The 113,140-nt window shown below is 46.9% G+C and overlaps 2 protein-coding genes across 6 annotated transcripts in view; one reads left to right on the top strand and one right to left on the bottom strand.

Moving 5' to 3' along the window:
* The first annotated feature begins 743 nt into the window (after positions 1 to 743).
* On the top strand, positions 744 to 66,953 carry MPZL1 (myelin protein zero like 1). Its single transcript, XM_027046160.2, has 6 exons — positions 744 to 953; positions 44,094 to 44,260; positions 49,440 to 49,653; positions 50,404 to 50,536; positions 52,871 to 52,973; positions 64,368 to 66,953. Exons 1-6 carry the CDS (start codon positions 863 to 865, stop codon positions 64,467 to 64,469), a joined length of 810 nt encoding a protein of 269 aa, XP_026901961.1. The 5' UTR covers positions 744 to 862; the 3' UTR covers positions 64,470 to 66,953.
* Positions 66,954 to 76,656: 9,703 nt separating this feature from the next.
* Positions 76,657 to 113,140, bottom strand: part of ADCY10 (adenylate cyclase 10) — a 75,412-nt gene continuing 38,928 nt past the window's right edge. For 4 of the 5 annotated variants that reach the window (XM_053209071.1, XM_015062305.3, XM_053209072.1 and 1 more), the window contains 15 exons: positions 108,047 to 108,175; positions 106,550 to 106,828; positions 106,149 to 106,439; positions 97,689 to 97,758; positions 97,202 to 97,433; positions 95,086 to 95,193; positions 94,463 to 94,638; positions 92,054 to 92,210; positions 87,633 to 87,837; positions 87,457 to 87,553; positions 85,549 to 85,664; positions 84,483 to 84,600; positions 82,271 to 82,466; positions 77,953 to 78,141; positions 76,657 to 77,179 (listed from right to left, as the gene is read on the bottom strand). In XM_053209071.1, the coding sequence (XP_053065046.1) occupies positions 77,018 to 77,179; positions 77,953 to 78,141; positions 82,271 to 82,466; positions 84,483 to 84,600; positions 85,549 to 85,664; positions 87,457 to 87,553; positions 87,633 to 87,837; positions 92,054 to 92,210; positions 94,463 to 94,638; positions 95,086 to 95,193; positions 97,202 to 97,433; positions 97,689 to 97,758; positions 106,149 to 106,439; positions 106,550 to 106,828; positions 108,047 to 108,175 (2,525 nt within the window). In that variant the 3' untranslated portion in view covers positions 76,657 to 77,017. The remainder of the gene's footprint in view (positions 77,180 to 77,952; positions 78,142 to 82,270; positions 82,467 to 84,482; positions 84,601 to 85,548; positions 85,665 to 87,456; positions 87,554 to 87,632; positions 87,838 to 92,053; positions 92,211 to 94,462; positions 94,639 to 95,085; positions 95,194 to 97,201; positions 97,434 to 97,688; positions 97,759 to 106,148; positions 106,440 to 106,549; positions 106,829 to 108,046; positions 108,176 to 113,140) is intronic. The other variant, XM_053209073.1, reaches the window with a different exon arrangement.

The raw sequence follows: 113,140 nt of genomic DNA, 5'->3' as shown, positions 1-113,140 counted from the left end.
GAAACTTCCCCACGCCCGCTTTTATTGACAAATTGAGGGACATTTAGTGTGCAAAAGGGAAAACAAACAAAAAGCGCATTCATTCGTGTTCCAAGCAGCAGGAAAGAGTTCCCAGTTTCCACCCTTTCTTAAGCCAAAAGGAGTACTCCTAAGAGGAGATCCGGGCAAGATGGAGACTTCTTTTAAAGCTAAATTTCTCCAATTGCGACACATAAATTACCTAGTCGAGGCAAAGGACAGGCCTCGCAAGGGGCCAGGCGGGAGATGTGCTCCATGTGGGCGACCGAATCATCCCATCATCCCATCGTCCCCTTCATTCTATTTTCTTTGTAAATGAACTGCTGCTTTCCCTTTAGGTGAGGCTCCAGAAACCCAGAAGGGCTGACCCAGAGGCGAGCGCAGACCCGGCGAAGACCCGCCGGCCAGGAGACACTATGCAGAGATCTGCTGGACTGGAGCTCCGAAGAGGCAGAGGAGACGGCGGCCGGTGGCCGGCGGACGGGACACTGGCGGACACCGGAGGAGGCGGCGCGCCGGGCGGCAGCCAGCGCCGCCCAAGAGCCAGGCCTCCAGCGCCAGAAGGAGCCTGGGGTGGAAGCCTGGGTGGGACCGGGGGGAGGGCGGGCCTCCGGAGCAGAGGGCGTGATGGGCAGTCGGTGTCCTCCAATCGCATCCTGGCGAGGGAGCGGGGCCGGCCAATGAGCGGACGGCTGGGGCCGGCGTGGGGGCCAGGAGCGGGGAGCGCGGCGTGGAGGTGCCAGCGGGCGCGGGCGCGACGAGGCTGGAGCCCCTGTGGCGAGCCGAGCCGAGCGCAGCGGGGACGGGGACCCAGGGCCGCGGCGGCGGCGGCGGCGGGAGGACGATGGCAGTGCCCGCCGGGGCCGAGGCAGTGATTGCAGCCCCAGCCCGCAGGCGCTGGCTGTGGTCGGTGCTGGCGGCGGCGCTCGGGCTGTGTGAGTGATGCCGGGGCCGGGCTGGGGCGGCGGGGGCCTCGCGGGGCCGGCGCCCTTCCCTCGCGGCAGCCGCGGGCCCTGCGCGCCGGGCGCCGAGGTGGGGAGGGGGCGCGGCCTGCGCGCTCCGGGGCCGGGGGAGCGCGGAGCCTTCCTTCCTCCCGATCCCTGCGCGTGCGGGAGGAGGGGCGAGCTCCCCACCTTGCTCCTTCCTGGGGGGGCTGTCGGGACCGCGGGCCGGCGGGGTGTCCTGCCCTCCCCGCCTGGGGACCCGGGGTCGCCCGGGCCCGCCTGGGATTCCCGTTCGGGAGCCCGGGGTTCGGGCGCTCTCCACCTATGCGAGGTGGCGGAAGGTGGTAGGGCTTTCATTTGCAAGGCCTTTGTTGGGTTGTTTCCCCGCTTTAAGCGAATGTTTGGTTTTACCTTGTAAGTTCCATTTCGGGTGCTCTCCGATCCATTTTTTAAGGCTCGTGATGGAAGAGCCCTGGGGTCTCGTGCGTCTCGTGTGGCTTGCAGAGCACCCACCGAGGGGACATTATTAGATTACCTCTGCTTAGGAAGCAGAGACTGGGAACATCACTGGAATACTGGAATGAGCTGGCTTAAAAGAATTTGGTCAAATACGTAATAACTCCAGGCATAGTCACCGCAGTTTGTCAAGACACATTAAAAAGCCCGTTTTTCCTTTTCCCTTTTTTTTTTTTTAAATGACCCTTTTTTCTTGCTTAATTTCATGGGTCAACTTAAGGTAAACCCCAGGCTCGATTTATGGCATTGGGTGAGTTGTTTTATGGATATCTGAAGTGTTGGCCATAGGACTTTTTTGTGCTGTTGTTCAAAGCGGCGTACTTGCTGCCTCAGAATGTGGTTAAGTAATGGTTACAGAGAGGGCCAACTCCTGGGAAACCACGTAGACTTTTTCGTTTCTTTTGTTTCTCAAAATACCAGTTGCATCACAGTGTCTGAATACAAGTTTACTCAGTAATTTCTTCCCTGGAAAAGTCTTCAGTGTAATCTTCCGAACCAGGAAAACTTACCATTTAGCCACTGATCCCAACGTGGTGAAGTATGAACGTAGAAGTGTCACCCTCCTTGAAAATGTACTTCGTATGCATAAGACAGTCCATTCCGTGTAAATATCTCTAGTGAGGGGGAAAAAAAAAAGGTTAAAAGTGTGTGTGTGTGTGGGGGGGGTGTTGGTGCTGATGACAATGTTTGTCTTTTAAGTAAAGGCAGGAAATAGCCTAAAACTAAGGTTTGTCAGAAAGCTCGGGTGCTTCAGACAGAATAATTAGGCACGAGAGGTCAGACATTGTACTGAGGACGTCAGGATGATCTTAATTAGACTGAAGGTACTAAAAGAAGCAGAACTGAAAACCTGAGTATTCATGGATATTAATATGAACAGATCATCAGAATGAGAACTACATTTATCTCGGATGTACCCAGCTCTTCAGTAATGAAAGGTGCATGCTGATGTATGAGTGTCAGCAGCTAAGGTTAGCTTAATTTTAGAAAACGATTGAATGCTGCTTCTTGCCAAATCGTCTTTTTCTGGTCATGGACGGTGTACATAACAGTTCGTTTTTATAGAAAACCTTCCTGAATTTGATGCAGATACATAGTTACTCAGCAAACCTTTTAAGTACCAAGCACCAAAAGTATTCTAGAAGGACGGTCCCTGACTTCACATCATTTCCAGTTCAGTGGGAGAAACAGAGTGTGATAGTTAATACAAGAAGTCCTTAGATAACGGTGTGCTGTGAGAGTCCTAGGTAGAGCCATCATCTCAGACTGGAGGGCAGGCCACCAGAGGAAGGGGTGCTTAAGCTGAGTAGGCACTGGGCGAGGAAACCACATATACAGAGTCCTGAATGGACCTGTTGGTCGGTCCGTGTGGTGGGAAGTAGGAGTGTGGCTGGGAAAGAGATGGGGGCAGTCAAGGCAGGAGAGCCAGCCAGAGGCATTAACTCACAGAGGACCTTGTTTGCCATTTGTAAGGCTGGATCTTTATCCTGAGGACTGTGGAGGCTGGTGAAGCCTTTCTTTCTCTGTGGAGACGTGAAGGATGGGTCGGAGTGGTCTGAGACTGAGGAGATCAGAGGGCTATTCTAATAATCCAGACAGGGGGGCGTGAATGAAAGCAGTGGGATATGAAGAGAGGACACACTCTTGAGCGCTAGCTAGGGGGTAAATTTGATAGGGCTTGCAAATTGATGTGCTGTCGGCTTGAAAGAGGAGGGTAAGGTGATCCTAAGGTTTGGGGCTTGGGAAGCTGAGCCTATTTTTGGCAGGTGGGGCTTTTCACAGGTCAAGAATGTGGATGAGGGAATAGCGTAGGAGGAAGATGGTGATGAAGTTACTTTGGGGTATGTTGAGCTTTACACGCTGCTGAGACATCCTAATAGAAGTGGGCAGAAGACAGTTGGGATAGATGGTGCTGGAGAGACGAGGAGAAAGCTCTGGTCGGAAGCACAGATTTGGGAGGCATCACAGAAGAGAGTAAAAGCTTGCATGGTTTGGATGAGGTCACCGTGGAAGAGTGTGTTGAAGGAAATAGCAGAGGGCCGACGACGGAGCCCTGGGCTATAGGGAACCTGGGAGGGAGGTCTGATGAGGAAATGAAGAACGGGAAGAATGTGGTGTCTTGGAAACCAAGACCGAATGAAGGTTGAAGGAAGAGATAGTGGTTAACAGTGTCAGATGAGGATTGAGTGCATTTGGCAACTGTCGTGTCCCTGATCACCTTTACATAGGAAGGACACACACAGGGTCTGAAGAAGGAAGCTCCGTGATTGGCACCACCCATTTCAGTAAATGGCTTTCATCTAATTGCCCAACCCAGAAGGCTGGGACCCACCCTCGATTCCGCCCTGCCCCCCATCAAGCCCCACATCCGGTTCTGCCATCGCCCAAATGCGTTTGGAATTCACCCCCTTTTTTTTCTTGTCAACGAACAGTCCGCTTTTAGCATTTTAGGCAGAGTCACCCAGCTGGTCTCCCCATTTCCCCATCTTGCCTCTTTTTAATCCATTCTTCGCCCAACTGCAGGAATGCTTTTTAGAAAAATGTAATCAGATCGTCTTACTTTCTTGCTTATAGTCCTTAATGGCTTCCCCTGACATTCTCAATGACTCACCAGCTTCTCCCCATGGCCTGCGGTGCTTTGTGTGAGATCTGGTTACTGCCTCTCTGACTTCAGCTTGTGTCACTCACCCCCTTGCTCACTATATTCAAGCCACACTGCCATCTTGTTCTCTTTGACACTCATCCCCCTCTCAGGTCCTGTGCATTTGCTGTTCCGGCTCCCTGGCATACCGTTTCCCCAGGACTGCCCAGAGCGGTCTCCTTTTCATCAGTGAGGGCATAAATGTCACTTTTTCAGGGGCACCTGGGTGCCTCAGCTGGTTAAGTGACCGACTTTTGATTTCAGCTCAGGTGGTGATCTCATGGTTCGTGAGTTCAAGCCCTGCATTGGGCTCTGTGCTGACAGCACAGAGCCTGCTGGGATTCTCTGGTCCCGTGTCTCCGCAGCTCTCTTGCTCGCATGCACACACATGTGCTTTCTCTCTCAAAAATAAATCTTTTTATATAAATGTCTCTAAATGTCTTTTTTTCAGAGAGGCCTTTCTCTAACCACCCTATCCAGGGGAGTTCCCTGTTATCATTTCCTGGTCCTTTGTTTATTTCTTTTTTGTAATTTCTAACTATTTGGTTTTTCTTCTTTCCTCTCTGAGAATCCAGGACAGATAGCGTTTGTCTTGTTTATATAAATATCCCCAGTGCTTAGCACAGTGTATAGGATAGATGCTAATGGTTGTTAAAGGGCAGTGAGGCATATGTATGTCTCAATAACAGTTTGTTAGTAGTTTGTAATCTGTAGTTAGGATTTAGCCTGGCGCATAGCGGGTATCCAGTGTTTCTTGAAACAAGGAATATTGGGGCGCCTGGGTGGCTCAGTCGGTTAAGCGTCTGACTTCGGCTCAGGTCACGATCTCGCGGTCCACGAGTTCGAGCCTCGCGTCGGGCTCTGGGCTGATGGCCCAGAGCCTGGAGCCTGCTTCCGATTCTGTGTCTCCCTCTCTCTCTCCCCCTCCCCCGTTCATGCTGTGTCTCTCTCTGTCTCAAAAATAAATAAATAAACGTTAAAAAAAAATTTTTAAAGAAAAAAAAAAAAAGAAACAAGGAATATTTTTTCCCCAAATGTGATTTCATGTATCATCTGGTTATTTTCACTCTTTAAGTATGTGTGCAATAAATTAACATTCTCCAACTACTTTATTTTTTTTAGTTTCCTTATTTATTTATAAGCTTATTTATTTATTTTGAGCGAGACAGAGAGAGTGTACGAGGGAGGGGTAGAGAGAGAGGGAGAATCTCAAGCAGGCTCCGTGCTATCAGCTTAAGAGCCTGACACGGGGCTCAAACCTACAAACTGTGAGATCACGACCTCAGCCAAAATTAAGAATAAGAATCGGACACTCAACTGACTGCCCCTTAAGGTTTATTTATTTAACTAATCTCCACACCTAATGTGGGGCCTGAATTCATGATCCTGAGATAGAGAGTCACATGCTCTTCTGACTGAGTCAGCCAGGCGCCCTCTTCAACTACTTTAAACATCATAGTTCTGGAATTACTAGTTATTACATATTTAAATTATTTGATCATGTTCGTTGTCACCCTTAAGTGTTTTGTCAATAGGACTTTTCTATTACCTGACGCTTGTTGCCAAGATTTAGACTTGAGACACTACCTCTGCAGTTGAAACGCCACGGATCTCAGTACTAATTCCGTCAGCCTTTTGCTGATTTACCCGTCAGGATACTAAAACTTAGTCTTAAAAAAAAATTCTACCACTTGTTTTTACTCTAACTCTAGCATAGCCGCTAGGCTCAGATACTGCCAAAAGAAGAAATAAAAACAAGTCCTCTGTGAAAGATCTAAGTGAAAAGTACATGAAGCGAAGTTTGTGTTTTCACCAAGTCTTTATGCACTAAATAAACACCTACCGAGGGCCGGGCGCCCTTTGAATTACTGTGGATACAGCAGGGAGACTGGATCCTCCACAGGATGGGTATGCTTCAATCATGAATAATAAAGGACAGATTATGAGGCGCCTGGGTGGCTCAGTCGGTTGAGCGTCCGACTTCGGCTCAGGTCACGATCCGCAGTCCGTGAGTTCGAGCCCCGCCTCCGGCTCTGGGCTGACAGCTCAGAGCCTGGAGCCTGCTCTGGATTCTGTGCCTCCCTCTCTCTCTGCCCCACCCCCGCTCATGCTCTGTCTCTCTCTCAAAAATAAATAAACATTAAAAAAAAATAAAGGACAGATTAAAAATTCACGACAGTCACCACTTTTAAGAAAATATGATTCACTTATTATGCAAATTCACAGAATTAAAAAAAACCCATAGAGCACTATTTGTATTACAAAATAGGTATTTGTTTCAACTCACAAAGGACACATGAGATTTCGTTGATGGTTGATCTTTCCTACTGAGTTTTTAGAATGCGATTTGATTGGGAAAGACCCGATCTACATGGTTTTTCAGAAATATTGCTGCATCTAGAAAATGCTGGCCTACCTGTTAAATATTTCTCACATTCCTTTCTATTCCCACTGAGGCTGATTCATGTGATTCCACAATCACATTTTTCCTGGATGATTAGAATCTTCTACGGGCCCCCAAAGCCGGTGTTTTTATTTAAGTTGTATCTTTTATCTGAGAATTTGAATTCTCTGTAAAACGTGCATCTCACGTGTACCTAAACCTTGTGAAGATTTTAATCTTGCTCTCTCCGACCACTGGCATAATTTGAAAAGCGAGAATAAAGGGTTTGCTCTGACAGAATTTTTATGGATTCGTTTGGTCTTAGGTCCCATCAAAGGGAATTTAATTATTAGAAAAACTAGAAGGTCTCAAGTATCGTACGGCTCTGGGTCTTGGTCCCTGCGGCTGAGGAGATACGAAGTCTTCGTGTATCTTGAGTGATTTTCCTTTCTTCCTTTTCCACTCTTATTTTGCCAAGTGCTTGACATTAGCAATGCCCTAGAGTCCAGACCACAGTCCTTGGGACTTTGACTGCCACAAGAAGGCAGAGATCAGTTGGCTTTGGGCCCATTCCTAGTGCCTAAATTGAGAAATTTAATGGTCTCTTGGGACCTTTATATCTTTGCCCTTAAACCTCTTTATTCATTATCTTTTTGAATGCATGTGGCTGCTGTGATTTTTATTCACTTATAATTTTCTCTTGGTCCCATTAAGCCTTTATCAAGAAAAGGATGATTTCATTAATAAATTGTTCGGTAATCTATTTATTTATTTTTCTTCCAAACTCAGGGGTCTCTTTGGAAATTGTGATACTTTGCAGTACCTCTGATTGACTGGGCATGTAGTTGGAATGTGGTTGGCCCTTGAAGAACACTGGGGTTAGGGACGCCGACCACCCCCCCCCCCCACCCAGTCGAAAATTCAGTTACAACGTTGCTTCCTGAAAACTTAACTGCTAATGGCCTACTGTCGACTGGTATTGTTCAAGGGCTCAACTGTAGTTTTCTAGCAACTGATATACTGTACCCAGACCTTAGTTGTAATTAATTGGGTTTAGAAATGTACTATGTCTTTACCTAGCCTAAGTTATTTATTATTGTAGGTAACTGCCACACAGATTGAAATCCACAACTTGAGCGCAGTTAGTATCATGCTGTAACCAACTGAACAAACTTCGATGAATTTGCAGTGAACATTGTTCATGCTAGGACTCTGATGTTCTACTTTGGGACCTGGGGAATTTATTCTGTGCAATTGAAAGACATTTTTGGGGGTGCCTGGGTGGCTCAGTCAGGTAAGCATCTGACTTTGGCTCAGGTCATGATCTTACAGTTCGTGGGTTCAAGCCCCGAGTCAGGCTCTGTGCTGACAGTGTGGAGCCTGCCTGGGATTCTCTCTCTCTCCCCGCTCTCTCTGCCCCTCCCCTACTTGCATGCTTGTTCTCTTGTTCACTGTCTGTCTCTCAAATAAATAAGCTTTTAAAAAAAATAAAAAATTACTTTTAAGATGCCTTTATCAAAATTAAGAAATGTGTTATTCTTTTGTCTTCAGTCATGAAGGAACACAGTGTGGAGTTGTGTCACTTTAACATAATCTTGTGCTTTTTCCAGATAGCACTTGAAAAAAATGAAGGTGCTATATTGAGCTTCACTGAGAACTTTATGAGTCTGCACCAGACCGTGTCTTATAGTGAGTTACTCTCCAGTCACGTTCAGGTTGTATTTGTCATATAGCCTTCTTCTACCTAGGTGATAGGTAAAAGACTCAGTTTCCTAAGAGAAAAATGTGTTAAAATGCAAATATTTGAAATCTCCTGAACGGCTAAGAAGGGCAGAGAGAAAGTGAGTAGTTAGGGAGAAATTTTAAATTGATTGATATTATATCTGTCTGTATAGATACAGGTTCTGTGTGTGCATGTGTGTGTGTGTGTGTGTTCTACCGTCTATAGTTCCTGTTTCTTAGCCCTTAGAAATTTGGATTTAGAACTAGCTTCCTGTTGTCTTTTGCTCTGCCTTTAGTGACTGAGTGCTTACTGCGTGCCAAGCCTTTGCTAAGCAACTTACGTGCATTATCTCATCAACTCATTACAATTCTGTGATAATTATTATTTTTATGAATTTTATAGATGAGGAAACGAAGAATCAGATAGGTTGTGTAACTTGCCCAAGGCTACACAAAGCTCATATATGATGGAGTTGGAACTCAAAGCATATATTTTTGCAACTTCTCTGCTGTATTATAGAATTTCTCTTGCGAAGTCTCCAAACATTTTTTAGGAGGCTTTTGGCATATCTGAAATGTTTACAGAGCGTCTTTACTCTGTCCCACGGTGTCCACCAATTTCCTTCTCTTTGTGGTAATGTTTGTGTGAGACTCTCCAAGCCTCCGTACTGCTGATTCTGCTCTGGAGACACAGAGCCTCCGTGTTGAAGCCATCCTTACGAACAGCGTGGAGTCTGTTCCACCCAATGCTCTGACTACTCCTCAGGGATTTTTAAAGATTTATTATTTATTTTTGAGAGAGAGAGAGAGAGAGGAATGTGGGAGAGACAGAAAATCCCAAGCAGCCTCTGCACTGTCAGCACAGAGCCGGATGCAGGGCTCGAACTCATGAACCGCAAGATCGCGACCTGAGCTGAAATCAAGAGTCAGATGCTTACCCCGACAGACACTCAGGCGCCCCTACTCCTCAGGGATTTTTAATCTTGAGTGGTTTTCGTAGGTTCTTCTCCCTCTTACGCAGATCCTTCTGGCTAGGACACAGCCGGAATCTAGTCAACCAAGTGTCTGACTCCATGCTGGGCTCAGAAAGGTCCCTTGCCCCTCGTCAGGAGGCTCTACATGTGGACCAGGCCACTGAGCCTTTGCCTCTCTGTTTGGGCTGAGTTCTTCTGGAGGCTGTGCTGATCTTTCTGCAGTTAGACCAGTGGCAGGCTTACCCTGCAGGACGTCCACACAGGCCCAGGGTGTTTGCAGCAGAGGCTCCTCGCCGGTGCCTTTCTTTGGCCCCTGCACCCCTGCGCCCCATTGGCCGAGGCCCTGTGGCCCTGTGGCCTTGCCGTCTACCTCTAGAGGAGGTCCAGCCCTGAACTTGTGGGGACTTGCTCTTCATCAGCTTTCCACTGTTAGGAACTTAATTTTTTTCCCCGGTGCCTGGCAGTGTAGAAGAACCCTGGTGAGAGTTGCTGAATCGTACATCGTGGAGAAGGTAGAGAAAGTCTTGACAGTAAGTCGAGGCGACACCGATTGCGATCAGGCTGTCATACATGCGCTTCAGAAACAGAACACGCTGGGGGGCAGTTTCTCGTTCTCCCTTCAGAGAGTTGCTTCGCAGCCTCTTATCAGCACTTTAAAATCTCCAGATCTCTGGAACCCGAACGTTTTTTTCTAAGCTTGACACAAACTCTTTTTGGTTGCAGAATTTGACCGGTACTAATGAGAGCCTATTTTTAGGCACGATCCCACTCGGTGTGACTGATACGTGTTTCACTGCAGAAATACTGATGTGTTTGGTTACGGGATGCTGCCCGGGGCCCTGCCGGGGCTGGGAGATGATATATAGTGTAGGCATTGTATTAATTTTTTTAAAACCTGAAAAATTCTCCATCTGAAACACATCTGGCCCCGGGGGTTTTCGGTAAGAGGTTGTGGGCCCGTACAGTATTTTATCTCTGAAATTTTCTCTTACTCTTGTAAATACCAAGAGCAACAGAACACGTTTTTAGTTCTTTAAGTATTTTGGTACATAGAGCTAGTGGTTTGCCACTTAAACACCTTCATTCAGATTCCTTTTTTTAATTTATGCTAGCTTGGACCTGGCCTCCCCTTTACTGAGGGGTTCTGGGTCTGTAAACTGGCTCAAGGTTGGAATTGATCGAGGACATGTGACTTTATGTTTTTATGACTCAAGACTTTAATTCACTTGACCTACAACTTTTCTGCTTATAAAGATCAAGTAAGGGGAGGGGGGCGCCTGGGGGGCTCGGTCGGTTAAGCGTCCGACTCTTGATTTTGGCCCAGGTTATGATCTCGCGGTTCGTGGGTTCGGGCCCTGTGTTGAACCGTGGGATTCTTTCTCCCTCTCTCTCTCTCTCTTCCTCTTCCTCTCCCTGCCCCTTCCCCCGCCTCTCTCTCAAGAGAAATCAAAACAAAACATTAAAAAAAAGTCTTTACATGTCAGGTAAGAATTGAGGAGGCTGCCCGTCTGTATCTCTTCTAGGAACACCACGGTCATCCAGCTAATGCTGCAGGTCTGTGCAAGGCTGGCTGTTCTGATTCTGCCCTCACTCCACAGTGTCCAGGTGCCCAGACCCACCTCTGCCGCTTGGCCCCTGCGACTCCAGGAAGCACTTCCTTCCATCGCCTTTAGGAGGCACTGTTCCCACCGAAGGGCTGGCTTACAAAGTAATCACAGAGCTTTTCAGGGATGCCGGGGCTCCTCCCAGAAATTCATTTCTCACCATCATGGGGAAAGGTGTGTCTGCTGGACCCTCCCGGGGGAGTGGGGGGCGGGGGGAGTGGTGAGTAGGTCTCAAATGACAAATCCACTCCAACGTTCCAGTCTACCTAAGCCTTTGAATCCCTTCCTCCCTATTAACCCGAGACAGGCCTGGCACTTCATGTTCATTTGCTGTGGCCGCTTATGACCCATGTTTCGGCCAAGGAACCAACTGTTAGAGCTCTTTGTGACTCTCTGAGCTGCAACACGAAATGCAGAACCTCTGTTGAGCGCGCCCATATCAATAAATTTGGCCTGATGCACTTTTGTTTCTTTTACCGTTCTCCCACACGCAGCCCCTGGATCTCTGTCTGTATAAATGAGAAAAACCCAGTAGTTCTTTTGGAGTGTAGGGGGTCTCCTCGTGGGTCATGCTCTGTACCTCCGGGGGCCTTCTGTGACTTGCGTCTGGTTCTAAATCTGGAAGCACAGAGGAGTGGTGGTTGTGGGTCCCGAGGAGAGTCGTGTCTTTCAGGGCAGCTGCCTCCGAGAGCCCATCACCGTTTTCTCAGGTTAGTCTGCTCAGGCAGGTGTCTTCTACTGAGAGAAGACGCATCAGTGTTTAGGGGTTCAGTGTCTCCACCTTATCAGAGTCTTCCCACAGCATCCCCGGTTTTCAGGGTTCTAGTCCTTTCTAGTCAGTGCTCTCACTTTAATAGATGCCCTGTGAGGTTAGGGGTTCTGTTTGCTTTGTAGTTCAGTCCCTCTCAGGATGAGATTCTGGGCTTGGTGTCCTCAGTCTCGGCTCTGTGGCTAAAGCAGATAAGGGTCTCTTTCAGGATAGAGAGATTTTCTGATCATTTGTTCAGAAATTCAACTTGGAATTTGGACCCCCTCTTTCCCACCTTATCTAGTGACCTTAGGAACAATCAGCCGATATCATTGTATTCATTAGTTTGATGAATGTTCAAAGGTATTATATACTTGGTGACCCAGAACCTTGCCTTTATAAGTGTTTGATTAGTAGGATATCCAGTGATGATGTTTACATATCTCTTTGACCATATCGTGCCATGGACTATCGGTGCTCTCTTTACCTACTGGAAATTGAGTCATTTGTGTCTTTAAATCTAATCACATTAGAAAGCCAATTCCAGACACCCCAGGATCAGATTCAGAAAACTTGGCCTTGAGATTCTGTTAGTCTAGAACCATTCTCTATACCCAAATCTGCATTAGTGTTTGAGAAACAGAACCATAAGGATGGATGGATGGATGGATAGATGGATGGGTAGGTAGATAGATAATTTTAAGGAAATGACTCACACAGTTATGTAAGCTTAGTAATCCTAAAATCTACGGGATAGGCCAGCAGGGTAGAGATTCAGGGAACTAGTATAGTTTGAGTCTAAGGGCAGTCTACTGGTAGTATTCTTTTTCAGGGGTGGTTAATCTTTTGTTCTTTTACAGCTGAATGGATGAAGCTCCCCTACACCGTGAAGGATAATTTACTTTACTCAAAGTCTGCCAGTTTCAGTGTTTCAAAAAACAACTTCATAGAAACATCCAGGTTAATCTTTGGCCAAAGATTATTGGTCCATCAGCCAAGATGATACAAAAAAGTAACCACCACACCAGGAATGAATTATACAAGATAGGCCGTAGGAGGAAATCTCAAATTGTTGATGTGGCCGGGTTGCGAACAGTTCTGTTCTTTGCTCTGTTTCAGTACTTCCTGTCCACATCTCATGTCAGTGATGTCTGACCTCCTCTCACCCATGCGACACTTTGATAAAGGCCACCTGATATCGCTAAACCAAATGACCTGTTCCAGGCCTTTTCGTTCTGGACTTCTTTGCTTTCTTTGATGATCTGATCTAACTTCCTCTGATCTAACTTCGCTCTGATCTAACTTCCTCTGTCTTTGAGACGTCGCTTCTGCTTCTCATTGCTCTTCCGTTCGCCCCAAGCCTTTCCCTCCCTCTGGTGCCCTGGCGTTGATTTTCCTTCGGTTCTGCTCTCAGCCCTCTGGTGGTCTCACCATGTGCTCATCTTTGGTGACCTTCTCCTTTCGTTCTTTCTATCACAACCCATATTCGGTAGATACAGGCATTCCATAAGGATTCGTTAGGGAAACGGTGACTCCCAAATGTGTCTTCATCACCCTGAACTGCAGACTCTTGCGCCTTGTCCACATACTTTCCTCAGAGCATCCAGAGGCACCCCGACCCTGCATATTGAAAACTCAACTCCACGTATGTCTCCTTTCCCACACTGCACCTCCACTCCGCCCCCCCCCCACCGCCGCATTCTTCACATTTCCCGCTGTCCCATTTGCTTTTCCCTCAGTCGCCCAAGACAAAAGCTTGAGCATCATCTTAGACTCCTCCCTTTCCCTCCCCCACCTCCGTGAATGTAATCAGAGTCTTGCCAGTGTTTTCCTTCTATTTCTGAATCCATTTCTACCTTTCCAGTGTGCTGGGACAAGTCCCAGTCATTTTAAGCCCAGGTTACCATGAGAGCCTCCTCACGGGTCTCCCCTCCGCGACATGCTCCCCTCTGGTCTACCCTCCCAGCTGTTGCCAGAGGGGTTTTTCATGGGCGGATGCAATCAGGCCACTCCTGTGCTAAGACCCTTCATCCCTGTTATCTCTGGGATGAGCTCAGGTCCTTAACTTGATTCCTACGTCCTGCCCTCATCTGCCCTCATCGCCTGCCATTCTCTTCCTTGCACTGATTGTTTGCAACGTTTCTGCCTGACACTCATTTTGCCTTCTTGATTTTGTGTATGATATATTCAGTCTCCCTCTTGATTGCCCTTCTCTGTATTTGTTTACCTGGCTGACTCCTAGGTAGCCTTTCCATCTCAAGTGCAATGTCATCTAGCAGATATCCCCAGGTAAGGCCAACCACCCTGCCTCTAAGCTTCCTTTCTATTGTTTTATATAAGATTATCTTTTTATAAGATAGCTTCTCCAAATGCAGAAACTGTGTCTTATTCATCTCTGGGTCTCTGACATTTAGCACAATACCTAGACCATGGGAAGCATTTAGTAGATATTAGGCGAACCATTAAACTGAACCCCAGGTGGGAACTGTAAACATCAGAGCAGAGAGTGAGTGAAAATAAGGAGACAGGTCCTCCTAGAACTTGGGACCTCAAGATCCAGGGAGCAGTCAGGCCTTACTCCAGACACTGGACTTGACAGTGATATGGCTCAGGGGGAAACCATCTAACCAAGCTCTCAAGGGCACGATACTCAGTAAGAACATAATGTCAGCTTATTAACTTAAAGTAAGCATTATAAATGCTGGGGCGGGGGGCAAAGTGGTTAAGTGGATGGGGTTGGTAGTGCATTTTTCTTCCCTGTGTAAAGACAGACTGTCCTCACAAGATAGTCCAGGGAATATGGGATCATCAGAGTGACCACAGTAGCTACAGTCGTCAAGCGGTGGTAGCCTGTAATAGCTTTCTGTCCATGGTAGGAATATATACATACATATATATATATATATGTAGTGAACTGACAGATGCATTGGACTGGTTAAGTCCTGCTCTTCACTGGCCAGTGCTGCCCTGCACTGACAATGACATCTTAGACATGAAGAGACAGCCTAGAAACCTTGACTGGGCTTTAGAGTTTCCTGTGTCTTGAGAGAGCCCCTAGACAGAGAGCCTGTCGCATAGAGTGGATTCTCCACGGGTGAATAGTATCACCCGTGGAGTGTTGATGCTTCTCGTTTCAAAACTCGTTAGCCTCTGTGTTTTTCTTAATCTGTTTTTTTATCAGGTTTTGAGGTATTTACTACACCAACATAACATGGAAAGAATGTTGGACACAGGCGTGCACAAAAATGAACACACGTGTGGCGGACGCCCGTGGCACCTAGCAAGGCAATGGCCCCAAGTAAAATGAGCATATAACTGCCAGCCCCGTTATTGCTGATGTCCATTGCTCTCATGTGTAGTCTCCCTACTGTTTATAACAAGATATATTATTTTTTTCCTTACATGTCTGCTCTTTCTTGGCTCTCCCACCACAGTGTAAATCTACACTGAGACCCAGAAAAGAACCTGAAACGGTGGGAACCCAGTAGATGTCTGTTGAGTTGTGGGTCACCATATAGCAACGTGTTGCTATATACTTGGTTCAAGTAAAGTTTTGAGATACAGGAGCTTTCTGAATATCTAAAATAAAAATTAAAACTCTAAAATCGGGGCCCCTGGGTGGCCCAGTTGATTGACTCTTGATTTCAACTCAGGTCATGAACCCAGGGTCTTGGGAGCCCTGCGTTGGGCTTTCTGCTGAGTGTGGAACCTGCTTAAGATTCTCTCTCTCTCTCTCTCTCTCTCTCTCTCTCTCTCTCTCTCTCTCCTGCCTTTCTCCCTGAACGCACACACTCTCTCTCTCTCTCTCAAAAAAAACTGTCTAACATTTTAAGGTATAAATTACCTTATAAAAGCATAGAGTTTGAGCTCTGAAAGTCTCAGCAGGTGCTGCCTGCCTCTGAGCATTGCCATGACCCCCCCCCCCCCCCCACACACACACACAAGGAGCCCCAGGGAGCCTGCTGAGCAGCTTTCTACCTGGGGAACAGGCCGGAGGGCTTGTTTTGTACCTCCCTCTCAGGGAGTGTCTGCATTTTCCCTTCATTTGTCATATCCCTGTTGACCACAGTCACCTGCAGGGAGTTTCCAGGCGCGTGCTGCCTCTTGACGAGTTGTGTCTTACGACTCTGAACATCTGCTCTGACCATCTGTCCTACCCGCTTGTCTTCCCGAACCTCGTCAGTACCAGAAAATGCACCAGCTCCAAAACCTCCCCCTGTCGGTCAAGCACCCTCCTCTTCTTCGAGTCTGACTGCAATACTTTCTGGAACTCATTACCTCTGATGCCTCCCCATTTTCTTATTTACGTGAATCACTTCCTGGCTGCTCCTCTCCCCTTCTCCAGCCTGGAGTCTGTGATCCATTGTTAGAATCACTTCCTTGCAAAAATTCCTGCCTCCTTTGCCCTTCTGTCCCTTCATTGTACTGGGTGGGGAATACAGCTTTGGGGAAACCCGAAGCTCTTTTCGTCTACCCAGAGCTTTATTGCTTTAGTTATTGCCTCTCTTTGGATCATTCTTCTTACAATACACCCTTTTGCTACCTTTCCAGGCTCCGGCTCTCAGCAGAATTTCTCAAGAACTGCCTGTGTTCCTGTCTCTACCTGGGACACACTTCCTTCCTTCCCATCCTTCTGGAGTCCAACCTTGTCACAGCTGCTTCCTCCTCGTACAGACTTCTCCTGTCAGGATTGTCCGTGCGCTCCAGGCTGCCAGTCCCTCTTTACCCTTTGCTGTGGTCATCTTCTGAGACCTTTCTGCCACGCCCCTTCCCTTGGCTTCCTGACACCCCGTTCTCTGGTTTTCTTCCCTTCTCACAACTTGCCCCCGTCTTCCCTCCATACCTGACCTCGACAGCTCAGTGCTCTTCATCACTGAAGCCTGGCCCTTATCTTTCTCTACATTATTGTCCAATGTGGTGACATTTTCCTCTGTGATTTAATGTTTTATTTATTTTTGAGAGAGAGAGAGAGAGAGAGAGAGAGAGAGAGAGAGAGACAGGATACGAGTGGGGGAGGGGCAGAGAGAGAGAGGGAGACACAGGATCCGAAGCAGGGTCCAGGCTCCGAGCTGTCAGCACAGAGCCCGATGCGGGGCTCGAACTCGTGAACCATGAGATCATGTCCTGAGCCGAAGTCGGATGCTCAACTGGCTGAGCCACCCAAGTGCCCCTCTTCTGTGATTTTAACGACCACCTGTGTATTGCTATCTTCAGAAATGTATACACAGCCAAGACCTCTGTGAGCTTCAGCCCTCCATATCCTGGTACCTGCTTGACTCCATTCGGAGGTGTGTAGACGTCTCAGACTCAACATTTGCAACAATGCAGGTTGATTTCTCTTCCTTCTCCCCAGCTAAAAGTCCAGCTCTGTGAGCACCTTTATTTATCTAGTTGTTCAGGCCAGAAACGCAGGAGTCACTCTTGGTTCATTTTTCTTCATTCCCCCGTTCAGTTGTCAGCACGAAGTCCTGTTTAGTGTCCATTTCTGCCTCGTCACCCTGCCCCTGCCGCCCAGGCCACCGCTACCCTGTACCAGAACCGCTATGCTACCTTTCCGCCGGTTTCTCTGTTTCTGTCTGTATTGCCCCCATTCTATTTCCCGCACGGGAGCAGGAACCATTTTGCATCAGATCATATCGCTTTCCTTAAAATCCTTCAGTTTGATCAACTTATTTTTGTTTTCCACATAATGTCAAAAACCTTGAATGCAAGTGCACATATAAGAACAGGTTGGTGAAGTGTAATATTATGGGCAGATATATTAATAATCACTTTCAATAAAAGGTAATTTTCAACTTTTTTTTTTTAATGTTTATTTATTTTTGAGACAGAGACAGAGCATGAACGGGGGAGGGGCAGAGTGAGGGAGACACAGAATCTGAAACAGGCTCCAGGCTCTGAGTTGTCAGCACAGAGCCTGATGCAGGGCTCGCACCCACGGACCGCGAGATCATGACCCGAGCCGAAGTCGGCCGCTTAACCGACTGAGCCACCCAGGCGCCCCAATTTTCAACTCTTAAAGTAAACATATATGGATTGCCTGAAGGCATTCCGTAAGGAGTCCCATATCAGTCTACCAGAGTCAGAATGGGAACAATTGTTTCATGTTTTAGAGCCAAAACATTTTCTAGGTAGTGGTGGTAACTTTGAGCCAATGTTTGCTCTGGATGATATGATACAGAATTATAAATGTGACAGAGGAATATCTTTTCCCACTCATTCCGTTGCTAGGTTTATGGGTACGTTTTATCACTGAAAAACAGACACTTGGTGACAGTATTCGGCACGATTTCTTACGGCTGTCACAACCAGCCTCATAGGCACACAGCCAGTGCAGTCACACGGGGCACCGCACTCAGAAGGACCCCGCAATCAACTTGGGGTTTAATCCTCTGAGGTCACTGTCTTGAAGCTCTTAATAATTTTATCTTTTTAAAAAATTATTTATTTAAGTACTCTCTACACCTAACGTGGGGCTTGAACTCACTACCCTGAGATCAGGAGTCGTATGCTTCTCTGACTGAGCCGCCCAGGCGCCCCTGTGTGTTTTTTTTTTAATGTGTATTTATTTTGCAGAGAGAAAGAGAGCGTGAGGGTGCATGCATGGGGGAGGGGCAGAGAGAGAGAGAGGGAGAGAGAGAATCCCAAGCAGGCTCCACGTCCTGAGCAGAGCCCAGCTGAAGGCTCGAACTCACGAACTGTGAGATCATGACCTGAGCTGAAATCAAGAGTCAGACGCTTAGCCAACTGAGCCACCCAGTCCCCCTCCCCAATAGTTTTATCTTTGAATGTGTGCTTTAAAAAATTTTTTTAATGTTTATTTTTATTTTGAGAGAGAGAGAGAGACAGAGTGCCAGCAGGAGAGGGGGAGACACAGAATCCGAAGCAGGCTCCAGGCTCTGAGCTGTCAGCACAGAGCCCGACGCGGGGCTCGAACCCACGGACTGTGAGATGATGACCTGAGCCGAAGTCAGATGCTTAATCGACTGAGCCACCCAGGCGCCCCTTGAATGTGTGTTTTGTACATGAGTCTGATGAGACAGTGGGGTATACACAGGGACTTAAGAGCCCCTGCTCACATGCAGACTTGCCTCTTGCCACCTCCCTGTTTCCCTGGGATGGGTCTTTTTGCCCAGCTGCTTTCCAGCACCTGGTCTCCTGGGCCCTGCACAACCTCCCCTGCTCTGTGACCACTGCTCTTCTCCCAGGGAGGATCAACGTCCGGTGCACGCTCTGGGGTATCTTTGGGCATACGTGTGCTGTCCATTCCCATCCCCCTGTGGGCTGGCCCCACCACGGCGAGTGTGGCGGGTAACTCAGCAGGGACCTCTCACCCTCCTTCTCTAGGGTACCAAGCCCTTTCCCACTCCTGGCTTGGGCCCTGCACAGTGTGTAGCAGATGGCTGCCTTGGGTGACTGGTAGTAAGTGCCATGGGAAATTTCTGGACTAAAATCGTGTTGCCTGTGCTCTGTGTTCTAGAGCCAGCAGTGTGATCAGTTCATTTCTACTTCATCCTGGGGCATTCCCAAAGTTACTCTCCAAGAAAAGCGCTTGCTGTCGCCTTCAAGGGGCCCGCCCATCGCTCCCCTCCCTCGGGTGAGGTGGCCACAGATCTAGGCTACAGAGAGCCTTGATTTGGCACCTCGGTGTTTACAGCCGGCTCTGTTCTTTGATCTGTTTAGAATGTGGGTCTGCCTTTGATAATCAGCACAGACCCCAGTGGCAAAGAATATAACGGAAACGGTTCACCAAACAACTTTTATCAGCAGCCCAGTTAAGGGAAGTGGTCTTTGTAAAGGATTGTTGAAGTGACATACAGTCCATTTATTTCTGAAGCTGTTCCACGTTTTGTCCTCGGCTTGGCTTTGCACTTGGACACTTGGGCTTAGGCCCCTTGTACAGTTACTTTCTTTGAATCTATGGTGGTGTCATGTTGTTCGCTGCTTTTGGGGGGTTTGGTTTGGTTTGGTTTGGTTTTGCTTGTTTGGTTTTTTTAAGAGTGTCAGGAGAACCTGCTTTATAAAACTCATTATTTCACTACCCTAGGTGTGGCTGGGGACACGCTCCTCACGTGACTCAGCCTGCCCTGCGCATATAATGTATGTGAGAAATCTCTTCCAGAATGCCAGCCAGGGAAAGCTTTGTTTTAGCCACTATATGGACCATATCTCCTGCCTCTCTGTGTTCTATTCTCCTACCCCAATATCGATCTTTATATTTTCCTGATTTCCGTATTTTATTTAACATTTATATGCATTTACGGTAAGCAGCATCAGCTCCTTTAGGCAGAGTGTGAGTAAGTAAAGGTAACGATGCCTCTTGCTTCCAGTAGTCAGGTCATATTGTTTTGGGTTTTTTTTTAATTTTTTTTAATGTTTTATTTATTTTTGAGACAGAGACAGAGAGACAGAGCATGAGCAGGGGGAGGGGCAGAGAGAGAGGGAGACACAGAATCCGAAGCAGGCTCCAGGCTCTGAGCTGTCAGCACAGAGCCCGACGTGGGGCTTGAACTCACGGACCGAGAGATCATGACCTGAGCTGAAGCCAGCCGCCCAACCGGCTGAGCCACCTAGGTGCCCCGATATTGTTTTGTTTTCCAGTGCTCTGATCCTGGCTAACTTGCCCTCTGTCTCTGGATTCTGTGTGAACGATTGCTGAACAGCCTTTACTTACCGATTGCTTTAGAACACCTTCCATTTCGAGAAACAGATCTCATTGAGGTGGGGCTGGGCAGCCTTTCTAGCCTCTCTTTCCGGCTACAACTGGTACACCGTTGCCGAAGTAGCCAGTCCGGCCCACATCACACAGCTAAGGAGGCTGACGCCACAAAAGTGCCGTGGCAGGTGCAGCAGAAGCCTGGGGGTGACCTGTGTGTGCACTCAAGGTGCTTCGAGTGCATTTGGAGAGAGAACAAATAATGCATGAGATAAAGGGGACCACGATTTGGGAGCTCCTTATTGGTACAGTGGTTGCTCAGAGAAGGGCGAGGCTACTGTCTGTTTTGATGGGTACTTGGTATAGTCCAGAAGCATCCCATTGCACAAATATACCTAAGTGTCATTGCAGCTGCTTAGTTATTTATTAGAAGTCCATGTGGAGCTTCCATAGGCCAGGCATTCTTCTAAGCCCTTGAGCCCTTTAATGAGATACTAGCTAATTTCATTCTTGTAACAACCATAGACACTATAATGAGAACAATTTAAGCAGAAGTGGACTCACAAAGGGGTCTTTGCGCCAGGTTATACACCATTCTTTGTGATCTCAGGTAGCCCTCTGGCGTCCACAGTGACAGAGCACATAGCCACGCTGGTAGTTTTTCAGGATAAATTGTGGTATCATGTTAAAAACTTACCCTACAGGGGGCACAACTTTTTTTTTTTTAATTTTTTTAACGTTTATTTATTATTGAGAGACAGACACAGAGTGTGAGCGGGGGAGGGGCAGAGAGAGAGGGAGACACAAAAATCCGAAGCAGGCTCCACACGGTCTGCACAGAGCCCCCAATGCGGGGCTCGAACCCACAAACTGTGAGATCATGACCTGAGCCGAAGTCGGCCGCTTAACCGACTGAGCCACCCAGGCGCCCCAGGGGGGACAACTTTTGATAAGTAAAACAAGTAAGGTCCATTAGAAAGTGCGGCTAAATAAAGTCCACCGATTCTGTAGGAACCTACGGATAGATGGACAGTTGGCCTGCCACCTCCCTCTGAAATAAGTTCTCATATGGGTCTTAATAAAAGTTCTTGGGGCGCCTGGGTGGCTCAGTGGGTTAAGCGTCCGACTTCAGCTCAGGTCACGATCTCACGGTCCGTGAGTTTGAGCCCCGCGTCGGGCCCTGGGCTGATGGCTCAGAGCCTGGAGCCTGCTTCTGATTCTGTGTCTCCCTCTCTCTGCCCCTCCCCTGTTCATGCTCTGTCTCTCTCTGTCTCAAAAATAAATAAACGTTAAAAAAATTTTTTTTTTTTAATAAAAAATAAAAGTTCTTTTCATGGACCCTTTACAACAGTGGGTGAACATCTATATGTGTTGGTTTCATTAGATTTAATTGGGAGTGAAATCAGAAGATTTGTTGCCACCAGTTCAAGAATAACTGTTGTGGGCGCTGAAGAGGTGGAATGGATCCCCCTCCTGTCCCCGCAGTATTGGGTTCAGATGTAGAAACGGAAGGTACCTCGTATGCACCAAGAAGGTATCACAAGGTTTGCTAAACATGTAATGAGACGTCCTGGGAAGAGCAGGGCAGGCTTCCCAAGCAGGGTCAGAGGTGGCTTAGAAGAACAGGTAAAGGGGACTGGCTTCATCTTGACCCTGACCAGATGGTGGGGCAGGGCCAGGGCTGCTGGCTGGGGTTCGGTGGTAACTTCCTGCCTGCTCCACGGGAGGGATCACCTGGGCTTTCTTATCAGCCTGCCTAGGGGCAGGGGCATGGGGCATGGGGCCGCCTGAAAGCCGTCAGCAAACATCGGACAAAGACGTTTTTAAGTGCTTACCACTGTTTCTGTTCTAGGGCAGAAATGTTGTCTGTGGACTAAAGTAAATACCATGTCACATTAATCTAATACTGCAAATGGAAGGTTCTGCAAACTCTAATATCAAGAATGTCTTGGGAACCTTGGACCCAAGGCCATATCCTGTGTATCTTTTAAAAACACAAAATATTTGACATCTTTAATACGTTCAGGTTAACCACGATTCTGAAATACTTGGTATTGTCTGGGTCGTAGGCAAAGAAGCTTTTTTTTTTAGTTTTATTTTTATGGCATTAATGGTTTCTAAGTCTTAATCTCATTCTTTGTGTACTTTATGAAGCAGATGCTTAATAAATAGGAACTCTTGGTTTTAAATTTAATAAATGGGACTCCTGTTTTACTGTGCGCATCTTAAGTTTTAGGTTCTGGGTTAACTGTTGGGGAGTAGGATCAAATGGGAGTAAAATGCAGACTTTTAGATGCCAGAGGCCTGGGAGAGACTGGGAAACAGTTATCAGGAGACATGTTATGGGTAAATAGTCGGAAGACGACATCTTTACCTTTCAGATTTGTGGTTTACTGCAGATCTTTAATTTTCAGACAGTTGCTCATGTTTTAATATCTGTGACATTGGGATATGCCTTACCGTTGCTGGTGAGTCAGAACCAGCATTATTCAGTTCCCACTGGCACATGAAATAATGGGTCTTAACCATCAGTGGCATCTTAGAATTGATGAAAGATGCAAATTTTTATAGCTCTATGCCTCTTCTGCAGAAGTGCATTTAAGCTTCAGGGAAAATATCCACAGTCAGAACCAAGTGACAGATGTGATTGTCTTAGAGTTGCCTTGAAGGAAAAGTAGGCATTGGCTCAGTGCGAGTGAGCGGGAGAGAGGAGCGTGTACAGAGCACGTCGTCGTTAAGGACTGTATTGTGTTGGGGAATGGGCTAGGAGTTCGGTGTGGCAGAAACGTAGGATGGAGCGGGAGTGACATGGGGAGAGTGATCAACTGGCGGGATGGTAGCCTGGAGCCAGCCTTGGGAGGATTGGTGGGGCCGCTGGGGAGTTAGGTTGTATTGGTGCGTCCACGTAGCGTTGTAGACCAGCTGCCCCTGTTTGCCTCAGCGAGGGGTGGGTAGCACTGACATAGTAACAGAAGAGGGTAGAGAATGCAGTACATCAAATTCCATCGGTGGTACAGAGCTCTCCCAAGTGAAAGCAGCTAGCCAGATGGTGCGGAATAGAATGGAAGGGAGAACTTTACCCAGTGGGGCTATTTCCTTCTGCCCCAGGTGTGAGTAGAGCTGGGGTTTGGTGGCTTGTTTTGGAAGCCTGTTTCTGGACTGGTGCTATGACTGAAAAATAGAAGATGGCTTGCTTGCTTGCTTGCTTGCTTTCTTTCTTTTAAATTTTTTTTCGTGTTTATTTTTGAGAGAGAGAGAGAGAGACAGAGCATGAGCGGGAGAGGGGCAGAGAGAGACGGAGACGTAGAATCCGAAGCACGCTTCAGGCTCTGAGCTGTCAGCACAGAGCCCAACGCGGGGCTCGAACTCACAAACCATGAGATCGTGACCTGAGCTGAAATCAGAGACTTGACCGACTGATCCACCCAGGCACCCCAAGAATGGCTTTCATAGGGTAGTTTTAATCCAGTTGGATGGGAATTTGGAGGAAAGCATGCAGGAAGGAGTGTTTCTAAGCTGTTTTTGGCTTTCTCCTAAGGGTCATTTATTATTCTTATCTTCCTCTAAAATATAACATCTGGTAGAAGAAGGTTTTAAAAAAGTTTTTCAAATAGATTTTTTTTCCCTAAGTTTGGAAATTTGATCCCTTATAGGAAATATTTGTTCAGTTTGGGTCTCCAAATAAAAGAGGCACAGAAAATGTGTTCATCAGAGAGCCACTGAGATACAAAGAGAAGACCAATGAGGAAAAGTTAATGGAACCAGAATTAAACGGTATAGAAAACCGCTAATTTTTCTGTTACTTCCAGCTAATTTTGGCCTTCATCCCCTCTGCTGTCGCTGAGTATATTGTTGCACAGAGCTTTGCATTGTTAAACTAGCGGAAGGGACTAGTCTATTAAAAACATTTTCTAATTTCAGTTCACCTCTAATAAAAAAAAATGGACATAGTTCAGAAGTTTAAAAAGAGAGTACTGTCCATAGTAAGAAATCTTTCTCTGTCTTCGGAGTCCTTGCTGAGGAGGCCAATGTTAGTTTCCTATGTATCTTTCCAAAGACATTTTATTGAGACCTGAGCAGATCTGTAAATTGGTAACATCCCCTACCCGCTGTTCAACAACTTGTTTTTTTAAACAGCAGCTTTATTGGGATATAATCCACCTAGTATAAAATTCACCCCCTTAAAGTGTAAAATTCGGTGGTTTTTGGTATATTCACAGAGTAGTGCAGCCATCATTGCTACCTAATTTCGGAACACTTCCATCACCCCATGAAGAAGCCCTGTACCCCTTAGTGGTCACTCCCCATTCCTCTCTGCCTGCAACCCCCTCTAATCTACTTGTCTGTCTCTGTGGGCTTGCCTCTTCTGGAGATTTCTTGTAAATAGAATCACAGTACGTCTAGTTTTCCTTAGCATGATGTTTTCCAGGTACATCCTTTGCGTATATCGATATTTTGTTTCTTTTTATGCCTGAAAAATATTGTACCGGACTTTGTTTACCTGTTCGCCAGTTGATGAGCGTGTTTTCAGTTCTCTTGGATGTACACTTAGGAGCAGGATCGCTAAGTCATAGCAACTCGAACTGCCAAACTGTTTTCCAAAGGGCTGCACCATTTTATGTTCCCACCAGCAACGCAGAGAGGTTTAATTTCTCCTCATCCTCACCGATACTTGTTACTGTCTTTTTGATGATAGTTATCCTAACAGGTATGAAGTGGCATCTCATTGTCGTTTTCATTTGCATTTCTCTCGTGATTAATGATGTTTCAGCATCTTATTGGCTTATTGGCTTATTTGTTTGTTTGGGTTTTTTGGGGGGAGAAATATCTATTCCAGTCCTTTGCCCATTTTTTAATTGGTTTGTCTTTTTCTGTTGTTGAGTTTAAAGGTCCTTTGTATGTTTGGTTACAAGCCCCTTCTCAGATACAAAATTTGCAAACAGTTTCTCCCATTCTGTGGGTTGACTTTCTTGATGGTGTTCTGTGAAGCACAAAAATTTTAATTTTGATTTAAGTCCAGTTTATCTATTTTTTCTTTTGTTGCGTGTGCTTTTGGTGCCACATCTAAGAAACCATTACCTAATCCAAGATCGCAGAGATTTACTACGCTTTCTTCTAAGAGTTCTATAGTTTTAAGGCCGCATTTAAGTCTGTAGTTTTCAGACCACATTTAAGTCTGTGGTCCATTTTGAGTGAATTTTTGTATTTTTTTCATTGAATTTTTTTTTCATTGAATATGCCTTGGAGATCATTTCATATCGACGCTAATGGACTTCCTCGTTCTTTCTCACGATATATTTACTTTTATAGATATGCCAAGTTCATTTAAACAGTTCCCCCATACATAAGCATTTGGATTTGTAACTTTTTTCAGATATCCTGGGGCTTGAAAAGTGATTTCATATCAGCCTCCTCAAAATGGCAGTTTCAACCATTTGGCAGGCTTTTCTGTTCTAGGCGATTCTTGCCATCCAGAAACCTTTGAGTATATGCCATTCCTCTGGGGAGAATGACTCCAAAGAATTGTTTCCAGAGATTTCATCCCATTAAATGTTCGTAGTAAGTCAGGAGGCAGAAGATGCTCTCCGTTATCCGAAAACATCTGGAAAAATACTTTTGGAGGAATAAGGCACTCCATCCAGTTGTGCCTTACATTTTATCGTGTTGTACATTTTAAACTATATTCGGTTCCAGATGACTTAATGGCATGTGCCCTCCTTTTGCTGTTTGGCCGCATTGTTGTGTCTCACGTATAAAAATCTAAGTGAGTAATAATCTGAACTTCGGGCAGTTCAGCCAGGCACTCTAGAAGCTGTAAAATATCTGGAGATTATGAGACATGTGGGTTTCTTTTTTAAAGAAAGAGGAAACTTGGGGGGAAATCTTAAAATACACCAACGCCAACACTTTCCTAATCCGCGGAGGCTTATCTAGCTACTGGGAAGTAAGCAAAAGGGGGCACCGAGGTGGCTCAGTCGGTTGAGCATCTGACTTCAGCTCAGGTCATAATCTCATGGTTTGTGGGGTGGAGGTCTGTGTTGACGGTGCAGAGCCTGCTTGGGATTCTTTCTCTCTGCCCCTCCTCGGCTCTCTCAAAAATAAATAAATTAACAACGACGACAAAAAAGAAAGAAACGGAAGGTCACTTTAAAAAAAAAAAAAGTAAGCAAAAAAACCTCCAGTGAACAGCAAAGATTAATATGACAAAGTCTGCTCCTTTGGGTTCTTGTACTTTACTCATAATATGCTTCTTCATAAATAAACTACTTTATGTTATTTTATACCCTCATCAGACCAGCATGATGTCACAAAAAGAGCAAAAGAGTTGTTCAGATCCTTTTTCTGTTCTTGATAATGTGGATACCTCCTATCAGTGACTTAGCCTCTCTGGGCTAGAATTGTGTCATCTGTAAAATGAACGTGAACTAGGTGAGTTTTTCCAAGCCGGTAATAGATTAGAGCAATTAGCAGGCGCAGTAGGGGCTGCTGGAGGCAAGCTGCAGTCTGCAGTGGTGATGGGGATGCAGCAGATAGGAAGAAAATGAAAAGCATTTATCAAAGTTCAAAAATAATCTAGATCGGGGCAAATAGCCTCACGTATCCGAGGGGCCCCAATGGGCATCACTCAATTTTATTATGTTCCTGATGTCCATATAAGTCCTGTTACCAAAGAGTTAGCAAAACAAAAACAAAACCCCCAGTTAAACAAAATACTACATTATTTCTTGTCCATTTTTATTTTGATGTAATTTCAGACTTACAAGAGAATTTCAAAAAAAAAAATAGCATTTACCCTTCACCCAGATTTCTCAAATGTTAACATTTTACTATATTTCCTTAATCCTTCTCCCTCTCCCTCATGTGTGTTTTTCAACTATAGGAAAGCTGCAGAAGTGCTGATTCTTTATTCTTTTTTTTTTTTTAAGTTTATTTATTTTGAGAGAGAGAGAGAGAGAGAGCCTACACAAGCAGGAGAGGGGCAGAGAGAGAGAGAGAGAGAGAGAGAGAGAGAATTGTGAGTAGGCTCTGTGCTGTCAGCGTAGAGCCCAACTTGGGGCTCGATCTCACAAACCTTGAGATCATGACCTGAGCTGACATCACGAATAGGACACTTAATGGACTGAGCCACCCAGGCGCCCCTGATCTTTTATTCTTAAATACTTTTGTGCGCGCGCGCGTGCATATATGCCCTCCCATTATCTTTAAGTACTTTAATGTTTCTTTAAGTACTTGAATGTTTCCTGAAGACTAGGCGCATTATCTTACGTAACCACAGTGTAATTATCAAAATCAGGAAATTAATGTTGAGGCGGTACAGTTACTGTGTCATTCAGATGTTGCCAGCTGTCCCAATAATGTCCATTGTGGGAGTTTCTTTGAGCTGTCCCGGGCCCTTCTGTCGCCTTCAGTTTGCATTACTGCCTGAATCTTTTTTCTTTCTCTTCTTGAGTTTACATTAACATGTTTTAAGAATAAGGGCCACTTACATAGTAGAATGTCCCTCCGTCAGGTTTGTCTGATGGTTCCGGTCATACTCATTTGTCAGGAGTACCACAGAAGTGACGTGCTGTTCTCGGTGCATGTGATAGGGAGGCATGTCTTACCAGTTTGCTCCGTTACTAATGACGTCCCCTTTAAATTTTTTTTTTTTAACGTTTATTTATTTTTGAGAGAGAGAGACAAAGCATGAACAGGGGAGGGGCAGAGAGAGAGGGAGACACAGAATCTGAATCGGGCTCCAGGCTCTGAGCTGTCAGCACAGAGCCCGACGCGGGGCTCGAACCCACGGTCCGTGAGGTCATGACCTGAGCCGAAGTCGGACACTTAACTGACTGAGCCACCCAGCCGCCCCTGATGACGCCCCCTTTGATCCTCAGTGGAGATAATGTCTACCATGTTTCTATGCTGTAATGTAACTATTTTTTCCTTTTGTATTTAATGACTGTCTTGGGGAGGAATACTTTGAAGCTATGTAAACGCTGTTTCTCTGCAAACCTTTACTCACCGTATTATCTTTTTAGGAAGGCAGAAAAAAACAATACATTTTAGCAATATTTCCATCAAAATGGTTGTAGTCTTAAAGGGAGCTTGTGGGAGCCATATGACAAACGTAATCATGTAGAATTATTAATTATTTCAAAGAAACTAGATATATGTATTACTTAGTTAAAAAATGTTTTAAGTTTATTTATTTTGAGAGAGAGTGCCTGAGCTCGAGTGGGGAGGGGTAGAGACAGGGAGAGAATCCCAAGCAGGCTCCACATTGTCAGCGCGGAGCCTGACGGGGGGCTTGATTCCCCTGGACCAGCCCCCCCGGACTGTGAGATCATGACATGAGCTGAGATCAAGAGCCACACCCTTAACTGACTGAGCCACCCAGGTGCCCCTGTACTACTTATTTTTTAAAAAATATTCCTCACATATCTAAACTCACTTCGTAGGGTTATATATGTAAGAATAATTTGGTCCATAGTAGCATTGTTACTTATGAAAGATTTAGACAAGAGTCATGCCTGGAAGTTTTTCTGTTTTGTCCAGTGGTGGGGGCAGAAATGAAACAAACAAAAATCCTTCGCAGGGAGGAAATCTTCTGAATGTCTCTTCTTTCCCGCCTCTTTTCTGTGTTTTTCATGTCTCCACCGAAAAGTCCACTTTTACCGTATCATCCTTCTCGAATATACTCAATGGTGTCCCCTTCCCCCAGGATCAAGTTCCAGCTTCTCAGCCTGCCTTTTTAACCTTAAAGCTTTCTTCTACTCCAGCCAAGTTAACCTACACAGTTCATTTGTAAACATCATCCTGTTTTTCTCTCTCTGCAAAATGCCCTTCTATCCATCTGTCTTGGTTCTTTTCAGCATTCCAGATAAATTGCAAGTGCATTTTCCATGAAATGCTGCCTCACCTCTTCATTTTTCAAACTTCAACTACATATAGTCTGTTTGCTACTTTAAGGAGATGTTTTTGTAAGGAACTTTTTTAGGGAGAGTAAGGTGCTATAAACAAGAAGTAAAGTACAGACCGGGTAGCCTGTGATCCCCGTTTGGAGGACTCTTTCCTGCTTCCTGCATCGTGCCCGGACCGCGCACACTGTCGGCACTTGCTGTTTGTTGCGTGCATTCGCGATGCGCGTGTGTTCACGCGGGGTGTCTCATGAGACTGCATCCCTCACAGAACGAGCCAGCCCTTATTTGCTATTCAGGAAATGAGTTGTTTAATTGATACTAATCCATTTTTATTATTATCTTTAAAATTATGGGGCACCTGGGTGACTCGGTCAGTTGAGCGTCCGACTTTGGCTCGGGTCATGATCTCACAGTTTGTGAGTTCGAGCCCCGCGTCGGGCTCTGTGCTGATGTCTCAGAGCCCGGAGCCTGCTTTGGATTCTGTATCTCCCTCTCTTTCTGACCCTCCCCCACTCACACTCTGTATGTCTCTCTCTCTCTCTCTCTCTCTCTCAAAAATAAACATTGAAACAATTTTTTAAATTTTTTTGTTATCGTTTTATTCTAACAAAGCCTGCATCTCAACAAGAAGCAAATGTTTTTTTCAGTTCTCATATTTTATGTTCTCTCCAAGGATGAGCATCCATACTTTGAACTCGCGATGGCGGTGACAAAATGGTGCTGATTAATCTTGTTGCCTGAGGTTAGGTATCCGCTAAAGGGCAAGTTGGTTTCTTTGATTTCCTTCAGCCAGAGAAAAGTGCTTATATGTTTCATTAACGATAACTTCACATTACAGGAATCCTAAAAATTCAGCCATTAATCAGCTTGTTTCCTCCTTAAGTGTTCTTTGAGAGCTTTGTGACCACCCGGAGGTATCCTGTGCGTTGGCCCACAAAGGCCAAGTAAGATGTAACTCCACCCCTCAAGGAGTCTTGAGTGTCGGGGTGGGGGGTGCTCGAGATGATTGCTGCACCAAAAAAAGACCTGGGCTCTCACTTGAAGGTGCTGCTTCAGTAATCGGTAGCCACAGAGAGATGTACGAGAAATACCGAGTATTGGGGCAGAAGAGGTAGTCAGATCAGGGAGGGTCTTACTGAAGTCCAGTTTAGGTGGAGTTTTGAGAGTCTGCAGGATTTTAGAGATGGGCCTCTGTTGCCCAGAGGTGTGCCATCTGCGCGACCTGGTGAGGGAAGTGAGAGCAAGCTGGTACCAGCCTATCCATTGGCCTTCACCGATGTAAAGCTGGAAAGGTGGGGGGGGGATGTTACTTTGAAAAGTCTAGTGCTCCATGCTGAGGACCAGGGGCTTCGTGAAGCAACGGGGCGACTTTTAAACCGGGTTTTAAATCTCAGAAATTGGCATGGGTAAATTTGCATTTAATTAAGAACGTGCCCAAAGAATAAGCAGGGAGGAGACCAAGCTCTGAGAGCACCCGTAGCTCTAACCGGGGTGAACCATTTCCTTCTCCGTTGGATCCACTTCTCCCGTGCGGTTAACGTGTGGTTAGTCTGTCCGGCTGTAGGCTGCGGCAGTAGCAGACTGTGGCTTTACTCCCCTGCGGTAAACCTGAACTTCTCAAAAACCGAGCAGAACGGTAGTTTCCAGGCTCTCTTCAGTAGATTCCCAGGGGCGGGGGTCTGGCAGCTGTGCTTTTAGAGCTTCCAAATGTTGGATGTACGTTTTTTTCCTAAAGTTTATTTTTAACAATGAAAATAATAATAAAGAGCGACATACACAGATAAGTTATAGGCATAATTTGAGGACTGTGAGACCACTGCCGTGTCGATTCTAGCAGCTAACGCATTCTTCAGAATGAAGCAGATTTTTGTAATTTCTGTGTATACGTTTAAACTTGCCAGTGTGTGGTTAAGAAGGTAGTCAATCGCTGCCTTAGTCTCGTAAAAAATTCAGGTCTCTGCTTGTGTACTAATAATATATTTTACAAGTGAAATACTGCACCTACACTCAGCCAAATGCCAGGTAAGGCTTGGCCCATATGCTTCGGACCCGTCTCACTGTATTATAGTACCATATGTACAGCCCCATATCTCACTGGTCTGTAAGATAGTGGTTACAAATTTAGAATCACCTAGGGGTCTTTTAAAAGTCTTGGTGCCCAGGCCATGCCCCATGCCAATTAAACCAGAGTCCCTGGGGCTAGGGGTGGGACTCAGACATCAATGTTTGTTTTTGTTTTTGTTTTATACTTATTCATTTTTGAGAGAGAGAGAGAGAGAGACCGCACACAGGCGGGGGAGGGGCAGAGAGAGAGGGAGACACAGAATCCAAAGCAGGAGCAGGCTTCCAGACTCTGAGCCGTCAGCACAGAGCCCGACGCGGGGCTCGAACCCACGAACCGCGAGATCATGACCTGAGCCAAAGTCGGACGCTCAACCGACTAAGCCACCCAGGCGCCCCAATATTTGTTTTTAATAGACTTTATTTTTCACAGCAAAATTGAGAGAAAGGTTATATATCCCTGTGCCATTTTCTCCCAGGCATGCATAGCCTCCCTCGTTACCAACATCCCCACCAGAGCTGTGCATTTGTTACAGTTGATGAACCTACAGTGATACACCTGAACCACCTGAAGTCCATGATTTACAGTAGGGTGTACTCTCCAGGTTGTACAAATGCATAATGACATGTATCCATCATTACGGTATCACGCAGAGTAGTTTCAGTAGGCATCGGTATTTTTTACAGCTACTGTTTTTTTTTAATGTTTTATTTATTTATCTTGAGGGAGAGAAAGCACGAGCAGGGGAGGGGCAGAGAGAGGGAGAGGGAGAATCCCAAGCACGCTCCGAGCTGTCGGCACAGATCCCAACATGGGGCTTGGTTCCCATGGACCATGAGATCATGACCTGAGCCAAAATCAAGAGTCAGATGCTTAACCCACTGAGCCACCCAGGTGCCCCAGGCATCAGTATTTTTAAATTTTTTTTTTTAACGTTTATTTATTTTTGAGACAGAGAGAGACAGAGCATGAATGGGGGAGGGTCAGAGAGAGGGAGACACAGAATCTGAAACAAGCTCCAGGCTCTGAGCAGTCAGCACAGAGCCCGACGCGGGGCTCAAACTCACGGACCGCAAGATCATGACCTGAGCTGAAGTCGGACGCTTAACCGACTGAGCCAACCAGGCGCCCCAATGGCATCAGTATTTTTTAAAGCTCTTAGGTGATTCCAGTGTGCAGCCAAGGTCGAGAACCATTGTGCTGTGCTGCAGTTCTTGGACTTAAATTGTAAGTTTTGAATACTTCTTATCCGACTTGTATGTGAAAACTACCTCTTTCTCCGTTACATACTCGGTTCCCCAGAAGAACCCATATTTTGTTTGAATAAAAGATTCATTTAAAGCTTGAGAATCAGCGTAGCGGAAAGAGCTAGGCTTTGGGGTCAGGACATCCTGGATTCAACTTTTGGCTCCATATCTGCTGAGTAAGTCACTTGGGCAAGTTCTTTAGCCTCTCTTGAGTTTCCATCCAATAGATAACACCCAACAGTGTTGTTGAAAAAGAATACATGTTCCTTAGTTTAGTAATGCTTTACCCGTAATAAGCACTCAGTAAGTGGTGTTTTTCCGTTGCACCCTTTTACCTTATTTTGGAGGGGAGGAATACCCTTCTTGCCCTTGACCACAGTCACATTCTTTCCAATGTCATGTTCTGTTGTTGGCGCTAATATTTTGTATTTTGTTTTTTTTCTGGTTTGGATTAAATTTCAGTCCAGATACCTTCTAACATATGGTAGACCTTCTGATAAGATTTGAGAGCTCGGAAAGATACATGTAAGGTACCGTGGTCTTTTGCTTGACTAGAAAGAGAAGTATATTTTAGCACATGAGAAGTCTAAAGTATGTGATAGTGTTTTGTTTGTTTTTGGGTTTTTTTGTTTTTTTTTTTTAATCTATAACATGTGCCCCCCAGGGCTTTCAACATGCTCTTTACGGTAAGCCTTTTAGTCCACTATCATCTATCGGAAATAAAACGATCTGATTTCTTACTTTCATCAGTTTGCTAAGAACTGAGAAATGCTAGGACACTTGATGTAGATGGCACAACTCAGATTGACTACAACTGTGGCATTTGGGTTGACTGCTTGACTGTTTGGACACTTTGTCCTTTAGTGGAAGCCCTGGTCCTGTAAAGTCTCTGCGTCCCAGGGGCCAGGCACCATGCCTCTGCCACTGCACTGTAGATACTTGTTTATTTGTCTCCATGAGACTGTCAGTCCATTAAGGGCAGAGGCTGAGTCCCAGTGTGGTTTGAAAGAATGAACCGTTGATTGAAGGAAAGGAAAGCAGTAACAGGAAAGAAAGATGAACAGTGCATACATAGAGGAGGGCAAAGAAGAAATCCCAGGGCTTTAAGGAGTCAAATGATCCGTTCAGTGACTGGCCCGATTCAGGACCTTTTGAATGTCTCTCATTTGAGAAACAGAAAGACCTTTGTTGGTGCAAAAGAGGTTAAAGATAGAGATGTGGCCAGCTGGACATTGATCATTAGTGGAAGGAATGGACTCTGAGAGGAGTTGAGTAATCCTGTGTGTTAGTGAAAGTACACAGCCTTATTATTATTTTTTTCAAGATAAAGTTTTTTTTTTTTTAATTTTAATTCCAGTGTAGTTAAGATACAGTGTTATATTAGTTTCAGGTGTACAATATGGTGATTCAGCAGTTCCATATATAACTCAGTGCTTATCAAGATAAGTGTGCCCTTAATCCCCATCACCCCATCCTCCCCCCCACCTCCCCTCCGGTAACCCATCAGTTTATTCTCTATAGTTAGGAGTCTGTTTCTTGGTCTGTCTCTCTTTTTTCCCTCTGTTCATTTGTTTCTTAAATTCCCACATATGAGTGAAATTGTGTGGTATTTGTCTTTCTCTGACTATCTCATTTCACTTAGCCTTATACTCTCTGGATCCATCCATGTTGTTGCAAATGGCAAGATTTTATTCTTTTTTTATGGCTGAATAATATCCCATTATGTATCTTTATCCATTTACATCTTTATCCATTCATCTGTTGATGGACACTTAGGTTGTTTCCATAATTTGGCTATTGTAAATAATGCTGCAATAGATGACATAGGGAAGCATGTATCCCTTTGAATTAGTCTTTTTGTATGTTGGGGGTAATACCCTGTAGTGCTATTACTGGGTCTTAGGGTAGTTCTTTTTTTAATTTCCGGGGAACCTCCATACTGTCTTCCATGGTGGCTGCCCCAGGTTGCATTCCCACCGACAGTGCACAAGGGATCCTATTTCTCTACATCCTCACCGATACTTGTTTTTTGTGTTTTTTATTTTAGCCATTCTAATAGGTGTGAGGCGATGTCATATTGTCGTTTTGATTTGCATTTCCCTGATGATGAAATGACGTTGGAGCATCTTTCCATGTGTCTCTTGGCTATCTGGATGTCTTCTTTGGTGAAATGCTTGTTCATGTCTTCTGCCCATTTTTAAATTGGATTATTTGTGGCTTTTTTTTTTTTTTTTTTTTTTTTTAGGGTTGAGTTGTATAAGCTCTTTATATATATTTTGGATACTAACCCTTTATCAGTATGTCATTTGCAGTATCTTATCCCATTCGGTAGGTTGTCTTTTAGTTTTGATGGTTGCTTCTTTTGCTATGCAGAAGCTTTTTATTTTGGTGTAGTCCCAATAGTTTATTTTTGCTTTTGTTTACCTTGCCTCAGGAGACATATCTGGAAAGATATTGTTACAGCTGATGTCAGAGAAATTACTGTCTATATTCTCTTCTAGGATTTTTATGGTTTCAGGTCTCACATTTACATCTTTAATCCACTTCTTAATTTTTTTTAATGTTTATTTATTTTTGAGAGAGACAGAGACAGGATGCGAGTGGGTTAGGGGCAGAGAGAGAGGGAGACACAGAATCTGAAGGTGGCTCCAGGCTCTGAGCTGTCAGCACAGAGCCCGACGCGGGGCTCAAACTCACGAGCTGTGAGATCATGACCTGAGCCCAAGTCGGATGTTCAACTGACTGAGCCACCCAGATGCCTCATCTTTAATCCATTTTGAGTTTATTTTTGTGTATGGTGTAACAAAGTGCCCAGTTTCATTATTTTGCGTGTTGCTGTCCAGTTTTTGCAACACCGTTTGTTGAAGAGACTTTTTCCCATTGCTTATTCATGCCTCCTTTGTTGAAGATTAATTGACCATATAAATGTGGGTTATTTCTGGGCTCTCTCTTCTGTTCCACTGATCTGTGCATCTGTTTTTGTGCTAGCACCATACTGTTTTGGTTACTACAGCTTTGTAATATAACTTGAGGTCTAGAATTGTGATACCTCCATTTCTGTTTTTCTTTGTCAAGATTGCTTTGGCCATTCAGGGTCTTCAAGTACATAGACTTTTCTTATTGAACGTTTCCAAAGATGAGTCTCCTTTGGGATTCTCTCATCTAGATTGGAAGGTGAGTCTCTCGAAGCCTGGCTCAGCCTCGTCCAAGACAGATTCAGCATCCGAGCCTGGCCCTGAGTCATCTTTGCAGACACTGTTTGTTTGGGGCATTATCCTACAGGCATTTGTTGTGAAGCAAGTGTGTAATTTTTATGGCTGAGCTTATCTGAGTCTAGTTGGTATGTTTTCTTTTTCTCTCTTTTCTTTCCTTTCCTTCCTTCCTCCCCATTTCCCAGCAAATGTTTGTTGAATGCGTTGACAAAAGGCATTTGTGAGGTGATGAGAATATGACGGTGAACAAGGTGGACACAGTCCCCTGCTCTCTCCTGGTTCCAGACAGCCGGTCATTCCAGTAGAGTGTGAGGGAGCCTTCGCAGGGGCAGGCAGGATGTGAGGGAGCACAGGGTGGGGATTTGGGGCACACGTTGTAAGGATGTCACTTTTAGATTGAGGCCCAAAGCATGACAACAGACACAGCGTGTAGTAGAGGAGTGTGTTCCTGACAAGCGAAAAGCTGAATTTATTAATCGTTAGGGTTCATTGAAGAGAGTGTATTTTTGTAGCCTCCACTTACTTTGTGCTATCCAGCCGAGGGAGTCCAAGATAGATAGCCCTGACTCACGGAAGAAAGGAGCCCGCTCCAGCTGCACAGTGGCCCCGTTCTGAGGATGTGAGGCCTCCAGCCCGGCCCCTGTGCTGTTTCCAACTGACACACGTCATCAGTTGGCTTCTTGGTATCCAGCCTGATTGTAGGAGTGACAGTTGACACTGTGAGGGAATCCTGTGCTGAATGCTTTCACTGGAGCATTCTGGAATTGAAGAAGTAAATCTCTTACCACCTTACTGATGTCTTCCTTTCTTTTAAAAAGAAAAACAGGTTTTATTATGAAAAATAAAATACATACAAAAGAGTGTGTATGTGTGTGTGTGTGTGTGTGTGCGCGTGCCTACAGTTTACACACCTCACGTTAAAATGAGCTCCCATGCCCTCACCGCCTACCCTAGGAAATAAAACGTTACCAGTAGTGTGTGCCTTTTTTCCTCCTGCCCCGTCTACCTTCCTCCACTCAGAGCCACTTGTCTCGGTTGTGTTCAGTGCCCTTTTATTTCTCCCTTTTAGTATGTTTTGAAAGGTCATGTTTATGCTTGTGGTTAGGCGATATTACGATATCAGGTTAACACTGTGTACTGGTGAGATAGGCCAGAAATCTATTTAAATAAATTACTTGATTGTATTCTTCTAGGCAGGAGAATATTCTGGTGACATCAAAGTGTTTCCAAAACAAAACAAAACAAAACAAAATCAAAACAAAAGCCTTCTTTCAGTTTCAAGGAAAACTGTGGTGGGAGCTGTTCAGAGGATAAGGTTTTTACAAACCAGGGTACTACAAATGGACCCAGAAGTGATATGCCAAAGAATTGTTTCACTTGTTAAGTTTTGGGATCTCCGTCTAGGCCCCGCAAGTGTTTATTCATCCGTAATAACGCTATTCCAGTGTATTTCAGATGATTTTATAGTATGAGTTTGAATTTACTTGGAGCAAGACCATTTGGCACTTTTGGAGGCATTACTGACATTGCATTTCTTCAACAATTCACGGTATTGAAACAGATCACATTAGGAAACAGACTCCTGGCCAAACTATTCTTGATTTTGAATTTGCTTTTTTCCTTTGGGGTTGTGATGGGTGTTATTTTGTATTGTGTATTTACTTGGATTTTCCCCCAAAACTGTTCTGGTTCTCCATCCAAAATGGAAGAAAACCAAGCTGTAGGTGTCATAGTTGACTGCTGTAGAAACAAATGACCCGTGTTGAGTTGATTCTGCGAACTCTTCGATTACTTGTCAAACGATTTTTCAGGCTTTTTTCATTTGAATTGATCTCCTACAAGAAGGACTGTTCTTGTTCATCTTCTTGCCCTCTGGATGCTGGTGTAACTTAACAGGTCAGGATTCCTTCCCCAGGAAGAAAGTTGTAAGCTCAGTGCCTGTTACCGTTTTTGAAATTTACATGTAAGTTAATATATAACTCAGAGTCCAAAGTTGGCAGGATATAAAAACGTTTACATATCACTTAATCTTTCCATTTCATTTCATTTCATTTCTGTGTTTTTTATTCCTGAGGCACTTGGTTTTTCCGGGATTCAACAGGACACTTTTCCCCATCCAAGTTTTTGAATTAAAGCTTTAATACTTTTCACAGCAGTTTTTGCCCGTGTACTGCAACTGTAAATCTCAGGGCTAAAAGACCCCTATTTAACGTCTCCTTCAGACTGGGATTCCCGTCCTCAGGGGCATGGAGTTTAGACCAGTGGTTTCTCTGCATCTCAGGGTACTTTACATTTGCATTTTTAGCCATTTTAACTGGTCCCTAAAAACTCCCTTTTATGACTGTGAAGACAGGCCCATCTGAATTCCACAATAATTTTACTGTGTATTGCCATAATACTCCTAGTGACTCAGGAGGGGAAAAGAAAAGGCCTGGACAAAGCAAACCATTCCTAATTGTTTAAGAAACCAGTGACCTCATCCCTTGCTTGAGCCTCATGGAATGCAGTCCGAGAGGGAAACCTGTGTTTTCCCCACACAGGAGAGCTTCTCTGGCAGTCTTATCTTGCTCATCGCATTTGGTTAGAAACCGCCGTGCTGTGCTTGGCGACCACAGGCACCGTAAGCAAGGGTGTCTCCCCAGACTCCTCCCGAGAGCAGCCGGGGGAGCACCTGACTCAGGGTGCCACATCGCTGCTTACTCTTCCCTTGTCTCTCCTGGCATCGTGACTTCCTGGGATACCTCCATCTTTTTGTCCTTAGCGTTCTCTGTCCTTGGGGGCCCCCATCCCGGGCAGAGGAGCTACAAAATGACCAGGGTGGCTGCTGCAGCGTGTCTGAGGGAGGAGAGTGGGAGGCAAGGTCTGAGAGGTGGCTAGGAGTTAGCTCTTGTCGGGCTTTGTGGACCTGTGAGGACTTTGTCCTGATCCTGGCTAATGTGGAGACTGTTTGGAGTGTTTGGAGCAGAGGAGTAATAAGATCTGATATGCATTTACAATTTTTTTTCAGTTTATTTTGAGAGAGAGAAACAGAGCGAGCGGAGGAGGAGCAGAGAGAGAGGGGGGGAGAGAGAGAGAATCCCAAGCAGGCTCCACACTGTCGGCATGGAGCCTGATGTGGGGCTCGAGCCCACAAACCATGAGATCATGACCCGAGCCGAAACCAAGAGTCAGGCACTTAACCGACTGAGCCACCCAGGCGGCCCCTGATAATGCATTTTAAAAAGCATGGACTGGCTGTGGTTAAGTGGGTGAGGGTAGGAGCAGAGACACACCAGTTTAGGAAGCCACTGAAATATCCCAAGTGAAAGAGGAGAGTGGCTTGGACCGAGATGGCAGCACTGAGAGAGGCAGTGAGAGATCACTTTTGAGAAGATGTTTCTAAGTAGATACAAACCTGTTTTGTGACAGCGTGGTGGTAAGGATGTGAGAAAGAGGTCTCAAGAAGGACTCCCGGGTTTTGGCCTCAGCCACTGGAAGGCTGGGATTGCCATTTACAGAAATGGGATAGGCTGTGGAAGGGTGGGTTTGAGGATGGGAATCAGGAATTCAATTTGGTCATATTAAATTTGAGATGCCAGGTAGATCCAAGTGAAGTCGTTGATAGGTGTGTGTGTGTGTGTGTGTGTGTGTGTGTGTGTGTACAGGGATCATCAGCGTTTAGGTGATATTTATAGCCTTGAAACTAGATGAGGTCCCCAAGAGATAAGAGGTCAGTGGGAGAATCTGGGACTCTCCAACATGCAGAGGTCAGAGAACTAGAAAGGAACAGGCAGTGAGATAAGAGAACAAGAGTGATGCTTCAGAAGTTGAAATGGGAAGAAAAGGTGTTCCAAGGCTGGGAGGGATCGGCTGTGTCAGATGTTGCAATAGGTCAGTTTGAGAATTGACTGTTGATTTAGCCACGTGGAGGCCATTAGATTCTTTGACAAGAATAGTTTTAGGGGCACCTGGGTGGCTCAGTCGGTTGAGCGTCCGACTTCAGCTCAGGTCATGATCTCATAGCTTGTGAGTTCGAGCCCCGCGTCGGGCTCTGTGCTGACAGCTCGGAGCCTGGAGCCTGCTTCAGGTTCTGTCTCCCTCTCTCTCTGCCCCTAACCCACTCGCATCCTGTCTCTGTCTCTCTCAAAAATAAACATTGGGGCGCCTGGGTGGCACAGTCGGTTAAGCGTCCGACTTCAGCCAGGTCACGATCTCGTGGTCCGTGAGTTCGAGCCCCGCGTCAGGCTCTGGGCTGATGGCTCAGAGCCTGGATCCTGTTTCCGATTCTGTGTCTCCCTCTCTCTCTGCCCCTCCCCCGTTCATGCTCTGTCTCTCTCTGTCCCAAAAATAAATAAACGTTGAAAAAAAAATTACAAAAAAAAAATAAACATTAAAAAAATTAAAAAAAATAGGTTTAGTGGAGTACTGGGGATAAAAGCCTGGATTGGGTTTATTCAAGAAAATATGGGAGGGGGTGGCTGGGTGGCTCAGTGGGTTAAGCGTCCAGCTCTTGATTTCAACGCAGGTCATGACCTCACGGTTCGTGAGATCGAGCCCCGCATCCTGCTTGGGATTCTCCTTTCTCCCTCTTTCTCTGCCCCTCCCCCATGTGTGCTTGCACTCTTTCTCTGTCTGTCTCTCTCTCTCAAATAAACTTAAAAGAAGTTAAAAAAAAAAGGGAGAGAATACGGGAGGAGAGAAACTGCGCACGGTGAATATATACAGTTCTTTCAAATGAGATGCAGGGTCAAGATGTTTTTCCCCCTAAAACTGGGATATAAATATAGGTATTTATATGACCGGTGGCAGTAACTCAGTTGAGAGTGAGAACTTCAGGAGAAAGAGGGAGGATTGCTGGATTAACATCCTTGGTTAGGCCAGAGAAGATGGGGTCCTGTGCCCCAAGCAGGGACCGGCCCCGAGGAGAGGTGCAGACCTTTCGGACGCGGTAGCAGAGGAAACACGGAGCACGGGGCGTTGCTGCGGGGAGCAAGGGACGCGAGGAAGTTGCCTTCAGGTTTGCTTGTTTTCTCAGTGAACTAGGAAGCACAGACCTTAGCGGAGAGTCCAGGCGAGAGAGAAGGGTATGAAGTGGTCCTCTGGGGGGGGCGGGGGAGGGTGACAGATCTTAGGTTCTGATGCAGCTGAAGGATCAGCAGAGTAAGTGGTCTGGAAAGACAGGAGGAGGCTGTCAGAGAGCAGAGAAGCTTGAGATTGTGGAGCGGGTGCTCGTATTGGTAGGGTCTGGAGCACTGATTCTCAGCCACGGTAACTTGGCCCCTGAGAGGATGTTTCAATGTCTGGGGACCTTTTTGGTTGCCACAGCTGGAAGGGGAGAAGATTCCACTGACATCTGGTAGAGGCCAGGGACCCTGCTGAACATCCTGCGATGCATAGAACAGACCTGAGCAGAGAACAATCCAGCCCGGTTGTCAGTAGTGCTAAGGCGGAGAAGCCCTGGCCGAGGGTCGGATGTGAGAATGGGGGGCTGGGACAGGCCTGAGGGTAACATTTTTGTAGAAGAGAAGATCAACAAAGAGACCAGGGCTTTGGGAAGTTCATTTTATGACTAGTTGGGATCTCCAAGAACTAGGACAGCTGGAAAGAGAGAGAGAGAGAGAGAGAGAGAGAGAGAGAGAGAGAGAGAGAGTGTCAGGGATCAGAGGATGCTAACTAGCTGTGCATGGAGCTATTTTGTTCTTTTGGAACAGCTGATTGGCCAGAGTTGGAATCCATAACCCTGGCTGTAACAGCTGCCTGTGCAAATGAGCCAAAGAGTGAGGGTTTTTGTTTTTGTTTTTGTTTTTTTAAGTCACTTGTATATTAACCAGCTCTGGTGTAGTTAAGTCTGTCTCAGATCAATTGTCTAAAAGCCACTTTAGGGATTTGGTTAGTCTTTTCGGCCAAAATTCCGTGACTGTAAACTGAAACATCTTTAAATAACCTCTCTGGTACCGACCAGATTTTGTAGGCCAGCCTTGAGGCAGGGATCTGACTTTGAGAAAACCCTGAGGAGACTTATTTATTGACTTCGCAGACTGGCTTTCCTTGTAGCGCTTGCCACTCTGGAGAAAACTAGTCAAAATCACGCAGCATAAATAAGGGTTATAAGCCAACACTGCTTCCTGGAAAAGCTGGTCAGATCTTCTGGTCTTGTGCTTTGTCCCTCGTTTTGAACTCAGATGCCCTGGGGCTGGTTTTCTGCCTACCCACAAAGGCAAGGAACATCTTTTGTTTGCTTCTTGTTTGAAAGAAGGGTTTGTTTTGAGGTTTGGGCCACAAATAATAATCCATTGTTCTCTATAATAATAATCCACCCTCTTTAGCAGAAAAAAAATCTGATTGATACAGTATGGCTATCAGTTTATTTAAAAGAATAGCCAAAGTGCCCATTGTGTCCTGCGAATAAACATTTGGAAGATGGTTGGGAGAACTGGGGGAGTACTCTTTTTCTGCCTGGCCTAGAGTCTCGGGCAAGACCCCAGGAAGAAAAACTGAGTGTGATCGTCAGTCCTGGGTGACAGTAAACCCCTCCTCATTCTGCTCATCTGTTACATTCTAAGAATAATTGGAACACTGCAGATACGGATTCTTTCCAAACCATTTCTTTAGAAAATACCCTATTTGGAAGATAATATTTCCTCCATTAGCTTTAATTGTGTCCATTTTTAGGCTAACGAATTTCCTTTCTGACCTTCCCTTAATCCAGGAAAGTGTCTTTTTTAAGTGAAGATTATTTTAGCAGCCATCCTTAAAACTCTGATTAATTCAGTTGCCTCTGATTGCAGATCTTGGAAAAAAAAAAAAAGGAGCTATTTTTGTATTACAAGTGATAGACATTTGAATTACTATTTCTGGGCTTAGGCTGACTGAATAAAACTCAAGGGGTAGAGTGAAAACGTGGCCCGGTGTGGTCAGCTGGGTCTTGAACTCACAGTTATCTAGCACAGGTTACACTGAGATGTAACGGTAGATGGGATTTCATTAACGAAAACAGCATGTTGTGCATGTTTTTTGCCTTAAATCCCTTACAGGAAAAGGATCAGTGAAATAATAAACACGGCTCTGAATGAAGTGATACCTTACCTAGAATAGTTTTAATTAAAATTAAATTTATTTTAATAGTTTTAATTAAAATTAAATTTAACTAAAATTTAGTTAAAATTAAATGGCAGATGAGAGAAGTTCAGTGTGATAGCAGTTGAAATTTAACAGGTGAATGTGAGAACTACTTAAGCAAAAAAAAAATGTGTATATATATATACACACACACATATATATATACACATATATATACACATATATATGTGTATACACACACACACACACATATATATGTGTGTATATATATATATATATATATATATATATATATGGCCTCTACATCATTAAAAACAGACCACCAGGGAAGCAACCAAGATGTCCTTCAGGAGGTGAATGGATAATATCCATACCGTGAATATTACTCAGCAATCAAAAGAAATGAACTGTCATGCTATAAAACGACAAGGAGGAAACTTAAGTAAATAGCGCTAAGTGATAAAAGCTAATCTGAAAAGGCTGTAGGATTCCGGCTCTATAGGCAAACGTACAGATACAGGAAAAAAATCAGTGTTTGCCAGGGGTTTGGGGGGGGGGGAGGAATGAATGGGTGGAACATGGGATGTTTAGGACAGTAAAAGGATTCTGTGTTTTATTATAATAGTGGATACATGTCATTGTACATTTGTCAAAACCCATGGAATGTGTAACACACAGTGAACCCTACCATAAATGATGGGCTTTAGTTAATAGTGTAACAGTATTGGCTCATCAATTGTAACACATACCACACTCACAAAAGATGTTATGAGTAGGGGAAACTGGGGGTAGGGGTGGGGGAATATACTGGAACTCTCTGCTTCATGCTCAGTGTTTTTTGTTTTTAACTTTTTTTAACGTTTATTTATTTTTGAGACAGAGAGAGACAGAGCATGAACAGGGGAGGGTCAGAGAGAGGGAGACACAGAATCTGAAACAGGCTCCAGGCTCTGAGCGGTCAGCACAGAGCCCGACACGGGGCTCGAACTCACGGACCACGAGATCATGACCTGAGCCGAAGTCAGCTGCTTAACCGACTGAGCCACCCAGGCGCCCCTCATGCTCAGTGTTTCTGTAACCCTAAAACTGCTCTAAGAAATAAAGTCTATTAATGAAAACATAAACATGAGGTAATAGCTGAACTCGTGAAAGTATCTTCTTACTAAAAACCAAAAACAAAATCCCAGACCGTCAGCAGTTTATCCCGCTTCTGGGAAGTACCTGGCTGTGAAATATTCTGCCAGAAATGTATATTACACAATGGCAGCAGAGAGAGAGAGAGACGACTGATTGATAGATAGATTATAACTGTGTATATCAAGTAACTTCCTCATATCTTTGTCATACGCAGCATGATATTTATACTAAGTGCTACTCAAGCTTTCCTTGCTCCTCTCTCTCCAGTGACCACGGGCGCATCGGCCTTGGAGGTATATACCCCAAAAGAAATCTTCGTGGCAAATGGGACACAAGGGAAGCTGACTTGCAAGTTCAAGTCTACTAATACCACCGGCACGTTGACCTCCGTCTCCTGGAGCTTCCAGCCAGAGGGGACCGACACCACTGTGTCGGTAGGAATGCTTGATCGCGCCTGCTGGGCCTGCCTCCCGGGTTCTTTACGGCTGTGATGTCATAAATACCCATTCTTCCGATGGTTCCCTTCCCAAAGAAGTGACTGCGTTGACTCGGAGATTTCAAGGCCCTTCTCTTGCTCTAAACTCTCCAGGAAAAAATAAGTTCAGCATCTCTTAAATGCAGCTCTTTCCTTGGCTTTGCACAGCACTCTCCTCCTTGCTGCCCCCCCAGTTCTTCTCCATCAAATCCCCTTATGGAATTTCTCTTGCACGGAGCCCCCGCTGGCCGGCCTTGCGGACTCTGATCGTGGTTTATCCTCCGCATTTCAGCTTTCATTTGCCCCATTTTTTATTGAATTTCTTTGAGGGCTTCCTGTTACACACACACACACACACAAACACACACACTCCCCTTTCTGACTTAATTATGAGGTTGTTTGCATTTATCGTAGAGCCGCCTGACTCAGCAGTTGTCCCTGGAGCTCACTGTGCGGTGGGGATGTGGGGTCTCCAGAACCGTGTGCAACCCAGGCTGCCCTCAGTCCTCAGTAGGAGTAAGGATGGCACATTGGTGGGGCACCTGGGTGGCTCAGTCGGTTAAGCGTCCCACTCTTAATTTCATCTGCGGTCATGATGTCTCGGTTGTGAGATCGAGCCCCGCATGGTGCGCATGTGCTCTCTCTCCCTCCCTCTGTCTCTCTCTTAAAAAAAAAAAAAAAAAAGGAATGGTTTGTGGGTGACTTCAGACTAAGGTGAGTGGCAGAACGAAAGCGAGGTCCAGTTAGTAACTAGCCAAGTGCTGGCTGAGCCGTGGGGCTCTTCGACACCGACCATCCTGATTCTTGTCCCAAAGAGGGGGGATGCTCACACCTTCTGGGGCTGCTGTGAGGGCCCAGGGGGACATTGTTCAAGTCTGCTCCTGCTAGGTCTAGTTCCTGAGGTGGCTAGCGGGCATAACTCACCGTGTTTCCGTTCCGTCTGCGTGTTGACCGTCCTTTAAGTATCAGCATGTGCTTTCGCAGTGTTCCACGGTCCCGATTGTCCGTGCGCAGCTGGGACAGAGTCTGTCATTTCTCTTCCAGATCAATTCTTCTCTTGCATGGTGACGAGTCACCTTGTTGGTCCTCACCCGGATGTAATTACGCCCCTCACATCACCCCTTCACCTTCACGAGGAAGGAGACTTCTCCCCGCTTACAAGCTGGGGAGGGCCTGGGGACCTGCTCCGAGAGTCGTCACACCGTCCGGGCTGGAATCATTCACACCCCGTTTTCTTGCGCTCTGGTTACTCGGTTTTTTCCCTTACATGTTCTTTCTCTCTCAGATGGAAACATTTGTTGATAACCAACTCTAGGCTTTAGGGATTGCTTGAAGCACTGTTTCTCAGTCTTTTATTCATGATCACCTTCCTAAGGAGTCTTTTTAAAACACACTTTTCCCAATTTCTGCCCCCCATCTACGAAACTTCATTCATTCATTCATTCATTCATTCATTTATAGGTTTTTTGGCTTTTTTTTTTTCTAGAGAGAGAGCAGGGCAGAGGCACAGAGAGAGAGAGAGAGAGAGAGATGGGGGAGGAGGGGCTCCATGCTCAGCACGGAGCCCGACTCAGGGCTTGATTCCATGACCATGAGATCATGACCTGAGCCAAAATCAAGAGTTGGACCCTCAACCGACTGAGCACCCAGGTGCCCCATGCAATTTTAATACTACAGATATATTGCACATCTGTGCTTTATGTGTAAAAAGAGTGAAGTATTTTTCTCTTTCTCCCTTGCCCTTAGAGCCAGTATTTGCCCCCCCACCAGGGGAGATGTCACCCCTGTTGAGAAGGCACAGCTTAGAAACTCTAGTGGGAATTATCTGCCTCATAGCTGCTGCTATGACATTTTGAAGTGTCTTTTTTTTTTTTTTTTTTGCAGAAAGCCTGTGTTAAGAATTTACCCTTGATGCCTTTCCTTAAAGAACAGAGGGACTACCTGTCCATTGTCTCTAGGTCCTGAGTTCCTGAGGGTCTTCTCTGGGAAAACTTGGGGGTGTTCATTGAGATAACTATAGCCCCTGAAATAAAACCGTTTTTACGTTTAGCCTCAGTGGCTTCAGTTTCATATGTGACGTTATCAAAGCTATGTATCTTCTCTTGAAATAAGTCTCCAAAAGAAAATCTAGGTTGCACTGGGTTGGAATATGTACCCGATTTCCAAATTCTTGGGTGGACCTGTGTCCCCCAGGATTTATATAAAAAAGGAGGAAGCCCTGGGTGTTGTACCAAGAAGGAAGGAAGGCTGAGGTCAAGTCCAGGAGTGCTCACCGGGTCCGGCTGGGTGTGATTCTGTGTGTGGTAGCACAGGAATGAGTGAGAGCAGGCATCACACACACACACACACACACCTGGGAAAACTTACTGCTGCTTCACACAAATGTGGCCTCAGTGCACAACATGCTTCCTGTAGAGGCAAAAGCAAGCACACGTAGGTTTACTCAAGAAAGTCTGAAGAATTGTTTAAACCTGCGAGAGTTTCCCAGCTGAAGTCTTTGGTCAGAGTAGACATGGGGGGCATTGTTTAGTCTACAGCAAATTAAACATCCCCTGGAAGATGTCCAATGGTAATAACTTTCTTTCAAGTAGTGGCTCCATTTATGCTACTAACATTCTTGCCAAGGGGGTCAAGGCAGGTGAACATACCTCAAGACTTGCTATAAAGAACGTGCTGTATTTTTGATGAGTGTATTTAGCTAATCCATTGGTACTTCCACACCAGCCTGGTTACAGGTAGTTCCAGAATGCTTAGCTATTGATGGAAGATCTTTTAACTCACAGGTGTTAGAACGTGTATAAGAAGATGAGCAGGATGCTTTTGATTTTCACAGATTTTCAGGAAAATTGAAGCCCAGCATACCACAGATGCCTTTTCTGGGCTGTGGAATCAGAGTCCCCATGTCTAAGCTGGAACTCATCTTTTCTCCCCTCTGTTTACCTTCTTTGCTAGTTCTTTTCAGGTAGCTGTGTTTGTCTAATGACCCAAATTTTAAAATCTTGAGTCTTATGGGGGTTTATTTTGGTCCTGCCCTTCCCTATCTGCTCCCACTTCTTTTCCATCCCAGGAAATACGAATGTTTGCTGGGTCTTCTGTTTTGATTTCTGACATTTAGCGCTCATCAGCTTTCCTGCTTCTCTGCTCTCCATCACATGATAAAAACCGTGCTAGGACTAGTGCAGTAGCCCCCTTGGTTGTTCCTCCACTTCTGTTCATCTTTCAATCCAACCCTACATTCCACGAGGTTCATAGCCCTACAACAGTTCTTGTACCTTGTCCCTCCTCTCGTTGGAAAGCCCAGTTTCCCACTGCTAACAACGCTCAGCGCTTTGTCTAGAATGTCTTATAAGTCACTTCCAGCTTCACACTTCAGCCCTGCTTCCATTCTCTTATGAGATCATCTCCAAGCTAGTAAAAACTCTAACAGACTTCCAAGGAGGGTAAAATCTGAGAGCCTTCATAGTTGTTTCTTTTTTTTTAACATTTATTTATTTTTCAGAGAGACAGAGTGCAAGAGGAGAAGGGCAGAAAGCGAGGGAGACACAGAATCCAAAGCAGGCTCCAAGCTCTGAGCTGTCAGCACAGAGCCCGACTCGGGGCTCAAACCGTTGAACCATGAGATCATGACCCGAGCCAAAGTCAGATGCTCAGCCAACTGAGCCACCCAGATCTTAGTTCCTGAGAGCCTTCATAGTTCTTAATGAGCATTTAGATTATATTAAGCATAGGGCTATATGCTTGATAAATGATAATAATGTAATTATTACTATTAATATTTTCTAGTGATCATTTAGGCATTGTGGAGGGTGGGTTAGAGGAGATCAAGGCCAGTAAAGAGGCCACAGTCCAAGATGATGAGAGCATGAAATGAGGTATTATCAGTGGGACTTCAGTAGAGAGAAGAGAGAAAGGTAGGAGGTAGAACTGACAGGATTCACTGGGTGGAGATTAACTGGATGGGAAGGAAGGTAGAGGAATCAACGATTACTCCAGGATTATAGTTTGGAAGACTGGAATAATCCACCCGTTGAGATGGGACACACAGGTGGAAGGTGGAGGTTACAGAGCAAGGTGATAAATTTGGAGGTAGGCAGCTGGGTTGTAAAGTAAGTAGGCATTTGGGTGAGGAGATTCTAGGGCTCAGGGGAACATCACGGATGGAGAGAGGGGCTGGGGAGTTCCCAAAATATCAATGGTCCTTAAATCTTAGGAATGGATGCCATCATAGGGAGGATTTGCTGTGTTCAGAGGGTTCTGAAAACATTCCGTTTGAGTTATCGTGGAGCTCATGGTTGACTCCTACTGATTTGTTTGCCTGGCCCCACTATCACCCGACCTGTGAATAAGAAGAAAGGCATCAGGCCTCCTGCCGAGATGCTTGGATTGAAGCCAGGTATCAGGATAGATCCCCACTTGCCAGGCCTTAATCTAGTTTCCAAGGTGCTGGGCTTGACCAGCCCTTGTCAACGTTTTCTTTGAGAAAGGAGTTCCTTGACTAAAAGCAGGTGTGAGGAAAGAGTGAGCTAGAGTCTGACTCTTCAAAGAGAAGCGAGAACATTGGGGGTGTCTGGGCTTCCACTCACACACCCATGCCATTTCCAGAGGAAACTGATACATAAGAGGGAGAAACCCATCAGACTAACTGATCTGTCATATTTAGGCTTTGTTTTCTTCATGTCTTTGTATAACTAAATAGTAAACTTCATGAATCCCAGGCTGAAACTTTTGGATTCACAGGCTCTGTCAGGATGACAATCACTGGCTGTGAAGGGTCAGATGGTCCTGACTTTGACTTTGGGTTCATCACCTGTTATCACTGTAACCTTGGGCAAATAGCTTCTTTGAGTCTCCTTTTCCTCCTATACGAAAAAGTGGGCAGTAATCACCACATCAGGGGTATATTGAGAAGATTTAAGATGACACATGAGTTTATTTCTTCCACTGAAATAGGATTGAACCGTGTGATTTCTAAACGGTCCGGCTTAGATTCCATAACTTATTTGCGACACGAAGTTGTATTTCTTTCTGTATGAAGTCTTTTTTAAAAAAAGAACCTTCCGCACACAGCATGCCTATTACAGAGTTTAGAGCGTCTGCCTTTAGAAAATCTCATGTGTTCTTTTTTTTTCTAATTGCAGTTTTTCCACTACTCGCAAGGGCAGGTGTATCCCGGGAATTACCCACCGTTTAAGGACAGGATCAGCTGGGCTGGAGACCTCGACAAGAAAGATGCGTCAATCAACATAGAAAATATGCAGTTTATACACAACGGCACCTATATTTGTGATGTCAAGAACCCTCCTGACATTGTTGTTCAGCCAGGACACATTAGGCTCTATGTTGTAGAGAAAGGTACTTCTTGAGTATTTCGGCGGTGATGGCGCAGTCCCCTTTATCGCCGGTTTAGTTGGAGAACAAGGGTTCCATCTCCGGGTGCATTTGGAAGGGGCGTTTTTGTGCTAGCTATGTCCCTGTTTCTGTGCACCTGTGGTCCCTCCTCACGTGCCACGGTGCGGGGAGCCACACTCACACAGCCGTAGCAACCGGCCTCCTCCTTCGGATACCTGGAGCCTGCTGGTCCGGTTTCGGGAGTGTCCAGTTTTCAGTGTTTATCAGAAGTTAAGACCAAATCCGCTGTGCTTGGGTGGGGTGGGCACCGGGAGAGAAAATGAATACTGCTTCTCCATTCTCCAGGAGAAAGTTTTAACGTTTGCAAAAACAGTACAGTTCTTTCTCCCCCCAACCCTCCTTTTTTTTTTTTTTTTTCTTCCTTTTTTTGAAAATAAGCAGGAAATGCAGGTTCTGGTGTCTCCTTTTGAGACAAAGTCTGCTTTGTTGGAGAGCACAGTGAGGTGAATTCACACCCTGGATTTTCTTTGACTTCAGAGCATTGAAAGGGAGGGATTGCGTGTGCAGAAACGCTTGGCCCTGAAGCTCATTCTTTAGGATGTGTACATCCTCAGTTAGACACCAGAAGTTCATAACGCAGACGATAAAAGAGGACGTGGTCACCGCTAAAGCGCTCGCGTACTAATTTCATAAAGTCCCACGTCTTCTCTTGGTAGCAAAGCACCTTAAAACGATTTTGTTCTTTCTCTCTAGAGATCTTGCCCGTGTTTCCAGTTTGGGTGGTGGTGGGTATAGTTACTGCCGTGGTCCTAGGGCTCACTCTGCTCATCAGCATGATCCTGGCTGTCCTCTATAGAAGGAGAAACTCTAAACGAGACTACACTGGGTAAGAAGCACTGCTTTGGGGTGGAAGGGCGGGGGGGTGGGTGGGGGAAGGAATCAAAAACTGCCTGTATTTTTTATGGGAAAAGAATTGTGAAGAATTAGTTACTGTTCGCATTTGCACCAGAATCAGAGGCGTGCCGACGTGGGCACGCAGAAATCGGTGGCCTGCTGTCAGACGTGGGCTGTGACACTAATCCCTGCTTCAGAGGGATCAATGTCCCTTTCTTCGGTTTGGTGCGGTGAAGCCGGTAAATGGCTTCAGCTGACGGACGTGATGATGAGGGCTTTTCCTTTCTGTACTTTTGTAAGCAGCTATATTGCTTTGATCATTCTGGAGTGCATGGCTGGACCCATCCAAACTGGGATACAGTAAAAGTTGGGCACCCAAACATAGAGGGGAATAGATTTTCTTTTTGTTTATGGCTGTTCCCTTGGAGCAGAGGGTGTGTGCCTAACTGAGGACCTTCTCTCTCCCCAACTCCAGCTGGACAGCTGACCCATGTAAGCTATGTAGAACTCGTGGGGTAAGACCGAGCGGAGGCTGGGTTCCAGTTGTAGCACGAGCCGGGTCCCACGTGCACGGGCGCGGCTTACCCAGCCCGAAGGCACGGTGATCTGAGAGGGTTGCATGCCCCGGGCCCCCTTGCTCGTGGACGGCGGGAACCCGGGCCCCTCTGTGCCGGGCTTTAGGAGTGCCGTGTTTTAAACAAGCTCGAGTGTTCAAATTCAGATACTGTTTGCTCGGAATGCTTCTGTTCTGCCGACTGTATCTCCCCCCCTTGCATGGTGAGTGCTTTACGAGGAAATATAACCGGAGTGTTGGTTTTCAACGGGAGACTAATCCAGGATGGGGACATACCAGCCTCTGTAGTTCTTCGCTTTGGGGTTAATAAAGGGGCAGAAGAGCGTGCCTTCGAATCCTGCATGGCGTCGTGAATGCTGCTTTTCTTCTTACTTCGGTTTTTTTTCCCCCCTCCCTCCCTTTTTCTACCTTGGTGTGCCGGGATCAGATCCTGCTTCTCTTCCACTTCTTAAGAAAAGCTGACATAGACGACACACTGGGACTGTAACAGGGCTGGGGTCTCCTTCCACCTACACTAGACACATGGTAACTAATCACATCGCCCGTTGCTGTTAACATTCGTGTGTACGTATTCAGCCCATCTCCCTTGTTGACGACTAACTAGCTTGCTCCGAGCTAACCCAACAGTTATTATGGTTTGTCCGCAAATACGTCCTGCGTTTGCACTGGCAACTTGTCGAGCATAGCAGCCCAGTGAAACTGGGTTGTCAGGTTTCCTAGGGCTTGTACGATTATCCGAATATATATGTTCTTCATGTAGAACGGCTTTGTGTGTGTGTGTGTGTGTGTGCGTGCGTGTGTGTGTGTGTATGTGTATGTGTGTGTGTGTTTTAGTGTTCTTTTATGCATGAATTGTGATTGAGACCCTCTCTGTGTTAGATACTCAGACCCTTTGCATTTGGGATGCAAAGCTTCCCGTTTCAGAGAAGACGCAGCTTAAACACACAGCTGGCTTCGGTCTTCGTAACAACACTTGGACGTGAACCTTGCCAAACTCCTAAGATTTTCTTTAAAAATACATCCGAAAGGATTGAAGCTCTGACAAGTACCAATAGAGAATCCCTAAAGAGTTCCCTCCCGGCATTTGCCTTCCCTTCTTTATTTACGAGATAATCCTTGTTGTTAAAGACCCGCCCGCCCCCCGGGCCCTTGAAAAAGTCCAGCCTGTGTGATGTGGCATTCCACAGTGTCTTATCACTCATGACTTCCTGGGTTTTCTTCGGTTTGGTTGTAGTTCTGGCGGGGGACACCGAAGATGGGGAACTAGGGAGTGAAAGGAATGAGATGAGCCAAGACTACAGCTTCGATGTGGATCTGTAATTCGGGAAATAAATTCAGCAGGGGCTCGCCTTGCATTGCTGTTACGAAGGCTTAGCTTACTCCCGTAAACCTTTATCCCAGAGGAGTGACAGCAGGAGAAACACACAAAGCAGCCAGAGGATAAATGGGCACCATAGCCAGAGGCCCTTCAGGAGACAGGATTATGGCACAGTGAGGCAAAGAGGTGGCACCGTACTGGTTTCTGTAGTTAGCCCAGAGGAGGTTCACTGACTTACAAGAGATAGTGTCAGGGATTAAAAAAAGTCTCAAGATCTGCGATCATTTTGACACTCATCGTTCTGTCGTGTTTTGTTCTATCTGCGGCTTCATCTTGTCATCACTTGCATTTCTATATTTTTCCCCCTTTATTTTAATTAATTTTTTTTTTTTTTTTTTTTTTTACATCTGTTCTCCACATTGCCAACTCACCAGCTGCAGTACATCAGAGAGTGTCTCACCGGTTAAGCAGGCTCCCCGGAAGTCGCCCTGCGACACAGAGGGTCTAGTAAAGAGCCTGCCTTCTGGATCTCACCAGGTAACGGCTGATTGCCCTTTCGCCCGCCGCCCTGTGCTCTCTGCCACTTGCCTGGTGCAGGAGAGGACACTGAGCCGTGAGACAGAAGCGGAGTAAGACAGAAAACAGAGCAAGAGAGGACGAGGGGAAATATGCTGGCTGGGGAGGATCGCAAGCACCACTAACAGATTGTTCGCCAATAACGTGGCTCCTCTGGCCCGAATGAAATTAGGAAACGGCTTTGGCAGGTGTAATTCCTTCATTGCTTAAGGAAATAAATCCGAAGACCTAGATTCTGTTTTGAGGTCCTCTATAGGACCAGAAATTCGCAGGGAAGAGTTGATATTCTTGGTATTGAAAATAAAAAAATTATTTTGTATGAATTCCTCAGAAGAAATTGAAAGTCAACATTTATCTGGATAACTGGTAGGCTGGATGAACAAGGAAAGGCATCAATTTCTGCTTCTTATAGAGAGTACAGAAGGGGCGCCTGGGGGCTCAGTTTGAAGCATCTGACTCTTGATTTCGGCTCAGGTCATGGCCTCACAGTTTGTGAGCTCGAGCCCTGCGTCAGGCTCTATGCTGATAACACAGAGCCTGCTTGGGATTCTCGGTCTCCCTCTCTGCCTCTCCCCTGCTCCTGTGCGCTCTCTCTCCCTCTAAATAAAAAAAAAAAAAAAACATACTTTTTTTTTTTTTTTTAAAGTACAGAAGAGAAAGAACTTTTATTTAGAACTTAGCACAGAATCTAGCATCACGGTTAATACTGTGTTTTGGCTATGCTATTGTAACTGTAATTGTGGCGTGGCAAAAATTCCACAGCTTAGTATATACAATTCTGTTGTAGAGCAATTTTGTTCTTCTGGGGTCGAAAGCATCCTAAGGAATTTGGTTAGTTACAGCTTTTCCCTGAGGTGTCTTAGAGGTCGGATGGATTCAAAAGGAAGTAAAGGTGTTAATACATAGTGAGGAAACTGAGGCATTGTGGTATTTAATTACTAAAAGCTCATACCCAGCTAACAACAGAATTAGGGCTAGAGCTCAAGTTTCTAGACCGTACATTCTCTGTCATAACAGCATCAGGGCTCATGACTTACTCCTAGTCTGTCTGTCTCTCTTGGATAACACAGTATACCTCACATACACTAATTTGGATTGTGAATGAGAATAGGGTTGTGAATAAAGGCTTGAGAGTTGGGCCTAAGATCTAAAAAGCCTCGGAAACTTTTTTTCTGCCTTTGAAGTGCTCTGGGAGTTGCTCACCCGCTGAAAGCAGACTAGGAAACAAATGGTTTGGGGACATTGGCAAACAGGTTGAACGGTACTGTTTTCCCTAAGAGAAAGGAAACGAGGCGTCCTGTGATCGTCTGAGTTTACTGCCTTGAAGCAGTTTCCACACTGCAGTGCCAGTAGAAGAAACAGAGATGGAGCTCAGTTGTCTCGCCGAATTGAGGAGGCAGAAGTCAGTGTTTGGAGAGGCCAACGTAGCTAGGCTTGCTGCAGCAAAGAAGAAACTACACAGAGAAGAAGAGAGTTTCAGACATCTGGAGTGGTGGGGCTCCCTTGAGCCTTTTCTGAGTATAGTTTTTTGCACGCATGGGAGAAAAGACCCTACAACCAGAGAAAGAACCACTTGAAAAGCACTAGGTTATATGATATCCTACAGGGCTAGGAATTGTTTGCGTTCCTAAAAGCCAGAGTGCAGAGACCTCATAATATACAGAATATCGGTCGTGGTCCTCAGAATGGTCATGCGTTAGTAGTGGGGTTAAGGTAGCACCAGAATAAGGATGCTGTGGATCTGCCACAACAAAGGGTAAAAGGAGGCCTTTAAAGAATCAAACTAAGAAAGTATTTTAGCTGCGTGTCATAACAAAACCCAACACCCTTTACTAGAATACAACAAAATTCAGCACCCAAGAATGCAAAGTTTACCAAGTCCAGCACCAGTCAAAAATTACCACACGTACAGAGAAGCAAGAAAATAAAAACATAAATAAGAGAAAAGCCAATCGACAGAAACAAACCCAGAAATGACAGACCATGGAATTCATAGAACCAGGACTTTTAAACAAGTATGATGAATCTTCTAAATAACCTTAATGATGTAAAAGAAACCTTGACATAATGAGGAAATATAAAAAAGACCAAAGTGAAAACAAAACAAAATAAAACAAAACATTGGATGGTGTAAACCACAGATTAGACACTATAGAGGAAAAGATCAGTAAGCTTGAAGACACAGCAATAGAAATTATCCAAAATGAAGCATGAAGAGACGGGCAGACGAGTGAAAAATGGACAATATCAAACAATCTGATGGGAGTCTGGAGAGGAAAGGAAAGAGAAGGGAGTAAGGAAGAAAAAACCAAAGAATAATAGCAAACGCTTTCTATTCTTTCCACTATTTCTTCTGATATTTATCTTCATGTTTCTAAACAACTTTATCACATTGCTACTTCAGTACTTCAATTTTAGATACTATCTACTGACTCCATACTATGAAAAATGAGAATATACATTTCTTTTTCTCCCAGCCTTTCTTCCCAGCACACCCTCTGTACACATACATATATATACACCAGCCTCTCCCCAGTGTGTATCTCACTGTATTTAGGTATATTTCAGTGCCACATGCACCTGTTTGTTTTTCACTGTTGTACCACATATATATGCTTCCTTTTATACTTTTTTGTTTTTCACGGAGCCAATATTTGCCTCATTTTTTGTTTGCATAGTTTTCTAAGTACATATTTATATTCCTTCTCAGAACTCTCTAATTGGAACACCTTCAAACATGCCACATATTCTGTTGGTTTCATTTTCTTTTTGGAGACATACCTGTTAGAATCTTGTAGCTTTGTTGTGCCTTAGGCTGCTGCAGAGCAGTCATCCTGGGGCCTCCTCTCCCAAGGAATTTCATTTACTCATTTCTTATTTAGACCTCAGGTCTTCACCTTTTTAGTTTATTCTCATGTCACAGTGGAACATATCATCCATAACTTCTTGAGAAAAGATGCACAGGAGATAAAAATTTTGAGGCTTTGTTTGATAAGCAGAATAATGACCCCAGAGATGTCTAGATTCTAATTCCTAGGACCTGTGGAAGGTATTGCCTCGCCTTTCACAAGGACCCCACAGCTCTGATCAAGGATGGGGTCCTTGAAATGGGGAGAATTTCATTTGTGAAATGGGGAGATTCTCCTGGATAATCCATGCGGGCCCAGTGTCATCACAGGGGTCCTTGTAAGAGAGAGAGGCAGGAGGGTCAGAGTCAGGGAGAGATTTGAAGATGCTATACCTTGGGCCTTGAAGATAGAGGACGGAGTCTCAAGCCAAGGAGTGCAGGCAGCTTCCGTAAGCCGGGAAGAACAAGGAGGTGGGTTCCCCCCACGGCCCCCAGAGTAACGCAGCCCTGCTGATACTTGAGTTTGGCCCTCCTGGCCTCCGAGACTGTAAGATAACACATTTGTTTCTAGCATGTCTAAAGTTGTTTTTACTCTCCTCCCTCTGACGTGCTCGATAATGCAGTTGGGTAGGATTCCAGGTTATAAATTGTCTTCCTTCAGTATTTTGAGACATTGTCGATTTTTCTAGCTTCCAGTGCTAAGCTGCTGTGTTCTGATTCCTGCTTCTTTGGTAGCGGTTTTATTCCACCTGTCAGAATCTTTTTTATCCCTTGTGTTCTGAAATTTTATAAAATTGTGAGTCTTCTTTATTCATTGTGCTGGATGCTCCATGGGCTCTTTCCATCTGAAAACTGTGTCCCTCAGTTTTAGGATATTTTCTTCCATTATTCTTTAGAGATGTTCTTCCTTCCATTTTTGGTTCTCTCTTTTTGGAAATTCCTACCAGGAATTGGACCAACTCCTAGATCAGTCCTTTAGTTTTCTTATGTTTTGTTTTGCAGTTTTTGTTCTGCTTTCTAGCAAATTTCTGCAATATTATCTTCAACTTTTATTGAATATTAAATTTCAGCTTTTTATTTTCCAGAGCTATTTCTTTTTTTTTTTTTTTTACTTTTTTTTAATGTTTTATTTACTTTTGAGTCAGAGAGAGACAGAGCATGAGCAGGGGAGGGGCAGACGGAGAGGGAGACACAGAATCTGAAACAGGCTCCAGGCTCCGAGCTGTCATTACAGAGCTCGACGCGGGGCTCGAACTCACAAACGCGAGATCGTGACCTGAGCCGAAATCGGACGCTTAATCAACGGAGCCACCTAGGCACCCCTCAAGAGCTATTTCTTATTCTCTAATTATAACGTCCTGTACTTGTTTTCATGAAGGCATAGTCTTACTTCTCTGAGCATATCATTTTTTCTTCTGTTTTATGTGATTTTGTAAATGTTTTCTCCCATCACTTGATTTTGCTGTTTCTTTGAATTGCCTTTTTCTCTTATTATTTCTGTCTTTCATATTAGAAGCTTTACTCAAATGCCCAATGATCCTTGGCTATCCATCATATTTAATTAAGGTACTCAAATCTAGGGGCGCCTGGGTGGCTCAGTCGGTTGAGTGTCTGACTTTAGCTCAGGTCATGATCTCACAGTTCTTGAGTTCAAGCCCCACATCGGGCTCTGTGCTGACAGCTCAGACCCCACTTCGGATCCCCATTCCCCCCTCGCTCTGCCCCTCCCCCCCTCAAAAATAAATCAAATCATTTGAAAAATAAGGTACTCAAATCTGATCAGCTCTTTGTGCAGAGATAGAGTTTTCCGGCGGGGGGGGGGGGGGGGGCGCTTCGCTGTTTGTATAAAGTGCTGGCTGTTTTCCAGTTCGGGGCCTCTAAGTGTCAGTTGCAGAGGGTCCTTTCTCTTGAGTTAGTCAATTTTTCCAGAAGGAAATCTGATCTCCGGCTTGGGAGTTGAACAGAAGAAGGAGAGATGAGGGCTCACTGTTCAGGAAGCAGACTCACCCACCCCGTTTTCAGTGCAGACACCTCCCCCAGCCGTGCCTGCTGTTCTGGAGTCAGAGACTGCCTCACTTCCTGTGAGTAAGCCCCCCAGGGTTCTGCCCAGGCCTGACTCGATGGCATTTTCTAGAGGTTGGTGAGAATTCACTCACCGTGTCGATCTCTATTGGCATTTTTCGGCATTTGCAAGATAACGCCAGGTTAGCTTTGAGGTGTTCCTAATAGTCGATTCTTGGCTTCTTTCCTCGGGCTCAGTGCAGACGCCTGAAGGCCCCCGCTCTCCCCGTCCTGTTGTAAAGCAGGGTTTCTGTTCAGGTGGCATGGACCTGGAGTCCCCTGGGTCTTCCTCGGTTATTTTCATCTTGCCTACCAAACTTTTTAGTTTCCAGTGGTGCTTGTTAAAACTAGTTTCTGCCTTGCACGTTTCTGGAATTTACCAGTCCTGTGCCAGTTAACCCAAGGCTTGGAAGTGGACCGTGTGATTTCCTAGCAAATGTATCTTCAAGTATTTGTTTCATTTATTTAGATTTGCGTTTAGTGGGCGTGTCAACTTACAACAGGGAATGTCACCCTAAGGTTAAAACATTCGCTTCACTTACTCTGCAAGCCCCGTAGAGCGTTAGCAGGTGACCCTGGTGTGTGTTTTTATTCACCACCACACGCTACCTTCAGCTTATGTCTCGGGTGCATACATTTCAGAGCCCCAGAGTATTTAACGGAGGTGGTTCTCTCCAGAATCCTTTATGGTAGCTGTGTCTTCAGTTTGTTCAAACTAAGGCCACAATGGTTTTCACAGTTTGGGAAACTTGACCTCATTAGGGAATTTAGGAGATTAAATACGTTTTTTAAGTTGGGCACAACCAAACAATAATTCTTTTAAGAATCTAATCATCCCAAAGGGCGCGTCGGTTAAGCCTCCGACTTCAGCTCAGGTCACGATCTCGCAGTCCGTGAGTTCGAGCCCCGCGTTGGGCTCTGGGCTGATGGCTCAGAGCCTGGAGCCTGCTTCCGATTCTGTGTCTCCCTCTCTCTCTGTCCCTCCCCCGTTCATGCTCTGTCTCTCTCTGTCCCAAAAATAAATAAAAACGTTAAAAAGAAAATTAAAGAATCTAATCATCCCTTCGTATGTTCTGTTTTGATCACTTCCACACACAGGTGAGTGCTTACCGTACGTGCAGTGTGGACTGAACACAGGAGATGCAGGGGTGATTAACACCCAGGCCCTGCCCTGGAGAACCTTCGAGTCTCCTGGGATGTTGAGATCATTTTTAGGATTTTCCATTATGTGGAGAATTTTTTTATACATAGCCTAATGAATAATTGTTATCATTATTGTTTTTTAATGCCCTGACCAACAGCCTTAAGGAAATCTTTGTATTTAGATAAACTCCAGGGTAGTGTTTTCAGAATTAATGATGTGTGAGGTGCCCGGGTGGCTCAGGCGGTTAAGCGTCCAACTTCAGCTCAGGTCACGATCTCGCAGTTCATGGGTTCGAGCCCCTCAGCATTGGGCTCTGTGCTGACAGCTCAGAGCCTGGAGCCTGCTTTGGATTCTGTGTCTCCCTCTCTCTCTGCCCCTCGCCCACTCATGCTCTGTCTCTCTCAAAAATAAATAAACATTTAAAAAATTTTTAAAAAACCATTAGTGATGTGTTACAAACTAGCACTGACTCTGGGGTCTAGCCAATGGTGTTAACTTGGGGAGAATTATTTAACTTCAGCGTCTGTTCTCGTCTCTGAAATAATGGGTTAGGGCAAGTTGATCTTCTCATTTTTCTTCTTCTTCTTTTTTTTTTTTTTTTTTTAAATTTTCTTTTTTCAACGTTTATTTATTTTTGGGACAGAGAGAGACAGAGCATGAACGGGGGAGGGGCAGAGAGAGAGGGGAGCCTCAGAATCGGAAACAGGCTCCAGGCTCTGCCGCGGGGCTCGAACTCACGGACCGCGAGATTGTGACCTGGCTGAAGTCGGACGCTTAACTGACTGCGCCACCCAGGCGCCCCCTTTTTTCTTTTTTTAAGTAGGCTTCATGCCCATTGTGGAGCCCAGTGTGGGGCTCAAACTCACAAGCTTGCGATCAAGACCTGAGCTGAGATCAAGAGTTGGACGCTTAACTGAGTGAGCCACCCAGGCACCCCTCATTTTTCTGTATTTAATTATAAGGGCCCCTGGTGCACCGTGCTTTATAAGAACAGGTGTAGGCAGTTGCTGCCCACCTTAGCAATCAGGTCGGTGAAGTAGGGGTGTGGATGGGAATATTTGCAGACGATCCCTTGGTGCTTTCCTCCAAGGGTTCTACCGTGACATGTTCCCTGATCCGCAAAACCTTCCATTTCCTGCCTGCAGGCGTCATCCTAACTAATAGCATTAGTAATGACCGCTTGGATGAGTAAATACCTCCATGTTATCTTAGCAGAAGACGAGTAGCATCCAGAATGCACTAACAAGGAAATTTACAAAAGATGTAACACCCGGGCAGGACATTAAGTTTGCTGTATTATTTGTCTGTCCTTGGTCACCGTTTTTGTTATAATTGGAAGACTTAGTAACAGAAAGCTTGAATAAAAGTGGCTTTCAAATTAAGTAAGAGGCTTATGGGGCGCCTGGGCGGCTCCAGTCGGTTAAGCGTCTGACTTCAGCTCAGGTCATGATCTCGCGGTTCGTGAGTTCGAGCCCCATATCCAGCTTTGCGCTGACCGCTCAGAGCCTGGAGGCTGCTGTCTCTCAAAAGTAAAAAAAAAAAATTTTTAAAAAAGGAAGAGGTCTGTTAACTCACAAGAGTCCCAAGCACTGTACGTCTGTCTGGGTTCTTCCGGGCTGTGGTCCAACGGTGTCGTCCACACCAGTTCTTTCCATCGTATCCTCTGCATATTGTCTTTATTTCCAGGCTCCTTCCTGCAGCTGCCCTGGTTCCAGGCCGGACGTGAGAAGAGGCAACAGCTGGGGAGGGGGGCAGGGAAGAGCTGAATCTCCTTCCCTGCAGTTTTTATTATGGAGGAAAACCTTTACCAGAAGCCCCCCAGCGAACTTCTGAGTCCCCTTTGGGGACGGGTCACATGCTGTTGCCTCTTCCAGGCATCTGCAAAGGGACAGGAATTATGACTGGCTTCACGCCTGGGGGCGGGGCAGGGTGGGGTCATTTACCCAAGCAAAGGGAGGGTGAACACTCAAACCTAAAGCAAGGTCCTTCCAGCGAATCGGATGTGGAAGGTTGGATGAGCAAGGGTGTTCGGTAGGCCCTCCTTGGGGTATCGCGGCATCAGGGATGAGAGGTACCATTCTTTCTTTGTAAAGCTTAGTTTAAAATAATTTTTGTGGGTATCTTTTCTGAGGAGTTGGCTTTCTAGATCCTTTTCTGGAAATGGGTCATGTTTCGTAGGCAACAGGCAGGCCGCGGGGGGAGGGGTGATTGAATGGACTAGTTTGGTACTGGTCGGCTGGGTGCACAGACCTGGTGATGCTTGAGGAAGCCCCCCCCCCCGCCCCGGGCATTGCCTCACCCTGTCCCCACAGCAGCCCGGCGAGGCACGTTGTCTTGTCCCTGTTTTACACACGGAGAGACTGAGGCTTGGTTAGGTGTAGTCACCTGCTAAAGGTTACTCATTAGCGGCAGAGCTGGTGTGAGGCCCAGATCTGTCTGGCTGGAAGGCAGCCAGGTGCTCATGGCCTCGTGTCTGTCCGGTTCTTTTCAACTCTGTTTTGATCGTCAGTCTCATCGACCTCGGAGTCGTAATACGCAGCTGCGTTTCACATCTGTGTGCGGCAGAGACACTGACAAAGGTGTTGAGTGAAAGTCACCGAGCACGTGGTGGAAGCAGGTGTTCTCTCTTGGTGGTGCCTGTGCCAGGGGCTCGGGTGTGACTGAGGTTAGAAAGGGTCGCAGAGACCATGGCAAGTGGGTGGCCGGACACAGTCAACACAGTGGCTTCGGCGTGGTTAGTGCCTGAGTGCAGCTACAGGCCTCCTCGGTCTCCCCCAGCCCTCTCCCCTCACCCTCACCCTCACCAGTACGTTTTCATATTGGAATACATTCCATGCACGTGGAATCCAGGAGTAACTTTCTCTCAAATTGGCGCTAAAAGAAAAGACCCGGGTCAAGCGGTTCGTGTCTTGAAATATTTTCAGGAGTTAAGGATAATTTGTGTAGTAAATAGTTGGGAAAAGATCTATCCAGAGCCATTTTTCATTTGATTGTTGTTATTTCTTAGTGGAAAAGTTCCCTCACCATCCCCTGCCCTCCCGCCAAAAAAAAAAAAGTGGAGGGTGGAAAGGGTGAGTGGCAAGATGTACGGTAAAAACAGCTAGATTACTGATAATGCTGTTCCGGGGGTTGTTTTAATTCTCGAGTCCCCAAAAGTGACTGTCTTAGCAGTGGCAGTCATTTCCAAGTTGATGTTGATTCCCTGGATCCTCTGTGTTCCACAGAGACCAAGGATACTTTCAGCTTCCAATTAATCCTGAGAACCCAGCTTCAGAGAGCTGTTCTAGATTGAACTAGACCTGGGGCGCCTGGGTGGCTCAGTCGGTCGAGCATCCGACTTCGGCTCAGGTCATGATCGCTCAGTCTGTGGGTTCGAGCCCCACTTCGGGCTCTGTGCTGACAGCTCAGCCCCTGGAGCCTGCTTCAGATTCTGTGTCTCCCTCTCTCTCTGTCCCTCCCCCGCTGTGCTCTCTCTCTCTCTCTCTCAAAAATAAATAAACATTAAAAAAAAAAAAAAAAATTTAGACTGAACTAGACCTGCCAGCAGATGCCTGATCTTGACCTACATCCCAGAAGTCCTTTGGTTCCCTTATGTCATCCACCCCTTCACCCAGCACCTGCTGGGTCTGCCCAGTACTGCTCTAGGCACGTAACTAACAAAATCCCTGACCTCAGGACCCTATTCTAAGAGGGAAGGAGAGTGAGGGCATTGGATAGTGGTAAGCAATTTGTAAAAACCAAACCCATCAACAGGAGGGAGTTTCTTTTATTCTTTAGTGATTTCCCAGTGGCTTTCAACAAATTGTTGTGTCCTCTTGTCATGAAAGACCGCACTGTCTCACATGAGAGGCCTTAATTGGTATTTTAACATTTACTGGCTGATTCTCAGATTATTCTGTGTTCTTTTTCTTCTTTGCTTTCTCTGTTCTCTTTCTGTTCCACTCCCCTAGTGTGTCAGTTACCTAATGCGGTGTAACAAACCACCCCGAAACATAATTATTCGGCTCCCAATTCTCTAGGTTGGTTGGGTGGGTCTTCTGGTCGGGGGGCAGAGCAGCTGATCTCCGCTGGCTCACTCGTGCACCTGCCGTCGGCTGGACAGTCTACGGCGGTCTCAATCGCCGTCTGTTAGTGGGCAGGCTGCGGGCCAGAGACACAGTTCGAGTTCGAGTGCCCACACCCCCCAGGATCCGCCGTGACACCGGGGGGGATGCAGGCTGTGGGCCTCCTAGGTGGGAATGAGGATGTTTAGTCGAAACACAGGCTTTTGGCTACCGAGCTTATGATTCCAAAGTTGGAAGCTCAAGCACAGTACTCGACTTCTCAAGGAGAGTTTTCCTGGATGGGGAGAAGAGTTGACTTTGGGTTAGATTGGACTTTTCTTTTACAGTCGGGGCCATTTTGTTGTTGTTTACAATTTTAGAATCTCTGGGTTGGAAGGGTCTATAAGGGTCATGAAATGCAAGCACCAGTCTGATATTTGAAACCCCAGCCTCTGCTCAGACCTCCTCCCCAGGCGTCCAAGAACTCACCGTGCCCCGCCCCCCCCACCCCACCCCCGCCCGCAGCCCACCTTCCCTGGCTGCCCCCGCTGGGACCCTGCAGCCCCCTTCCTCCCTGCTGAGGCCGAGGGGAGGACCTCTTCAACACTCGTCCATGCAGGGTTTTCTTTGCATCGTAGCTTCTTGGTTTTTTATTTTGAAATAGGAAAAATAGTTACCTGCTCTTAAATATTAAAGAAGCAGTACTTTTATTGGTTATGCTAGGATCAGACTAAAAGGATTATACGGTAGGTATGTACATGGGAGAATATTTGAAGTGTCTTTAAGCACCTATTTGTACAAAGCGACCAGTTCAAATTGTTCGTGACTTTGCTGGCATCCAACACACTGGTTTCCTACGTGCATCATTCTGAGGCTTACCACGTCCGTGGGTCTCAGGTTGGTACAAGTCCCCATCTTCGTCCTCGGATCCCAGTTCCAAGGGTTGAGGAGCCCTGTGACAGGGACTAAGATAAGGGCAATTCCTGAGGAGGAATAGTGCATTGTATAGAAACTCCCAAACAGATACACAGCCGCGCAGAGTAAGGTAACACCTCTGGGCACCATCATTAACTGTTACCAGAGCAGCCCAGCCTTGGTGATAAAGTCAGTCCTAGACATCCTGCTCCTAAGAGATCTTCTGGAAGACCTTCCGAAGAAGGAACCCTTTACCCTGGAACCCTAATGATTGCTTCTGCACCTGCCCTCGAAGGGACCGCCCGTTTCCCCAGATCCCTAATAACTGTCCTTCTCTTCTCCAGGGCCCAGTCATATATGCGCAGTTAGACCACTCTGGCGGACATCACAGTGACAAGATTAACAAGTCAGAGTCTGTGGTGTATGCGGACATCCGGAAAAATTGAGAGAAGACCCAGAACGTGTCCGAAGCAAGAAGCAGATCCAAACTGGACTCTTACGCAGCAAGTGTAGCCCGTGACCACGTGTGGCCTTGGAGACCTGGGCAAGGACAGCACACGTGTATTCATGGAGGGAGGAAAAGACGTGTATAGACGATATGCGTGACTATTCTATTTAATCCGATGTGGGGAGCCAATGTTGCATGATGAAAAGATGCTATGACTCTACGTGTATATAAATTGTCTTGCTGTTTTGTGCTTTCCTTCAGGGTCATTTACAGTTGAGCAAAGTCAGAAACATTCCTGTCGCTGTGCTTTAGGTGTGGTTTGCCTTACCGGAGGTGGTAGCCGATCTTTGTATTCGAGTAGACGTGGCCCTTTGGTCTAAGGGCTTAACCGGTCTTAGCTTTTATTGGGGTTGGAGAGTGGGGATACCGGTGACGGGAGCACGTCCAGGGTGGCCTCTACCCAGTGTCTGCACCACCTGTTCGGCTGTCGTTTTTAGAAAACATCCACGAGCTCTGCCACTTGGACACCGTTTGAGGGTTTTTGTTGGTGTTTGTCTCTCTAAAATCCAGGCGTGGTTTTCTTTGTTTTTGTTTTTGTTTTTTGCTTCGTGTGTGAGGCTTACTTTAACGTCCCGCCCTTTATCTTAATCAGTGTGTGGACCCATCATAGCAAGACTAGCAAAGGGTGAATGCCAAGGTCACTTCTTTCCAGGTACTTTCAGATCAATGCCATACACGCAACTGAAGTAGAAAAGCCAGGCCCTGCTTGAGGAGTGCGGTAGCGTCTGGAGGCTAAAAGGTACCACTTAACGTTCTTTGCCAGAGTCCTTGCTGCCTGAAATGAGGGTCCCCAGACAGCGGAAGGAGACGAGCTTCATTTCCTTTTAAGTGGGCACAAATGGGCTAACTGGAAAGCCAGCCCGTGGTACCCCAGAGCTCTCGCTGGAGAATCGGCCTTGTAAAAGCTTCCGTCATCATTCCAGCAAGAGGCAGCGTCCGTCGTAGTTCTGCAATAGCTTCTCGGTGCCTCAGAGACCTCGGAGGTTCAGGACAGTCTAGGTTTTTTTAAATCAGCAAGCAGGGCTGTTAGCACCATTCTTTCGGGAATCTCTTCTCATTCCCGTTTTGGGGCTTTTTTGGGTGGTTTGTTTCTGGTTTTCCTTTTCTTTTTTGGCTTTTCCTTTTCTTCCCACTCTTTCCCATTCACATGGAATTGGTAAGCAATGAGATGAGGAAAAATCTAGACACTTTGGGTATTCTTTCCAGTAACTCACTTTCTTCCACGGACTACCCCCACCCCCTGTCGGGCCTCTGAGTTTTTATCTTTTGCTGGGAGTGAAAAGCATGGTGAAGGTCCTCGAGCACATTTACATTGTCATTCCCCCTTTTTCTAGATTATTTTGTTTTAACAGAATTTAACAGGCCCCCAGCCAGCCAGGGACGCAGAGGGCTCACCCCGAGACATTTCTGCAAAGCGGTCCACTTTTGCCTGGCGTCCTAAAACTTCCTTGCGTCCATTGTGAGAACTACAGGAGCCTTTAAAAGACGTGTGTGTGTGTGTGTGTGTGTGTGTGTGTGTGTGTGTGTGTGTGTTGGGGAGGGTGGGGGGTGCGGGGATTGTCACCCTTCTTCAAACTGATGCCAAGTTAACAATATTCTTGGCAAACCTTTGCCACTGTGAGAAGCTGTGACCGAGACTGTTTTTAAGGCAGAAAGAACATGAATTGTTGAGAGACCGAGTGTGTGCCTTTCGACGTGTAATGGTTCCTTACAGTCGCTTCTTACAGAGAAAGGGCCACTCTTTTTCTGCACAGGTCCTGTGAATAAAGCATACATTCCTGACACCTCCTGACAGCAGGAGTCCCGATTCCTTCCTTTCCTTGCCGGGACCCTGTGCTCGTGAAGCTGCCACCCGGAACCAGCCCCGCGCGCCCCGCCTCCCCCACCCCTGAGGTTGCCTCCCGCCAGGCCAGGCGCCCTCCCCACCCGGCCAGACACCTCAGGCTGTCATGTCAGCACGTGCACAGTGGCCGAGAGTCCCCCACGACGCTGCAGCGCCCCCACCCCGCTGCAGCGCCCCCACCCCGCTGGGTCCGCGGGGCAGGCTTGTCTGGAGGAAGCTGCTAGAAACTGGGGTAGAGCGCCTCGGGGGCAGGGCTTTTGCCTAACCCCCTGTGGATTTTTGGGCCCTTCCTCTTGCCTGCCAGCGTGCCTGGGCCTGGCCACACAGGACACTGGCCCAGTTGCCTTTTCCGTGTCCAATTATTGGCAGAATGAGACCTTTTAAAGTTACACGTGATTTTTGTAGGGGGCCACCTAGAAGGGATTAGAGGTGCGAATTCCAAACCACCTGTAGTGTTTCGATGGAAATGTATCCGGCTAGGGGAAAAACCATCAAGTTCATTATTAATTTTTTGTTTTTTTTTTCCTTTCTCGATTGTACCTTTGTGAATATTTTAATACATCTTTTTCAATTACTGAACTGTGTCGTGTGTTCATTTTTAACCAAGGAGAGAAAGAGAGAAAAGCCTTTTCGCTCCTCCCACTCCGGCCACACTGGCCTCCTCCTTCTTCAGAAACACCAGACCTGTGCCGGCCGCGGGCCCTTTGCACCTGCCGCCCCCTCTCTGCCTGGAGCGCATCCTGCACCTGTTGGTGTGGTTTGCTCCCTCACTTCCTTGAAGCGTCTGCTCAGATGTCACCTCCCGGAGACTTTGTGCCACATACAGAGCAACCTCACCCACCCCCTGCCGCTGGCCCCTGCCACTGGCCCTCCCCCTTACTCCCACCTCGTTCTTCTCCCTCTGTCCAGCTGTACGTGTGCTGCTGTTTTCCCCTGGTAGCAAAAGCACCAGAACTTTGCTGTTTTGTTCACTGCTCCGTCTTCAGTGCACAGGATAGCACCTGGCACCTGGGGGCGGAGCCAATGTTCACTGGTTGGATGATAGGGGCTATTCCTTCAACAGAGTTATGTTGAGAACTGTCCCGTGCCAAGCAGTGTGCCAAGATTAGGAAATAAAGTGAACAAGACCTAGCTCCTCAAGGACCTTGCCACAGAGTAGGAGTGACGGGACATAACAGAAATAACTGAGAGCTACTAAGGACTTGCTACGTGCCAGGCACGTTGCGTTGCTTACTCTGTGTTGCATTATGAGTTTCCGCTGGTTGTACTCATCTTAGACCCGCTTTTAGACGGTGTCACGCTTAGGGTATATAACTTGTCCAGGGTCACTCGGCTAATCAGATCCAGAGAGGCAGGGCCGGGCCTGGGGCTGTTTGATCCCAAGCCCTGTTCCTAACCACTGCGCCCTTGGCATAGCTCAAAAAAAGAAAAAGGAAAAAAAAAAAAAGAAGATCTCTTCCTTATTCAAATAAGTGTGCTGTGTGCCTGAAATAGTTTTCTGTGTTCCTTACGAGCCGGGTGGGGGTGCAGTGAGGGAGGTGGTTAAGCCGTTGCTGGAGGCCCAAGGGCCTGAACCTCAGTTTGGAAAACTATATGGGGACAGCCTGTTGAGAGCGGTGTCACAAGTAACGTCTTACTAATAAGCATGGATTTCCTGCGATTTATTAATTTAGTAAATTACCGTGGAATTTACTGCGAGTAATGGAAACTCGCAGGTGTTCTGCGGGTTCCGCCCCAGTGGGAACTGAACCCTGGGGCGGTCCCGTCAGCGGAGGCGCTGGTCTCCGAGCCGCACAGGGAACCTGCCAACCAGATAGGTGACTTCTGAGGGCGGCCGCGGCCCAGGTGAGCTGCTTGGGCGGTACCCAAAGAGGAGACCTCACGCTCTTACCCCCTTGATGCTGAAGGCTCCCTCCCGATCCTTCTGGGCGATTCTAGTGCTAACCAGCTTGGATTTAGGAACCGGATGATGTCATCCTCCCGACTGTCCATGGAAGCTGAGGGGGCAACCTCACGGAGGAGGAAAGTGGCATTTGTAGTGTTGGTGGAGGTGGCATGAGGAACTGACCACCTGTTTCATGGCAGGTTCCCACGCAGACACATTTTTCCCGTATATTCAAGATCGTGGCATAAAGAATTTCAAACAGGCACAAAAGAGAACAGTAAAGCCCATCCTCAGCGATTGCCTCATCCACCCCTTTTGGCTTTTTCCTCTTTTCCGAATTAAAACAAATCCCAAAACATGTCAGCTCACCCCTACATTCTTGGATGGGCATCTTGTAAAAATATGTACGTTTACGGGGCACCTGGTGGCTCAGTCGGTTAAGCGTCCAACTCTTGACTCTGGTTCAAGGTCACGATCTCACGGTTTATGAGTTGGAGCCCCGCGTTGGGCTCTGAGCTGATGGTGCAAAGCCTGCTTGAAATTCTCTCTCTCCTCTCTGCCCTTTCCCTGCTCGTGTTCTCTCGCTCTCAAAATAAACTTAAAAAAAAAAAAAAAGAAAGAAAAATATGTACATTTTCTTACATAACCACAATACCTTGTCGCATTTAACAGAAACATTTTTTTTAGTTTTTATTTTATTTTAGAGAATGGGACTGTGAAAGAGGAAGACGGAGAGAGAGTCTTAATCAGGCTCCTTGCTCAGAACGGAGCCTGACATGGGGCTCAGTCTCACGACCATGAGACCGTGACCTGAGCCAAAATCGAGAGTTGGTCGCTTAACCACCTGAGCCCCCCAGCCGCCCCCAGAAGCGTTTTTTTTTAAAAAACGCATTTCAACAGTTCTTTGATAGCATCTAATACTCAAATTTCCCCCTGTCTCAGAAATGGCATCTTACAAATGGTTTCTTCAAGTGAGGGTCCAAACGTGGTTCCGGTAAAGACTTCCCTGCCTGTTTCACAGACAGGAGCCTAGTACCCTTCAGTTCTCTCCCTCAGGACTGTCAGGCTTCTGTGTGAGGAGGGAAAGAACCAGGCCATTAACACCCATGGGGCCTTCCCTTGGATAGATGCGCCGTATTGAAATTTTTTTTTAATGTTTATTTTAGGGAGAGAGCATGAGCAGGGGAGGGGCGGAGAGAGAGGGAGACACAGAATCCGAAACGGGCTCCAGGCTCCGAGCCATCAGCCCAGAGCCCGACGCGGGGCTCGAACTCACGGACCGCGAGATCGTGCCCTGAGCCGAAGTCGGACGCTTAACCGACGGAGCCACCCAGGCGCCCCGATGTGCTGTATTGGACACCACTTCTGACTTTGTGGATGTTTCAGTTGTCTCTAGTTGTCTTGTTTCTGCCCATCCCAAGTGGTACTGTGATTGTCACGTGTTAGGAACTACTGAAAAAAAAAAAAAGGCGAAGGTAAATTATTTGCAGCTACGGAGATGCAGCGCGGGTCGAGACGCGTCCTCCCGGCCCCCTGGCAGGGGGAGCTGACGTCTGAGGGTCACGACGGTGGCTTTCAAGCTCACCTCCCCGTCACATCCTTCTGAAAGCCATCGGGGACTGGCAGAAGGGCCACCGACTGGAGCTGTGGGAACAACTGAGGGCGGGAGGCGGGCGGGACCCCCAGCACCCAGAGGGGGCCCCGGCTGTGTTTACAAGGAAGGAAACGAGCCGTTCAAGCTCCCAGAGGGGCTGCCGCTTCCAGCCTGTTTCCTCCTGCAAACAGGATGTTTAACTATTGTCCCTTCTTGGCTCCGATTTGGGTTGGATTGTCGGTTCCTCACAGACCTTGTGGACCGGCCTGCAGGGCTCCTGAACGTAAGGAAGGGGCTGGGTTCTTTTTTTTTTTTTTTTTTTTAATCTCTACAATTGGGAAGAGGAAGTTTGGCAGGTTTAATATTCCCACATCTGCGTTGGAGCCCCGCCCTCCAGCACGGTGTGCCTGACACATTTGGGGTGATTCTGAACCCGAATCCCTTTCTGCTGAGGAACTGGGGGACAGGGCAAAGCCAAGGCCAGCTTGCTGAAGGTCTGAGGTTTGCCTTCTCCTTGATACGGACTCCAAGGACACGGAGTTTTGAATCTAGACCCATTCTTGGTTCTTTCTCCGGCTTTGCATAATCTTTTTTTTTTTTTAACGTTTATTTATTTTTGAGACAGAGACCATGAACAGGGGAGGGGCAGAGAGAGAGGGAGACACAGAATCGAAAGCAGGCTCCAGGCCCTGAGCCATCAGCCCAGAGCCCGACGCGGGGCTCGAACTCACAGACCGCGAGATGGTGACCTGAGCTGAAGTCAGACGCTTAACTGACGGAGCCACCCAGGCGCCCCTCATTTTTTTTTTTTTTTTGAAATCATAGTTCCTTTCAACTAGATAAAAGAAACATAAATTTTTAATTTATGTTGAGGGGAATCTCTTAGAATGTACAACAGCCCCCGAGGAATGTGGAACATTTTGCAAAACCCTGCCCTTGGCTCTTGCTGGCCCAGCAGAACCCCAGAGGGTTTGTTTATAACATGTCTGGACGTTCCTATCTGAGTAAAAGCCCCGGCCTTTGCTCTGTGTGAGCGATTCCTGAAGATAGTTGCTCTGCCAGAGGGAGAAATGTTTCTGAAAAGCCTGCCCAAGGATTTTCGTCCGGAAGAATGTAAAATGTCTGCGGGCCACACGGGTACTGGTGGCCAGCACGGGCCGCCCTGTGTCCCTGCGCCCAGGCAGCCCAGCCGAGCTCCGGGGTTCAAGCTTGTGGAACAGCACCGCATCCTGGAACAGAGCTCACAAGGCAGACGGCGCAGCCTGAACCCCTCTGACACAGGACACCTCAGGACATGCCAGGCTCTCGGAGAGGAAGCTGAGCTAATGACTTCGTGTTGGCCCAGTGAGGTTGCACCAGAGAGAAGAAAGCCCGTGGGAGAGAAGGAAACAGGAAGAGAGCTCACACCTGGCTAGAAATAACTGGCCTCCTTCCATGTCCTGTCTAAAAAAAAAAAGAAAGAAAAAAGTACCATGAGAGAAACCGAGCGATCTGCGTTCCTATTGTAGGTTTTGTCTATTTCGATTCATTTGAAGGTTTTAGATTATGGCTCTTCCAGGACTGCCCTCCGTGCCTTCTCCTCCCTGTCAGCAGGCATGCATCAAAGTCATTGCAAAATGCAACCCCTTCCCCTGGAGGCCGGGGGGATGATAGGAAGGAGGACAGCATTACAAAGCGGCCTCGCCAGCGTGCGCCCTGGGCACTAGACCGACATCAAATGTGTTGTTAAGCACCAGTTGGACGTCCTGGAATCACATTAATTGGAGAAATACATATGGATGAGAGGTGTAGGCGATCCAGCCTGATACATTTTCTCTTCTCCCCTCTGATCCAAGCTGCTACCATTCTTTGCTATAGAAACGTCCCAGTTCAACCTTTGGGGGTTCTGCTTTGGCGTTTTTAAGGTCAACGAAATTACTGTGGCGGCCAGTGGCCGCGTGCAGCCATTTACATTTAAATGATGTAAGATGAAATCAGACTTAAAACTCAGATTCACGGTCACACTAACCACACTTCAAGCGCTCGGTGGCTACCTGTGGCGTGGGACAGTACTGGACAGTGCAGAGATAGGGCGTTCCTGCCTCACAGAAAGTTCTGTTGCACAGTGCCGGGGTAGACCGTGAGGGGGCCGGCAGGCCTTTGATTGGCTGTGCACACATGCTCACGGAAGACTGATGAAGGCTGTTCCAGCTGGGAAGAAGAGCCCAGAGGTTCAGGGTGAGAGAGAGAGAGAGAGAGAGAGAGAGAGGCCAGGGTGATTGCAACATTGGATTTGGCGGGGAGCCAGGCCTTGAGAGCCTGGTTAAGAAACTGGGATGTTGTCCTGAAGGCAAATTGGGTTTTACACAGGGGACAGAGCAGTAGCAAACGGGGATGTGCAGGTTAGCAAACTCACCCCGCCCACCGGTGGGGGAACGCAATCTGAAACCGGAAGGGGAGTGCCTCGCGTGGCTGTTGGAGGAGCTCAGTCACAGATGGCCAATTGGATTTTCAGCGGCAGTGGGAAAGCAGATGGTCAGGGGGGCCTGAGGGTCAGGGAGAGTGTGAAAGGGCTTTGGCAGATACAGAGACCGGCAGGGGCTGGAGAGAGAAGACTCGGGAGGAACAGTGACCAGCGCCCCCGACCGATGGGAAGCTGGGTCACGAGCAGGTGATCCTGGGGGAGCTGGGGGCTGGGGCGGAGGCGAGAGGGGGTGATGTAATAGTCCATCTAGCAACTGCTAGAAGATGCGAGTGCCTGGCCCTTCCCAGTTCCCAGTTTACTGGGCTTCTCCCTATGTATTTGTGATTTTTGAGCACCCTCCTTGAGAGGCCAGTGTCTGAGTTCAGTGCGTTCTGCCTCCTCTCAAATCAAAGACCTTATTTCCATCTCTGCTGTGCCTTCCCTCCTGCCGGATAAGGTCCCAGCCCCCAGGCCGTCTGGTCCAGGAGGCCTTTAGCCCCGAAAAGCAACCCCCTGCCTCCCACATCATCATTCCCCCCCTCCCTCCCCCATCCCCACTCAGTGGAGCTCGTTCAGACCAAGTGGGAGGACCATGGCTTCCAAAACCTCTCCAGCACCCAATACCAGGTCCCCACCTGGAAAAGTCCTATGTCTTCTTCCAGGAAGCTTCCTAGAAACTTCTAAAGCCATGTTAGGGTGCGTAACTCCCCATTTTGTTCTCCCACACACCCTATGCGGTCCGCTTCGTAACTCTGCATTTTCATTGCCTGCTTGTTCCTTCTGCGGAATTCTGAGTGCCTTACCTGAATTAACTCCTAACAACCTTATTATAAGATGGAGAGTATTAAATCTCCACTTGAAAACAAGAGAACTGGGGCGCCTGGGTGGTTCAGTCAGTTAAGCATCCTGCTCTTGGTTTCAGCTCAGGTCATGATCTCACAGTTCGTGGGTTCGAGTCCCATGTCGGGCTCTGCACTGATGGTGTGGAACCAGCTGGAGATTCTCTCTGTCTCCCTCTCTCCCCCTCCCCCTGCATGCACTCTCTCTACCTCAAAAAATAAACTTTTTAAAATATTTTTTTTAATGTTTGTTTATTTTTGAGAGAGAGAGGCAGAGCGTGAGCGGAGAAGGGACAGAGACAGAGAGAGAGGGAGACACAGAATCTGAGCTGTCAGCACAGAGCCCGACGCGGGGCTCGAACCCACGAACCGTGAGATCATGACCCAAGCTGAGGTCGGACGCCCAACCGACTGAGCCACCGGGGCGCCCCTCAAAAAATAAACTTAAAAAAAAAAAGTTAAAAAAAAGTAAAACAACGGAACTGACACACAAACAGGTTGAATAACTTGCCAAGGCTAGCAACTGGCAGTGTGGAGATCCAGTGCGGTGATGTCCCAGGCCCGCACGTGTCCCCTCCGTGCCGGCTGGTTCTCATCGGTCCTTGCAGCGGCAGCACAGAGCCGGGCCCGTGCGATCGATGTCAAGGAGATTTTGTTAATCTCCACGAGGGTCCACATAGTTCACGCGTTCAGTAAATACTAGGTTCCTACTCCTCAGGGGGCCTGGAGGAATGAACTCGAGATGATCAAATGAAAATGTTAACACATTCATCAGTTTGCCAGCACTTTCCGAGCGCTGTCTGCCCAGGCACGCGGCCTGAATGTGGGCCAAGCCCCTGCCCTCCAGGAGTTCATACCCTGGTGCAGGAGGCTTCAAAGGCTCATGTTTAAAAACACGGGATAGATCATCACTTCTCTCTTCCTCTCTGTTCCCGAAGCCTTCACGGCTTCTGTGTCTTCTGAAAAGAAGTCTCAGCCGAATCTACTTCCTCCAGCGCTGCCCCTGGAAGGCACGAGCACCTCAGAAGCAGAAGTGCTTCGGGGCGCCTGGGTGGCTCAGTCGGTTGGGCGTCCGACTTCAGCTCAGGTCACGATCTCGCGGTCCGTGAGTTCGAGCCCCGCATCGGGCTCTGGGCTGATGGCTCAGAGCCTGGAGCCTGCTTCCGATTCTGTGTCTCCCTCTCTCTCTGCCCCGCCCCCGTTCATGCTCTGTCTCTCTCTGTCCCAAAAATAAATAGTTAAAAAAAAAAAAAAAGTTTAAAAAAAAAAAAGAAGCAGAAGTGCTTCTAAGGCGTGAGGCCGCGAGCCTGGAACTTGACGAGGGGCAGGGAGGAGGACAGACTCACCTCCAGGACAGCACAGCCTCTGCAGAATGCCCCCCCCCCCCCCCACCACCCGACGCTTGGCCTATGTCTCCCATAAGCTGGAGTCACATACCTGTTTTCTGTTGGCCACGGCAGGGCTCACGCCTGTCCCCGCCTGTGCTCGCCCAGGCTCTCCTATACCCCCGCTTGCCCTCCACCCACTCCAGGGAGGGACCGTGTAACCAAAATGACTTCCTTTCTCAGGCAGTTCCCCTAAGCCTTCGCAGCCGGCTGGCTTTTGTGTGCGCTGCTCCCCTCCACCGCGCCCTCGTCTAATCCCCGAGCAGCAGCTACACCAGCTTTACCCGAGTGCCTTCCTCCGGAAAGTTCGTGAGCTTGCCCAGGCCAAGAACTGGTCTTTTCGGTCTCCGTATCGCAACCTCCGCTACTGAATCCGTTCCTGGTACTCGGTGATTAGTCAAGACAGGTCAGGGCCCCTGGGTGGCTCAGTCGGTGAAGCGTCTGACTTCGGCTAAGGTCATGATCCCGAGGTTCGTGAGTTCGAGCCCTGCATCGGGCTCTGTGCTAATGGCTCAGAGCCTGGAGCCTGCTTCTGATTCTGTGTCTCCCTCTCTCTCTGGCCCTTCCCCTCTCGAGCTCTGTCTCTCTCTCTCTCTCTCTCTCAAAAATAAATAAACGTTAAAAAAAAAAAAGACAGGTTGGTCAGAGGAGTAAATATGGGAATGGATAAGTGATATACAAAATAATGAAGGTCATTAGAAAGCAAGGATGTATGCAAGTCGCAGAATAGCAGCTTTGAAGGGGATGACGCTTACGCGAAGTTCGCTATTTGATGTGTTTATTTCTTTATTTTCATTGATTTCGAGAGAGGCAGGGCGTGGGAGCAGGGGAGGGGCGGAGAGAGAGAGAGAATCCCAAGCCAGCTCCGTGGGGCTCAAACTCAAGAAACTGTGAGATCATGACCTGAGTCAAAATCAAGTCGGATGCTTAACTGACTGAGGCACCCAGGCGCCCCTGCGGTGTTTGTTTTTAAAAGCAGTCATCTCATGCTAATTTTACTTGTGTGGCACGTTGTCATCTTCAACACCTTTTCGCCTTCGTTATTCTATCCAGTACCCACACCCGTGCGCTGAAATAGGGAGGTTAGGGGACAAGCCACAGGAATAAAGTATGTGTGAGGCAGAGCTCATGCTGGAACTTAGTGCTCGCATTTTCCTGGGCTGCTGTCCCCACTCCGCCAGGCCACCGGGCCTCTGGGGCTAGCCTCCTTTGTGGAACACAGTTATGGTACCAGGACGAAAAACACACGGCTTTGCCTTTTTTTGCAGGACGACGAAATACTGGTCTATTAAAGAAACGCCCGTTAATGGTGGCGCTGCCTATGGAAATCACTATGAGACAGCGAGGTGAGTGTGAAAGGAGGACACGTCGATGCCATCAGAAGAACCCCCTTCTGGGATCAGAAGAGGCCTGGAATCGACACACGAAAATCCGGGTGCACCTGCCTGAGATGACCATGGGGGCCCATGAAATGAGGCAGCCCGAGGGGGCTGTGGCAGGGCGGAGGTGGCTGAGTCTCCATGGACTCCACTTGTCCCCTCAGAGGCACAAACTGCCACCAAGACTGCTTCTGTCTGCCCAGAGAGAGTGACTGCAGGTGGCTCTGGGGCACAATCTCCAACATCTGGGAAGTGAAATTGAATGCTATTACTCTCTGATATAAAGCAAACTAACTCTAAGCACGTAAGCGTACCCACAGCGAAAGTACGACTATCTCAACTTTAAAAATTTTATCTCCACAGATATTTGATGCGTGTGGTTAGAAGGGCTTGGAAGCTGCCGTCAGGTGCTACGAATATGTGTCTTTTCTTTTTATATATATATTTTTTTAATGTTTATTTTTTGAGAGATGGAGAGAGACAGAGCATGGGGGGGGGGGGGGAGGAAGAGAGAGAGAGGGAGTCACAGAATCCGAAGCAGGCTCCACGCTCTGAGCTGTCAGCCCAGAGCCCGACGCGGGGCTCGAACTCACGAAACCTGACATCATGACCTGAGCCGAAGTCAGGTGCTTAACCGACTGAGCCACCCAGGCGCCCCCAAAATGTGTCTTTTCAAATCTTGCCCTTACAGACCGTGAAAAGCAATTTGCCATTTGCCATACCATGCGACATACAAAAGATGGGACAACTGGACACGTAAAAATAAACATTTTCAGTTTAATAGAGTAACTAGAAATATATCTGTCGCTGCATGAACCATTTCGATATTCATATTTTTCCACAGGACACACATTTTGCCTGGGCTGAAATGAACAGGTCGAGTTGAAAAATGAAAGGCAGGTACAGTGTGGGTAAAGCTGGGAGAAAGTAAGCATGAGGCCGCTGACCCTTTCTGACCCTCCAGAAAAAGAAAGCAGAACCCGGAGCGTCTGCTTCGGTGTCTGGAATGGAAGAGAATACGCAGGAACCTGGAGGGTGCTGGTTCCAGAGAAAGGTTAATAATGGATCATCGCAAGAGAGGGAGCCTTACTGAAATCTTTGTTCTTTTTCACGAAAGGTTAGAAAGGATTGTCCAGGATATTAACTCTCATCAGGAATTTGTTTTTTTGAATATCTTGCATGTTCACCTTGCCCGATACAATTTTTTCCCAGGAGGGGAGATTCGAGACTGTTTGAAGCCATTGGTCGTCCATTAACTCGGAGTCTGAGTACCACCATTCCTGAGAGGAGAGAAAGGGTGAAGAATTAATCAGCGCTCCCCGACTTGAGTGATCAAGCCTGGTCTGATACCAGAACTGGTCCAGGGTCCTTGAACTTTTTTTAATATTTATTTACTTATTTTCAGAGAGAGAGAAAGAGAGAGAGAAAATGCATGTGCACATGCGGGAGGGGCAGAGAGAGAATCCCAGCGGGCTCCGTGCTCCCACAAACTGTGAGATCATGACCTGAGCCAAAATCAAGAGTCAGACACTCAACCAACTCGGCCACTCGGGCGCCCCCAGGTCCTTGTGCTTTTAAACCACATGAACCCACAGACAAATGATGAATTTTGCCCCCCAGACTAGGCTACTGACACGTGACTCTAAATAAACACACCGAAGTATAGGCCCATTCGCTTATTCAACAAGTGCTGAGTACAAGGCGCTGGGCTGGATGCTACGCGTGATGTTCGCCTTCGAAGAGTTCACGTTCTCAAGGGGAGGAGAGACCTGCGTAGCAACATTAACACCAAGTGGAAAGCGGTGAGGGCTGCCGAGAAGGGGCGGAGATCTTGCCAAAGCAGATTTGAACGCGAGGGAGGTTCCATGGGAGCTCCAAGGGGACGAGGAGGCACACACACCTGAGCTACGGATCTATCGCCCCTTTTAGGAAGAGTCCAGAAAGGCCCGTGATGGCCTTCGGTGCTTGGGGAAAGCTAACGAGGCGGTAGGCTTCTGGGGCTTCCCTGGAAGGGTGGGCATCCCCACGCCACCTGCTGGCTGGTGGTACGTACTTTGCTCATGTTCAGCCAGCATTTCTCCAGCACATTCCCCTGTGTTTCAGAGAGCCGTAAGGCTGTGTTCAGGAACAGGTCACAGTTCTGGCCGTCTCCCATGAGTATACAGACGTAGGCCATCAGGTGGTAAAGCCTCGGGTAGAAGACAGGGCCAGTGGTATTCTGGGTCACCAGACTCTCCAAGTTCTAAAGGAAAAACAGCATATCAGAATCAGAAAGGGTCCTTGGCCGCAACGATTTTTTTCTCCACGGATGACATGGGAACGTTTCAAAGATTGAAGCAATCAAATGAAAAAGCGTATTACAGAGACATTACATAGGATGTAGTGGACACAAAGCGACACGCGTCAAGTGGGGTAGCTTCAGCATTCTACCCGGACCAAGCATGCGATATGGGTGGGCTCACTAACCCTTTACAGCAAGCGCTTTTTTTTTTTTTAAAGTACCTTTTCTTTTTATTACCAGAGCAATATAAGTTACTGTTCAGAATTTAGGGGGGAAAAATGGAAGAAAAAAAAGAATCACCCATAAGCTTAGCACCCAGAAAGAAATATTTTTAACATTTAGGTACACGCTTTCCCACTTCTCTCTGTCTCTCTGTCTCTCTCTCTCTCTCTCTCACACACACACACACACACACACACACACATATCATACCCCCAATTGGGATCATACTAATCACATAGTATGGCAACTTTTTTTCTCATTTAGCATCACATGATAAACATTTTCCAGTGGCATGATTCTTTTACATCAGAGCTCACAAATTCAAATGCTGACAAGAGTCAGGCAACGAACATAAAGAAGCAGGCTGGCTATCGCATGATGAGAGCAGAGGGGATTATGTCATGCTAGAGATGTGCCCTATACAAGTGTCACCTCTCAATGCCGGCCAACAGCTGTCCTTTAGGCATGTGGGCTTGGAGTCACCAGATACTCCAATTTTTAAAAGAAGAGTCAGAAATTCAGAATTTTTACGTAAAATATCCCAATGTTTAAATGTACCATTTCTGACTTAACCAAACTTTTTAAAAAAAATTTTTAACTGTTTTTATTTATTTTTGAGATACAGAGCATGAGTGGGAGAGAGGCAGAGGGACAGGGAGACACAGAATCCGAAACAGGCTCCAGGCTCTGAGCCATCAGCACAGAGCCTGATGCGGGGCTCAAACTCACAAACCGCGAGATCATAACCTGAGCCGAAGTCAGACACTTAACCGACTGAGCCACCCAGGCGCCCCACCAATCTTCTTTCTGAAGTGCATATAGTTTTCATTTTCTCCTAGTTTTTTACTGCTATAAACCTGAGATCAACATCTTTGTAGACTAATTTTTGTTTGTTGTCTGGTTATTTCCTTAGGATAATTCCCAGGAAGAGAATTAACCAACGTGCCTAGTTTAAAGATATTTTGCCAGAACGCGCTCTGGAAAGTTTACGGGAGTCTTTCAGAGTAGGAGTCTGTCTTCTCACGTGTCTTTGCTAATCTGATGCTCAGCGAAACAATGTCCTATTGTTTTGTTGCCTTTATTTCAATATGATAGACATGGGATCAAAACGTTGGGTTTTCCTGACTGACCTGTTAACACGTCTATTTAGTCTATCAATTATTTATCTAAGAAATGCTCACCTGCTGTGAACAAGGCATCATTCTGTGTGCCGTGGGAGATACACGCAAGTTTGTGCTTCATTCATTCGTGTTCCTGTGTTGTCTCCGCTCCCTCCACCACCCCCCCCACCTCCTTTTCGAAGTCAAATAAATCACAAACTTCTTGAGCACAAAGACCGTGTTTTTCTCATCTTTATTGAACCCGGTAAGTACTGTATTTTTCACCTGTACTGTCTTTGGGATAGAGGAGTTTTATCACTTTACTATTCACTAAATAAAGACGTGCTTTCTTTTCATCATCTGCTAGTTTATCTACCTGGACTTTCATATGTCAGACTGGCCAAAAGCGGCCCCCTTTATTAGTATTCGATCAATATTTGAAAGTGATAGTGACAGGGATGCCTGGGTGGCTCAGTCGGTTTAGCGTCCAACTCTTAATTTCGGTTCAGGGCATGATCTCACGGTCGTAAGATTGAGCCCCGCGCTCGGCGCGGAGCCTGGTTGAGATTCTCATGAGTCATTTTCTCAACTCCAGACACTCTATCAAATCACATGAAGTTACAGAAGACATAGTAATTCCGTAAATAGTACATAATACAGAATAATCACATAAAGCAAGATAATGTTTTAGGTAACCAAGCGACTCCATACCCTGAATGGAAGCCAGCAGAATGCTTTATGTAACAGAAATACAAATACATGCTCTGTATCCAAAAAGAACGTCCCTCTAAGCAGAGGTGACAATGACCTTTTAAGTATTTCAGGCAGGGATCGGTAAGCAGTGTGAACAAATTGCAGGAGGAGACCCCGGGGCCTGGGTATCGTAGGAGAGTGGTGAGCACAGCTCCTACCTGGGCAGATCGAAGACTTCCTCCTAACAACATCCTGAGGATTAAATGAGCTACTTGTACTTCAAGACGCCTTGAAGTCCCAGGATGCCTTGCTTTGACAAATTGTGACATCTCTGAAACAGAGACATTCCTAAATTTTCAGCCTCTGGATTCTGCTCACAACCTTAAGGAACCTGCAAGCAGGTATCTTCCGAGATCTCTAGGGAAGATCCCTACCCAGAGATTGTTTGGTCAGCATCTTGATTTTAAAGCCTTCTAAGACCCTAAGCAGAGAACCCGTCAAGCCTGTCCAGACTTCTGACCTGCCCACGTGTGCGATGAGAGGTTTGTGTGATTTCAGCTGTTAGGTTTGTGGTAACTGGGGGCCCGGCAATGGAAAATTAATACACATGGGCTTAGTTTTGAAGAGGACAAGGCAAAACCTTGTCAAGTCAACAGGAGATTTGGCCCTTCTTCCCTTGGAGGGTTTGCCCAGCCTAGGCTGTAAACTCCGAGAGGCGGGTACCGGGTGTGAGTTGCTCCCCCTCACACCCCAGCGCCTAGTATCTGGTGGTTACTGCCTATCAGGCAGGAGGCCAGTGTTATTTATTTATGTGTTGTTGCACTCAGCACACGTTTGTTCGGTGAGTGGAAGATACGCACGTCCTGTAATGCTTATACTGAAGTTAAAATGCATTTTAAAAGTTTTTGTTTTTGTTTTTTTAAGAAGTTAACATGAGCCTGGGTGGCTCAGTCGGTTAAGCATCCGACTTTGGCTCACGTCATGATCTCGCAGTCCATGAGTTCGAGCCCCGCGTTGGGCTCTGTGCTGACAGCTTAGAGCCTGGAGCCTGCTTTGGATTCTTTGCTACCCTGCCATCTCTCTGCCCCCCCCCCCCCCTCGTGCTCTGTCCTGTTCTGTCTTTCAAAAGTAAATAAGTGTAAAAAAAAAAAAAAGAAGTTAACTTAGGGGCACCTGGGTGGCTCAGTCAGTTGAGCGTCCAACTTCAGCTCAGGTCCTGAGCCTGGAGCCTGCTTCATTCAGATTCTGTGTCGCCTTCTCTCTCTGCCCTTCCCCCACTCACACTCTGTCTCTCTCAAGAATAAACATTAAAAATTTTTTTAAAAAAAGTTAACTTAAAAGACACATTCAGGATCAGCTGAATATTTTTAATTTCCATGTGCAAAGACGTAACCTCCCAAGATGTTTATCATAATAACTGCCGTAAAATACTACAAAAAAATTCTATCCAAGGACAGTTTGGCAATATCATCTAACAAGATCTAGGAGACTTTATCTATAAGATAAAATACTATGCTTCCTTTTAACTCGTGGTGTAGAAAACAATTTAATGACAGGAAATTATTCACAATATATTTTATTTGATAGCATGTTTTAAAAATGAAAATGTGCACACACAGAGAAAAGACTTGAAAAGTGATGTCTCTCTTTGTAAAAAGTGGTTACCTCTGAGTAGTAAGGTTGTGAGCAATTTGTATTTCCTTCCAATCTGGGGGGAAGAAGTTACCTTAAAAAACTGTACTATAAACATAGAAATTCTGGGGCGCCTGGGTGGCTCAGTCGGTTAAGCGTCCGACTTCGGCTCAGGTCCTGATCTCGAACTCTTTGTGAGTTCGAGCCCCGCATCAGGCTCTGTGCTAATGTCTCAGAGCCTGGAGCCTGCTTCAGATTCTGTGTCTCCCTCTCTCTCTGCCCCTCCCCTGCTCATGCTCTCTCTCTCTTTCTCAAAAACAAGTAAACATTAAAAAAGAATTTTTTAAATAAATATATAAATTCTGGAATCAGAGAAAATAATTTTCACAAGAAGGTAGACAGAAATCCACTTACGGAGTGGTTTATCCTGGAAACTGGCTCACCTTGAGCAGCTCGACTCCACTGTCCTGAGCGTTCTCAGACTGCCCCTCAATCTGCTTTTGAAGGTAGAGGACTTGCCCTTCCATGTACCTACTGATTCCTTCATAGTAAAGAGCTGTCGGGGTTCTTCTTGGCACTAGGTTTTTAGCTCTACTGGAAAAGATGTGAAAGTTGTCCCATTCCTGGAGCCTGGCATACCTGCGCCAGCACAGAAGAAGAAGACAAATCAGTATCGCCCTTGGAAAGTTCTGAAATGGGTCTCCCTGCAGGCCCAGCTCCCGGGACCTGGGCCTGGAGCCCACTGCCTGCTCCCCAGGAGAAACGATGTGCTATGGAACAGGGCAAGAAGAGAATGTGTGGACGGTTCGTGATGAATAGACTCCTCGGGAACCCTCGGGTAATATTAGCAAGCACTTAACTCTTTGGACTCTAAAAGGATCATCAAACACTTGGAGCTATGAATTCTAGAGCTTGAAGACATTGCTCCAATTCCAGAGAGAGATGGCCTAGGCCAGTACTGCTCAAAGTGTGGGCCACCGACTGGGAACATCCGTGTCACCTGGATGCCGCTTAGAAATGCAGGCTCGCTGGTCCAGCCCCCATCTGCTGAATCACTCTGGGGACTGGGACGAGGCCAGGAATCCATTAACAAGTGTTAACAAGCTCTCCAGGTGATTCCTGTGCCCACTAACGTGTGACAAGCACAGGCCTAGGCCACAGCTGTTGAAAGAAAGTAGGATAAGAAACTAGGATGACTTTCAGACTTTAGATTCCTTGGATTTTTAATTCACCCGGGGCGAGTTCATTTGACTTTGAACTTTAATTTCTTTGGACTCTTACTGGTAAGGGCAATTAATTTTTAGATTTTAATGTCTCCCAAGGAATTTCGGAATAGATTTCTTTTCAAATTTGGAACTGCTCTAGCCTGTTGTGCTTTAGACAGGAATGTCTTCAGATGCTCATTTCACTCATCACAGAGTCCAAATAAATACTGGACACCGTGGCTGCACGTAGCATGTTGGGAGCGGCTGCGGAAGTCATTTGATGAATGTTCTGGAGCCTTGCTGTTGATCTACTTCTTTGAAGGTACGACCATAGCTGCAGGTTTACGGAGTTGAAAACCTAATGAGTGGGGGCGCCTGGGTGGCTCCGTCGGCTAAGCGTCCGACTTTGGCTCAGGTCATGATCTCGCGGTCCGTGAGTTCGAGCCCCGCGTCGGGCTCCGGGCTGATGGCTCAGAGCCTGGAGCCTGCTTCCGATTCTGTCTCCCTCTCTCTCTGCCCCTCCCCCGTTCATGCTCTGTCTCTCTCTGTCTCAGGAATAAATAAACGTTAAAAAAAATTAAAAAAAAAAAAAAAAGGAAACCTAATGAGTGAAAGGCGTTCAGCCACAGTTGTGGTCAGGAGGTGACAGCAGTGTAGGAGGTAGGCAGGTGTGGCTTGGCACCCGGCCCTCCCCATCCTGCCTCGTGCTGAGTGGGCAAGTCTAATCCTGGGCTTCAACATCAGGAAGCCCACCGGCCTGCAGATACCTGCAGACATAAGCCACATCCTCCAACATCCGTTCTATCAACAATGTTTTCCAATATAATTCCATCTGTGGGGGGGGGGGGGGGCCGGTGGCGCTATTTTTTTTTTAATGTTTATTGATTGATTTTTTTTTTTTTTTTTTTGAGAGAGGGCGGTACACAGCAAGCTGGGGAGGGGCCGAGAGAGAGGGAGACCGGATCCCAAGCAGGTTCTGCGCAGTCAGCACGGGGCCCGATGCGGGGCTCGAACTCACACACTGGGAGATCACGCCTGAGGCGGAACCAAGAGTGGAGGCTTAACTGACTAAGCCCCCCCGGCGCCCCACAAATGGTGCTATTTACCAGTCTCCCTCGCACCCCACCACTCCTCAGCAGCAAGTACTCTTTTCCTCTCTGTATTACCACGCCATGGTGCGTAGGTAATAAAGGCTTGTGGCACTGACTACAGCCGTGGCGGCCTTGCTTAAGGGCAAGATGATCCCCAAGGGGCCTTTCAGTGTAAATCCACCCCGACGCCTTCAATGCCTTCAATCTCTCAGGTACAACAAAGTATAAATTCTTTTCTTTCATTTCTGTGTGCGTGTGTGTGCGCGTGTGTGTGCGCGCGTTCTGTGTGTTAATGTCCCCTTCTTCAGGAGTCAACATTTTTCAAACGTGGGAGTGTAGTGAGTGCAACACATTGTTACCAGATAGCTATACTCGAGTAAAGTCCCAGGAGGATTCCACTTTGGAATTTGAGGATTCTGTTGTCTTCATTTTGGTATATGAATTCCAAACATTCTTCAAATGTCTTATAAACAAAGCCTAAAAAAAAAAAAACAGAGAGAAACAGGAGAGCTTTGCTGGTGGGCGGGGGTGGTCCTGTTCTGGCCTAGTAGCTTCCAGGAGACGTCCCCACTGTGGGGAGAGGCCTTAATCTCTGTTTATGAATCCAGACGGTCCAGTGGATTGCAACACCCTTGTGACCACACTGCCCGCCCCGCCCCTGCCATGCTTCCCTTGCTGGCAGCAATATCCACAGCCCTTTTCAAAATCCCATGGTGATGGAGGCGCCTGGGTGGCTTATTTGGTTGAACGTCCAACTTTCTGGCTCAGGGCACCATCTCACCGCTCGTGAGTTGGAGCCCTGCGTCGGGCTCTGTGCCGACACCTCAGAGCCTGGAGCCTGCTTCGGATTCTGTGTCTCCCCCTCCCTCCCCTGCTCATTCTCTGTCTCTCTCTGTCTCTCTCTCTCTCTCAAAAATAAACATTTAAAAAAAATCCCTTTTGATTTAAAAAATCCCGTGTTGGGGAACGAATGCCCAGGCCGGCCCCTCTGGTTTACTGTGGACACTGAGGGCTGCCTCGTCGGTGGAGCTCCTTTTCCGAATCTCCGAGCAGCTACCGGTGCCCGGATCCATTGGCAATCCAACGCTTCCTCGTAAAGCGTGAAGTCTGTCCGTATATTCTGCTAACAAGTACTCTAGTAAGACACTGTCACTACCACTTGTGTGTAAAGTGATCTGACGCTAAACTGGCCGCTTACACCCGTCAGGTTCTTCTGGGCCAAATTCTCCTCCTTGCTGGTCCTTCACAACCCTTCCACCTTCCAGATGGCTCCTGGCTCTTACACCAGCCTCTCCCCTTCCCTGTCCGATAGGTCTTTCCAGCCGGAATCCTAGTGGGCTCGAGACCCCAGCCCCGAGAGCGGCCACACCACACTAACACGCGTGTTAAACCCCAATTTCTTGTAAATTCCAAAGCCACGCTTACCGGAATAAAGCATGAGGTCCAGGCAGACGAAATAGAAAAAGGCCTTGCTGAAGATGTGCTCTTCTGATATAGAAAGGTCCCACAGCCACCCCAGCACTTGGATCAATTGTTTGTTTCTGTGGCAAAGGAAGGTGGTAAAGATTAGGAGGTGCTGGGGAGGAGAGGATGGAGTTTAGCGCTGGGCTCGGCTTCATCCTGCCCGCAATTCCGGACCAAATGCGGCCCTTTCGCAAATTTCAAAGCCACTCCCAAATCTCAAATTGGCTCTTGGCTCAAACTGTTGTCACGGACCCCTGCGTCGGGGCCGCCAGAGTCAGGCCAAGTTGGCTGGAGCCTCCGGTCCTGGTTGCCCTTCTCTGGGCTTCTGCCTCCCCTGTGAGACTCCTTCCTTGCCCTCCACCTGGCAGCCTGACTCCCATAGTGGGGGAAGACAGTAAACAGACTAGGGATGATGTACACACAGCGGGGGCCTGGCTGGTTCAGCGGGTGGAACGTGGGACTCACGATCTCAGGGTTGGGAATTCGAGCCCCACACTGGATGCAGAGTTTATTTTTAAAAATAATAAAATCTTACTCAACACGTCTCCGGAGGCAAGGGAAACAGAAGCAAAAATGAACTACCGGGTCCTCATCAAAATAAAAAGCTTCTGCACAGCCAAGGAAACAATCAGCAAAACTAAAAGGCAACCGACGGAATGGGAGAAGATATTTGCCAACGACATATCGGATAAAGGGTTAGGGTCCAAAATCTATAGAGAATTTATGAAACCCAACGCCCAAAGAACAAATAATCCAGTGAAGAAATGGGCAAAAGACATGAATAGACACTTCTCCAAAGAAGACATCCAGATGGCCAACCGACACATGAAAAAATGCTCAACATCCTCATCATTAGGGAAATACAAATCAAAACCACAATGAGATACCACCTTACACCTGTCAGAATGGCTAGCATGAACAACGCAGGCAACAACAGATGTGGGCGAGGATGCGGAGAAAGAGGGTCTCTTTTGCATTGTTCATGGGAATGCAAGCTGGTGCAGCCACTCTGGAAAACAGTATGGAGGTTCCTCAAAAAATTGCTGGTCCTCCAACCCAGCAATTGCACTACTAGGCATCTATCCAAGGGATGCAGGTGTGCTGTTTCGAAGGGACACAGGCACCCCCATGTTTATAGCAGCACTATCAACAATAGCCAAAGTATGGAAAGAGCCCAAATGTTCATCGATCGATGAATGGATAAAGAAGATGTGGTATATATATATATACATATATATATATATGTGTATATATATATGTATATGTATATATGTATATATGTATATATATACACAATGGAGGATTCCTCGGCAATCAAAAAGAATGAAATCTTGCCATTTGCAACTACGTGGATGGAACTGGAGGGTATTATGCTAAGTGAAATGAGTCAGAGAAAGACAAAAATCATATGCCTTCACTCATATGAGGACTTTAAGAGACAAAACAGATGAACATAAGGGAAGGGAAACAAAAAGAATATAAAAACAGGGGTGGGGGACAAAACAGAAGAGACTCATAAATATGGAGGACAAACGGAGGGTTCCTGGAGGGGTTGTGGGAGGGGGGATGGGCTACATGGGTCAGAGGCCCTAAGGAATCTACTCCTGAAATCATTGTTGCACTAGATGCTAACTAATTTGGAGGTCAATTTTAAAAAATAAAAATAAATAAATAAAATAAAAATAATAAAATCTTAAAAAGAAAATGCCGTGCAAAGAGCAGTGGTGTCCCAAAGTCTATGATCGTCAGTCACATCTTACCGTAAATCCTGCTCCCTTGCCAGCCAATGGCCAGGCTAAAGTGAACCCAGGACGCTCAATTCCTATGGCTTCCTCCCTCTAATTTTGGGAAATGCTTTCGGCTAAATACCTGTTTTTCAAGAAGAGAGATTTACTAAGCCAGCAGAGGACCATATACTGCCTGTTAGGATTTCGGAGCAGTGCCCACATCTTCTGGGCTCGAGAGCCTGGGAAGAAAGCAATTCCAGGATATTTCAGGATGTTACTTGGTATCTGCATGGCCCTTCTTGCCCAGACAACCCTTACCTAAGTCAATGGCCAAGTCCAAGTGACCCATTAAAAGCTTGGTGTAGCCCAGTTTATCAGCCACATATGACACGATTTCAATGCCCTCGCCTTTCAGGGGGAGGTTGAAGATCTGTTCCATGGCCATGATTTCATATTTGTACCACACGCCCTGGTAGCCGGCCAGCTGGTGGTGCAGTGAATAATCCAGGTAGGCCTTAATGATCTGAAATGGCAGAAGTGGAGAAGAGAGGTGACACCCAGATGGCACCCAAAGCAGGAAGCCCAGGGACACCACCCGGCGTGGGCCGGTACACGTGTGTTTACTAAGCTTGAGAACGGAGCCGGTCATTTGGCCAACGCACAGGCTTTGGTGCAGAAATTAAACTGGGTCTCTGTGCCCTTTTTATTGGGTCATCTGGGACAAGCTCGAGGGCTCCCTTGGCCCCAGGGTCCTTAAGCAAAATAGAAGAATTTCAATTTTTGTGAAAAATAAAAGCCGTAGCTTATATATGTGGATATAAGACTGCAAAGCAAAAAGCCTGGAAGGGTTCACTCTGAGGTGCACACAGTAGTTACCTATTTGGGGAGGAGATCTGAGGGACAGGAGGGACTTTCCTTTTGACTTTATACGTTTCTGTGACCTTTTAATTTGTGAGAACAAGTACCCGTCCTTCTGTTGTTTAACAAAAAAAGAAAGGGGGGTTGGGTTTGTTTGCATGTAAAAAGAGGAAAGAGAGTAGTGTAAACTGAGTTTTGAGGCTCAGGAGAAGTTGGTTACTCTATAAACAACTCTTTTCAGTGGTAAAGTTGCACCAGGACATGAACGCCTAGGGACAGGTGAAAAGAAAGTTCCTGCTAAAGAAGCATCCCTGATTAGAAGCGCCAGGTATGGAGGGCAGTCAGTGGGGAGGCATATAGGAAAAAGGGGCTTTGGGGGCACCTGGGTGGCGTTGTCAGTTAAGTGACGGACTCTTGATCTCGGCTCAGGTCATGGTCTCACAGTTCATGAGTTCAAGCCCCACCTTGGGGCTTGGGCTGATGGCAGGCAGCCTGCTTGGAATTCTTTGTCTCTCCTTCTCTCTGCCCTTTCCCCTCTTGTGCCCAGGCTCGCTCTCTCTCTCTCTCTCTCTCTCTCTCTCTCAAAGTAAATAAACTGAAAAATAAATAGGAAAAAGGGACTCTTTCCTAGGATTCGTCAAATCCCGCAAAATACGCGGTCCACAAATTCGGTGTTGCGGGCAGTTCTGTGGGCACCTGTTAAACCACAAGTCAACCTGTGGGAGTTCCTGTGCTCCTGATCCGTGTTTCAGATGGCGCCACCAGAAGGGCAGGGCAGCCGGAAGCCGTGGAGAGGAGAGGACTGCGGGGCGAAGGAGGTGTCCAATGCTGTGGCAGAGCCCAGGACTTCTTGGATTCGGACCAAGAGCATGGCGCCCGACTGCTTCATTTGGTCGGGAAGATAGAAAGCTTGGTGGTTATGTGGCTTGGCAGTGGTCACGCCACAGATAGGTAAAGTTCTGGAAACCACTCTCTCGGGACTCATTCTAGCTCATTCTGTTATCCGACACTGAGTGCCTCATCTGCTCTGGAGCACCCAGAGGCTGCTCTGCCCTCTGTCATGGCCACCTTGTTGGCACAGAGCCCAAGGTGGGGCTTGAACCCGTGAACTGTGAGACCATGACCTGAGCTGAGATCAAGCCTCTTTCGATTCACTTTCCGATTTTGGCTTTTCCGCTGTCGTCTCCTGTCCTCCAATGCCACCGCGTGTTTAAGAGACAGCCCCCAAGTATGGAGGGGAATCAAAGCATTTCATTCAGTAAATATTTGTTGAGCACCTACTATGTGCCAGACACTATTACTGGGGCTCGGGATGTGGAAAAGATAACAGACAAGGTCCCTACTCTCACGGAGTTTATAGGCCAGTAGGGGACACAGGCTGCACACTAACAAAAGAACAAACAAGTAAATGCCAGATGGTAATAAGAGCTACTAAAACAGGTTAGAGTCCCTGGGTTAGGTGGTCAAGAAAGGCTTCATGGAGGAGGAAACCTTCAAGCTGATAAGCACAGAGACCGGGAAAGGTCAGGGGATGGGCGCTCAAGGCAGAGGAAATGTCCATTGCGAAGACCCTACAAGGGGATTGAACTTAATGTTTGAGGAGCCAAGAGAGTCTAACATGGCTGGGTGTAGTGGCCCGGGAAGCCACAAGACGAGGACGGCATATAGGCAGAGGACTATATTTGATGGGCTTTATACATATTTATGTGCTCTGGTCTACCGAAAGGCAGATTCCTGGCCAGGAACTTAAGCTCCTCCAACATTTACAGTGCTACTTGATCATTTCCTTTAATTCTCAATAATTAATCGCCACAAGAGGAAGTTCTTGCCCCGGAAGAAACCTAGACTTGATGTACTTTTTATGAGGGAACCAGGTCATTTTCATTAGCGGAATTGGATTTAGCTTAATAATGTCTTGATCTTGTCCCTTGGAGTTTTCCTCATCTAATGGAAGATGTCCCAGTTCCTGACCTCGTAGGAGCCGAGGGCAGGCTGCCGCCAGACGGGCCACTTTGGCACGAACATTATTTTGATTAAGAGCAATTGAGGGGCGCCTGGGTGGCTCAGTCGGTTAAGCGTCCGACTTCAGCTCAGGTCACCATCTCGCGGTCCGCGAGATCGAGCCCCGCGTCGGGCTCTGGGCTGATGGCTCAGAGCCTGGCGCCTGCTTCCGATTCTGTGTCTCCCTCTCTCTCTGCCTCTCCCCCGTTCATGCTTTGTCTCTCTCTGTCTCAAAAATAAACGTTAAAAAAAAAATTTTTTTTTTTTAAATAAAAGAAGAGCAATCGAAACCCAGCAGACTCAGGAAATGCTTTTTTTTTTTTTTTTTAGGCTTAAACAATTGTGTTTCATATTTAAAACGGAAATATAATTAACATACGGCATTCTATTAGTTTCAAGGAAAAGCTCTTTATCTGCCCCCCAGCTGCCTGCTTTACCGAACTGCATGTGTGTGTGGATTCCCTGTACATACACTATTGTATTTTATTTTCTCCCGTGAAACCGTCTCCTGGCAACTTGATTCTTAGTCCAGCTGGACTAAGCCAATATTTGCGTCAGGAAACATGGTGAAAGACTGAAACAGACAAACAACAAACTTGGTGGGTGTCCCGTCCGGCTCACTCGTGAAGGTTATCTCTCTGCTTCTCACTGTCTTTGGGCTATTTTACAACTCTGTATGAGGCAGAAGGAAACTGATACTACTGTAAATTATTCTCTTGCATAGACATGTAAGTATTCCGGGGAATATGTGTGATTATTGCCCCGTGACTGGGCTATTTTTGCATCCAGTCATAATTGAATTCTCCTTAGAACAAGTTGTAACATCTTACTAGCTCTCAGTAATTAAAGTGTTTAATAGAGTCTTTGATATGTGTTCTTTTTATGTTTCTAAGAGTCGTGATTTTATCTTTTAAAAAAAAATTATCTGTTAGGGGACACCTGGGTGGCTCAGTCAGTAAAGCGTCCAACTTTGGCTCGGGTCATGATCTCGCGGTTTGTGGGTTTGAGCCCTGCATGGGGCCCTCTCCTGTCAACGCAAAGCCTGCTTCAGATCCTCTGTCCCCTTCTCTCTGTCCCTCCCCTCCTCTCAAAAATAAAACTTTAAAAAATTATCCTTGGGGTGCCTGGGTGGCTCAGTGGGTAAAGCGTCCGACTTCAGCTCGGTTCATGATCTCACGGTTCACGGGTTCGAGCCCCGCGTCGGGCTCTGCGCTGACAGTTCAGAGCCTGGAACCTGCTTCAGATTTAGTGTCTCCCTCTCTCTCTGCCCCTCCCCCACTCGCACTCTCTCTCTCTCTCTCTCTCTCTCTCTCTGTCTCTTGAAAATAAATACATGTTAAAATAAATTTTTAAAAAATTATCCTTTAACCTTTTCCTTTTTTAACCCTCTTTCTCTACCGGCATATAGTGGCATTTTCCAGGGGCGACACCTGATGCTGGAACGGAGCAAAGGCAGAAGCAGGCTGAGCACCCAGGTGCCTCCCATGAAGCCAGAGGTTAAGATATTTGCAAAAATTTACTGCGTGCCACCCTTGTCACTAAATTTTTTTGTTGGGGAAAATTATCTTTCAATGGAAACATTACGGAGGTAAGGGCTTTATCCTTCTTTAAAATGAAAACCTCCGTTTTCATTGCTCACAATTTCGGTCGATGCAACCCGTAGACATAAACAGTTTCGCGGTCCCCGGTAATCGACTGAAAGCATCAAGTGACGCTGGGGCCCAAGTGCTTGAGAACTACCGGCCTGGGCAGAACACTCCAGCCGGGAAGGCCTTGCTTGGGTACACCCCCATGGTTTTGAATCCCTGCCGGCTTCCGCCAGGACCCTCCCAAGGGAGACACGGACATTGACAAAGCAGCCGCCACGAAGGCAGCCTTACCTGAAAATCGTCTTGGGTTTCCAGTGCGGTATTTACTTCCATCATAGCTGCCAGATGGCCGTAGTACTTGTAGTGAAAAAAGTAATTTAGGCTGTATATCTGCCACAGCAGGGAGAAGCAGGCGGTTTGCCTGTAAAGCTGCGCCAGCCTCCTCTTCCTGGAGACACACGAGGGGCACAGAATACCGTCACCGGCGTGTTTGAGGGGAACGCCGGCCCAGCACCCCCGCTGCGGGCTCGGGGGTCAAGACGTGGGCGTGAGTCCTTGCCCCCTTTACAACGTGGTAAGGCACAAGCACGCTCAGTTTTAGGGAGCACGTTTTCTCCACCACAGAACGGGGAGCGCGATGCCTCCTTTGTGATGATTAGTTAGGGTAATCGAGGTAAGTCGCTTTATCCCCAGGCAGGGCATTGCCACTTCAGTGAAGTTATTGAAAAAGCCCATTTACATCACTCATCACGGTTGATTCCGATCACAACCCCGCGAGAAAGGCAGACGTGATGAGCCCCATTTTATGTCAGCAGGTGAGACTCAGGCAGCCTAAGTAACTAACTCAGAGCCACACGGCTAGAACGTGGTTGTGCCAGGACGCCAGCTCTGTCCACTTCCAGCCTGGCCATTCTCGTGTGTCATTTCCTCCACTGAACATTACTCTCGGGAGCTGGCTGTCAGCTCAACGAAGGAAATGAGCATTTTTTTAACGATCACACTCTGCTATGGTCTGAATACATCTCCACCAAATTCGCAGGTTGAATTCTAACCCCCCCAAAGTGACGGTGACAGTAGGTGGGCCCTTTGGGATGTAATTAGGTCATGCAGATGAGCCCTCGTAAAAGGGGTCAGGGCTCTTATAAAAGAGACTCCAGAGCTTTCCAGCCCCTTCCCACCATCTGAAGCTAAAAGAAATCGGCCACCCTGAAAAGAACCCTCTCCCAACCATGCCGGCACTCCGGCCTCAGACTTCAGCAATAGATGTATACTCTTTATAAGCCACCCAGTCGATGCTATTTTGTTACAACAGCCTGAGCAGACTAAGACACATTCCAACAGTGGAATGGAACGTCATGAGAGGTGGTGAGCCTCCCGTGCTGGAGGTACTCAAGGGGAGGATGGATGACGACCTACAAAGAATGTTTGGGTTCGCAGTCTTGGCTTCGACAAGCCACTTAACTGATAATGTAGCCAACGATCCCCTTTATCTATGATAACGATGGGAACCTGAGCCAGTTGGCTGCAATATTAGTGATTTAACAAAACCAAGAAAACGAAATGTAATTAGAAATATTTATCCACAAGCAGATTTTAAATAAAGACGAGAAAGGCGGAAGACAGAGATATCCTGGAGGTTTTAAAGACGAATTCCAGGTACTTTCAATTTAGACATTGATGACGCTGATTCTGGGGTGGAAATTATTTTTTAAAGCCTGGGAAGAAACATGGACAGCATGGGACGTTCATGACGGCCCTGGAAACTCTGGCATTAACATTGCTTCTTGTCCTCCTTTTTGAGGTCAGAACCTCTGGGGGGCGGGGTTTGAAACGAACATCTCTTCAGATGTTTCACTCCCCACCCCCCCCCTTTCCCTCGTGCAGGTCACTTCCTGCTCCTTCCACGCAAGTGGCTGTAAACTAGGCTTGTGAAAGTTAGGGAACGAAAGGGTGGGATGCCCGGTTCAATTTGCAATTCACAACACATAATTTGTTTAGACTGCAAACGTCCTGAACATTTTCCGTGACGGATGTACACGAGAAAAGTGATTCTTTGTCCGTCTGAACTTCAAATTTAACTAGGCATTCTGTCCCCCTACTCAGTTTATCTCCCCACCATCATTATTTTTTTTATAGTTCTTTATAGGCAAAACTGACGTGCGTGGAAGTGTACAAATCTTAATGGTTTAATCTTGACTGATGGATACATCAGTCAACCCACATTGCAACCCCCCCTCCCCCCGATTGCAACCCACATCCCTAACGGGATACACAGATGGGTGGCAGTTTGTCCTCTGCAGATGCCTTGGGCACCTGCTATTTTAGTTTTGGGCAGGGACAGTACCCAGGGCTGTACCTCCTGGATGGAAGAGGGCTTGTGACAGAGGCCCCGGGAGCTTGCAGCTTTCACAGAGGCACTGATGGGACCGAGTAGGGCAGGGCACTTGGCAAAGGGCTTCCTGGTGTTTCTGTCACTTGAATTCCCTTTCACAAAAGCTGCTGTGAAATATTCCAGGGCCACCCCGCCCTGTCCTGGGAGGCCCTCCCCCTACTGGCTCTGCCCGCACCAGCGAGCTAGGTCAGAGCCACCCGGCCTTCTGGCGCCCCCTAGAGGCCCAGGCATTGGACGCTGATGGAGCATGTGCAGGTCTCTCCCTCTGCGGAGTGAGACCTTCGGCTGTTTCCAGCTCCTTCCCTTACCCTGGAGGTGCGCTCTCTTGGGCCTGTTGATTTAGGTAGTAAAAGTGTCTGTTTTTCTCAACATGGGTCTGGAGAAACAGGGAGATTAAGTTGTAAGGAAAGATTCGGTGGAGAAGCTTCAGGGCCTTCCTCAGCATTTTCTTGGCAAGCACCATCTGGCCCATGTTGAAACAGACCTGCAGGGGACAAGGGGAGGGGGGCGGGGGGAGGAAGGAGAAAGAGCAGGGATCCTGGACGTCATCGGCAAGTTCCAACGACACGTATTTGGGGGATTCTCAACAAAAAGGCAAACTTAAGGCCCAGGAACAAAACCCGCCCTGGCAGAACCGTAAATGTTTACAAATGTATGCCTGGAAGGATGGCTGGCTGAGGGACCGGAGGTCTCATCGCGTCTTTGCTGTGCGTCATCGGCCGCCGAGAAAGTGTTCACCCGCCCCGGTCCGTTAAAGAAAGCATTTCGTAAAGACGTCAACCACAAGGTCAAGGGAGACCTTGCTGGCAAGCGAGGGCGGAGGGGTGAGAAGCGCGAGGACCGGCCGGGAGGTACAGGGCTGACCTGTGCCGCTTCTCCGAAGCGCCCCAGGGACGAAGAACACGTGCTCGTGTTTCCAGTGGCTTCTTACCTCGCCTTTGAGGCTGTGAAAGGTGGCGGACTCAAAAGTGTGACTCCAGGACTTGTCTTTCTTGAGCGTCCTCAGCAGCCTCTCCCCCTCATTCAAATAGATGTAGGCCTGCAGCCGGCACAGGGACACAGAGGGGCGGGTCGGCGGGGTGGCCGCAAGGGCCCGACGGCCAGCCTCTCCGGGCCCCTCTTTGTCCCCGGGCTCACTCACTCCGAGGGATGAATCTGGGCAGCTTCCTCCGCTGAGTAATTCCATGGCCCGATTTCCAACAATGTACCCACCCCCTACCCCCATGGCACCCCCCACATCCACAAGGAGCTGGTCTCTACCTTGGGAATGAGTTAGGATCCACCCCCCCCCCCCCCCCCCCCCGCCCTGTCCTTTGCCAGGGCCATCTTTGGAAGGGACGGGGAAGGCCCTGAGCAACAACCCCCACCACATTTTAATTAAGCCTTCTATGACATCGTTAGACGGGACAGCCTTGGTACCTGTGAGTGCCAAGTCAAGGGCACAGTTGAAGAGTAAAATAAAGGAAGGCAGTATCCTCAAGTCTCCTACAGCCAAAGGGGTTTGAATGGAAGGCAGGAGAGAGGCACACATGAGTTGGCCACCAGCCCTGGTCCTACCAGATTTTTTTTGATGGGAGAGAGGCTACCAATGGCACATTCTGGGTACCTTGTACCTGGGCTCTGCGTCCAGTCATTGCCTTTCTGACTATTCCTATTCCCTGCTGATTGAAAAGGGGGTATTGCACAGACTTGGCAAATTGGCTCCCCAGGCTACCTAAACCTTCTCTTCCTGGGACTCACTGGCCATATCCCCCTTTTCTCTATGTATCTATGTATCTATCAAACATTATCATCATCATCTATCTATCTATCTACCTATCATCTGTAAATGTATATAAAAATGCATTCCATAGGGGCTCCTGGGAAGCTCGGTCGGTTAAGCGTCCGACTTCGGCTCAGGTAATGACCTTGCAGTCTGTGGGTTCAAGCCCCGTGTCGAGCTCTGGGCTGACAGCTCAGAGCCTGGAGCCTGCTTCAGATTCTGTGTCTCCCTCTTTCTCTGCCCCTCTCCCACTCGTGCTCTGTCTCTCCCTGTCTCTCAAAAATAAACATTAAAAAATTTTTGATGCATTTTTTTGATGCTGCATATATATATGTGTATATATGTATATATGTATATACATGTATATGTACATGTATATGTACATGTATATGTACATGTATATATATGTATATGTATGTGTATATATATATATATATATATATATATATATATATACACACACACACACACACATAATATGCCTGGGGACTTTCATCTTTAACATAAATCCTGAGAGCACTGGGGCTTACTAACATTCTTAATGATTAATTTTTACATTTTACAAACATCGAGGGTCGATTAGGCTGCTGTGATCAGAAGCAGCCATAAATGTGGAACAGACCAGCAGCGTGGACTTGACCTGCAGGCATGTCTGCTCAGGTACGCGAAGCTCTTTCTGAAGCTGGCTGAGTCAGAGGGGCATTTCCTGAAGTGAGTTTATGGAATGTTCGTCTAGCCAGCTGCTCTATGAAAAGAGATCTAAGGTTCCAAGAAGTTTGAGAAACACAGTATGCCCCAGAACCGGCCTGACCCTCTGGGAGTTTTCCGCCTATCCTGACATGGTAAGGCCCGGAAATATCTGCGGTAAAGAAACCTATTTGGCCTGATGCGGCTCAGTGCTTCCCAAGTCACTGAAGAGCGAATTCTCTTTATTTCATTACACACGCATCACATCCCCACGCTTCAGGGGGGGTGTTGCCCTAGACTGTTATTTACAACTATCCTGGAGAAACACCACAGCGTTGGGTCTAAAGGTATGTGTGATAATGTAACGCAAGTTCCGCAAAGACCAAAGTGGGCGAGCTCCTTGGTTCTCGTTTTCATTTTTCAATCTCAGGTCCTTTCCCTCCTAAGCAATGTGATTTTCAGAGGAAAGAGGTGCTGGCAGGTAATCAAGAGCATGCAGTAATTCAAAAAGCCCCTTGAATTTCCCTGCAGGCTCTGTGGTCTCAGGCTCGGTTGGGGGGGGGGGGGGTGGGCGGAGATCTGGGTTGAAACACCTTACCATGTAATTATCACCCAACATGAGATAAGCGGATGCAATTTCTAGAAAGTAATATAAGGCTTTGTTGTTTTCTCCCAAAGCCACAAAATGGTGGGCCAGAGGCATGATGACCATCTCTAGGATCTCCTCACACTGGCAAGACTCCAGAGGGATGATGTCTTCCTCGGATGCCCTCATTTTTGTTATAACGATGTCGAAGAAACTCAAGATCTTTTCTTTTATTTCTTCAGGACTGTCCAAATGAGAAATAAATAGGAGTCGTAACTTAGAGGCACACTGAGTTTTTGATAGGAAACTGTCTTTAACAATGAAGAAAAGAGCAAGGCAAGAAGACCTACCGTAGATGCTACGGACGGAACTCACCAGACACACACACGCCGACACTTCCCCACTGGCACCTGAGAGGTCCCGAGAACTGACCCAACGATCCTGAACTCAGTGACAACGGTCTATGCCCCACCTCCTGGACAGTTACATACGCCCGTACCTGAGGTTTTCAGCAAATAGCTCAGATTTCTCAGGGATCTCTATTTTGGAGAAGGTGATCTCTTCTTCAGCTAGAAAATAAACAAACAAATGAGTCGTCTGGGTCGCGAAATGTTCCGTGTGGCAGAAATGTCTGGCGTCCATCCAAGACTTGTTCCTCTCTCACTACTACTTGCTGACCTGCCAGGAACTACATTTCCCGGTCAGTCTCCGTTTCATCTTAGGTGAATCTGCATAGATTAATTTAAAATGGAATGATGGCAGAAGTAATATCGGGTGCCTCTGAGCTGAGATGGTTTGGTGTCGCCTCCACCCTTTCCTTCCACAGGAAAGCAAATAATCGTGAGACGCTAAGGGATAGCAAAAGGGCAAAACGGAAGGAACCTGGGTCCCTGGCTTTCAAATTACTGGCGTGCATGTAGGGAACCCACCCGGATGGAAATTTTAAAGACAGTGAGGCAACGTGAGCCTTCTGTGAGCTAAGGAGAAGGCTAGGGGTCTGAGGGTACAAAGGAGGGGAAAGACCTTTTGCTATGTTTGGAAAACAAAAGTTGCCCTGTTATGCAGATAAGTTTCTCAGGTAAGGAAGAATCTCCGTCAATAGCTCTCTTCCTGTTAAAGCAGGCAGTTAGTTGAGGGGCTGGTGAAGAGCTTTTTCCCAACCTGCTGGGTTTAGATTGCTTTTAACTCAAAATAATGTTCATGTCAAAGTGGGCCATCTTGGGGTGAATTGCCCTTGGCCCCGACACTGTTAAGGCGCTGAAATGTTGGGGTTTTTTATAGACGATAATCGTATCTTAACGAATTTATCCTGCAGCAACTAAAACGATTTATTAACAATCTGTCTGTAGTGGAGAAGCATAGACATTGAAATGTATACCCCGAAGGCAGACAACCTTGAATTTAAAAAGCTTCCGTCTATCCAGACTCCAGTAGAGTGGAGACTTCCGTAATGATCTTAAAACAGAAAACAAATGAGGATGATTGGATGTAGCCACGTCTCCCTGTAGGAGGAAGGAGGAACCCTAGAGAGGGGAAGGGACTTGTCTCACATCATCTGTTAGGGATGAAATAAGACCAGCACCTAGGTCTCCTGGCCCCAAAGGAAATGCATCAGTCTACAGGACGTGGGGAACAAAGGCAGAAGGAAATGGCAGATAAAATTAAATTTCCCTACCACCTGCAGCCCACTGACACATACCTGAGGCCGGCAGTTTCTCCGGGAACTCACTACTGTCTTAACGCTAAACCTTTGCTAGAGGGAAAAACAACCTCAGTCTGACAATAGCTAGGCCTCTGGTGGCCTGTGAGTTGCCTTTAGCATATGGAAATCTCATCGGAAACTTCCCCTGGACTTTACCCCTGCCCCCATCCCCATAGTATGTAACCAGTCTCTCCTCATGGTTCTGGGGCAGCTCTTTCTGCCCAGAGGTCCTGTCCCTGTGCTTTGAAATCACTTTTTCGCACCAAAGAATGTCTTCAAGAATTCTTTCTTGGCCATCGGCTCCGGACCCCCACGAACTCCGCTATTATCTTCTGATTTCTAACAATGCAGTTTAAGCCCCTAGTCATCACCTTCCTTTGAAAAGCCTTCTGTGCCCTTGTCGCCGTAGATCTAGTGTCCCAACCATAGATCTAGTGTCCCAACTCACGGGTGCCCTGTGCCGACCTCGGTCACAATCCTTTTCACACTGTGTAAGGAAGAATTTGCCCACCTCTCCTCCTACGTTGCCAGTTAGTGTATTTCTAGCGACCGAGAGCTGAGTACATTGAATTAGGCCTCTTTCCTTGTACTCCTCTAAAACGGTTCTCGTGGAGGTTACCGGTGGCTGCCGGTGGCCACCATGCGGCCAGAACCAAAGGTCACGTATTTGTCTACATCTTATCACATCTCTCAGCAGCACTAAATACAGCTGACCGCTCGCTCCCTCTTTTCGCCAGCTTTTGGAACAACCATTCCCCTGGTTGCTTTCTTCATTGGCTGCCCACTTTGCTGGCTCCTACTCCCCTGGCAACATTGGTAAGCTTCGGTTTGGTCCTGGGCCCCTTTCTCTATACAAATTTTTCCTGGGTAATTTCGTCTGCCCACGACTATAAATTCCATGCATATGCCAATGACTTTCAATTTTTTAATCTCTAAACCCTGACATCTCCCCTTAACTACAGGCTCATATACCCAGATGCTCCCTTGGCAACTTTTGTCTGAATGCCTAACAGGCATTTAAAAATTAATATGATCTGGGGTGCCCAGGTGGCTCAGTCGGTTAAGTGCCTGACTTCGGCTCAGGTCGTGATCTCAGGGTTTGTGGGTTCGAGCCCCGCATCGGGCTCTGTGCCGACAGCTCGGAGCCTGGAGCCTGCTTCGGATTCTGTGTCTCCCTCGCTCTCTGCTCCTCCCCCACTCATGCTCTGTCTCTCTCTGTCTCAAAAATCAATTAACATTAAAAAAAAATGTTTTAATTAAAAAACTTTAACGTGATCCAAACAGAACTCTTGAATCTCTCTTCCATAAGCCTACATCCACCTGCGTTTTCCTGATCTTACTAAGTCTCAGTGCCATATATCGGCTTTCTCAAGGCAAAAAAACCTAGGCAGCATTCTTGATTCTTTTCTTTCCCTTATTTATCCCCATTTAGCCCAACAGGAGGTCCCATTAATTTTACCTCAAAACACACCTGAAGTGCTTACTAAACACTTCTTTACTAAAGTGCTGCCCCAGTCCACCACCAAATTTTATCCGGACAAGTATGAAAAATTGATCTCCCTTCTAGTCCTATCCCCTTAATCTGTCTTCTACAGAGAAGGCAGAATACGTTTTTATTTATTTACTTTAATTTTTTTCAGAACAAGTTTTTAAAAACATGACTCAGATTTCTGTGGCAGAAACTGTTGCTTTCCTATCGCAACTCCATTCTCCCTTTTCTCCTTACTAATAGAACTCAATTCTACTCAGGGCAGCTACTTCCCTGCAACGGGATAGAGCCATGTAAGTTCTCAGTAGGACTTCTAGAAGAGTCCTTAAAAGGGCATGGGCATCCTTTTCATTTCTTTTGGTTTCTCTTCCTCTAGTCTTAAATGCAAACATGATGGTTGGAGCTCCAGCAGCCATTTGTGGACCAAGAGTTTCTGAAGATCATGAAGCCTTTAGACGAGTCCCAGAGACGAGACAAACATTTTACATGAGAAAGAAATAAATTTAACCGTAAATAAATTTAGGTCATTCCACCTGGGTCCTTGTTACATACATCCCATACTAATTCTAATTTTAATTCATCTCCAGTGTGTTCCAAGTCCCTTAAAAGAAAATTCAGACTCTTTATCAAGGCCTATAAGGACCTTTGATGGTTTTATTAATTAATCTGTTTATTGTCTATCATCAGACTTAATGAAAATTCGAATATATGAGAGTAGGCACATGTCTCTCATTTTTATCTTATTTTAAAAAAATAGTTTTTTAGTGTTTATTTATTTTTGAGGCAGAGAGAGACAGAGCACGAGTGGGGGAGGGGCAGAGAGCGAGGGAGACACAGAATTCAAAGCAGGCTCCAGGCTCTGAGCTGTCAGCCCAGAGCCCGACGCGGGGCTCGAACTCACAAACCATGAGATCATGACCTGAGCTCAGGTCGGACGCTTAACTGACTGAGCCACTCAGGCGCACCACACATCTGTCATTTGTAGCATGATACCCCTGGTACTTAGATCACTGCCTAGCACATAGTAGATACTCAATAAATATTTGCTGAATAAAATGCACATTTGTTGAAAAACATAAAAAAGAAAAATAAAATGCTATTCCTCCATCAACATCTACACACACACACACACACACATATATTTTTAAAGTTTATTTATTTTGAGAGAGAGTGCACGTGTGCACACATGGGGGACAGAGAGAGAGAGAGGGAGAGAATTCTAAGCAGGTTCCGTGCTGCTAGCACAGAGCCCAACATGGGGCTTGATCTCACAAACTGTGAGATCATGACTGCTGAAGTCAAGAGTTGGACGCTTAACAGACTGAACCACCCAGGCGCCCCAACATGTCTCTATTTTTTTATGTTTCAAATTGTAATAGTGATAGAAGGAGATGCAGAGACAAGCAATATTGGCTAGAAAAGGAAACAAAGTTGGGGAGGGGTGCCTGGTGGCTCAGTCGGTTGAGCATCTGACTTGCTGATTTTGGCTCAGGTGATTTCACAGTGAGTGAGTTCAAGCCCCCGGCTGGGCTCTCCTGACAGTGTGGGGCCTACTTGGGATTCTCTCTTCTCTCTCTCTCTCTCTCTCCCTGCTCCTCCCCAACTCTATGCATGTGCGTGCTCTCTCTCCCCCTCTCAAAATAAATAAATAAACACGAAAAAACTTTAAAAAGGAGAAACAAAGTTGGGGAATACAAGATATGTTTTTTGTCATTATATCATCTACCCCTCAGGTGAATCATATTATTTACTGTTCTCAATTTTCTTCACATATGAAGGAAATATTTTATTAAAAGTTCCCTACTTCAGGGGCGCCTGGGTGGCTCAGTCGGTTAAGCGGCTGACTTCAGCTCAGGTCACGATCTCGCAGTCCGTGGGTTTGAGCCCCGCGTCGGGCTCTGGGCTGATGGCTCAGAGCCTGGAGCCTGCTTTGGATTCTGTGTCTCCCTCTCTCTCTGCCCCTCCCCCGTTCATACTCTGTCTCTCTCTGTCTCGAAAATAAATAAAACGTTAAAAAAAATTAAAAAAAAAAGTTCCCTATTCAAAGAGAAGATGTCAAAATCGAAAGGAAAAAACATAGGGGCGCCTGGGCGGCTCAGTCAGTTGAGCTTCCGACTTCAGCTCAGGTCATGATCTCACAGTTTGTGAGTTCGAGCCCCGCGTCAGGCTCTGTGCTGACACCTCAGGGCCTGGAGCCTGCTTCGGATTCTGTGTCCCCCTCTCTCTCTGCTCTTCCCCTGCTCACATGCTGTCTCTCTCTCAAAAACAAAGATTAAAAAAAAATTTTTTTTTAAAGGAAAAAATATACACAAAATGCTTGTAGGTTCTCAGAGGGAGAAAAGCCAAGATATCACTTGCTCATCTCGGGGTTTCAAAGACCTGGAAATAAGACCTCAGCTTCAAGGTGACAGATTGAACTCTTTTGTTTCTCTCCTGTACCTCCGGGTCTACGACAATTTTACCCCATTAAAATGAGAATAAAATACATTTTAAAAGCACAAACCCACAATGTATAAAATAGAAGGGATCAATTCCTGTCTTGGGGCCTTTGTGCTGTCTATACCCTGCCTGGATGCTCTCCCTCACCAACCCTGAGACAAAATCCCTCATTTCCTTCATCTTTCTAGGAATCTCACCTCTCAATGAAGGCTTCCCAATGGCTCTACATTCCTAATCCCCCTGGCCCTAACTAATATTCTTTTCAGTTTTCTTCCTTGGGATGGGATTTACCCCTTGTGACATCCTATAGATTTTACTTCTTTATTAAATTTTTTTCTCCATCGTCTGCTTCTCCACAAGAGAATGCTCTTTTTTTTAATTTATTAATTTTGTTATTTTTTAAACATTTTTTTAATGTTTATTTGTTTCTGAGAGAGACAGAGACAGAACGCGAGTGAGTTGGGGCAGAGAGAGAGGGAGGCACAGAATCTGAAGCCTGTCGCGGGGCTCGAACTCACAAGCTGTGAGATCATGACCTGAGCCAGAGTCGGGGGCGCTCAACCGACTGAGCCACCCAGGCGCCCCTGGTGGATGGGATTTCAACACGTTTGGAAGACAAAGGAGCAAGAAGAGTGGTCATTGATGAAGTAGGTAGAGCGACCTGAAGGACGGAGCCCCGGAGAAAGATCTTTGGGGATCAAGACTCATGAAAATAACAGCGTTCAAGAAGGACTTGAGGACAGAGAGAAAACTGAAAAGAGAATCAACTTCCTCCCTCTCTAATCGACACCTAATGCCATGTCTTTGAACCTCTTCCAATTACAGCTGACCTTTGAACAACAGAAGGGTTTTGGGACGCCGACCCCTCCCCACCCCCAGCAGTTGAAAATTCACACATAACTTTTGACTTGTCAAAACCTTAACAGCCTACTGTTGACCAGAAGAAGCCTTACTGATAATCTAAAACTGATTACCATATTTCTGTTTTCTGTATTATATACTGTAGCCTTGCCATAAAGTACTAGAGAAAAGAAAATATTATTTATTTTTTTAAATTTTTTTAATGTTTATTTATTTTTGAGAAAGAGACAGAGTGTGAGTGGGGCAGGAGCAGAGGGAGAGGGAGACACAGAATGCGAAGCAGGCTCCAGGCTCTGAGCTGTCAGCACAGAGCCCGATGCGGGACTTGAACTCACAAACCGTGAGATCATGACCTGAGCTGAAGTCGGACGCTTACCGACTGAGCCACCCAGGTGCCCAAGAAAATACCATTTAAAAAATCATAAGAGAAAATACATTTGTAGTACCGGACTGTATTTATTGGAAAAAAATCTGAAGTGAATCTGCGCAGTTCAAACCCATGCTGTTCAAGGGTTAACTGTATGTCCTTTACCGGGTATTATCTACAGGCATAAGGTTCAAGGGTAATGAACAGAGGACCCAATCACGACAGACAGGATATTATCAAGAAGACGTTGCAAAAAAAAAAAAAAAAAAGATTATCCTAGAAACTTGAGGAAAAATAAACTTTCATTAAGAACCGTATTCACAGGGGCGCCTGGGTGGCTCAGTCGGTTGAGCATCCGACTTCGGCTCAGGTCATGATCTCACAGTTCGTGGGTTCGAGCCCCGCGTCGGGCTCTGTGCCTGGAGCCTGCTTCAGATTCTGTGTCTCCTTCTCTCTCTGCCCCTCCCCCGCTCATGCTTTGTCTCACTCTGTTTCTCAAAAATAAATGAAGGTAAAAAAATTTAAAAAAAGAGAACTGTATTCACTTGGTATATTCACCAAGTATATTACTTGGTTCTGTAATGAATAGCATTTATGCAGTCTTCGTAAGGATTTATCTAATGATGACAATGTACGGGGATAATGATAATGGGGGAGATGTCCTGAGGAGGAACGGGACAGTGGTAAGTCCTCACCCTGGCCTGCTGTATCTGCTGGCCACAGTAGGAAGAAAACAGATAACGTCAGAATTTGAGTTTTAAACAAGCTGTATAAACACACCATTTCGTATATGGAGGCAATGACTGAAGAGAACAGTTAAGTCAAGGTGTTTGTCCCTGAGAAGTACTATTGAAAGCGTGTGGGACACTGGGTCTTGGGATCATTGTTTCTGTCGTAAAACTTTTCGGAAGTTTTTTTCTGGTCACAGAATCGCCGGAGCAAAACTGCTGGGTTACGTTAGAGAACCCCCAAAATGAATGAAGTTGCTTTCTCCGACGACGCTAGCCGCCTGCTCAAAACCAACCGCTCGGATTGACCCATTGCCTGCTGCCAGCTGGTTCCCCGAGTCCTTCTTAAAGGTGATTATGGGGCGCCTGGGTGGCTCGGTCAGTTAGACGTCCCACTTCAGCTCAGGTCGTGATCTCAATACTTGTTGAGTTCGGGCCCCGCGTCATCGGGCTCCGCGCTGACAGCTCGGAGCCGGGACCCTGCTTCGGATTCTACGTCTCCCTCTCTCTCTGCCCCTCCCCTACTTGCGCTCTGTCTCTCTCTCCCTCAAAAATAATACATAAACATTAAAAATAAATAAATAAATATTTCTTTTGTAGCTACTCTGTGCTGGGCACTTGCCATACATTTCTTCCTAGTGTGTAATATCCACAAAAGATAGGAATCCTGCGCTTTTAAGCCTCTGGTTTCCTCACCGGGTTTAGCCACAGTCACCAAGGCTTTAGCTAAGACATGTAGCCCACCAGTTCTCCCTGGTCACCCACGAGGGGGGCTGGAATTGGGGTTGCGACCCTTGGCCTCACATCCATCATGCCTACGGTACCAGAGTCCTTGGTCCCTTTTGCCCCTGGAAACCTGTGTTTCCCCAGATCGCGTGGCTGACTTGTGCTATCAGATGGTAACTTCCTCGCTTTTGCTTCACAGATGGCCTTGAACCCCTGCCCTGAGCGGGAGCCCCCTTTTCTGGCATCCTGACCCGCTTAGCCCTGCGTAATTCTACCCCACTCGCATTCTTTCTCCGCTGGAAGCTTGTTTCAGACCTGACAAAGCAACAGCATTCTTGCCTGCTGAGAAACACTCCTCCCTCTTGCTCCTGTTTCTGCTTCAACGCGTGAGACCCGGCCCCCCCCTTGACCCCCCCACCGAACCTTCTATTCCATCCCTTGGTGTGAATTAAGCTGGGTCAGCTTTATCCCTCTGGATATTTTCCTTTGAGCTCTGGTTGCGCCCTGTTTCACCAGAGTCCTGATCCCCAAACCCCCTCTGACAGTCTCACAGCAAGACGGTTCCCGCTGGACTCGGCCGCCCCCGCGCCCCCCCCCCCCCCACCCCAGGGGTAGTTAGAACTAACGGGGAATAAAGTAAGTCTTACTTGTAAATCCGCGGGACTTGGCCATCTTCTTAATAGTATCCAGGTCCAAAGTGTTGAGCCGAATGTTCACCGTGAAGTGGTGACAGGGGATGAAGTCGCCGCTTCGGCAGTGGTCACACCTGTGGGCGTTTTCCTCTAAAAAGCGGGCACACTTCAAGTGCATGGCTTTCTTCTGGTCCTTCAGCCACAGCTCATAGGCCGTCTTCTGCATCATAGGCCTGCAGAATCGGATGATGTGGCACTCGATCACCTCGCTTTCCAGCTCGCGGAGCTCTTCCTCCTCACCGTGGGCTGGGACGAACAGAAAGGCGGCGGATCAGCCCCCCCAGCCCTGCTACCTTGCACGTCAGCCCTCTGACCGGGCAAAGAGGAGATGTGGGTTGCCTCCCGGATCTACTCACCCAGCCCTTCACTGGGCTGCAGAGACAGGGAGCGATAGTTGACCTCAAACGAGGCCGCGTTCTGTCTTAGAGCCATTCGGAGCTCCTTGCCGTTCCGGAAGCAATCGAAGATGTTGGATTCCACCAGAGTGGCCAGGGCCTTGATCATCATCTTCATGTTCCAACAAGGGAGAACCTCGAACAACAGCTCCGTGGTGAAGGTCAGGCCGATAATGGCCGCGCATCTCACCAACATCTGGTGGGAGAGACTCATGCTATCCAGCTGAACCAGAGAGATTTCTGCAGGTGAAAAGCCACACAGTAGGGAACCAGTCACTCGTCCGGAGCAAATACCGCCCACGGGTGGACAGCCGTCCTGCTCTACCGTGCTCGCTTCACGCAACCCCGGCCACGCGAAACCAAATGAGGGATCTGCCTGGTGTCTACACCACAGACAGCATGCGCTGGGGGTACGAGAGAGGCAGGTGCCGGCGTCGGAAACACGCCCGGCATGACGGCCCGATCGGCATAAGACTGATGTCGCGGTGTTCTGATCTGGCGCAAAAGCGTGACAGGGTTTGTGAGGAGAGGAGAGGTCATGGTGGGCCACAGTGGTCGGAGGTGAGAGCCTGTCATCCACGAGCTGGGTTGGCCTCTCCAGCGGGCCCTTGTCTGTCCTCGTCACTGACTCACCCTCCTCCCAGCACCAAGCCTCCTCTCCACCTGCCCAGAGACTCCTTCTTTCCTGTGACAGCCTATTACTACCACCTCTATGCTCACGACCAAGTGCCAGAGAGCTCTGAGCTTGAATCCCGGCTTCTCATCTAAGCTCAGGTGTCACGGTCACATTGGCTTCCCGAACATTTCTACCAGGATGTCCTGCTATTACATCACCTGCAGTGGGACAAAATCTGCATTTCTCAACTTGCCCACAGAACACCGTAGAAGGCAAGCCAGTCCACCTTCCTACTTTGGTAGACCTAGCGGAAGAAACAAATGATGCTTTGGGAAGACTGAGGACCTTGAGGTGTCCCTAGGTCACCCTTCAAAACCTTTCCAGTTATTTATAGATGGCATGGGTTGGAGCCCCAGTTACACCAGAACGTTGCTTGAAAGCCATTTTTCTTTAAAAGAGTAATAACAGAGCTTGGATATAAAGTCCACGGCTCATCATGTCTTTTAAAAGTAAATGGCAGCAAAAGCTACAGGATTAGATTTTCTCTCTCGTTACGTGGCGTTGGTTTAATGAAAAATGCATTACGCTTCATTCTTTCATGCGGTTGAACAAAACTTTGTTCAAGTCAGCTTCCAGAAATTGCACAGGGGAGCAGGTAACTCTCCAAATTAGAAGCAGGGAGGCGAAGCCCACCGTGGAGACTTCGACTGCTCGGGGCAGCACAAAACAGACAACCGTCATCAGTCTATGATGACCTTCCTTTCTCCCTTTTACGCAGTTGTCCTCGAGAACGAAAAAGGGGAGTCTAGGTCCTGGAAAGCAAATACGCAAATTGTCTTTACCTTTTAATGATGCTGGAGGCGACAAGTTTTTCAATATGACACCACTAGCGAGGTTACAGACTTCCTCATTTCCCTCCTCGTTACCGAGAGCAGAAATATTTAGTTCCTCTGTTGGCCTACTAAAATTCTCTACAGGGGGAGAACAAGGGAGAAAAGTTGAGAGTCATTTTTCTGTTATCTTGATTTTCCAAGAAACGTCAAGAGGGATCTTACGAGAGACAGTGCACGCGGAGACGTGCGTTGGCTCGCCAAATATTTTGGAATACTGTTTACGCGAACTCATACGTGAAAATTGAAATGTATTCAAAAATGTTCTGCTGCCCCCAAAGGATTGGCAGTAACTATCTGAAGTCTTCTGTGGTACATGCGGTTTACAAAAAATCTGATTCACAGATTATCAGGACGTATCTCATGGTGACATATATTTGCACGCGCATTCAAATATCCACACTCAGATGCAAACCCATTCTGTGGGAGACGACTTGACTCACCGCATGTTCATCAGAGAGAGATTGTTTAAAATGGTGAGGCTGGGGGTGCCTGGGTGGTGGTGACTCAGTCGTTCAAGTGCCTGACTCTCAGTCCAAGTCATGATCTCATGGTTCAATGAGTTTGAGTCCCACGTCGGGCTCTGTGCTGATGGTGCGGAGCCTGCTTGGGATTCTCTCTCTCTCGCCCTCTGTCTCTCTGCCCCTCCCCTGCCCTCTCTCTTGCTTCGTCTCTCAAAATAATAAATAAACTTAAAAATTTTTAAATGGTGAGGCTGGATCGTAAACTTGCTTAGTAATTTTGTCTCCTGCTACTCTAAAATGCATTACTGACTTACCCTTCAGTCATTCATATAACACCTTCATCGTAAGGCACGGCGATATGTGATGTGGAAATATGGAGGTGAACATAGCTAAGTTTCCAGTCTCCTGGAGAGATAAGATATGTACGCAAGGAGCTAACTTTCCAGGCAGTAAACAGGTGCCAGGTGAGTGGGCTCAAAGACCGTCGAGAGTTCATTATCAACACGGTACAGACCCTTTGTGCACCATAGCCTGTGAAGGCTGTAAATGTGAATAATGCATGCTTCCAACCTCCATGAGCTCAAAGTCTACAGAAACAGAGAGGTAAGTAACTAATCGTTGTGCCAGGACGAGGGACCTAATAGCTAAAAAAGCAAGGAGTACTACGTCGTGAGAAGGGAGAAGAAAAAAATGATTCAGTCTTGGATTCAGAAAGGCTTCATGGAGGAGAAAGTATATTTTGATTGAATCTTGAAGGATGAAGGGGTTTTCCATTGGAAGACGGGCGATCAATGCGAAGGCACAGAAGCCACAGGGCACTCGGCAAGTCAGGGGAGTGTAAGGAAACCAGGACAGCTGAACCCTAGCGTGTGGGATGCTGGAGTGCTACCGTGGGACATGTATTCGGGGAGACGGTTTGGGAGCAGAGTGTGGAGGGCGCTGAACGGCACACTGTGAAGTTGGGACTTTATTCCGAAATAAAGGGGACCTAGCACAGGTTTCCGAACAGGGGAGAGTAGTGATCCGCCAGCTACTTTTAGGAAAGTAACCCTGGAAGTGGGTATGGGAGGAACAAGAGAACAGGAGAAGGAAGACGGGGTAAAAAACAGTAACAACGGGCGATCAAGAAGGGATGGTGGGTAGGACTAGGTAGTGATACTGTGCGGCACACCAACGAGAAGGAGGAAACGGGTCTAAGCAAGGTAGTGATGGCATTGAGACATAAATGTTGCCAGCAGTCACGCGGGGAAATACAGGAGGAGGTGCAGTATGGGGGGGGAGGGCGATGCATTTAGGTTTAAGGAGGCAGAGTTCGAGGGGGTCTGGAAGATGATCCAATGGGCAATTGGGAATACACCGTCTGGAATTAAGAGCGAGGCTGTGGTTGAAGCGCGCGCGCACACACACACACACACACACACACGGAAGCTAGGGAGTAGATGAGTAACTGACCAACACCTGGGGAGAGGGAGCCGCAAGCTAGCAAGGAAGAGGGCTAAGGAACGTGAAGAATGCTGTCATCGCAGGAGTAGACCCAGGGACAGGAGACCAGCTGAGGGCTGGTTGGGGTTCAGAAGCAGGGAGGGGAGGTGCGAGTGTGTTTGAGTACATTAGGAGCAGGAGAGTGGGGTTCAAGGGCACGACTCGCTCCGTGCTCTTTTACGCGTGTTCATTTCCCTTTCTAAGACCTAGCAACTGTGAGACCTGTTCTTTCAATCACACAACTGAGCACCGCCAGGGTGCTGGGCATTGTTCTAGGGTTGAAGATTCAAGTGTGCCAGATTTCCTGCCTCCCAACGCTCAAATTCCAACCATGGCAGGGAGACAACGAACAGTAGATAAATAAATTAATAGGATAATGCCATCATGCGATTTAGCTGTCTGATGAAATAAACCCAGTAACAGAGGGTGCAGGTCAGGGAGGCTTTCTTTTTTTTTTTAATGTTTATTTATTTTTGAGACAGAGACAGACAGAGCACAAACGGGGGAGGGGCAGAGGGAGAGGGAGACACAGAATCTGAAACAGGCTCCAGGCTCCGAGCTGTCAGCACAGAGCCCGACGCGGGGCTCGAACTCACGGACCGTGAGATCATGACCTGAGCCGAAGTCGGACGCTCAACCGACTGAGCCACTCAGGCGCCCCCAGGGAGGCTTTCTTTAGATGGGTCAGAGCAGAGAGAGTCGCCCCAAGCAGGCCACACCTGGGCCGAGAGAGGGGGCCAGCTGTGCCAAGCGTCGGAGGAGAGGGGACAGCGGTCTGCGGCAGAAATGCGGCCAGGGTGGTGGCAGCACGTTGCAGAGCGCTGGTGAGGCCAGACAGGTGTGGAAGTCAGAGCCCGTGGGCTCTCTGGTCCCAGCCGGGAGGCTGGATTTCACCGCGAGCTCCACGGGAAACCCCCAAAAGTGGCGTGCGTGTCTTTGGAAAAGCTTTTTGTCTGGAAAGTTTCGAGCTCACCAAAAGTTGTAAGAATACGACCGTGTACTCCTTGCTCAAAGTCACCCACCGGGAACATTTTGCTTCATGTGCCATATCCTTTTTCTTCTCTGCACGTACATGTTTTTTTTCTGAAGCATTTACATGCAAGTGGCATCATTCAGGCCCCTTTGCCCCAAGTACCTTACTCTGGATTTCCTGAGAATAATGGGGCCCTCTTAGATAACTAGAATACATTTAGAGGCTTCAGAATATTTCATGTTGAAATAGTAATTTGCTGTCCACAGGCCAATGTTGTCAACTGGCTCAACAGTTGGGCCCCTTGAGCACTTTTTTTCTTCCGATATAGGATCCAGTCTAAGATCATGTATTATATTTAGTTGTTGTTTTTTAAGTTACGTGAAATTCATATCCAAACAACCGTCTTAGTGTTTTCAATTCGTTGGCATTTGGCACATTCACACTGGTGTGTAAATAAAACCTCTCTCTAGTCTCAAAAATGTTTAATCACCCCAGAAAATACTGAACGATCTTTTTTTTTAAAAATTTTTTTTAATGTTTATTTATTTTTGAGACAGAGAGAGACAGAGCATGAACGGGGGAGGGTCAGAGAGAGAGGGAGACACAGAATCCGAAGCGGGCTCCAGGCTCTGAGCTGTCAGCCCAGAGCCCGACGCGGGGCTCAAACTCACGGACCGTGAGATCACGACCTGAGCCGAAGTCGGATGCTTAACCAACCGAGCTACCCAGGCGCCCCTGAACGATCTTTGAAGAGTCACCTTTTTTGAAAAGAGGTCTTCACAGACACTGAATAAATGTTGAACAAATAAACAAATATATACGAGGCAGGAACCGTATTGCTCTGTAGTATTCATGTTTACATACGGTCTTTGATTAACTCACTGGTCAATATATCATTGTAATGGACTTACCTAAAAATAATGACTGTAGCATTCATTGTCCAACTGAAAATCCATTACCCTCCTAACATAACTTTGTCCAGAAAAGCCTATTCTGACTGTGTTTTAATCATGACGACCCAGAATGGAAGGGGGGGCGGGGAAAGCTTTCTTTTAAAAAGCAAAGTTAAGTCTCTCACTCTTTGAAAAACAGACCTCTTAACTCTGACCCTGCTCTTCTCAGACAACTGTCGGTCTCATTTCTCCTCTAGATGTGACTCTGCTGGCCTGGTGGCCCTGTGATCAGGCAAAGTATGAGAAGCAGTGGAATATATCATCTCAAGATGGTACTGGTTTTCCTCCTACATGCTCACCCTTACATTTGTCTCGGAGGAAAAAGTTGTCGTTCCGCAAGCTTAGCAACATTAAGGTGCACAGTGCTTACAGCGATAAAAGCCACTACTCGAGACTTCCACTTCCAGAAAGACGGAGTAGACACGTTTCCATCTATTCCTCCTGTTAAGAACAGCTGAAAGCAAATATAAGAAGACTGGCTAGGGAGCTTGGGACGCAAGGAATAACAGAGCGGTGAGTTTCCTGAGTTTTTCTTTCTGTCTTATGTCCCGGTCTTGGAGTGAAGAATCTTGCAACCCAGAAACAGCCAGGATTGCAAACAACAGCCTACTCTTTCTGCCAAAGGACCGGGAAGGGGGCAACTAGCAAGACAGAAAACTTTTGGGCAATAACCATTTTACTCCAGCCAGACAAAAAAACCCAAAACCAAAAACTGTAGCCCACTCGTGCTCCCACCAGCTCCCACCAGCTCCCCTTCAGCACAGCCTGAAGGATGAGCCTAGACTTCCATCCCAGAAGCTGAAAGAGAAGAACCATCAACCCGGAATCCCGTATCCAACACAGATACCGTTCAGGAATGAAGAGGAAATCAAGATAGTCTCATATAATGGGAAATTAAGACAACCGGCAGCCAGCAGACCTGCTCGAAGAGAATGAGTAAGGGACGTTCTCTGAACAGAAAAGAAATCATAAAAGAAGAAATGGAACATCTGCAAAGAATAAAGAACAATGTAAGCAAACATTTGGGGAAATACGATAGATTTCCCTTCTCCTCTTAAGTTTTCAGAATCAGGTTTTCAGTGTGAGCAAAAATTATAACAACTGCCTTATGCAGTTCTGAATGTATGCAGAGAACAATTTTAAGGTAAGTGAACAATAGATGGTAGAGGAATGT

The sequence above is a fragment of the Acinonyx jubatus genome, chromosome E4, assembly GCF_027475565.1.
Source record: "Acinonyx jubatus isolate Ajub_Pintada_27869175 chromosome E4, VMU_Ajub_asm_v1.0, whole genome shotgun sequence".
Lineage (NCBI taxonomy): Eukaryota > Metazoa > Chordata > Mammalia > Carnivora > Felidae > Acinonyx > Acinonyx jubatus.
The sequence above is the reverse complement of the archived record's forward strand: the minus strand, read 5'-3'. Positions and strand labels throughout refer to the sequence as shown.

What these genes read in the sequence shown, in the direction of transcription:
- MPZL1 (XM_027046160.2), top strand. Translation starts at nt 863, where the DNA reads ATGGCAGTGCCCGCCGGGGCCGAGGCAGTGATTGCAGCCCCAGCCCGC. An exon ending in TCTAAACGAGACTACACTGG is followed by an intron (nt 50,537 to 52,870) that starts GTAAGAAGCACT and finishes CCAACTCACCAG; the next exon opens with CTGCAGTACATCAGAGAGTG. An exon ending in TGCCTTCTGGATCTCACCAG is followed by an intron (nt 52,974 to 64,367) that starts GTAACGGCTGAT and finishes TCTCTTCTCCAG; the next exon opens with GGCCCAGTCATATATGCGCA.